The 144,179-nt window shown below is 43.1% G+C and overlaps 1 long non-coding RNA gene across 1 annotated transcript; it reads right to left on the bottom strand.

The window, feature by feature from the left end:
* Positions 1-61,327: 61,327 nt before the first annotated feature.
* Positions 61,328-111,470, bottom strand: LOC130367042 (uncharacterized). Its single transcript, XR_008892052.1, has 3 exons — positions 111,451-111,470; positions 89,151-89,270; positions 61,328-61,407 (listed from the first exon to the last, which is right to left on the bottom strand). It is a non-coding gene; the product is annotated as an uncharacterized LOC130367042 (long non-coding RNA).
* Positions 111,471-144,179: the final 32,709 nt, after the last annotated feature.

Here is a 144,179-nt window from a genome sequence, read left to right as displayed (position 1 = left end):
CAGATACTCAAAATGACCCTCAGGGGTATTGAAAGCAGTTTTCCATTCATCACCCTCTTTTATTCTGATCAAATTATAAGCCCCTCAAAGGTCCAGTTTAGTAAACCAACACGCCCCCTGCAATTGATTGAACAAGTCTGGAATCAGAGGTAATGGGTATTGATTTTTGACTGTGATCTTGTTCAGACCTCGATAATCAATACAAGGTCTGAGTCCTCCATCTTTTTTGGCTACAAAGAAGAACCCTGCTCCCATAGGTGAAACAGATGGACAAATATGACCTTTTTGTAAACTTGACTGAATATAATCCTTTATAGCTTCCCTTTCGGGACCAGACAAATTATAAATACGCCCCTTAGGATATTTGGCATCAGGTAAAAGTTCAATAGCTCAGTCATAATCTCGGTGTGGGGGAAAAGCAGAGGAGGCCTCCTCAGAAAAAATATCACAAAAATCTAAAATAAATTCGGTTAGAATACTTTTACCCACACCGAGAGTAGTAAGAGAGACGGAAATGCCCCACTTGATAAGTTCCCCTGAGGTCCAATCAAAAACAGGGTTATGATTTCTTAACCAGGGTAAGCCCAAAATCACATTTACAGACAAATTTTTAAGAACAAAAATGGTGATTTTTTCAAAATGCATAGAACCGACCAATAATCCCACTTCGGGAGTAGAAAAAATGACACAACCTCCTGACAAGGGTGAATTATCCACTCCAGAAATGAGAATCGGGTTCTCCAACCGTTTCAAAGATAAATTTAGAGACTTAATAAATCTTAGATCCACAAAATTAGCAGCGGAGCCAGAATCAACAAAAGCTGTACCAAATATTTTTCTTTTTTGAAAACATATTTGCACTGGTAACAACATTTTTGAAGATAATTTCGAAGGTACCTGTGCGCCTAAATGACCTCCCTGATTGTCATTTAGGCGCTGACTTCTCCCGTCTACTGGCGTTTGGCGCAATTCTGGACCTGAAGCCCCTTCTCTCCAACAGTCTTTCTTCCGAAAGGATTTTCTCTGCTGGGGGGAAAATATCCCTATCTGCATGGGTTCCTCGGAAGAGACATGAGAGACAGGAGAAGAAAAAAACATGGAGGAAGGAAAGTGAGGAACAGAATTAAAAGTCCGCTCTCGATCTCTTTCTTTCATACGTCTGTCAAGTCGTATAGCTAATGTCATGGCTTATTCTAATGAGTCAGGTGATGGATAACTTACTAAAACATCCTTAATAGCGTTAAGATAATCCTAGTCTGAACTGACAACTAAGGGCTGGATCATTCCAACCCGAAGCCATGCACCACTTCCAAAAATTCGCACAGTACTCCTCTGCTGTACTCTTTCCCTGCTTAAGATTGACTAGCTGCGATTCTGCAAAGGCTGCACGGTCTGGCTCATCATAAAGAAGGCCCAAAGCAGAAAAGAAAGCATCCACTGAACTTAATTCAGGAGCTGAGGAAGGTAAGGAGAAAACCCACTCTTGAGGGTCTCCTTGCAACAAAGACAATATAAGTCCTACTCTCTGATCCTCTGTGCTAGTAGACTGTGGTCTCATGCGAAAATATAGCTTACAACTCTCTCTGAAAACAACAAAATTTTTTCGGTCACCTGAAAAACGCTCAGGAAGATTAATTTTAGGGTCACTTGAAACAGCTGGAGGACAGACCACTGACTGACCATTAGCTGTCTCCTGAGCCTGAACCCTCTCAGCAAGAGATTGTCCTGAAAGGGTTAATCCCTTCATTTGCTCTACTAAAGCAGTCATTGCTTCCATCATAGCAGATGCAGGTAGTAGTTTGGGCCTGTGAAAATGTCACGTATGGGCAGGGAAGGAGTGCTCGCTAAGCTCACCCGCGCCCCTGTCCCTGCCTACTTGTCCACCTATCCTAAATGATAGGCCGGCAACTGGTCGACAATCCCTTACTAAATAAGTGAGGGGAGTCAAATGTCAACACAATAAAATGCAATCCTGTCAGTTGTCAGGAGCAACAGGGAAACAAGCAACTAACAAAGACAAACTAAACATACACACATAAAGTCGATGTCAGTCAAACCGAGTCAAGCCAGGAGTGGGAAGAGATGCCGAATCGCTATAACCAAAGAGAAGTCAGGTAAGAAGCCAAAAGTCAAGTTGCCGGTATACAAGAAAATAAGGGATTGCTAGCTACTCGGGTAATGACCGCTTTCACAGGCATCTTGACAGAGACGGATGCCTGGTAATATATGGAGATGCACATGTGGTCAATCAGTAGTTGCTGCTCAGATAGCAGGGCGTAACCCGGCAACCTATCAAACAACACCTTGTCAGCACCTGTTAACCCTGCTGGTGCTGACAGTACACCTACGTGGTGTCCTTTATAATTTTCCTGTTAAACTAATTTGGGCCTAGTTACTGTGAAAGGCCAGCCAAAGCTACACACTTGTATCTGTGGTCTAATACAGTTTTAAGTGTAGTGGAGCGCATAGTCCTCCTCTCATAAGTGCAAACTATACGTACACCTTCGTGGTGTCCTTTAAATATTTTCCTGTTATACAAATTTTGGCCTAGTTACTGTGAAACGCCAGCCAAAGCTACACACTTGTTTCTGTAGTCTAATACGGTTTTAAGCGTAGTGTAGTGCATAGTCCTCCTCTCAGAAGTGTACACTGTACATACACCTACATAGTGTACGATTTTGTTCCATATAGAAGTGGCAGAGGCCTAAATTCATCAGGCAGAGGTCGCAGCAGACTAGGGGATTGTGGCAGCAGGAGTCACAGCGAGAGGCCTGAGCTCCCGGTATCAGCTAGTGGTCGTGTCTCAACCAGCAACCCATCTGCCATCATTGATTGGTTAACTCGGTCATCCACTTCATCACAAGTGACATCTGACACCCCCAGTCAACAGTCGGTGGGTTCCTCAGACACAACCCTCAGTTGTCAGCCCGGGAGCAGTCCCTGTCCTCCAATTGCCCCTGTCCTATGCTGTTTTCTTCCCCACAGAAGTATTGTATGCTGTGGGTTAAGTGCCACTATTTAGTGAGGATGACCTACTAGAGGACAGTCAGCAGATACTGCCCAACCAAGAAGTGGAGGAGACATCCGCCACTTCCTCCACTAGGCGGGCAAGTAGTGGTGAGGAGAGTGGCATGGGAGGTGGTGTTGCGAGCATTCAGGCTCGTGAAGCAGACACTGTTGAGGAATCTGAGGAGGACATCAGTGACGTGCAGACACAACTCGATGATGATGAAGCCGATCGCACTTGGGAGCCGGGTGCAGAAGGGGTTTCATCATCATCAGGAGAGGAAGGTTGCAGGTTGCCTGTGAGGCAGCAGCTGAGCCAGCAAGGTGGTAGCATGGTTGGGAGTCAGCATGGTGGCAGAAGTGGAAAGTTTGGAGCCAAACGTGCCTGGGGAAGACCACCTGCTTTGTGGCAGCCTACCTTCCCTGGAGTTAGTGGAACAGGGGTTCCTGGATTCGGCGTCAGTCAGTCAGTGCATACTGTTGGGGGGAAAATCAGCTACTCGGCGGTGTGGCAGTTTTTCATCAAGTATTTGGAGGAGGTTCAGATGGCCACATGCAAGATGTGTCGGCAGAAGGTGAAGCGTGGCCAGGGTCCCAATGTTGGCACCACGGCCCTGTGTCAACATATGCTTCACCACTATAAAGCTGCCTGGGAGAACCGTGGCTCCGTTGTGGTGGTCCAGCCTGCTTCATCAACCAGTGGCACCCAGTGTCTCCTCCTAATTCGAGTCAGTCATTTCGCAAGCAATCCATCAGCGAAGCCTTGTCCAAGATACAGCAGTATCCGCCCACTCATCCAATGGCGCAGAAGCTGAATGTGCTCCTGTCCAAGTTGCTGGTGCTGCAGTTCCTCCCTTTTCAAGTGGTGGACTCTGCACCTTTCAGAGAACTGATGGCCTGTGCTGAGCCAAGGTGAAGAGCCCCAAGCCCTCATTTCTCTGTGAAGGCAGTATCAGCCCTGCATAATTATGTGGAACAGAAGGTGGGCCAGTCCTTTAGCCTGTCAGTGTATGTACCAAAGTGAACGGCATCACCGACGTGTGGAGCTGTAACTACAGTCAGGGACAATACATGTCCTTTACGAACCACTGGGTAAATGTGGTTCCTGCTCAGCCACAACAGCAACTTGGACAGCTCAAGCCACCTCCACCTCAACGCTCTCAGGCCGTTGTTTCTGTGACAGTGTGCGACTCCGCCTCCTCATCCTCCAATGTGTCCTCAGCCTTCACTGCACAGACTAGTCTCAGTGCCCCTCCAGCATACCATGAGTGCAGGGCACGGCGGTGTCACGCTGCTCTTCACATGGTTTGCCTTGGCGAATGGAGTCACACAGGGGAGGAACTGCTAACAGTGATTCATCAAGAAATCAAATCATGGCTTACTCCACGAAAACTGGAAATGGGAACCGTGGTGACTGACAATGGGAAGAACATCACACCCTCCTTGAGCTGCATTGTCAGAACGGCATCCTCCAACATCTGCAACGTTTCCACCCATTGGAATTCCACCCTTCATATGTTGGACTGACTATACGAACACAGAAAAACCATCACCAATTTCTTGATGATACAATCGGATGGGGGTACTCCCCTGTGTAACTTCAGTGTCAACCAGTGGCAGCTCATTCTTGACACCTGCCGTTTGCTCAGGCCCTTTGAGGAAACTACATTATTAGTAAGTTGCCAGGATTATGGGATGAACAACGTCATTCCACTGCTTCATTTCCTACAACATGTGTTGGAAACGATGGCTAGTCAGGGCACTGGAGATGTGGTGCCTACATCTCATGGCTGCATGAGCCCTGTGGGGGCTGAACTGGAGGAGGAGGGGGAGGAGGTCAGTGGAGCACAGGCAAGATTTCACAAAATGGGTGGTTTTTATAGTCATCTGACAGGAGAGGAGGAGCAGGCTTTGGAGCTACTGGGTGATGAGGAAGATGAGACCGAGGACCCAGACACACCTCGGCCATGCTGGCACATTCAATAAAACTTTTTATGTTAATCTATTTGGAATCTTCAATTTAAATTTTAAAAAATATCTTTTTAAATGTGAGGCCCTATGGTCTCGTCAGGCTGCTGCCACCTCCAGGCTGTGTCATTCTGCCACCATATGATCTCCTCATGCTGTAACACTTTAAATTAAACTTTTAAAATGTTAATTTATTTAAAATCTTCGATTTAAATTTAAAGAAATGTCTTTCATCTTTTTAATTGTGAGGCCCTATGGTCTTGTCGGGCTGCTACCACCTCTAGGCTCTGTCATTGTGCCACCATGTGATCTCCTTATTATATTGGGTTTTGTGGTCATACAGTATTAGTTCAAAGTAAATGCTTCAGGCACCCGGGACATTAAACTTGTGAATCTATTCAAAATCTTCAATTTAAATTTAAAAAAATCTATGTAATCTTTTCAAGACTGAGGCACTGTGGTCATCGTATATATTACCTGTGGAATTACCACAAGAATTCAATTAAATAGGTTGGAACAATAACAATGAAACATAACTGATTGGTATAGGTGGTATCCCCCCTGCAGAGGACCGCTAGCTCGATTTTAAGATACAAGTACGAGCTTTTTCACTGCAGCAACTTATAGCCGTATGCGCCCACTTATCCAATGGCACAGAAGCTGAATGTGCTCCTGTCCAAGTTGCTAGGGCTGCAGTTCTTCCCTTTTGAAGTGGACACTCATGAGCATGGGGGTGCGCTGGACAGGCGGTAGCTGACCTCACGGTGGACAGCCAGCTCGATTTTAAGATACAACTAGGAGCTTTTCCATAGTTTACACTGCAGCAATTATAAACTATTGTAGCTGGAATTACCGCGGCTGCTGGCACCAGACTTGCCTTCTGAAAAAGGATTTCCTTAAAAAAGGATTTAAGGGGTAGCTCCCACCATCCTATTTTTTTTTCTGTCCCTGCCTATTGCCAATCTATCCCTAACCCCCTCCCTGCTTTTAATTTTTCTTTTTACTATATTAAAAATAACTTTTTGTCTGCCTGGTTGTGTGCTCACTACCAGGCAGACTTCCCCAGCAGGCACCACGTCACTGATGCCTGCTGGGGACAACACTTCCGCCCTTAGTTTATCTACACAGGGGGCCTCCAGCTGTTTCACCACTACAACTCCCAGCTTGCCCTAACATCTATAGGCTGTCAGGGCATGCTGGGAGTTGTAGTAGTGAAACAGCTGGAGGCACCCTGTGTAGATAAACTGTAAGTTAGTGCCATGCGGCGCTATGGCGCTAGCCCGTTCCTTCCGTCAAAGCCCCCCCCATACCCCGTTCCTCCATCACAACCCCGCCCACCCGCATAGCCCGTTCCCTCCATCACAAACCCCCCGCACGCATACCCCGTTCCCTCTTACTTACAGATACTGCAGAGTCCGGCAGCGGGCATGCAGGGGCAGCGGTGGCGACGACATGTGCAGGAGGAGTGGCCTCCGAGCCAGTGGCCGGGGAGCCAATGCGCTCGCTCCCGCCTGTCTGATTGACAGGCAGGGAGCGAGAGCAGCCTAAATGAAAAAGGACTGATTGCCAGGCCAAAATCAGTCCTTTTTCAGGCATGACATCACGCCAAGCTGCAGCCGACCACTAGGAGGGAGACCCCTAGTGGCCGCTTTTCAAATGTAAATTACACCATGTTAATAAAAAAAAGAAATATTGAAACTATATTAGAGATATGTTGTAGTACATATGTACTACAACATATCAAAACAAAAAGTTGGTGACAGTGCCCATTTAACCTTTTCTTGATCCAGCAAATTATGATTTCTGGCTCATGTTTTTTTCCTCCTTACATTCTAAGACCCATACCTTTTTTGTTTTTTGACTGACAAAGTTGTATTAGGGCTTATTTTCTGCATAACGAGATTGACTTTTCAATGATTCCCTTTTTTGTATCATACAATGTATTACAAAGCCAGATAAAAACTTATATGCAGTGCAAATTGAAAAAAAAATGGAATTGCACAATTTTGTAGGGCAATAATTTTTTGGAGTTCAAAATACAGAAAATCTGACATTAAATAATTATTCTATCGGTCAGTATGATTCCAATGATGCCAAACTTGATAAATTTTTATTTTGTTTTATCGTAAAAAAATTTAAACCTTGAAGTATAAAAAAAATTACTTTGTTCATTACCATGTTCTCACCCCTATAACTTTTTTTTTCCACCTACAGAGCAGTTTTAGGGTTTGTTTGTTTTTTTCGCATCACGAGCTGTAGTTTTTAACGGTACCACCTTTGTGTAGTTCTGTTTTTTTTATCACTTTTATTAAATTTTTTGGGGGGGGATGTGATGTAACCAAAAATCAGCAATTTGGGCATTTGGATTTTTTTTTTTGCGTTTACGCCGTTCCCCGTACAGGATCAGAAACATAATAAATGTAATAGTTCAGACAATTACGCACGTGGCGATACCAAATATGTGTATTTTTTTTAACAGTGTTTTATTTAGAACATGGGAAAAGTGGGGGTGTTTGAATTTTTATTGGGGGGGGGGATTTTTTTTTAAATATTGTTAAAAACATGTTTTTACACATTTTTTGGGCCCCCTAGGGGCCTATCATAAGCCATCATTAGATGGCTTACATAGATCAATGGAATGCTATTGCATTACATTGATCTATGAAATCTGTGCTCAATAGCTAAGGGCTTCCTAAGTGAGCCCTAAACATTAACAGAGCCAGGGAAGATGCCAAGGAGCAGGTAAGACCTCGGGATTCCCTAGCTTTGCGGGGGGGAGGGGCTATGGGACACCAGGGAATAGCTGCATTTATTGTTTAAATGTCGTGATCTGTATAGATCATGGTATTTATCCAGTTAAATGACGGACCTCGGCGCAAGTCCGTCATTACCGGCAGATGTCCGCTGCTGATAGCAGCGGACATCTCCCGGTCATGACACGGCCCCGGCCCCCAGTCATGTCTGCCCACCCGACTCATGACGTACATGTATGTCATGGGTCGGAAAGGGGTTAAAGTTTGCTCATTCCAATTACCAGGCTCTGTCATTGTGCCGCCACGTGATCTCCTCCTGCTGCTGGCAAATCTATGTAATATTTTCAAGACTGAGGCCCTATGGTCATCATCGTATATTACCTTGGGAACTACCACAAGAATCCAATGAAACAGGTTAGAGCGATAAAAATGAACCATAACTGATTAAATGAAACATTTGCAGTTCCACACAGAGTAAAACAATTGGGGGGGCTGAGAGTCAGGGGCTGGAACAGGTGGTAGCTCTCCTCGCGGCAGACCGCCAGCTCGGTTCCTAGCGATGGGACCCTCGTGATCAGACAACTTATCCCCTATCCTTTGGATAGAGGATAAGATGTCTATGGTCGGAGCACCCCTTTAAGTGTACTAGTTCTTGTGCATACTGTATAACCTGCTCAGACATACCTAAAGGCATTTCCTAAGTTACATTCTTGCAGGATAATCCTGAGCCGTTTGCTCTTAACAAAATAGCCATTAACTAAATGGCTGGGAAATAAGTTCCCACAGTGTTTTTTTTTTTTAAATAATTATGTCCAATACTATTATTAGCTACTTCTATACCTCTTTTCACAATATAAATTAGTAAAATCGTTTAAGGTCACCAACCCCTTTCTGTGCTGACATATATTTATATTAATGGCAGATTGCCCTTAGTTTACTTTCAAGGCCAAGTTGTCACTATAACTGCCTAATCTAATCTAAGGAAAAAGAAATTAGATTATCAGATCATTACCACTAAATTTAAATACAGCAAATTGCCATTGGAGTGTATTATAAATTCATCAGTACGAATCCAGTTCTGCCTGTTTGATAAAATCTGTCAGAAAGTTGAAGCATTCTTTAGAAGATTGCTGTATGTTGCTATCTCTTAAAGGGCTGCTGAAACTATGTCATTAGGCTTTTATAGTGGCTTTGACATCAACCCTATTCTTCTTTCTGGTTAGCTGGGAGAGCTGTTTGAAAAATACTATAAAATACTATGAAATTTCATGTGGTCATGTGAACCTTCCTCCTCCTTTTTGCCATGTGGCTGATGTTATTTTAACCCCTTAAGGACCACGAGTTTTTTCACTTTTGCACTTTTGTTTTTTTCCTCCTCACCTTTTAAAATCATAACCCTTTCAATTTTGCACCTAAAAATCCATATGAGGGCTTATTTTTTGTGCCACCAATTCTACTTTGCAGTGTCCCAAAAATCTTCGTCGAAACGGAAAAAAAAAAATCATTGTGCGACGAAATTGAAGAAAAAACACCATTTTGTCATTTTGGGGGCTTCCGTTTCTACGCAGTATATTTTTCGGTAAAAATGACACCTAATCTTTATTCTGTAGGTCCATAAGATTAAAATGATACCCTACTTATATAGGTTTGATTTTGTAGTACTTCTGGAAAAAATCATAACTACATGTAGTAACATTTATACGTTTAAAGTTGTCACATTCTGACCCCTATACCTTTTTTATTATACCGGCTATGGGGCGGTATGAGGGATTTTTTTGCACCATGATCTGAAGTTTTTAGCGGTATAATTTTTGTATTGATCGGACTTTTGGATCGCTTTTTATTCATTATATAAAAAGTGACCAAAAATACGTTATTTTGGACTTTGGATTTTTTTGTTGCGCGTACGCCATTGACCGTGCAGTTTAATTAATTATATATTTTTATAGTTCGGACATTTACGCATGTGGCGATACCACATATGTTTATATTTATTTTTATTTACATTTTTTTTAATGGGTAAAGGGGGGGATTTGGACTTTCATTACGGAAAGGGTTAAATCACATTTATAAAATTTTTACACCTTTTTTTGCAGTGTTATAGCTCCCATAGGGGGCTATAACACTGCACACACTGATTTTTTACACTGATCACTGCAAAGTCATAGCTTTGCATTGATCAGGGTTATCGGCGGTCGATTGCTCAAGCCTGCATCTTAGATTTGGAGCAATCAATAGCCGAACGGACGCACTGGAGGAAGGTAATAGGACCTCGGGAAGCTTTTACTTTCATTTTAGATGTGGTGTTACATTTTGAACGCCGTGTCTAAAGGGTTAATAGCGCGCTGCACCCCGATCGCTGCTACACACTATTAGCCCCGGGTCCCGGCTTCAGTTACATGCCGGGACCAACCTCATATGACACGGGGTCACCGCGTGACCCCGCGCTATATAGGGGGAGCCGGCCAAGGACGTAAAAATACGTCCTTGGTCGTTGAGGGGTTAAGGGGTTTTGCTTACAGTGTACCTGTCATTAACAAAAACTTTTGATGTAATGTACATAATACCATTATATGTATATTTGTGATACATGTTAATTAAAAAATGTGTATACTATTGGGTGAAAAAATTGTGTGTCAGCAGCTATTCCCTGTGTGTCTCTATGAGGAGTCCAAATATAGGAAGTGAGGTCAGGACAAGCAGGGTTCTGTGGATTCTCCCCAATTGTCAATCATCCTGCTGTGTAAACCAGGAGCGTGTAACAGAGTCTCACTGCACAGAGCCCTGCTTGTCCTCACTGCACAGATCCCTTCTTGTCCTCTGTGCACAGAGCCCTGCTTGTCCAACCTCACTTCCTGTATTTGGACTCCTTACAGAGACACACAAACAATTTCTGTAGGGACAAGCATTTACACATTTTCTAACCAATGTATATTACAAATATGAAAATGTAGCCAGCACCTAAACCCAATACACGGGTGCACGCTGCTGTGGCAAGTACAAAACATGTAAAAAAAGAAAATGGCAGCAGCACACTTGGTCAACAAAATGGAGGCTCTTAGCGCACTTTTTGATCAAAACGTGTCCCCCATCCACCACGCGGAGGTGGCCTCTTATCGGATGGGTCCCTAAACACTCACCTACCTCAGGCTGGGTGACATGTTGGATCCACTAACGATCCAAACCACCTCCTGTGAAAATAGGGGAGGGGATGCACGGCTACAGAGGGAGCCACTCCCCCCAAAATTGCACAGCAAAGAAAAAAAAAACTGAAAATGTAGCCAGCACCTAAACCCAATACACGGGTGCACGCTGCTGTGGCAAGTACAAAACATGTAAAAAAAGAAAATGGCAGCAGCACACTTGGTCAACAAAATGGAGGCTCTTAGCGCACTTTTTGATCAAAACGTGTCCCCCATCCACCACGCGGAGGTGGCCTCTTATCGGATGGGTCCCTAAACACTCACCTACCTCAGGCTGGGTGACATGTTGGATCCACTAACGATCCAAACCACCTCCTGTGAAAATAGGGGAGGGGATGCACGGCTAGAGAGGGAGCGTTTGGATCGTTAGTGGATCCAACATGTCACCCAGCCTGAGGTAGGTGAGTGTTTAGGGACCCATCCGATAAGAGGCCACCTCCGCGTAGTGGATGGGGAACATGTTTTGATCAAAAAGTGCGCTAAGAGCCTCCATTTTGTTGACCAAGTGTGCTGCTGCCATTTTCTTTTTTTACATGTTTTGTACTTGCCACAGCAGCGTGCACCCGTGTATTGGGTTTAGGTGCTGGCTACATTTTCAGTTTTTTTTTTCTTTGCTGTGCAATTTTGGGGGGAGTGGCTCCCTCTGTAGCCGTTCATCCCCTCCCCTATTTTCACAGGAGGTGGTTTGGATCGTTAGTGGATCCAACATGTCACCCAGCCTGAGGTAGGTGAGTGTTTAGGGACCCATCCGATAAGAGGCCACCTCAGCGTGGTGGATGGGGGACACGTTTTGATCAAAAAGTGCGCTAAGAGCCTCCATTTTGTTGACCAAGTGTGCTGCTGCCATTTTCTTTTTTTACATGTTTTGTACTTGCCACAGCAGCGTGCACCCGTGTATTGGGTTTAGGTGCTGGCTACATTTTCAGTTTTTTTTTCTTTGCTGTGCAATTTTGGGGGGAGTGGCTCCCTCTGTAGCCATGCATCCCCTCCCCTATTTTCACAGGAGGTGGTTTGGATCGTTAGTGGATCCAACATGTCACCCAGCCTGAGGTAGGTGAGTGTTTAGGGACCCATCCGATAAGAGGCCACCTCCGCGTGGTGGATGGGGGACACGTTTTGATCAAAAAGTGCGCTAAGAGTCTCCATTTTGTTGACCAAGTGTGCTGCTGCCATTTTCTTTTTTTACATGTTTTGTACTTGCCACAGCAGCGTGCACCCGTGTATTGGGTTTAGGTGCTGGCTACATTTTCAGTTTTTTTTTTTTCTTTGCTGTGCAATTTTGGGGGGAGTGGCTCCCTCTGTAGCCGTGCATCCCCTCCCCTATTTTCACAGGAGGTGGTTTGGATCGTTAGTGGATCCAACATGTCACCCAGCTTGAGGTAGGTGAGTGTTTAGGGACCCATCCGATAAGAGGCCACCTCCGCGTGGTGGATGGGGGACACGTTTTGATCAAAAAGTGCGCTAAGAGCCTCCATTTTGTTGACTGCCATTTTTGTTGTGCTGCTGCCATTTTCTTTTTTTACATATTACAAATATACATGTAATAGTATTATCTACATTATATTAAAAGTTTTTGTTAACAACAGGTACACTTTAACTGATTTCTAGCCAAACCAAGCTTTTAGCAAAGTTCTGACCGAACTTGGGTTCCATGGGTTTAGCTTGCTCATCTCTATTCATCATCCTTTATTCCAGGAACAGCATACAGCAATCTTCTAAAAAAATGCTGCAACTTTGTGAAAAAGTTAAGTGACCCCCTGCTGAAAGAATAAAGAATCTCATGGATATTTTCAAAAATAAAATGGAAAAACTTTCAGATGATCCAGCATCAGTGTTATCAGCATTGACAATGGGATCTAAATAGTAGAGATGCGTAATGACTCATCCCAGTTTGGTCTAAGGGGTTAAACTTTTCTAATTTTCAGCTTTGTTGCTTTGGTGACGCCCTGACCTCTCTGTGGGTCTGTCTCTTTAGCCATTCAGATACCTTGTGTTTCCACACCTGCTCAGCTGACTTTGCAGTGGGCTTATAAACCTTGACTGTGAAAGAAGCAATATCTGTAGCTAGCTTTCTGTATTGTATTCTACTATCTGGTATTCTGACTTTGGCTGTTTTTCTTGGATTAGCCCCTGCTTTCAAATTTGGCATCTCTCTGGATTCTCTCGGTTCTCACTTCGGCTTGTTGACTCTGATTTATCTGTTTTCCTCTGTATTTACCTTTTGCATTCCTGACAATTCCTTGACCTGTGACTAAGTATTTTGTAGTTTGTTATTTTGACATGACGTCCCAGCATGTAGATAGGCAGGGACCATCTTCGTGGTTGTGGATCTCTCAGTTAGGGCAGATACGCAATAGGAATGGACAGGGGCTGTCGGTGACTTTATCTTTTCCCTGCCCATATTTGACAAGATGAGTGAACATTCTGAAAATTCTGCGTTTTCGCGTTATTAATTCGTAAAGCGATAGTGGTCAGAATTGCGAAAAAGGGCTCAGTCCTTAAAGTGAAAAAGGGTTGCGTCCTTAAGGGATTAACACTAGAATAAAGGTGCATAAAGTATAACTTTTGTTGGCAGATGCCTGCCAGTGTTAAATTGCATATGAAGGTATCATAAACACAATGGCTTTTACCAAGCATAATAAAACTTTTTAGCAGCAGGCTTTATGTCTAGCAAGTCCCACTAGTGCTATGCCGACCACTGCTTCCACCGCCATCACCTCTTTAACACACTCCCAAGGCAGACTTTCCCCACACAACTCCTCCACGTGGCTAATGCCTAAAGGGGGGTGGTGGGTGAGCAGAGACAGAGATGACTGTAGACAATGAGAAATTCACTGACACCTGGACCAATATACGCTCGGCTCACAACTGGCTTATATCACTCTGGTGGCTTTCCTCCTCCTGAGAAGACCGAGAATGAGCCAACCAGTCCACAATGGCCGTATTATCCTCCAAAACTCCTTAAGCCCTGGAAGACATGGACAACTTTTGCTTGCTGATGCTGCAGCTGCATCTAGTTTTTCATCGGAAGTTTCCGATTTTGTCCAACTTACAATAGACTTTATTCTTAATAAGAAGGCTGTCGATTCAAAGGGTAGATATGTCTTCTGTTATGGTTATCTTGATAATATAAAAGTAGTCCTTGCTTTTTTATATATTTCCCTACCATTTCCCCCAAAAGTATTTACTTGCCTAGCTATATCTGCTAAAATGAAAAGGAAATTGCTCATTTATATGTGTATTAGATCCCTCTTTGGATACATCTAACAATATGAGAACACTGGGTAATTGATCTTCCCTGCTGGGTAAATGTTGTAATGAACTTGGATTAGTGCATATGTGGCATAACTTATAAGATCTTATCATGCTTTAGTGCCTCCCACAATACCTCTACTCGATTTGACTTAGCTCTGTGTAACGCTGTCAGGATTTGGCAGGCTGGAGGTGGATCCTCTGTGTCAGAGAGGGATTGGCGTGGAAAGTGTCAGTGGACCGGTTCTAAGTTGCTACTGGTTTTCACCAGAGCCCGCCGCAAAGCGGGATGGTTTTGCAGCGGCGATAGCAACCAGGTCGCATTCCACCGGCAACGGCTCAACCTCTCTGACTGCTGAGATAAGTACAAGGGAGTAGACAAGAGCAAGGTCGGACGTAGCAGAAGGTCAGGGCAGGCAGCAAGGATCATAGTCAGGGGCAACGGCAAGAGGTCTGGAACACTGGCTTGGGATACACAAGGAACGCTTTCACTGGCACAATGGCAACAAGATCCGGCAAGGAAGTGAAGGGGAAGTGAGGTAATATAGGGAAGTGCACAGGTGAACACACTAATTAAAACCGTGCGCCAATCAGTGGTGCACCGGCCCTTTAAATCGCAAAGAGCCGGCGCGGGCGCGCCCTAGGAAGCGGGGCCGCACGCGCCGGGACAGCACAGACGGGGAACGAGTCTGGTAAGTGGGTCGGGATGCGCACCGCGAGCGGGCGCATCCCGCATCGCGAATCGCATCCCGGCTGGGGACATTATCGCAGCGCACCCGGTCAGCGGGTCTGACCGGGGCGCTGCAAACAGGAGAACGCTGTGAGCGCTCCGTGGAGAAGCGGGGACCCGGAGCGCTCGGCGTAACAGTACCCCCCCCCCCCTTGGGTCTCCCCCTCTATTTTGAACTTGAAAATTTGTAGATAAGGTCCTTGTCAAGGATATTATCCTCGGGTTCCCATGACCTCTCCTCCGGACCGCAATTCTCCCAATCTACAAGAAATTTTTTTTTACCTCTGACTGTCTTGGATGCAAGAATTTCTTTAACAGAGAAGATGTCTGAGGACCCGGAGACAGGATTAGGAGCAACAACCTTAGGAGAAAAACGGTTAAGGATAAGTGGTTTAAGGAGAGAGACATGGAAAGCATTGGGAATATGGAGAGAAGGGGGAAGAAGGAGTTTGTAGGAGACAGGGTTGATTTGGCATTTGATTTTAAAAGGTCCAAGATAACGTGGTCCCAGTTTATAACTGGGGACACGGAAGCGGATATACTTGGCGGAGAGCCACACTTTGTCTCCAGGAGAAAAGACAGGAGGAGTTCTTCTTTTTTTGTCGGTATGTTTCTTCATCCGGGATGAGGCCTGTATGAGAGATTTTTGAGTCTCTTTCCAGATGGTGGAGAAGTCCCGGATCACCTCATCAACAGCGGGCAAACCAGAAGGCGTGGGAGTGGGGAGGGGGGAAGAGGGTGATGGCCGTACACCACAAAGAATGGGGATTTAGCAGCGGACTCAGAGACTTTGAAATTGTACGAGAATTCGGCCCATGGTAGGAGATCGGCCCAATCATCCTGGCGGGAGGAAACAAAATGTCGCAAATAGTCACCAAGAACCTGATTAACTCTCTCCACTTGCCCATTGGATTGGGGATGATAGGAAGACGAGAAGTTTAATTTGATTTTAAGCTGATTACAGAGGGCCCTCCAGAATTTCGACACAAATTGAATGCCTCTATCCGAGACGATATGCGTAGGCAGCCTGTGAAGGTGAAAAATGTGCACAAAAAATTGTTTCGCCAACTGTGGCGCAGAAGGAAGACCTGGAAGAGGAATAAAATGTGCCATCTTGGAGAAACGATCAACGACCACCCAAATAACTGTGTTGCCATGGGATAAAGGCAGGTCAGTAATAAAGTCCATAGCAATCTGAGACCATGGTAGCTCAGGAACAGGCAGAGGATGAAGGAGACCGGCAGGCTTCTGGCGAGGAATCTTGTCCCGGGCACAGACTGTACAAGCCCGAACAAAATCAGCAACATCTGCTTCCAGGGTAGGCCACCAATAAAAATGAGAGATGAGCTGGATGGATTTTTTGACGCCAGCATGGCCGGCGAGGTATGAGGAGTGACCCCACCTGAGAATCCTGAGGCGCTGGCGTGGAGGGACGAAGGTCTTTCCAGGAGGAGTTTGTCTGATGGAAGCTGGGGAAGCAGAGATCAGACAGTCAGGAGGAATAATGTGTTGCAGGGAGGCTTCCATTTCAGAGGCATCCGAGGAACGAGAGAGGGCGTCAGCCCTAATGTTCTTGTCAGTGGGGTGAAAATGAATCTCAAAGTTAAAACGGGCAAAAAACAACGACCACCTAGCCTGGCGAGGGTTCAGCCGTTGGGCAGACTGAAGATAAGAGAGATTCTTGTGATCAGTGTATATAATAACTGGGTATTTGGACCCCTCCAGCAGGTGCCTCCATTCCTCGAGGGCCAGTTTTATAGCCAGTAGTTCTCGATCACCAATGGAGTAGTGTTTCTCCGCCGGAGAGAAGGTCCTAGAAAAGAAACCACAAGTAACACCATGTCCGGAAGAGTTTTTCTGTAGGAGTACAGCTCCAGCTCCCACCGAGGAGGCGTCTACCTCCAGTGAGAAGGGTTTAGATGGATCAGGTCTGGAGAGTACGGGAGCAGAAGAAAAGGAAGTTTTGAGACGGTTGAACGCCTCTTCCACTTGAGGAGGCCAGGACTTAGGATTGGCGTTTTTCTTGGTTAGGGCCACAATTGGGGCCACAATGGTGGAAAAATGTGGAATAAATTGTCTGTAGTAATTGGCAAACCCCAAGAAACGTTGGATAGCTAGGAGTCCGGAGGGGCGTGGCCAATTCAACACGGCTGATAGTTTGTCCGGGTCCATTTGGAGTCCCTGGCCAGAGACTAAATATCCTAGGAAGGGAAGAGATTGGCATTCAAAAAGACATTTCGCCATTTTGGCATATAACTGATTGTCCCGGAGTCTCTGAAGAACCATGCGGACATGGCGGCGGTGTTCTTCTAGGTTAGGAGAGAAACTCAAAATATCGTCCAGGTAGACCACAACACAGGTATATAATAAATCACGAAAAATTTCATTTACAAAGTCCTGGAAGACGGCAGGGGCGTTGCAAAGCCCAAAGGGCATAACCAGATCTTCAAAGTGTCCATCTCTGGTGTTAAATGCGGTCTTCCACTCGTCCTCTTCCCTGATGCGGATGAGATTATATGCACCTCTTAAATCCAATTTGGTAAAGATGTTGGCGCCACGTAGGCGGTCAAAGAGTTCCGAGTTAAGAGGCAGGGGATAGCGATTTTTTTTATAGTGATTTTATTAAGACCGCGGTAATCAATGCATGGTCGTAAGGAACCGTCTTTTTTGGAGACAAAGAAGAACCCTGCTCCGGCAGGGGAGGAAGACTTGCGGATAAATCCCCTTTTTACATTTTCTTGGATGTACTCCATCATGGCTTGTGTTTCCGGAGTAGACAGAGGATAGATTCTGCCCCGGGGTGGAGTAGTACCAGGGCGGAGATCAATAGGACAGTCATAAGGCCTGTGAGGAGGCCAAGTCTCTGCTTGTTTTTTTGCAAAAAACATCAGCATAGTCCAGATAGGCCTTGGGGAGACCTGGTATCGGAGGAGCCATAGGGTTTTGACTGGCAGGACTGGGAGCAGACATAAGGCATTTTTTGTAGCAAGAAGTACCCCAGTTCTTGATTTCCCCGGTGGTCCAGTCAAGGGTAGGGGAATGGCGTTGAAGCCAAGGTAGTCCAAGAACTATTTCAGAGGTGCAGTTAGAGAGTACCAGAAATTCAATCTTTTCATGATGGGGTCCAATGCACATTAAGAGGGGTTCTGTGCGGTAACGCACAGTACAGTCCAATCTTTCACCATTAACTGAGGCGATGTAGAGAGGTCTGGCGAGACTGGTCACTGGGATGTTGAACCTGTTAACGAAAGAGGCCAAAATAAAATTTCCTGCAGATCCGGAATCCAAGAAGGCCACAGCTGAGAAGGAGAAGTTAGAAGAAGAAATCCGCACAGGCACAGTAAGACGTGGAGAAGCAGAGTTCACACCTAGAGCTGTCTCACCTTTGTGCGGAATCGGAGTGCGTCTTTCCTGACGTGGAGGTCGGATAGGACAATCCTTCAAGAAGTGTTCGGTACTGGCACAGTACAGGCATAGGTTCTCATTGCGGCGGCGTGGCCTCTCTTGAGGTGTCAGGCGAGACCGGTCTACTTGCATAGCCTCCACGGCGGAAGGCACAGGAACAGATTGAAGCAGACCAGAGAAGAGAGGAGCCGGGGAGGGAAACCGCCTCGTGCGAACAAAGTCCATATCCTGGCGGAGCTCCTGGCGTCTTTCGGAAAAACGCATGTCAATGCGGGTGCCCAAATGAATAAGTTCATGCAGGTTGGCAGGGATTTCCCGTGCGGCCAGCACATCTTTGATGTTACTGGATAGGCCTTTTTTGAAGGTCGCGCAGAGGGCCTCATTATTCCAGGATAATTCGGAGGCGAGAGTCCGGAATTGGATGGCGTACTCGCCTACTGAAGAATTACCCTGGACCAGGTTCAGCAGGGCAGTCTCGGCAGAAGAGGCTCGGGCTGGTTCCTCGAAGACACTTCGAATCTTCCCGAAGAAAGAGTGTACGGAGGCAGTGACGGGATCATTGCGGTCCCAGAGCGGTGTGACCCATGACAGGGCCTTCCCAGACAGAAGACTGACCACGAAAGCCACCTTTGACCTTTCAGTTGGGAATTGGTCCGACATCATCTCCTAATGCAGGGAACATTGCGAGAGAAAACCACGGCAAAGTTTAGAGTCCCCATAAAACTTGTCCGGCAATGACAAACGGAGGCTGGATGCGGCCACTCGCTGCGGAGGAGGTGCAGGAGCTGGCGGAGGAGATGGTTGCTGAAGCTGTGGTAGAAGCTGCTGTAGCATCACAGTCAGTTGAGACAGCTGGTGGCCTTGTTGCGCTATCTGTTGCGACTGCTGGGCGACCACCGTGATAAGGTCAGCGACAACTGGCAGCGGGACCTCAGCGGGATCCATGGCCGGATCTACTGTCAGGATTCGGCAGGCTGGAGGTGGATCCTCTGTGTCAGAGAGGGATTGGCGTGGACCGTGTCGGTGGACCGGTTCTAAGTTGCTACTGGTTTTCACCAGAGCCCGCCGCAAAGCGGGATGGTCTTGCAGCGGCGGTAGCAACCAGGTCGTATCCACCGGCAACGGCTCAACCTCTCTGACTGCTGAGATAAGCACGGTACAAGGGATTAGGCAAGAGCAAGGTCGGACGTAGCAGAAGGTCAGGGCAGGCAGCAAGGATCGTAGTCAGGGGCAACGGCAAGAGGTCTGGAACACTGGCTTGGGATACACAAGGAACGCTTTCACTGGCACAATGGCAACAAGATCCGGCAAGGAAGTGAAGGGGAAGTGAGGTAATATAGGGAAGTGCACAGGTGAACACACTAATTAAAACCGTGCGCCAATCAGTGGTGCACCGGCCCTTTAAATCGCAAAGAGCCGGCGCGGGCGCGCCCTAGGGAGCGGGGCCGCGCGCGCCGGGACAGCACAGACGGGGAACGAGTCTGGTAAGCGGGTCAGGATGCGCACCGCGAGCGCATCCCGGCTGGGGACATTATCGCAGCGCACCCGGTCAGCGGGTCTGACCGGGGCACTGCGAACAGGAGAACGCTGTGAGCGCTCCGGGGAGGAGCGGGGACCCGGAGCGCTCGGCGTAACAAACGCTCTGAGGAATGTTCAAAAGTTAACATACGCACACAGATCCCTATTGGACCATGCTGCTATGATATTAGAACTTAAAGGTGTTATCCACCATAAGGTGATTTTAGCACTTACCTGCCAGACAGTAATGGACATACTTAGTAAGGATCTGTGCTTGTCTTGGAGCTAAATGGCTGTGTTCTGAGTCAACCATAACATTGCAGCTATCTTTTTTTGAAATGGCTATTTCCTGTTGGATTTCCCTCTCTCCAACTACAAGTCCCATGTTTTATTGTTTGTAAGTGTGCTCACTTTCCCTCTCCCACACACCAGTCACCCCACCCTTTGAAGCACAAATGTGCTGCTTTAATGCAATAGACCAGTATTTTCTGACCAGGGTGCCTCATACTATTGCAAAACTACAATTCCTTGCAGAATGCTCTCCCTCCCACCCAGTGGTTGCTCCATCAATTGAAGCAGACAGGCTCCTTGTCATCAGCTGACTAGTGATGTAATGTCTTGGGCCACATTGCAACCTTGGAAAACCTGACACAACAGTCATTTTGTATGCTGTTAAAAATAAATATTGGGGAAAAAATCATAGAAGAATTGCAAGACCATCGTCACGCACAGGTAAAGACAGTAGTATAGTAAAATAAAAAAAAAATCTTGGAATTCCCCTTAAATAAGGGGAAGGACTCAGCCAGGAAGAATTTTTTTTTTAATAAATACACATTGGCTCAAAGGAGAGATGGCAGAAATGTTTTGTGTGGGATGCACTTAAGATTTCTTTAAGGGCTACTTTTAAGGATATTACTCATCTGGAAAAAAAATGTGTTAAAAAGAGGAAAATTTGATTTAACAATTGGATATTCTATCACAATAAAAGGCTAGGTCCTTCATGAAAGAAAATGTTCGAGCAAACAAGGTTAAAACAAAACTTTCTTCTTGATAATTCACAAAATGAATTGTTCTTTCAGGGTCATGAGCAATTTCAGGAAGAGGCCAGAACAAACAAATTACTGGAATAATTGCTGCAGTCCCATCAAGGCAGTGAGGGGGCTGGATGGGACATTTGCTCGAAAGAAGGAGGAGATTAAAGGGGTATTCCGGCACTAAGACATCTTATCCCCTATCCAAAGGATAGGGGATAAGATGCCTGATTGCGGGGGTCCCGCCACTGGGGACCCCCGTGATCTTTCACGCAGCACCCCGTTACCCCAGCACTCCGTTAGTCATCAGACCCGGAGCGAACATGCTGCGTGAAAGATCACGGGGGTCCCCAGCGGCGGGACCCCTGCGATCAGGCATCTTATCCCCTATTCTTTGGATAAATGTCTTAGGGCCGGAGTACCCCTTTAACCCCTTAACCCCTTAAGGACCAGGGTTTTTTCTGTTTTTGCACTTTCCTTTTTTCCTCCTTAACTTAAAAAAATCATAACTCTTTCAAATTTGCACCTAAGAATCCATATGGTGGTTTATTTTTTGTGCCACCAATTCTACTTTGTAATGACATCAGTCATTTTACCCAAAAATCTACGACAAAGCAAAAAAAAATCATTGTGTGACACAAAATTGAAGAAAAAACACAATTTTCAAATTTTGGGGGCTTCCGTTTCTACACAGTACATTTTTCGGTAAAAATGACACCTTATCTTTATTCTATAGGTCCATAAAATTAAAATGATACCCTACTTATATAGGTTTGTGTTTGTCGTAATTCTAGAAAAAATCGCACACAGGGCGGTATGAGGCCTCATTTTTTGCACCGTGATCTGAAGTTTTTAGCAGTACCATTTTTGTATTGATAGGACTTTTTGATCGCTTTTTATTAATTTTTTCATGATAAAAAAGTGACCAAAAATACACTATTTTGGACTTTGGAATTTTTTTGCGTGTACGCCATTGACCGTGCGGTTTAATTAACAATATATTTTTATAATTCGGACATTTCCACACGCGGCGATGTTTATGTTTATTTTTATTTACACAGTTTTTTTTTTTAAATGGGAAAAGGGGGATGATTCAAACTTTTATTAGGGAAGGGGTTAAATGATCTTTATTCACTTTTTTTTCCACTTTTTTTTTGCAATGCTATAGCTCCCATAGGGGGCTATAACATAACACACACTGATCTTTTACATTGATCAATGGTTTCTCATAGGAAACCATTGATCAATGATTATGCCGCTTGACTGCTCATGGTTAGATCTCAGGCACTGAGCAGTCATTCGGCGATTGGACAACAGGAGGCAGGTAAGGGGACCCTCCTGCTGTCCTACATTTCACTGCGGTGATTCCAAACAGCTCCCTGAGCTAACCGGCATTGGTTTACTTTCACTTTCAAAGTTGAACGCCGCATCTAAATAGTTAATAGCGCGAGGCACCTCGATCAGTGCCACGCACTATTAGCCACGGGTCCCGGCCGTTGTTAGAGGCTGGGTCCGACCTGTTTGCTATGACGCGGGGCCATGCTGTGGCCCCTGCGCTATAGTAAGGGAGAGGACTCAGGACGTTCTGGTACATCCTTGGTCCTTAAGGACCATTGGCATACAGGTCCGCCTTTGCTCCCTCGTACTTAAGGACCAAGGGCGTACCTGAACGCCCGTGGGAATTTAGATCCCCGCAGCATGTTGGTCGGGGACCGGACCGGGATGACTGCTGATATCTATCAGCAGGCATCCCGTGCATATGCCCAGGGGGGTCCTGAATTCACACCGGTGATTCAGGGTCATACAGATCTCCGGTGACCAGGAAAATAAGGGGGATCGGGGTTGTCCAAGACACCCACGATCCCCCTGAAGGGATAGGAGTGAAGTGGCAGGGGTGCCACCCCACCTATCCATGCTATTAGTTAATCAGAAGCGATCAATCAATAGCAGATCGGGGGCAGGAGAGTTAACGTTCGGTTCCCCCACTCTGCCCATCCACTGTTGTCCGGGCAGAGCAGGGGAACCGTTGGTGACCAGTGCCGGAGGTCACTTACCCTCTGCGGCAATCCTCGGTGGCAATCCTCGGCGGCAGCGATGACGTGCGGCAGGCTCCATGGATCCTACGGAAGCCAGTGAGTAGTTGCCTAGCAACATCTGTAGGGCTACAGTTTGAGACCACTATACCGTGGCCTCTAAACTTTAGCCCTCCAGATGTTGCAAAACTACAAATCCCATCATGCCCAGACAGCTGTTTACTGTTTGGGCATGCTGGGATTTGTAGTTTTGCAACTGCTGGAGGTCTACAGTTTGGTGATCACTGTGCAGTGGTCTCTAAACTGTGGTCCTCTTGATCTTGCAAAACTACAACTCCCAGCATGCCCACACAGCAGTTTGTTGTCTGGGCATGTTGGGATGTGGAGCTATGCAAGATCTGGAGGGCCACATTTGGGAGATCACTGTGCAATGGTCTCTAAATTGTAGCCCTCCAGATGTTGCAAAACTGCAAATTTCAGCATGTCCAAACAGGAAACAGCTGTCTCAGCATGCTGGGAGTTGGAGTTGCGTACCTCCAACTGTTGCATAACTACATCTCCCAGCATGCCCTTCGGTGATCAGTACATGCTGGGAGTTGTAGTTTTACTAGAGGTTTTGCAACAGCTGGAGGCACACTGGTGGGAAAATACTGAGTTAGGTAACAGAACCTAACTGAAAGTACAACTCCCAGCATGCACGGTCTGTCAATGCATGCTGGGAGTTGTGGTTTTGCAACAGCTGGAGGTTTGCCCCCATGTGAATGTATAGGGTACATTCGCACGTACGGGTTTACAGTAAGTTTCCTCCTTCAAGTTTGTGCTGCTGCAAATTTTCCGCTGCCGCGCAAACTCCTAGCGGGAAACTCACCGTAAACCTCCGCCAGTGTGAATGTACCCTAAAAACACTACACTACACTACACTAACACATATTATAGGGTAAAACACTACATATACACCACCTTACACTGTCCCCCCAATAAAAATGAATTTTTTTTTGTACGGCAGTGTTTCCAAAACGGAGCATCCGGCTGTTGCAAAACAAATACTCCCAGCATTTCCTGAAAGCCACTGACTGTCCAGGCATGCTGGGAGTTTAGCAACAGCTGGAGGCACCCTGTTTGGGAATAACTGGCGTAGAATACCCCCACCCCTATGCAATCCCTAATACAGTCCTCAAATGCGCATGGTGCTCTCTCACTTTGGAGCCCTCTCGTATTTCAAGGCAACAGTTTAAGGCCACATATGGGGTATTTCCGTACTCTGGAAATTTTGTGTGCTTTTTCTCCTTTTACCCCTTATGAAAAGGAAAAGTTGGGGTCTACACCAGCCTGTTAGTGTAAAAAAAAAAAAAAATTACACTAACATACTGGTGTTGCCTCATATTTTCACAAGCAGTAAAAGGAAAAAAATACCCCCAAAATTTGTAACATAATTTCTCCTGAGTACGGAAATACCCCATAAGTGGGCGTAAAATGCTCTGCGGACGCACAACAGGGCTCAGGAGTGAGAGCGCACTATGTACATTTGAGGCCTAAATTTGTGATTTGCACAGGGGTGGCTAATTTTACAGCGGTTCTGTCATAAACGCAAAAAAAAATAAATACCCACATGTGACCCCCATTTTGGAAACGACACCCCTCATGGAACGTAACAAGGGGTATAGTGAGCCTTAACACCCCACAGGTGTTTGACAAATTTTCATTAAAGTTGGATGGGAAAATGAAAAAAAATTAAATTTCACTAAAATGCTGGTGTTACCCTAAATTTTTCATTTTCACAAGGGAGAATAGAAAAAATCCCCCCAAAATGTGTAGCTCCATTTCTATTGAGTAAGAACATACCCCATATGTGGATATAAAGTGCTTTGCGGGCGAACTACAATGCTCAGAAGAGATGGAGTGCCATTGGGCTTTTGGATAGAAAATTTGTCCAGAATTGAAGGCCACGTGTGTTTACTAAGCCCCCATAGTGCCAGAACAATGGACCCCCACATGTGACCCCATTTTGGAAACTACACCCTCACAGAATTTAACAAGCGGTGCAGTGAGCATTTATGCCCCACAAGTGTCTTACAGATTTTTGGAACAGTGGTCCGTGAAAATGAAGAATGTAATTCAAAAGATCTGTCAAACGCCAGTGGGGTGTAAATACTCACTGCACCCCTTATTAAATTCTGTGAGCAGAGAGCAAGGTAAGAAGCCTCCAGCTGTCCTCTAAGCTTTTTGGGATGCCACAATTTCACTGCGGTGGTCCAGAACAGTCCACTGAGCTAACCGGCAACTGTTTTCTCCCATTTTAGACACTGCAATCAACTTTGATCATGGCGTCTAAAGGGTTAATACGGAACATCAGCCCGATCACGGTGTTCGGTATTAGCCACGAGTCCTGGTTACTGACAGCAACAGGGACCTGCCGGGTATGAAGCGTGCTCAGCTCCTGAGCGTGCTTCACATAACGGGATCCGGCCATGAGCGTAAATATAAACTCGTGGTCGTTAAGAGGTTAAGGAAAACTTTTTCAATCTTTCTAACTGTTGAGTTATGTCTGTTCAGCTTTGTTGGTGTTCACACTATGTCTGAGTTTTGCTCGTTACCTGTGCCCTGTATGCTGTATTCCTGTTCTGGAGTCTATTCAGACTCATCTGGTTCTAGTCTAGTGTTTCATGTGATATATTTTTGGGTCAGTATTTTGTCCAAACGGTGGAGTGTGTCCGCTGTCCAGTAGCCTATTTGGCTTTATTATTAATGGCTACTCCTATAGTGGAGTGGGGAGTTCAGTTTGTACGTTCAGTGTCTCAAAGTGAACAGAGTCCTACAGTACAGACCAAAAGTTTGGACACACCTCCTCATTCAGAGTTTTCTTTATTTTCATGACTATGAAAATTATAGATTCACACTAAAGGCATCAAAACTATGACTTAACACATGTGGAATTATATACATAACAAAAAAGTGTGAAAATATGTTATATTCTAGATTCTAGCCACCTTTTGCTTTGATTACTGCTTTGCGCACTCTTGGCATTCTCTTGATGAGCTTCAAGAGGTAGTCACCTGAAATGGTCTTCCAACAGTCTTGAAGGAGTTCCCAGAGATGCTTAGCACTTGTTTTCCCTTTTTGCCTTCACTCTGCGGTCCAGCTCACCCCAAACCATCTTGATTGGGTTCAGGTCCGGTGACTGTGGAGGCCAGGTCATCTTGCGCAGCACACCATCACTCTCCTTCTTGGTCAAATAGCCCTTACACAGCCTGGAGGTGTGTTTGGGGTCATTGTCCTCTTGAAAAATAAATAATGGTCTAACTAAACACAAACCGGATGGAATAGCATGCCTGGTTAACTTCTGATGTCAATGGCAGACTGGATTAATATAACCAAGTTGACAATATTACCCCAAATTTTATTCTTTTTAAGTGCATCCCCTATCCACCATCAGAAAAATGGGGAAGGAAAAGGGTACGAAAAAGGATTAGTGGATAAAATCCCATCATATTTCTCTACAATTCAGTGTAGTTTAGTACAGTTATAGGTGCTTTCAACTTACTCATGCATTTTGGGACCATAATCATAAATTATCCAGTCTTAAATGATCCATCAATTCTACTATTCACCAAATGGCCTCCTTAGGACTTCACCGACATACCATCATCTTTATATGATATATTTTTTATTTACTTTTTACCATAATAACTGTAAATTTATGGAACAGTCTACCTTAGGAACTGGTCACAGCAGGAACAGTTGAGAGCTTCGAAACAGTTTTAGATGCATTCCTAGAACAGTATAACATTAATACTTATGCAGAAATATACAATTACATCACTTCCCCTTCATCCAACCATACCTCTTGCCTTCAATTTCTTGGTTAAACTTGATGGACATATGTCATTTTTCATCCATACTAACTATATCGGGGTGCTCAGTGCTTATGAAATTTTGGGAAGAATTCCCTATAAATCCATAAGAAATTGAGCCAAGAGATATTACTTGACATTATTTGACCAAAAGATTTGTATACTGAGTGAACCATCTAGAATTGACTTAAGTCATAAAAATAATAGAGAAGTTCCCCTCCTTTGCCCTCTTAGGGTCACCTGAAGCATTAAATATGTTCAGCTTATTCTCTGCAAAAAAAAAAGAAAACCCATCCTGGCCAACAAGATTTTACAGAAATGGTAAATACTCTCTGTAGGAAAATTATTTCCCCCGCACATGGAGAGGGTAGGAGTAGGGTTGTTTTAGGACTATATTGATGGTGTTACATTCATTATAGTGCACATTATTCCCATGCAAAATAATGTGCCTTACAAAATAATGGCTCAGTGCAATAGACTAAAAACAAAGCTTCCAAAATCTTTACAGTAAGTTTTGTTCAATGAAATGGTTCTGCCTTAGGGTACCCATAAGAAAATTCTAAAATTATTACATGAACTATGACAATTATTAAGGAAATCATCAATAGATGTGTAAAGCAGCAAATGCAATTTAATAAAACCCCAACACATCCCTCCAAATTCAGTTATTTAAGGGGCATGAAAGACCTCATACTGTCAAAATGGGATGTAATTTATATTATTGGAGGGCAGACTAAACAAGGAGTTAGGCTTGTTTTTTTATTACGGATGGAAATAAATAAGATGAATCACAAGCTATGAGGAGGTTTTGTATGCAGTGGTGCTCAGTAACAGCTAATGTTCTCTTATATATATGATTGAATGGGGCAATAGAACTTACAGAGGTGAGTGCTTGTTGGGCCGACAGCTGTCTTATTCCTTCGTACATATGTATACTTTGTTTTGTAAATGTTCTAGTTTTATCCATGGGATATTTTGTGGCAAATACAACAAGTAGCATTTACTCATGAATTCTAAAATGTTTTTTTTTTCCTCTTTTCTTTTTTGTTAAGTATCACAGTACAGGCATGTCAATGTCAAAGCTGAGGTTAACCCAGCCACATGACATTTTGCGGGTCCTTCCACTTACCTGTGCGTACCAGACTTTGAAGGTGGAATGCTCAAATACCTATGTTAACACCTGCATCAGTGTGATTAGGTAATGCCTTGTATTTTCATTTCAGATCAAAACTTTAAATGTAAATGTTTAAATGTAAATGTTTAGAACCACACATTAAAAAGAGGTTGCAGGCGAAGCTGCGGAGGAACAGACAGGGCCATATTTATGGTTTATGTTGCCCTAGGCACTAAACTGAGTGTGCCCCCCTGTAAAGACACTGACTAATTATCGCTTTTATTAGCTCATTTAAGGCTGTGTTTCTACATGGCACTTTGTTAGAGGCAATGCACTGTGGTACCGCTATTTTCCAAAATCACAGAAAAAATTAGAAAATTCACATCAACATAATAAAATTGTGCAAGTGTAATATCACTAATAAAATGTCTCATGTGAACAGAGCAGTTGAAATGGCTCTGGAGCTGTTTATGATTCTATTGTATTTAAAATTAGTTCCGGGAGGGGGTAAGTAATTCCATGCCACTGCCAAAATCACAAAATTCCAGTTCCCGAAGTTCAGCGCTTTCAAGTTTTATTAACATACCCCTCCCTTGGGGGGCTTATTGCTGCCCCCACACAAGCTACCTCCTTAGGCACTCGACTACCAGTGCCTAGTAGAAAATAAGACCCTGGGATCAGATGAGTATGTGTTTTTTTTTCCAACCCCAGAAAATTTTCACATGTTTTTTTTTTTTTTTAGCCTTTAACAACCTCTGTATATCCCATCATGCATTATGATGGGATATACAGATTTTATAGTACATAGAGATTAAAAAAAACTACCTATTATCCTCCTCTTGGCTGTATCAGGACCTCCTGACAGCAGAAAACATACTACAAGCAGAATGTTTAAGTTGTCAGACTTCGAAAAGTTAAAAAGACTGTAAAAAAAATGTAAAAAATTGTCCTAAAGTGAAATTCATTTTAATTTTCTAGTAAATGGTTAACAGCTATTACATCCTCTGTTTACAAATAGATAAATGAAAATACAAGACTAATTAAATATTAAATGAGTAACTGTATGACAGATTACACAAGGCTTTACAGATAGTATGTTTTCAGTTTTTAGGAGAAATAGCCATGTCTGCAAAATAAAGTAATTAAGTTCACTTTCACACCATATGTTGTGTATAGAACAGATACATGTAAAAAAATTATTTTATTTTTTTTATAAAAGTAGAGAATGGGGAATAATTTTTTCTGATCCGAGATAGTGCTGATATCTAAAATTAGATGTCAACACAGTCTATGGAAATGGTTCCAGGCTGTCATTTTCCTCTATGTGTCATGGCAGCCTTAAAGGGGTACTCCGGCGCTTAGATCTAGTATGCATGATAATAACCGAGTTATCTCAATGTGTAGAGCGTATATACAATGCCTATACGACAGAGCTCCAGCCTCTCTGTTCAATAGTTCATCATTAGACACACATGTATAGGGTGCAACTCCAGCTGACACGCCGGCAACAGGAATTTAGGTGAGTATACACATGAATGTTATGACTCACGGTTTAGTAGAAAGTTTCTTTCAGGTTTATTCAAGTGTATTCAGGTATTTCATTGTCTCGCAGGACATCAGGTTAGCAGCAAAATATGCAAGCAGCAAAGGTGGATACAAGCTCCGTGCTCCCTTCAGTCATTGCCGAACGTTTCAGGGGCAAGCCCCCTTAGTCATGCGCAATGACTGCCCGGAACATGAGCGATTAAATAGAAGTCAAACAGCTGAAAACATTAACCCTATATAGAATTCGATATTATGCGCATAAATATTTATCATTAGGGTACAGCTGTAAAGCTACTATAAAAATACATTGAAATTGCAACATTCATTCATCCCTCTTGGTGTAAGTGTGTCCTGTTCTGTTATCCAGAACGTTTCTCGCTGTAGCAAACGTTTGCGGTTTAGATCTTCGTTGGTCTGAATAGGGACCTGTTCTAACACCTGCCATTTAAGTTCAGAAATTTGGTGTTCTGCCTCTTTAAAATGCCGGGCTACAGTGGTTTCTCCATATTTAGTAAGAACGCTATCTGCTAGGTCTTGAACGGTTTTCTGTAACGTTTTTCTGATAGCTGACTTATGTTCAGTAATTCTAGTTTTTACATTTCGAGAAGTTTGACCAACACACCCTTTGCCGCACGGGCATTTTAATAAATAAACGACATTGTCAGAGTTACAAGTAAAAAAGCCTTTGCTTATAATTTTATTACCTTTACTTGGATGTCCTGCGAGACAATGAAATACCTGAATGTACTTGAATAAACCTGAAAGAAACTTTCTACTAAACCGTGAGTCATAACATTCATGTGTATACTCACCTAAATTCCTGTTGCCGGCGTGTCAGCTGGAGTTGCGCCCTATACATGTGTGTCTAATCATGTACTCCGGCACTTAGACATCTTATCCCCTATCCAAAGAATAGGAGATAAGATGCCTGATCGCAGGGGTCTCACCGCTGGGGACCCCCGTGATCTTGCATGCCGCACCCCGTTTAAAATCAGTCCCCGGAGCGTGTTCGCTTCGGGTCTGATTACTGTTGATCACCTCGATTAATGCAAGCCTATGGGAGGGGGCGTGACAGCTTGGCTTAGGCTTGCATTGAGGGGGGCGTGATCGACAGTAATCAGACCCGGAGCGGATACGCTCCGGGGACTGATTTTAAACAGGGTGCGGCATGCAAGATCACAGGGGTCCCCAGGGGCGGGACCCCCGTGATCAAGCATCTTATCCTCTATCCTTTGGATAGGGGATAAGATTTCTAAGTGCTGGAGTACCTCTTTAAGTCGTATCCTGAAATAAACTGAATATAGCTATTGCTTTAGGTTAGAAACCACAGAAGTTCTATTACTTCAGCAACACAAACACAATATTTAAACATTAAATATTTTAAGCTTGAGTTTCCTACAAAATATAGATTTTTGTAATCAGGCAAATAATCGGAGCCATATATTAAAGTTTCAAAGCTGAGTAATGTTTATTCTATCCAATAGTGTGTCCCTTTCTTTTAGTCCTTTTTTGTTATTAAGACTCACAGTATTGATCAAGGTGATATAAGGAAGGGAGAACAAATATACAGTCTTATTAATGATAAAGCCCAGACCTAAAATCCTTATATCTTGTGAATATATTTGGAAAGTGGTGGCACACTCATATGTGGAAAAGAAAAGTAGATACCGTGACAAATGGGTTAACCTTTGAAAATAAATGCATATCTTCAATAGCAATTTTTCAGTAATACATAGAGAAATTCTGATGTGTTTCATAGATACAAATGGTTTCCATGTTTAAAAAGAAACAGCATTTGAGATGATCAAGCATAGCTGTAGAAACAGATCTTGCTTAGAACTTTGCCAAAAATGAAATTCACCAAACATGTAGAATGTTGCCAGACTTTACTTGCATGAGCCTGGCAAGAGGGCTATTATATGAAAAGGGGAACACATTGTGTCTTTGCGCCATTTCATCTTGGAATGAGGAAGTAGGAACACTGAGATGATGTTGGGTAGCCCAGCATACTTTGTAGCTAGCAGCAAGATCACATGACTGCAAGTTAGCCAATCATTGCTTACATACAGATCCTAGGCCAATCAGGAGACAGCACAGGGGTGGGTCCAAGACACTTATAAAACCCTATGCACTGCATTATGACCACCATCTTGGAGAGAAACCAATGAGCAGTGTACAGAAGAACTCACTGTGGAAATACTCATCCCAGAAAGCTTTCACAATAAAATACAAAGCAATTTAAACAAAGTATTGTGCAGTGGGTGAACCTTAGTGACCTGCATTTCTGTGTCCAGCTGCTGGACTACATATCCCAGCAGTGTTACTGCAGAATGAGCCCATAGAAAGCTATCATGCTACAGCACAAAGCAATTTGAACAAAGCATGGTACAGTGGTCTGACCTGTATCATAACACAAATCTGCATTTCTAGCATTGAGTGAAAGCTGTGTAGGTATTTTATACCAAGTAATAATAATAAAAAAAAAAAAAAAAGCAGCCCAGAGTCACCACTTCATCAATAGGTTTTTCTTTGATGTTCAAATGTTTTCAAAAATTTTGAGAAGCAGTGACCCATCATAGCTAGTGGGGCTGGTGGTGGTAGGCATGCTGGTGATATTGTAAGGCATCATGGTGGATATTAGGGCTGCAGCTAACGATTATTTTAATAATCGATTAGTTGTCGATTATTTTATCGATTAATCGATTTAATCGGAAAAAATTTCAAAATGCCAAAAAGGGGTTAAGCTGATTCTACTTGAAAAACTATGTACAATGGCCATATTAAAAGTTTCTAGAATGTGATGGGACCAAACAGCAGCAATTTTATAAAAAAAAATGCTTTCACATTTACGCCGGTTGCTGTACAGGATCATTATTAATGATCCTGTACAGAAACCAGTGTAAATTTGATACTGCCGCATGGGTAACTGTCTGAACTATTAAAAAAAATATTTTAATGATTCACTAATATTTTAATAGTTCAGACAGTTAGCCATGCGGTAGTATCAAATATGTAAAAGAAAAAAATATTTTACTTTTTTTTGTATAGCAATAGGAAAAGGGGGAGCTAAATTTTATTGGGGGAACAGTAAATTTATTTATTTTTTTACTTTTTTTTTTTTTTTTTATATAGCACTCCTATACACATTTGTATGTGCACACTACAGATCATTGCTTTTACAGACCCCTTTAGACAGCAGGGCCCCCCCTTTAGACAGCAGGGCCCCCCTGTTAGACAGCAGGGCCCTCCTTTAGACAGCAGGGCCCTCCTTTAGACCGCAGGGCCCCCTTTAGACAGCAGGGCCTCATTTAGACAGCAGGGCCCTCCTTTAGACAGCAGGGCCCTCCTTTAGACCGCAGGGCCCTCCTTTAGACAGCAGGACCCTTCTTTAGACAGCAGGGCCTCATTTAGACCGCAGGGCCTTCCTTTAGACCGCAGGGCCCTCCTTTAGACTGTAGGGCCCCCCTTTAGAGAGCAGACCCCCTTTAGACCGCAGCCCCCACCCTTGTAGACAGCTCACCTGCAGCTGTCCTCTGTCAGGGGCTGCCGCTCTGCTGCACAGTTCTCCCATCACGTTGTGCTATGGAGGACCATGTGAAACACACATCACTCTACTTCCTCCGTAACATTACGCCGGGCGCAAGGGAGGAGGTGGAGTGACGTGTATGTCACATGGTCCTCCATAGGACAACGTGATGCGGACGGGGGAGCGGGGCAGCGGAGCGGCAGCACCCAACAGAGGACAACTGTAGGTGAGCTGTCTACAAGGGTGGGGGCTGCGGTCGCCGCCCGACATGTCCCCACTGCTGCTTTGCTCCTAGCGCACCGCAGGGACATGTCTATTCTCTGCTGCTCATCTCTGTACCCGACGGACATGAGCAGCAGAGAACATACATGTCCCGGCGGTGCGCTGATTGCACTAGGAGCAGGGCAGCGGCAGAGACATGTCAGCTTCATTCATTCACTGCCGCCACTGACGGCAGACAACGAATCGTGCGATTATTCGATAACGGGATTCGTCGACAAAGGTATCCCGTTATAGATTTTAATCGATTACATTGATTCATCGTTGCAGCCCTAGTGGATATGATGAGTGAGAGCATGGAGTCCATGAGGACATCATTAGTTCATACTGAGAGACGTGGCAGAGACAAATAGGAGGAGTTTAATCATAATGATAGTTTTGGACAGGACTCAACATGAGACTTTAGAAGTACATACTGAGAGGAGTGGCAGGAAGGAGTTTGAAGATGTGTTGGATGTGTTGAATTTGTTCCGAATTTCATGAAAATTTTGATTTGCAACGAATGCGAATATCACGCAAATCGCTTCATTAAACTCCATTTAGTGTGGTCCAGGCTCCAGGGCATCTAAAATGGCGGACCCACATGTGAGGACATGGGGCAAGGAACTCTGGGAAGGTGGGAACAAGGGTAGGCGGGTAGGCGGGATGACCCTAAATCACATGCAGGATCAGCAGCCAGTCAGAGGGGCAGAGAGCTGTGTGTTGCCTCATACATTTGAACAAGCTGGCTCAGCTGGAGAAACCTTAACAGAGGAGGGAAGAATAAGTATAATACCCAGCAGTCCATTCCTAATAGTCTTTGAGAGAGTGCAATTTTGCGTCTTTGGCATCTGCGGCAATGCGCATGTTAAAATAGATGATCGGATCGGAAGAGGGTGGCAGGTTGCCTGTGAGGCAGCAGCTGAGCCAGTGAGGTGGTAGCAAGGTTTGCAGTCAGCATGGTGGCAGAAGTGGAAATTCTGGAGCCAAACATGCCCTGGGGAGACCACCTGCTTCGTGGCAGCCTACTTTCCTGGGAGCTGGTAGAACGGGGGTTCCTGGAGACGGCGGCAGTAGCAGTCAATTAGTGTGGACTGTTGGTGGGAAAATCAGCTACTCGCCGGTGTCGCAGTTTTTCATCAAGCATCCGGAGGAGGTTAACTTAGCCACATGCAAGATGTGTCGGCAGAAGGTGAAGCGTGGCCAGGGTCCCAATGTTTGCACCACAGCCCTGCGTCAACATATGCTGCGCCACCATAATGCGGCCTGGGGGAACCGTGGCTCCGATGTGGTGGTCCAGCCTGCTGCATCACCCAGTGGCACGCCGTTCCCTCTTTCAGCCAGCCAAGGCTCCACCACCTCAGCCCAAGGGAGCTGTGTGTCATACCCTCCTTCTGTCGCTCCAGATGCTCCTGCTCCTCCTACTTTTAGTCAGTCATTCTGCCAGCAGTCCATCGGCGAAGCCATGTCCAAGAGACAACAGTATGCGCCCCACTCATCCAACGACCCAGAAGCTGAATGTGCTCCTGTCCAAGTTGCTGGAATCTGCACCTTTCAGAGAACTGATGGCTTGTGCCGAGCCGAGGTGGAGAGTGCCAAGCCGTCATTTCTTTGCGAAGAAGGCAGTACCAGCCCTGTACAATTTTGTTGAAGAGAAGGTGGTCCAGTCCTTGAGCCTGTCGGTGTGTACCAAATTGCACGGCAGCACCGATGTCTGGAGCTGTAACTATGGTCAGGGACAATACATGTCCTTTACGGCTCACTGGTTGAATGTGGTTCCTGCATAGCCACAAGAGCAACTTGGACAGGTCACGCCGCTTCCTCCTCCACGCTCTCAGGCCGTTGGTCCTGTGACAAGTGTGCAACGCTGCCTCATCCTCCACTGTGTCCTCAGCCTCCACTGCACAGACAAGTCTCAGTGCCCCTTCAGCATACCATGTGTGCAGGGCATTGCGGTGTCACGCTGTTCTTCACATGGTTTGCCTTGGCGAACTGAGTCACATAGGGGATGAACTGCTAAAAGTAATTTGTAAAGAAATCGGAGCATGGCTTTCTCCCCGAAAACTGGAAATGGGAACCATGGTGACCAACAACGGGAAGAACATCTTGTCTGCACTTTGACTGGGAAGGCTGAGCCATGCGTCCTGCGTGGCACAGGTGTTCCATCTGGTTATCAAGCGGTTCCTGAAGTGTTCCTCCATTTGCAAGACATCGTAACAATGGGAAGGAAACTTTGCATGCACTTCAGCCACTAGTACACCACAAAGCACACCCTTCTTGAGCTGTAGCGTCAGAACGGTGACCCCCAACATAGTCTGATTTGCGATGTTGCAACAGAGAAATGCCATCAATAATTTCTTGATGATCCAAGCGGATAGGGGTACTTCCTTGTGTAACTTCAATGTCAACCAGTGGCAGCTCATACGTGACACCTGCCGTTTGCTCAGGCCCTTTGAGGAAGCCACATTATTAGTCAGTCGCCAGGATTACAGGATGAACTACGTCATTCCACTGCTTCCTTTCCTACAACACGTGTTGGAAGTGATGGCTGGTCAGGGCACTGGAGACATGGCACCTACATCTCATGGCCAATTGAGCCCTGTGGCGGCTGTACTAGAGAAGGAGGATTGGGAGGGGCACAGTGGAGCACCTTTTAGGTTTTGCGAAATGGGTGATTTTTCTATTCATCTGACAGGAGAGGAGATAGAGGCAGGAAGTTCCTCCGAGTCACCTGCACAAATGGCATGATGCATGCTCAATTGCTTGCATAATGACCGCCGAATTGTAACCATTCGGCAGCGGGATGACATCTGGCTCTCCACCTTATTGGACCCACGCTACCGCCACAAAATGGGGGCATTTTTAACACCCACTGAGAGGGAGGACAAACTGACCGACTACAGAGACATCCTACGTAGTCAGTTGGCCGATGCCTATCGGCATCATTGCAGGTCTGACTTGGGGGCCTTCTGTGCTCAACTTCCACTGCCAAGGCTGCTGGGGAGGGGTGGGGTGTCAGGAGCAGTACCAGCTTGATCAGCAGCAGCCTGTGTCTACAGTCGCTGATGATTACCTTTCTTAAGCCGCATAGTTAATCAACTCATCAGCAGCAGGTAGATCTGGAGCAGGACCTGAACCAGCAGGTGGTGGCATACCTTGACATGCCCAAGCCAACACACCTAGAATATCCACTGGACTTCTGGGCAGCCAAACTTGATTTTTGGCCACAACTATCAGCGTTTGCCCCTGAAAAGCTGTCCTGCACGGCCAGTAGTGTGCTATCAGAGTGGCTGTTTAGTGTAACGGGGCTATAGTCACCCCAAGTAGAACTCGTCTGTCCATGAAAAATGTGGATAGACTGACCTTTGTGAAGATGAATCAGTCATGGATCAGCCAGGATTTCCACCTACCAATGCCTGATGCATCAGAGTAGATTGACCATGGTGCCACACAAACATTTCACAAATATGGATAATGCAAAACAGATTTAAGGCGCTGCTCCCCTATTACAGACATTCCTCCACATGAGACCTTTTTTCACCCACCTTCGTCACCGGGTACTGGTATTGCCACCCACCGCACCACTTTGTCACCGGGTCACTTTCAGGACTCATGATGCTGCTGCTGCCACCTCCAGGCTGTCTCATTCTGCCACCATATGGTCTCCTCATGCTTCCGCCACTTCCAGGCAGTGTCATTCAGCCACTATATGTTCTCCTCATGCTGCCGCCACTTCCACGCTGTGACATTCAGTCAATATACGGTATCCTCAAGCTTCTGCCACCTCCAGGCTGTGTCATTCAGCCACTAAATGATCTTTGGTTTTAACGTAACTTTATTCTTTCATGAGTTATTTACACGTTTCTGACCACTTATAATATGTGTCCAATGTGCTGTCCATTGTCTTGGATTGTCAATGCAACCCTCTTCTCCCACTCTTCACACACTGATAGCAACACCGCAGGAGAATGGCTGACTTCAAAATGGCCGCCATGGTCACCACCCATCTTGAAAAGTTTACCCCCTCACATATACTAATGTGCCACAAACAGGAAGTTAATATCACCAACCATTCCCATTTTATTAAGTTGAATCCACGTAAATGGCCCGACCTGTTCTCATGCTGCTGCTAACTCCAGGCTGTGCCATTCAGCCACCATGTGGTCTCTTCATGCTTCTGCCATCTCCAGGCTGTGTCATTCAGCCACTATGTTCTCTCCTCATGCTTCTGCCACCTCCAGGCTGTGTCATTCAGCCACCATATAGTCTCTTCATCTGCCGCTAACTCCAGACTGTGCCACTATATGTTCTACTCATGCTTCCGCCAACCTCCAGGCTGTGCCATTCAACTACTATATGTTCTACTCATACTGCCGCCACCTCCAAGCTTTGTCATTTAGCCACTATGTGGTCTCCTCATGCTTCTGCCACTTCCAGGCTGTGTCATTCAGCCACCATATTGTCTTCTCATCTGCCGCCAACTCCAGTCTGTGCCATTCAGCCAATATATGTTCTATTCATTCTGCCGCCACCTCCATGCTGTGCCATTTTGCCACTATATGGTCTCCTCATGCTTCTGCCACCTCCATGCTGTGTCATTAAGCCACTATGGTCTCCTCATGCTTCTGCCAACTCCGGGCTGTGTCATTCTGCCACTATGTGATCTCACCATGCTCCTGCCACCTCCAGGCTGTGTCATTCAGCCACTATGTGGTCTCCTCATGCTTCTGTCAACTCCAGGCAGTGCCATTCAGCCACTATATGTTCTACTCATGCTGCCGCCAACTCCAGGCTTTGCCATTCAGCCACTATCTGGTCTCCTCATGCTTCTGCCACCTCCAGGCTGTGTCATTCAGCCACTATACAGTCTCCTCATCTGCCGCCGACTCCAGGCTGTTCCATTCAGCTACTATATGTTCTACTAATACTGCCGCCACCTCCAGGCTGTGTCATTTAGCCACTATGTGGTCTCCTCATGCTTCTGCCACTTCCAGGCTGTGTCATTCAGCCACTATATTGTCTTCTCATCTGCCGCCAACTCCAGTCTGTGCCATTCAGCCACTATATGTTCTATTCATTCTGCCACCACCTCCACGCTTAGTCATTCAGCCACTATCTGGTCTCCTCATGCTTCTTCCACCTCCAGGCTGTGCCATTCAGCCACTATACGGTCTCCTCATCTGCCGCCGACTCCAGGCTGTGCCATTCAGCTACTATATGTTCTACTAATACTGCCGCCACCTCCAGGCTGTGTCATTCAGCCATTATCTGGTCTCCTCATGCTTCTGCCACCTCCAGGCTGTGTCATTCAGCCACTATACGGTCTCTTCATCTGCCGCCGACTCCAGGCTATGCCATTCAGCTACTATATGTTCTACTAATACTGCCGCCACCTCCAGACTGTGTCATTTAGCCACTATATGGTCTCCTCATGCTTCTGCCACTTCCAGTCTGTGCCATTCAGCCACTATATGTTCTATTCATTCTGCCACCACCTCCACGCTGTGTCATTAAGCCACTATATGGTCTCCTCATGCATCTGCAATCTCCATGCTGTGTCATTCAGCCACTATGGTCTCCTCATGCTTCTGCCAACTCCAGGCTGTGTCATTCAGCCACTATGTGATCTCGTTATGCTCCTGCCACCTCCACGCTGTGTCATTCAGCCACTATATGGTCTCCTCATGCATCTGCAACCTCCATGCTGTGTCATTCAGAAACTATGTGGTCTCCTCATGCTTCTGCCACCTCAAGGCTGTGCCATTCAGCCACTATATGTTCACCTCATGCTGCCGCAAACTCAAGGCTGTGTCATTCAGCCAATATATGTTCTCCTCATGCTGCTGCAAACTCCAGGCTCTCTCATTCTGCCACTATAAGCTGCCGCCAACTCCAGGCTGTGCCATTCAGCCACTGTATGTTCTCCTCATGCTGCCGCCACCTCCAGGCTGTGTCATTCAGCCACTATATTTTCTCCTCATGCTGCCACAAACTCCAGGCTGTTTCATTCAGCCACTATATACTGCTGCCAACTCCAGGCTGTCATTCATCCACTATGTGGTTTCCTCATGCTGCTGCCACCTCCAGGCTGTGTCCTTCAGCCACTATATGCTGCTACCAACTCCAGGCTGTGTCATTCATCCACTATGGGGTCTCCTCATGCTTCTGCCACCTCCAGGCTGTGTCATTCAGAAACAATGTGGTCTCCTCATGCTTCTGCCACCTCCAGGCTGTGTCATTCAGCCACTATATTTTCTCCTCATGCTGCCGCAAACTCAAGGCTGTGTCATTCAGCCACTATATGTTCTCCTCATGCTGCTGCAAACTCCAGGCTGTGTCATTCAGCCACTATTAGCTGCCGCCAACTCCAGGCTGTGTCATTCAGCCACTGTATGTTCTCCTCATGCTGCCGCCACCTCAACGCTGTGTCATTCAGCCACTATATGGTCTACTCATGCTTCTGCCACCTCCAGGCTGTGTCATTCAGCCACTATATTTTCTCCTCAAGCTGCCACAAACTCCAGGCTGTTTCATTCAGCCACTATATGCTGCTGCCAACTCCAGGCTGTGTCATTCATCCACTATGTGGTTTCCTCATGCTGCCGTCAACTCCAGGCTGTGTCATTCAGCCACTATATGGTCTCCTCATACTGATGCCACCTCCAGGCTTTGTCATTGAGCCGCTATGTGACATTTGACTCCTTGTAAGATTTGGTCTTTTGAATTCACACTATTTATTCAAAGCAAATGCCAGGGCTTGGGACATTAAAACTTGGGAGTGTGTTATTACATTTCAATTTTAAATCTTAAATTTCAATTTCAAAATCTTAAATTTCAATTTAAAAAAACGATATAATCTTCTCAAGACTGAGGCCCTATGGTCATCGATATCATATACAGTATTAGCTGTGGAACTACCCACAAAAATCCAATGAAACAGGTTGGAGCGATAACAATGAACCATACCTGATTAAATGAAACATTTGCAGTTCCACAAAAAGTGTGGGAGGGGGGTGGGGGCGCTGAGAGGCACGGGCTGGATCAGGTGGTAGCTCGCCTCATGGCGGACCACCAGCTCGATGTTCACCAGAATGGGAACTCAAAAAAATTAAATAAATTCAAACTAAATTAAATAAAAATTCTATAAAAAAAATCTATTTATTCTCTTCAATTTTGACACCATATGTCTCCCTGCTGCCACATCCAGACGCTCTGTGGCAGTGATTCTAATAGCAATGCCTGTCATCTGCATGTCATACTGAATAACAGTATTATTTCACTAACACAGCACATTCCCTATGCGTGTTAGGACAAAGCAAAATGTTGTAAACCCCTATTTAGGCGACAAATAGCCATTTTTAATAGCGATTCGGAAAATTCAGCGAATCGGCCGAATCAAATTTTTCTAAAATTTTACTCTAAATATGACTTTACTGCACCTTTGGAAATAAAGATCAGCACTGCTTTTGTACCTGATTCCGTGAGTGCGGCCCATTCATTCTTCTACATATTTTGCCTGCATGAATCTACTGTTTCTTGGGCTTGTTTGCACGGCGGCAGGTACACTGTTTGCTCACCAGGTGCTTTGAATGCATGAAGGCTGGTGTTTGCTCAGTGTCCAAGTGGAGCTAACTGACTTTACTCATTCGTTATGCTATTGCTATCATTATTGTTGTGAGTGCATTGTCACCTGTTTGGAACAGCTGGTTTCTATTTATTTTGTTTTGACATATGCAAGTTCAGGGTATCCACATGAATTTCATGTGCAATTGCTTATTCTCTTAAGCACTAATCTGTATTTGACTACCAATGCCTGTAATCGCTTATTTTGTTTAGCTCTAAACCGTAGTTGATTACCAATGTTTATATTCCCTGATATGACCTTTGTTAACTTTTTTTTCACAATTTTTTTGCAGTGCTATAGCTCCCATAGGGAGCTATAGCACTGCACACACTGATCTCTTATGCTGATCCTTGCAAAGCCATAGCTTTGCATGGATCAGCGAGATAGGAGCTCGATTGCTCAAGCCTGTAGCTCAGGCTTGGAGCAATCAAACCCAGATCGGATGCCGCGGAGACAGGTAAGGGGGCCTCCGCTTGCGTCCTAGCTGATCGGGACATCGCAATTTTATCGCGATGTCCCGAACAGCCCGACTGAGCTGCCAGAAAGCGTTTACTTTCACTTTCAGATGCGGCGGTCAACTTTGATCGCCACGTCTGAAAGGTTAATAGCTCCACGTCTGAAGGGTCCTGGCTATGAATAGCAGCCGGGACTGACCCGGTGTGATGCGGGGTCACGGTGTGACCCTGTTTTAAACATCGGGACTGGGCGTAGGGCGTACAGGTATGCCCTAAGTCCTTAAGAGGTTAAGTAGAATTAGAGATCTTGCAGCTGCTAAAAGGTAGACCAAAATGTTCCTCTTAGTTAGTAAATTACTTTTCTCACTGTCTAGTCTAATTGATTCCAAAAGAGGGTAATCAAATGGCATTCCCACCATATATGCGTAAGGGACCCTACACATTCAGAACATCACCTGCATAGGTCGGTTGGAGAAAGTTTGTATGCATATAGCCTTTCTCTTGTACCATCTTGAAAATAACTTTAAAAAAAAAACGCAGAAACCATGTATATGTAGTACCCCTTCCTAGAAATAAAGATATGCTGGTTTATTATTAGAAAGGGTTAGCAAGGAACCAATAACAAGTGGAGATCTTGCACTTATAGGGGACCCTGGATGCGATAGTCCCCTCAAAGGCAGTTGGATCTCTAGTTAAAGTTTCACTGATGAGGACAGAGGGCAGCTCCAATTGTTTCAATGATGGGTATAATTTTGGTGCCCAGAAGAGACAATAAAGTGATGGGAGTGCCTGAGCAAGAAGGTCGATGAGGAGTAAGTGGCAATCCAAGTGATTAAAGAAGGTATGCAAAGTTATGGGAAAGGTGCAAGAGTTGAGGTCATCTTCATTCAGACTCACATTACCCCTTGTAGGCATAGCATAAGTGAAATAGCAGCGGTAAGGGTATGGCAGGGAAGAGGTAGCTATAGGTCTTTTAGAAAGAGTAAGTCATAGAAGGACTTGGCTAGGGTAGGCAAAAGGGAGGGTTTACTAGGAGAAGTGAGTTCAAGCTAGAAATTCAATTCAATCACCTTGTAGCATATGGAAATATCAGGGAGACCAAAATCTCTTTTGCACTTATGTCGAGGGAAGGGGGATTGGGAGTGGGACCATCATCATAACATATAGGATTTTAGGGATAAACATATGTTTGTATTACATGTTATCTCTAAAATCCTATACAGATGCAGGAAAGTTAATAAGCAGCAGTTTTAGGTGCTTAGGTGCTATGTAGTCATGTTACTTTCTCAGTCAGCGGTCAGGCTCTGCCCACCCTCAGTGGCAACATTTATAGGAATAATATATACCAGTTCAAAGAAGCAAATCTTAGGGTACATGATTCTTGGGTGCCCAAATGAGACTCCATACATTTTTAATAATTGTACACAATATAGCTGCAGCAACAAAAATGGCTAAAATTTAACATTTATTCATTATAGAATAAAACCCACTCAAATCTACTTGGATTTATGTATGCTAATGAATAAACAATTTATGTGAGCAACTATTTAACTTGGTATGGGGTTCATGTCCATTTCCCAGCAGTCTTGTCTGTTTCTGAGCCTGTTATACAGTAAACACATAAGCACGAAGGGACATGATGTATATGATACTACCCATTCCTGTTGATTCACTAGTCATAAGTAAGAACCTATGTATAGTCATCTGAAATGCATTGGTTTTTAAATGTCGCTCCACAGATGTGTTTTTTGGAGATTTTACTATGTGTCTTACATTTATGCTTTTAAGAAAGATTAAAAGAGGCCAGCCTGGATACATTTCTGGTGAGTAATAACATTACATGTTATAGTCACTAGAGGCTGGACAAGAGTTGTTGATCCAGCAATTTTTTCTGACTGCCAGATTTGGAGTTGGAAATGGATATTTTTTCTATCGAAAATGAGAAAAATTTGCTTCTATCTCATAGGTTCTTTTGCTTTCCACTTGATCAACTATAGAGTAAAGGGCTGAACTGAATGAATGTACGTCATTTTTTTCAGTCTTAAAGGGGTACTCCGGACATATACATCTTATCACCTATCCAAAGGATAGGGGATAAGGTGTCTGATTTTGGGGGTGCCCCTTTAAAAATTATGGGGGAGATTTATCAAGCCTTGTGTAGAGGAAAAGTGCTGAGCTTCTTTCATTTTCAAAGAGGCCTGTAAAAAATGAAAGAAACGATCTGATTGGATGCTATGGGTGACTGCATCACTCTTCCTTTACACAGGTTTTGTAAAATCTCCCCATGTTTCTATGTTATAGACATGAGTATTTGCACTTTTCTGTAGAAGTGCAATTATGTCAAGTATAACTACTAAATAATAAAGTTCTATGTTAGTGTCCTGGTTTATTTTTATCATTTAAAACATACAGAAAATATGCAAATAAAGAATATAAAATCCTCCTCTACCATATTATATGAGCATAGCTCTATTTGTCCACCACTCTTGCAGACCCTTTTTTTTTTTATTAAAAAAAAAAAAGTGTGAAACAAAAAACAATAAAGTGAATGCCCCACATTTTCTATTTCTGGGCCCTATTCTTCAAAAAACAAAAAGTGGAAAAGCTTAATTTTTCACAGTCACGGAGGGAAAATGGCAAACATATGGCTATAAATGGATTTGAAATAAATTACAATGTCAGCAGAATACAAACAGAAATAGAACCAATAATTTTAATCTAATGCTAACATTGTGCTTGAAATTCAGAAGATCCTTCAGTTGTTTAATGATTCAGTGTTAACATGAATCATTTAAAATGTCTTATGTGGGGACACACAATGTTCTATTAGGAATTGTGATGAACATGGAATATATAATATTACCTAATGACTTTACCTGGGAGCTCAGTCACTCGCCTCTTTATATAGAAAATATCACCTTTTATGATGATCCTTCTTCACATTAAATTGTGCAGATTTATATTAAGTACTTTTGTCATTACCAATGGCTTAGTTTCTCTTATTGTTATTGTCTTGCTATATAAATACTAGTGTATACTGAAACATTTTTATTTTATATTTGTCGCAGTACACATCTTATTTCTTGTCCATCTCTCTAAGGCTATGGTTACGGCTGCATTTTTTTGCAACTGTAAATTAGTGACATGTCACTTATTAACATGGATGGAAAAAACATTGACCTATTTTATATACTGTGTTCACAGACAACCACTTTACCATAGACTTACATAAAGTACCTTAAAGGGGTACTCTAGAGGAAAAAATATAATAAAATCAACTAGTTTTACAGATTAGTAAATTACTTCTATTTAAAAATCTTAAGCCTGTTAGCACTTATTAGCTGCTCCTCTATACTACAGAGGAAGTTGTGTAGTTATTTTCTTTCTTACCACAGTGCTCTCTGTTGACACCTCTGTCTATGTCAGGAACTGCCTGGGACAGGTTTGCTATGGGGATTTGCTTCTGCTCTGGACAGTTCCTGACACAGACAGAGGTGCCAGCAGAGAGCACTGTGGTCAGACTGGAAAAAAACAACTTTTTCTGAAGCATACAGCAACATTATCAATGTAAAATTGGCCATACATATGAGGAAAAAGAATTGTCTGTTATTTGTCTGTTATTTCAATGGCTGTTAAATGAATAAAAACTTAAGCAATTTTTTTAAATTAAATTGCTTTAAAAAAAAAAAATAAAGAATTTTTTTTACAGCTACACCAAAGGCCAAAAAAACGGTGTTCTGCTGTCAACAATGGCAATTGATTAACGTTTTTACAAATGGTTAAATTTTCTCGAATGCCTTTAATTTGTTTGAAAGCATCATTCATTATGGTTAAGGTTAGAAATGATGAGGAAGTTCTTTATGCCAGTCCATAGTTTACTAATGAGAATCAATTATTGCAGAGACAGACATCCTGCTCTATTTCAAGGTCACAAAACGTCAAGCTTAATTAGTTACAACAAATTGGCAGTTTGTTGCATTGGTGAACTTTTCCAATGGAGGCTGAGTGATTCCAAAGACACGTTTACATGTTTGTTAGAGGAAGAGCTAAGACAATTCATAGATGGTAAAATGTGCCATACTTAACAGTTATTTATGGTTTTTACTGTATCACCAGAAAGAAACAGAAAAATAGATTGATGGCAATAGAAAAACACACAAGCCTGGCCAAACTAACCTTGGTCGAAATATCAGCATTTCAGAGATATACGAGTTTGTTTTAGTAAATCTGATATTTTTTCATAGTATAATGTATCATTACCATTATAATAATGATACATAACCAATAATCACATTATTATTAGTATGAGTTTATATCAAATAAGGCTATGTTCACACATTGTAAATGGTTGAAAAATGACCAATATAAAAAAAAAAAAAAATTCTGAAAAAAAGTGTGTAAACATGAAAATTGCCACAAAATAGGGCTTAATAATAGCCTAAATATTATTGCTCTTAAATAGAGATAAAAATATAAATCTCTAATTTAGAGCAATAATATTTTTCAACTGGTTAAAGGGGTACTCCGGTGGTTAAGATATTTGGCTATATTGCATCTTCTTTTAATGTTCATGTTTTTTGCAATAGACATGTATTATCTGTTTGTGTAGCATGTGTCTTTTTTTTCTTGCCTGTTTGTGGGCCAGGAAGTTCTGTAGTACTGTGTTGGATCACTTACTGTTGTCCACAATGTCGGCCATGTTAGGATTAGGCTGTGGACAACACGTCAGGTTTTTTTTTTCTCTGTTCTTTCAGAACTGCATGAGAGAAAGAAGCCACGCCCCCTCATCTCCCCCTCCTGGAGGACGCAGGTCTGCATGAGAGAAAGAAGCCACACACCCTCATCTCCCCCTTCCAGAGGACGCAGGTGTGCATGAGAGAAAGAAGCCAGAGCAGGGCGAGAGAGAGGACATACTTCTGAGGACGCAGGTCTGCACTGAAAGAGGACAGAGAAGATAAGAGTGTTATCTGAAGGGGAGAATAACAAAGTGCACGGGCTGAGGATGTATAGACTGCAGGGGAATAAATCTGGCGAGGATTTCTATGTGTGAAGGGGGGGACGGGACTCCTGAATGACACATGCTGGGAGTTGTAGTCCTTGTTATGTGTGTGTATGCTAGTGTTTACAAAAAAGTGTGCCTCCAGCTGTTGCAAAACTACTCAGCTGTTGTTGTTGAAAGCCTTTGTGCATGCTGGGAGTTGTAGTTTTGCAACAGCTGGAGGCACACTGATTAGGAAACACTGTCCTAGCCTATTCAGCATACACATCATGTTACACCAATGTTTCCAAAACCAGTGTGCCTCCAGCTGTTGTAAAACTACAACTCCCAGCATGCCCTGACAGCCTTTGGGCATGCTGGGAGTTGTAATTTTGCAACAGCTGGAGGCACACTGATTGGGAAACACTGGCCTAGCCTATTCAGTATATTACAAACAAAGTGCATTGTTTCCCAACCAGGGTGTCTTCAGCTGTATCAAAATTACAACTCCCAGCATGCCCGGACAGCTTTTGGCTGTCCGGGCATGCTGGTAGTAGTAGTTTTGCAACACCTGGAGGCACCCTGGTTGGGAAACACTGGTGTATGCCCTATAGAGGAGTGGTGAACTACAACCCCCAGGAGACTACAGAGGCAGCATGCTGGTGTTATACCACAGACTGAAGACTCCTGAATGACACATGCTGGGAGTTGTAGTCCCTTTTGTGTGTGTATGCCAGTGTATCCCAACCAGGGCAGATTATATTAGTATGCTGTGTATAAGAGGGCCGACCCGGGTAAATAGTAGGGTGGGTAAAGGGCGGAACATACAAAAAAAAAAAAAGAGGAGCCGCCCCAAACCTGCAAGGCATGTGGAATGCTGGTTGTAGTTTTCAGCACAGCATGAAACAGGAAATAGAAGCAAAGATAGGAAAACAAAGTGGGGGACAAAAAGACAACAAAGAACGGAAATAGAGTAGCCTAAACAACAAGAATAGAAATGAAAAAATAAAATAAAAAATAGGGTAAGTCAAAAACAGAAAAACACGTTGACCACCAGAGTACCCCTTTAAGGCCTCTTTCTCATCACCGTCATCTTCCACTATATGGAGCTCCGTCGGCAGTTCCAACAAAACAATGGGAGATTAGCGGAGAAAAAAACCACCGAAAAACTACTGGTTCCCCGACGGACTCCATTCAAGTCAATAGGATGTGTCAGGACTCGGGAGTGACCTGGTGGATTCAGTTGTGTTCCAACTCATTTTGGGGGGCAGCACGGAACGGAGCACAATGGCAATGTGAACTTAGCCTAACACGGCACCAAACTCTATTCTTTTCAGCATTAGGGTACGTTCCCACACGGCGTATTTTGCTGCGTATTTGCTGCGTATTTGGTGCTGCGTATTTTCCTACCCATTGACTTCAACAGAGAAAATTAAATATGCAGCAGCAAATACGCAGGAAATACGCCGTGTGGGAATGTACCCTTAAACTTTAACATACTATTTAGGACAACATGTAGTTGTCTTCATCATCTTCATTACAATTTTGAGTCAACTTGAATTGGATTTAATAAATAAAGAGTCATTTTATGTAAATCTTTTTATCTCTATTGTATGTGCTCTCCCTTTTCTAAATAAAAAACCTTTTAGGTTAGCCAGAACAAAAAATAAATAAATAAAGGCACAATGAAATACCCCTCTGTCAAAAAATGCTATGGTGTCCATAATACTTTTGTTTTTCAATAAGTCAAGAGAAATAGCAGGTTTAATCTATTTATGTATGCCGTACGATTATTTAATTTCATGTTAACATTAAGTAATGGATTGCTTGGAAAATGAAATTCAAGTGAAATGGGAATATATTCATAATGTTAATGAATACTTGAGAATGAGTTAATGTGCGGAAATTGTTTAAAAATTTAAATAAAATTATGCATGTTAATCTTGATAATATGTTCTTTGCCATTCCAATCACTGAAAAAGTAATGGGTTGCTCCATAGTTGTCTACAACAATTAATATAATAAATTATTGCTGTACCACCAGCTCACCTGTAAGTTTGTAATGCTTTTTATATATGTTCCCCACTTCTGTTGCACAAATGACATACATTCTGTATTATTAGTTGATTAAAAAAATAAATAAAAAAATAAAACTGATTTGGAACTCAAATTGGAAAAATGACTTCATAAATGAAATCAATATAATATTTTCTTAAATATACTTGATCAAGCAAAGTGATGATAATATACACGATTAAATATGGCACATTTTTAGACCTCCAGAGTTAATAATCTTAATATATCATAATTAAAGTGTCATGTCATGTCACACATGTTCACACACAGCTATTGGTTTGGTTGTGTGTGAACAGTTTTATGTTCCCTGGTCAGGGAATAGTTAATAGCCTTTTGCTTGCTAGCCAATAGCTCCTAGAGTGTGTCTATTTAAAGTCAGCCCAGTCTAGCCTCTGGGCTGGTGATACTTCATTATATCCTGACGTGCTAAGATGCTGGACATGCTGCATGGAGCTCTTGGTGAAACACTTTGTTTGAGCTTTTAATCTACTATCTCTGTTTTAGCAGGCACTTTGTATTTTCTGGTTTTAGCCAATGTTATGTGGCATGCTCTTAGTTGATTTTATGCTGTGTTTGTTTAGTCGGTTTTAGGATTTGTATGTTCTTTTTCTATGTGTCTGTTCACACTGTGCTTTCTCTTTTATCCGTTTATATGAAGTTCTGTGTTTTATATTTCTGTTTTCCTACTGGGTCAGTTTCTGACCACACTGGGGAGTGTGCCGTTGGCCAGTAGTCTATTTGGATTTATTATTAATGGCTACTTCGTTAGTGAAGTGTCCAGTTTGTGTGTCCAGTGTGAACAGTGTCCTATGTTGCATCCCTGTTACCGTTCCATTGGGACTCCTTGTCTACTGGAGGTATTCTGAGGGATTGCAATTTATCCTGTCTTGTGTTCAGTGTTACCAGTGTTCTATAATTATATCCTATTGTATCTGTTTTCTTAGTTGTAACTTGGCATCCCTGTTACCTATCCATGGGGACTCCGTGTCTACTGGAGGTGTTCGGAGGGATTGCAATTATTCCTGATTAGCTATAGATCCCTGTTACTGGTCCATGGGGATTTTGTGTCTACTGGAGGTTCTGGGGGACTATGCTATATTGCTGTCTGTTCCTGGATTCTGTTGAGACTCATCTGTTTTCCTGCCTGGTGTTTTGAACTCTGTTTATTAGTTCTTGATTTCAGATCTTTGGAGTTCTGTACATGACTAGTGATCTATAGCATCCTCTGTTCACAACCACTGAGTCCTCTGTTCATGTCCGTTGATCTATAGTGTCCTCTGTTCATGACCGCTGATCCATAGTGTCCTCTGTGCTGCTCACTGATCTGTGTCCTCTGAACTTAATCTGTTATAGAGTTCTATGTTCCAGGTTTGTGACCGACTATTTATTAGTATGTGTTTTTAGACCCCTGCACTTTAGTTTAGGGAGGGACCGGCCTCCAGTTGTCGATCCACTGTTTAGGGTGGATGGGCAAGTAGGCAGGGAGAGCGATTTTAGGGTCAGTTTAGGGCTTACTCTTCCTGCCCCCCTGGTCGGTCCCTGACATAGAGATGAGTGAATTGAAGCTGACGAACCCAAATTAGTTACAAATATCATGAAATATTCGATTTGCAATGAATGCTAATATCGACGCGATTCTATCTCGCAAATCACATCATTAAACTCCATTTACTGAGGTCCAGGCCCCAGGGCATCTAAAATGGCAGATCCACATGTCAGTACATGGGGCAAAGAACGCTGGGAAGGCAATGCGGGAAGGGAAGTGGGTGGGATGACCCTGAATCACATGCAGGATGCAGCCTATGAGCAGCCAGTCACCCCTGTGATGTCACAGCCCTATATATTCGGCAGCCATTTTGCGGCACGTCATATCATTCATTAAACTGCATAGAGATAGGACGGACATCACTGTGTGTGTGTGTTACACAGAAAGCTCATTCCAGCAGTGTTTCATCCTAGTCACATCAGCGTTCTGGTAGACAGAGAGCAGTGTTTTTTTTCACTGAAAAGGATTTTTACTGCAGCCATTAACCTCCCAGTCTCTTCAGCATTGTATTACAGAGAAGGGCAGATAGCTGTCTGTTGCCTCATACATTTCATCAAGCTGCATCAACTTCATAAACCTTAGCAGGAATAATTTTTCATTGCAATTCTGTGTCTTTGTTCCACAACAAATCATCTGCTGGTTATACTAGTCTGTTGACAGTATAATACCCAGCAGTCCATTCCTAATAGTCTTTGACAGAATGCAATTTTGTGTTTAATACACAGCTTTTGTGTGCTGCAGCACTGTTGTGTACTGTAAAAAAATAAATTTTTTAAGCGTACTGTACCGCATTTTTCTGCCTTCATAAGTGCATACCACATACGTACATCTAAGTAGTGTACTATTTTGTACCTGTGAATCTGTCAAGGGCCTAGATACTGTGAAAGTTCAGGCAAAAGTAATCACCGGCTGGTGTTTTACTCAAATATGTTTTTTTAAGCGTACTGTACCGCATTTTTCTGCCCTCATAAGCGCATACTACATACGTACATCTAAGTAGTGTACTATTTTGTACCTGTTAATCTGTCAAGGAACTAGATACTGTGAAAGTCCAGGTAAAAGTAATCACCGGCTGGTGTTTTACAAAAATACGGAGTTTTTAAGCGTACTGTAGGGCATTTTTCTGCCCTCATATGTGCATACCACATATGTACATCTAAGTAGTGTACTATTTTGTACCTGTTAATCTGTTAAGGGCCTAGATACTGTGAAAGTGCAGGCAAAAGTAATCACCAGCTGGTATTTTACTAGAATACGTTTTTTTTAAGCGTACAGTAGCACATTTTTCTGCTCTCATAAGTGCATACCACATGCCTAGATCTAAGTAGTGTACTATTTTGTACCTGTTAATCTGTCAAGGGTCTATATACTGTGAAAGGAAAGCCAATAGTACACACCTGCTGCTGTTCTAGACAAATACTGTTTTAAGTGTAATGAAGTGTATTGAACTCCTTTCATATGCGCAATAAGTATGTCAGTACTTATGTCAGAGTAGTGTCAGGAAATGCACAGTGGAGTAACAGAGGCCTAAATTCATCAGATGCAGGAAGAGGTCGCAGCAGAGTAGGGGCGCGTGGCAGTCGTCTGAGGTCCCGGTGTCAGCTAGCAGTGGTGTTTCAACCAGCAACTTCATCCCTTGTTAAATCCACTTCATCCCTTGTTAAATTTGGTCCTTTGTACCCACACGTCGGGGCCCTGGGCACTAGAACTTGGGAGTCAAAATTTCAATTTCGAAATCCTCAATTTCAATTTAAAAATCTTTCATTTCTATTTAAAAATCTATAATTTCAAGTCTCCTCATGCTTCTGCCAACTCCAGGCTGTGCCATTCAGACACTATATGGTCTCCTCATACTTCAGCCACCTCCAGGCTGTGTCATTCAGACAATATATGGTTTACTGATGCTGCTGGGCTTGGGCCTAAAAATTTTTATGGTAGCTAGTGCTACCATAATAATTCAATATAAATTTTAAAACTAATTTTTTAATCTTAGGGATTGTGAAGCCCTAGAGTCTACTCATGCTGCTCCACGCTGTGTCACTCAGCCACTTTATGGTCTCCTCATGCTGCCAACACCTCCACGCTGTGTCATTCAGCCACTATATGGTCTCCTCATGCTTCAGCCACATCCTAGCTGTGTCATTCAGCCACTATATGGTCTCCTCATGCTACCAACACCTCCACGCTGTGTCATTTAGCCACTATATGGTCTCCTCATGCTGCCAACACCTCCATGCTGTGTCATTCAGCCACTATATGGTCTCCTCATGCTTCAGCCACATCCAAGCTGTGTCATTCAGCCACTATATGGTCTCCTCATGCTACCAACACCTCCATGCTATGTCATTTAGCCACTATATGGTCTCCTCATGCTGCCAACACCTCCACGCTGTGTCATTCAGCCACTATTTGGTCTCATGCTGCCAACACCTCCATGCTGCTTCATTCAGCCACTATATGGTCTCCTCATGCTTCAGTCACATCTAAGCTTTGTCATTTAGCCACTATATGGTCTCCTCATCCTGCAAACACCTCCACGCTGTGTAATTCAGCCCCTATATGGTCTCATCATACTGATGCCACCTCGAGGCTCTGTCATTGTGCCGCTCTGCGGCAGTGATTCTAAAAGTGATGACTGTAATCTGCATGTCATACTGAATAACAGTATTATTTCACTACCCCAGCACACTCCATATGCCTATTGAGGCTCTGTGTAGTCCAGAAATAGCCATTTTTAATATAGATTCGCCGCGAATAAATTAGGTTTGAACCATATTTTTTCAAAAATTTTGCCAATTGGCCGAATTGAATTTTTCAAGAATTTGCTCATCTCTAACCATAATGTATATATTTAGCATGTGAAACACATAGGAATATTTTGGCAGCACTTTCCCTGAATATAACTCTAATTCTGGCAGGAAAAATCAGCGCTGCTGTGGACACCAGTGCACTTGTATCTTCTTGCATCTTGTAGATATATAAAAAACCTATAAATACGCCACTACAGCGTATAGGGTAAACCCACCAAGAATAAAAAATGTATATAATAAAATGAATAAGCAATATATTAATCTGATAAATCAATAACCATCAAGTTTAATAAATATAGTTTTATTTTACAAAAAATACATATATCATACACAAGCAAAAAAGATTGATAATAATATATAGCTATACAACATACATAAAAATAGTAATCATTAGCGCAATTTGATAATGTGTATAATTATTTAAAAAAATATTTTATATATATATATATATATATATATATATATGTAAATAAATGAACTTAAAAAATGCAAAAGATAGCAGGGACGGGAAAAGGATGTAAAAAAGGATGTAAAAAAGAAAGGCGTTAATGTCGGGGTCAACTGATCACCAATGGATCATAAAAGCACCTGTTGCTATAAAATACGTGCAATGTGACACTCAGTTTAAAGCATAAAAAGTGTGTTTAACCTTAAAAATAAATATGCATAAAGTGCAATGTGCAACACAGAAATATAAGTGTATACAATAAATGTAAAAAAAGCAGTGCAAGAAAACAAAAAATAAGGTGCTAAAAGTGAAGGTGTCAGAATGTAAATACTTGACCCCACATGTAAAAAGAAGATAGGTTCCACGTCCCTGCAATCACCTCCAACGCGTTTCACCGTGACCGGCTTTGTCAAGGAGTATGTAGATATATCTTGTAGATATATGTATTCCACAATAACCAGTAGAAAAGACTTACCACTTGATGAAGAAAAACGCTTTATTTCATGCGTTCAGGTACAAACACCAGCGGCAGGGAGCTGAACACAGGCGTAGGGGCGTTACACATGTGATCAGTGCCCTGCCGCTGGTGTTTGTACCTGTACATGTGAAATAAAGCTTTTTTCTTCATCAAGTGGTGAGTGCCAACTTCATCTTTTCTACTGGTTATTGGTGTATATTTAGCAGTAGCACTACATCGTATCTGGCACTCGTTTTGACCAATAACTATTATTCAAAATTTGTGATGTTTTAAAGTGAAATAAAGATGCTCTTGTTTTGTGAACCATAAGGAACATATCCATGGAAAAGACATTTGGTATTTAGATAAACATTATTCTAGAGATTACAGAGACTGTCATTACAGAGACATTTTAAAAGTTTTAATCAGTTGGGGTCTGGGTGTTCAGACCCCCCACCAATCACTAGAATTAGCTGGGAGAAATGTTCAGCTAAGCCCTAACCTGCTGGGTGCAGGAGATGGGCTTCATACACTTACCATAGAATCCATCTCCTGTCACAAGATGAGGATCAGTGAGCTGGGGAGAAAAGAATTTAGCTGATTGCTTCTTTCTACTTGTTCTAGCGATTGGTGGAAGTCTGAACACCCAGAGCCCCACCAAAGAAATCTTTTGAAATGACTTTATGACATATCAAACATTTTTACTAAATTACAGTAACACTTTGGCTATTACTTTTTTCCCATATCTTCTTTTGCATTTTCAAATCCCGTCCGTGTTTATGTGCTATCTATGAAAGAGTACCTCTCATGATCTTGTTACATTTTTGAATCCTCCCAGTTCACTGCCCCATCATGATAAGCCACCTCCTGCCTTTATTTATTTATTATTTCTACACACAGCCCAGAGCAGTTCAGTGTGAAATGAGCTATGATTGGCTAAGGCTGTACACCCCCCCCCCCCCCCCCCCCTCAGCACTCCAGACTACATTTCCCGATTTTGTAGTCCAAAGTCTGTGCAAAAGATAGGGGGAAATTTGCTCTGGACAAGTAGGGAGAAACCTAGTGGCAGCCTTTTTAAACACATAAACATATAAATATTTAATTTATTTACCATAAGGCGTGCAATAGCAAAAACATTTTTATGACAGTGCCCATTTACCATTATATACTTTTATTATACCTTTTATTTCAATAATTCAAGATTCAGCTTTTCACCTTAGTCTTTTTAGTCCCTGTTTATTACATGATTTGTTACATATTTTTTTGTTAAAGTACACGCTTTATTGCACATTGGGCCCCCACAGCCAAGACTCCTGGAGTGCATTTGACATGCATGCACTACAAAAATGCATGTTCAGTGCCAATGCAGATAAGTATCCATCACTTTTGGATACTGGTGCAGGCTTGGCATTACTGTAACATTTTGTCTGAGCCCACTATAAAGTTCACCCGTTAATAAACGGCCGTTATGATGTATTGTTTTCAGACATTTAATAACGGGTGAATTAAGGGATGCTAACGGCTGAATAATGTCTGTCCAAATTATGGGCATATTCATCCGTTAAAACCCGTTATAACATCCGTCATGTACAGACGTTTGAAAACACCTCTGACTCCCACAGCCAGGACTACTACTACTCCCATGATGAAATAGACTTGTTTCCATGATGGGAGTAGTAGTTCCCCAGCTGCAGGAGTCTGCTGGTGGCTGGGGAGGTTACATAAGTGGTTGTACTACTACCCCCATCATGGAACAGAGTCTGTTCCATGATGGGGGTTGTAGTACAGGGGCTGAGGGATTGATCGCACAGGGTCTCACTTCTGACACCCGATCCAATCAGAAGTTATATAAGCAGGGGAGCGGGCGTCGTGCTCTGCAACCCTGCGATGTATTGTGTGTTTTAACTTTCATTTTTAAATTCCTCGCTGGGAGCTCTGAATGGCCGGTACTGAGGAGCCATTCAGGGATCCCAGCGGGGTTTTTTAAATGGACAATGTGAGGGGACATATGTATATTAACCTCTTCAGGACACAGGGCTTATGGATACGCCCTGCATTCCGAGTCCTTAAGGACCGAGGGCGTATCCATATGTCTGTGGGAAATCCGGTCCCCACCGCTAGCCGGTTGGGGACCAGAGCCGGATGCCTGCTGAAATCATTCAGCAGGCACCCCGGCACATCGCCCAGGGGGGTTCTGAGACCCCCCCATGTCGGCGATCGGAGAAAATCGCATGTCAATTCAGACATGCGATTTTCTCCAATTCCGGGCTGATCGGGTCTCTGGTGACCTGATCACCCGGAAAATAGGGCTGATCGGAGCTGTCAGCAACAGCCCCGATCAGCCTAAGGGATAGGAGTGAGGTCGCAAAGCTGCAATCTCCTCCTGTCCCCTGCCATTAGTCAGAGCGGAGTTCTGACCAATGGCAGCGCAGGACAGGGGGTTGCCATGGCAACCCCCCGTTCTGCCCGCCCCCTGGATGTCGAGGGGATCTGGGAAGAAGATGGAGGCCGTACCTGCAGGAGAAGATGCCTGGGGACCTGGGATCTTTGCTGGAGCCTGCTGGATCTTTGCTCAGGTAGGGAATCGACGGTGTGGGGGGGGGGAATTAAAAGTGAAAGTAAAACGATCTTTACTGTAGCAACCACTAGGAAAGCCAAACTGCAACTCCCAGCATGCCCAGACAGCCAAAGGCTGTCTGGGCATGCTAGGAGTTGTAGTTTTGCAACATCTGGAGGGCCACAGTTTGGAGACCACTGTTACAGTGGTGCCCAAACAGTAGCCCTCCAGATGTTGCCAAACTACAACTCTCAGCATGCCTCGACTGCCCAGGCATGCTGGGAGTTGTAGTTCTGTAACATCTGTCCCTTCAGATTTAGCAATTTTCATGACATTTTTGAAAATTGCTGCTCTACTTTGAAGCCCTCTAATTTTTTCAAAAAGCAAAAATATGTCCATTTTATGATGCCAACATAAAGTGGACATATTGTATTTGTGAAGAAAAATAAAATTTATTTCGAATATCGATTTTTCTTACAAGTAGAGAGCTTCAAAGTTAGAAAAATGCTAAATTTTCATGAAATTTTTGGATTTTTCACCAAGAAAGGATGCAATTAACGCCGAAAATTTTCCACCAAAATAAAGTAGAATATGTCACGAAAAAACAATCTCAGAATCAGAATATTCGGTAAAAGCGTTTTCGCGTTATTAATTCGTAAAGTGACTCAGCGAATTAATGCGAAAAAGGGCTCAGTCCTAAAGGTGAAAAAGGGCTGCGTCCTTAAAGGGTTAAAAGTGTTGTGGGGAGGGCATAGAGCGCTGTATATCTAGCCCCCCAGTATATCTGTCAGCATCATCGGCCTGGCAGCTGCTGGATGGCTGTCCGGGCATGCTGGGAGTTGTAGTTTTGCAACATCTGGAGGTCCGCAGGTTGAAGACCACTGGTATAGGAGATAATACTCACGTGTCCCCGCTGCTCCGGACCCGTCACTGCTCCTCATCGCTGCCCTGGATGTCGCTCCATCGCTGTCGCCGCGTCCCCGTGGTGTCCCCGACGCTCCGGACGGGGTCCACGCTCTCCGTCGCCGTCATCACGTCGCTACACACGCCGCTCCTATTGGAAAAATACGGTATTTACAGTTAGTACTTTTAGTTTTCATATGTAAGGATTTACTTAATTTACTATAATTTACTTAATTTACTATAATTTTGGATTGACATTTTGGGGCTCAAAATGAATTACCAGTTTTTCATAGAGATTTGGTCTCAAGATACAATATTTGCAACTTACAACTTGGAACAAATTAATTAATTCATTAATATTAATAGTGATATTGTAACTTGAGAAACCACTGTATTGCATTTCATGTCATGCATAGTATGCATAGTTTAGCATCTTTTATTCCCATAAAAAAAAAAAAAAAAAACAACAACATTCTATGGCATGCCACTTAACCCCTTAAGGACTCAGCCCATTTTTAATTTTTACGTTTTCATTTTTTCCTCCTCGCCTTCTAAAAATCATAACTCTTTTATATTTTCATCCACAGACTAGTATGAGGGCTTGTTTTTTGCGCGACCAGTTGTCCTTTGTAATGACATCACTCATTATATCATAAAATGTATGGCGCAACCAAAAAACACTATTTTTGTGGGGAAATTAAAACGAAAAATGCAATTTTGCTAATTTTGGAAGGTTTTGTTTTCACGCCGTACAATTTATGGTAAAAATGACATGTGTTCTTTATTTTGAGGGTCAATACGATTAAAATGATACACATTATTATATACTTTTATATTATTGTTGCGCTTAAAAAAAATCACAAACTTTTTAACCAAATTAGTACGTTTATAATCCCTTTATTTTGATGACCTCTAACTTTTTTATTTTTCCGTATAAGCGGCAGTATGGGGGCTCATTTTTTGCGCCATGATCTGTACTTTTTTTTGATACCACATTTGAATATAAAAAACTTTTAATACATCTTTTATAATTTTTTTTAATAAAATGTATTAAAAAAGTAGGAATTTTGGACTTTTTTTATTTTTTTTCGTTCACGCCGTTCACCGTACGGGATCATTAACATTTTATTTTAATAGTTCGGACATTTACGCACGCGGCGATACCAAATATGTCTATAAAAAAAGTTTTTTACGCTTTTTGGGGGTAAAATAGGAAAAAACGGACGTTTTACTTTTTTATTGGGGGAGGGGATTTTTCACTTTTTTTTTACTTTTACTTAAAATTTTTTTACAATTTTTTTTACACTTGAATAGTCCCCATAGGGGACTATTCATAGCAATACCATGATTGCTAATACTGATCTGTTCTATGTATAGGACATAGAACAGATCAGTATTTCGGTCATCTTCTGCTCTGGTCTGCTCGATCACAGACCAGAGCAGGAGACGCCGGGAGCCGCACGGAGGAAGGAGAGGCGACCTCCGTGCGGCGTTATGAATGATCGGATCCCCGCAGCAGCGCTGCGGGTGATCCGATCGTTCATTTAAATGGCGAACTGCCGCAGATGCCGGGATCTGTATTGATCCCGGCACCTGAGGGGTTAATGGCGGACGCCCGCGAGATCGCGGGCGTCGGCCATTGCCGGCGGGTCCCTGGCTGTGATCAGCAGCCGGGATCAGCCGCGCATGACACGGGCATCGCTCCGATGCCCACGGTTATTCTTAGGACGTAAATGTACGTCCTGGTGCGTTAAGTACCACCTCACCAGGACGTACATTTACGTCCTGCGTCCTTAAGGGGTTAAAGGGGTAATTTTTTTTAGATCAACTGGCACCAGAAAGTTAATTAGATTTGTAAATGACTTCAATTTAAAAATCTTAATCCTTCCAGTACTTATCAGCTGCTGTATGATCCACAGGAAGTTCTTTTCTTTTTGAATTTCATTTCTTTCTGACCACAGTGCTCTCTGCTGACACCTCTGTTCATGTCAGGAACTGTCCAGAGCAGGAGCAAATCCCCATTGCAAACCTCTCCTGCTCTGGACAGTTCCTGACATAAACAGAGGTGTCAGCAGAGAGCACTGTAGTCAGACAGAAAAGAAATGAAAAATGAAAAGAACTTCCTGTGGAGCATACAGCAGCTGATAAGTACTAAAGATTAAGATTTTAAAAATAAGTAATTTAAAAAACATAGTTTTCCGTCGGAGTACCATATTATAGGAACGCAGGGCCTAAATGTACACCCTGCACCCGCTCCAGGTCTATGAAGCGTGCTCTGGAGGTGAGTGCACTTCATACCTGGTTAGCAGCCGGGACCCATGGCTAATGCTAAACATTACGGATGAGGGAAATGTCCACATTAATCCTTTAGATGCCATCATTAAAATGCTAAAATTTCGTATTCACACTGTACAATTTACCGTAGAAATGACATGTGTTCTTTATTCTGTGGGTCAATACGATTAAAATGATACCCATGGCTAGATACTTTTATATTTTTGCACCGCTTAAAAAAAATCTAAAACTTTTTTTTTTTTACAAAATCAGTAATCTAAAATTGCCCTATTTTGACCACCTATAACTTTTTCATTTTTCTGTATATAGGGCGGTATGAGGGCTCATTTTTTGCACCGTCACTTATTGATTCCACATTTGCATATATAAAACTTTTAAATAATTTTTTATAAATTGTTTGGGGAATAAAACGTGCCAAAAAAGCTGCATATTTGGATTTTTTTTATTTTTTACGTTTACGCCGTTCACCGTACGGGATCATTAACATTATATTTTGATCGGACATTTATGCACGCAGTGATACCAAATATGTTTATTTAAAAAATTACGCTTTTTGGGGGTAAAATGGGAAAAACTGACAATTTTTATTTTTATTGATTGCTAATACTGTTCAGTGCCATGCATAGGACATAGCACTGCTCAGTATTATCGGCTATCTCCTGCTCTGGTCTGCTTGATCTCGGGATGCTGGGAGACGGAGGGAGGCAGGTGAGGGGACCTCCGTACGCCATTACAGATCATCGGATCGCCGCGGCAGCGCTGCGGGCAATCTGATCATCTAATTTAATGTCGGCCATTACTGATTGGTCCCCGGCTGCTATCAGCCGGAACCTGCCGTGTATGACACGAGCACTGCTCAGATGCTCTCGGTCATACACAGGACGTAAATGTACATCCTGGTGTGTAAAGTACCGCCAAGCCAGGATGTACATTTACGTCCGTGGTCGTTAAGGGGTTAAACACAATATAAAATACAATTGTAAAAACTCAATTATAAAAAATACATTATTTTAACATATAAATGGGCCCTTTCTACATTACTATTATTGTCGGCTACATTTTTAGGTCCCTGCCCGCCCACATAAATTGATCAGAATACGGTAAAGAGATAGGCACACCAACACCTACAGTTCCCGCCCAGTGGCGTTGCTAGGGTTGGTGTCACCCGGTGTGGTAGAAAATGGTGTCACCCCATACCTACCCCCCAGTAAGTTTTTAGCCTGTGGTGACAGACACCACTGTTGTCGCATTGTGAGAAATTCCAGTATAATAATCAAATATACCAGTTGCCACAGAATGGGAAAGTGTTAAAGCAGTTTTCACCATTTAAATATGCAGCTCCCAGAATTACTTAAAGGGGCACTCCACTGGAAAACATTTTCTTTTATATCAACTGGTGCCAGAAAGTTAAACAGATTTTTAAATTACTTCTATTTAAAATCTTAATCCTTTCAGTACTTATAAGCTGTTGTATGCTCCACAGGAAGTTGTGTAGTTCTTTCCAGTCTGACCACAGTGCTCTTTGCTGACACCTCTGTCCATGTTAGGAACTGTCCAGAGCAGGATAGATTTGCAATGGGGATTTGCTCCTACTATGGACAGTTCTTGACATGGACAGAGGTGTCAGCACAGAGCACTGTGGTCAGACAGAAATAAATTTAAAAAGAAAAGAACTTCCTGTGAATCACTTATACAGCAGCTAATAAGTACTGGAAGGATTAAGATTTTTAAATAGAAGTAATTTATATATATGTTAAACTTTGTAGCACCAGTTGATTTAAAAAAATGTTTTCCAGTAGAGTACCCTTTTATGCAGTGGTAAGGTTATGCTGGGAGTTGTAGTTTCACTCATCATAACTGTAGAACTGACAAGTGACTACAGCTCTGATGGGACATAGTGAGAAGAATACACAATGATATATTATTACAGGTGATGTCTTTCCTATAATCTTTCCTTATCTAATTCAGCTGGTACATACCGCCAGGTCCAGCTAAATCTTCTCTCTGCAGAATGTGATGCCCAGACGCCTCCTCCGCCTCCTCACTATGTGCACATTCTGATCCTCTAAATGAAAACAAGTATTATTATAAACCTGCCAGACACTGTATCCTCTAAATATAATAATACTACTATGCACTGCATTATTTGACTATAAACCTTCCAGACACCATACCCACTGAATATAATACTACCACACACTGTACATTCTGAATATAATACCAACACATACTGTACCCTCTGAATATAATACTAACACATACTGTACCCTCTGAATATAATACCAACACATACTGTACCCTCTGGTGGTGTTGCTAGTGGATGATGGGGGTGCTAGTACTGGGGGGGTGTTGCTGGAGGATGACGAGGGTGCTACTGGCCCTCCCCCTGGTAGTATCACCTCCATCATCCATCGGCAGGATCATCCTCCTGGCAGTAGCACCCCCATCATTCACCATCAGGATCTGCTGGTGGAGGTGTTGCTGCTTGGGGGGGGCGGGTTTGCTGGTGGATGATGAGGGTGCTACTGCCAGGGGGGGAGCATTAGGTAGGCAGCAGTTCCCCCACTTTAGGTAGGCAGCAGTTCCCCCACATTAGGTAGGTAGCAGTTTCCCCACATTAGGTAGCATAGATTCCCCACATTTGGTACCAGTTATCCCACATTAGGTACTAATTTCCCTACATTAGGTAGCACAGATTCCCCACATTAGGTAGCACAGATTCCACACATTAGGTAGCATAGATTCCCCACATTAGGTAGCACAGATTCCACACATCAGGTAGCAGAGATTCCCTACATTAGGTAGCACAGATTCCCCACATTAGGTAGCACAGATTACCCACATTAGGTAGCACAGATTCCCCACATTAGGTAGCATAGATTCCCCACATTAGGTAGCACAGATTCCACACATTAGGTAGCACAGATTCCCCACATTAGGTAGCACAGATTCAATACATTAGGTAGCAGTTTCCCCACATTAGGTAGCACAGATTCCCCACATTAGGTAGCAGTTTCCCCACATTATGTAGCAGCTTTCGCACATTAGGTAGCAGTTTCCCAACATTAGGTACCATAGTGTCCCCACATTAGGCATCACAAATTCCCCCCATTAGGCCGCAGGTTCCCTTGCATGTTCCCCACAATAGGTCAAAGTCTCCCCACATTAGATCGCCGGTTCAAACAAACCCCCCTCCCCCCACACAAAAAATCAAAACACACACACAGATAGATAGAGACACACACACACACAGTCAGAGAGACACACACTCACAGACAGAGAGAGAGACACACACAGAAAGAGTCACACACAGTCACACACACAGTCACACACAGTCACACACAGAAAGTCACACACACAGAGTCACACACAGAGAGTCACACACAGACAGAGAGTCACACACACAAAGTCACACACACAAAGTCACACACACACACAGTTACACACACAGAGAGTCACACACAGTCACACACACAGAGAGTAACACACAGTCACACACACAGAGTCACACAGAGTCACACACACAGAGTCACACACACACACAGAGTCACACACAGACAGAGACACACAGACAGAGATAGAGACAGACACACACACTCACCCATCCAGCGCAGCGCTCCTTCTCTCCGGGCGCCCTGCGAGTGACGTTACGTCCTCCAGCGCGGCCCTGCGGAGGGACGTCGGGCCAACGCAACAGAAGACGTGGGGGCGCAGGCCGGTTCACTGTGCAGGTGACGGGCGTGGGGGCTTTGCTGATGGGTGCTAGTACGGAGGCGCAACCAGTGAGGACCGGTGGGGGGGGGGATGCTGCTTGTACGGAGACAGCGCAAGGGAGGATGGGGGGTGCTGCTAGTACGGAGACAGCGCAACTGAGGATGGGGGGAGTGCTGTTAGTCAAGGGGGCGTGCCTGGTGTAACCCCATCAGGATGGTGTCACCCGGTGCGGGCCGCACCCCGCGCACCCCGGTCGCAACGCCACTGTTCCCCTCCCCTGGAAGGTTTTTTCTCAGATATGTCACTGTCCCCATACTCCTGAGCTGATCATACCAGCAGGCCTACATCTTACATACATACAGATGTTTTGGCCCTTGCTTAGCTCTGTTTTTCATCTCTGACATCATCAAACGCCTCCTAATTGTCCCCAACAATCCTCTCAATGTGAACTTCTGATTTCAGATCATGGGCTCATTGCTCACCTCAGCTCGACTAGGATGCCTTAATATTTCACCACCACACCTACCACCACCAGTCCCACTAATACTATGCTCACCTTTACTTTCACCTTCACCAAGCCTGGACCAATTCTGGAGTGGTTGTCTGTATGACCTCTTTACAGCATGTGTCATAACTAAAATGCTATTATATCACATACATATTTTGGCCAGATCACCATTTCACCCCCTTTGCACACTATTGTATATCTTTCAATCCTTTCAGTTCTGTTTTGACTGACACGCTGTCCCTCTGGCAATTTACGGTAGGTAACAAACACAAAAGAAGTGTTCTCTTCCAGCTGTGCTCAAAACAAAGCTGACCCGGCAAACAGACATCAAAAATAAAAATGTGCTAATTTATTTGTCTGACATTTAAGCACCTTTGGAGATCTGGTTTCCTTCATCAGATAAAAAGGAAGTACCTTGTGTAAAACCAAACATCCAGCATTATCTATATATATAAAACTCAACGTGTGTATGTGTGTGTATGTATGTATGTATGTGTGTATGTTCCAGCATCACGTCCAAACGGCTAAAGATATTAACATGAAACTTGGCACACATGTTACTTAAATGTCAACAACAAACATAGGATAGGTGATTTAACCCTTACTCACCCCCATTTGCCAGGGGCGGGGGTTTATGTTTAAAGTCCCATACAAGTCAATGGGAAATATATGTTACTGCATAATTTCCAAACGGCTTGAGATATTTTGATAATACTTGGTCACATGTTATATCCATTTAAAATATAGGATAGTTAATTTAACCCTTAACTACCCCCATTTGTGAGGGTCGGGGTTTTTGTTTAAAGTCTCATGCAAATCAGTGGAAAATGTATGTTCCCACATAACTTCCGTGCGGCTGAAGATATTTCAATAACTGGTACACATATTACGGGTCGGGATAGGAGGAACGGGATAGGAGGACGGGATAGGAGGACGGGATAGGAGGTCGGGATAGGAGGTCGGGATAGGAGGACGGGGATAGGAGGTCGGGATAGGAGGTCCAGATAGGAGGACGGGATAGGAGGACTGGATAGGAGGTTGGAATAGGAGGTTGAGATAGGAGGTCGAGATAGGAGGTCGGGATAGGAGGTCGGGATAGGAGGTCGAGATAGGAGGTCGAGATAGGAGGACGGGACAGGAGGTCGGGACAGGAGGTCGGGACAGGAGGTCGGGATAGAAGGACGGGATGGGAGGACGGGATAGGAGGTCAAGATAGGAGGACGGGATAGAAGGTCGAGATAGGAGGACGGGATAGGAGGTCGAGATATGAGGATGGGATAGGAGGTCGTGATAGGAGGACGGGATAGGAGGTAGTAATAGGATGACGGGATAGGAGGTCGAGATAGGAGGACTGGATAGGAGGCCGTGATAGGAGGACGAGATAGGAGGATGGGATAGGAGGATGGGATAGGAGGTCGGGATAGGAGGACGGGAAAGAAGGATGGGAAAGGAGGACGGGAAAGGAGGACGGGATGGGAGGACGGGAAAGGAGGACGGGATAGGAGGACGGGATAGGAGGACGGGATAGGAGGACGGGATAGATGGACGGGATAGATGGATGGGATAGTTGGACGGGATAGGAGGATTAGATAGGAGGATGGGATAGGAGGACGGGATAGGAGGACGGGATAGGAGGACGGGAAAGGAGGTCGAGATAGAAGGTCGAGATAGGAGGACGGGAAAGGAGGACGGGATAGGAGGACAGGATAGGAGGAACGTGATAGGAGGACGGGATAGGAGGACAAGATAGGAGGTCAGGATAGGAGGTCGGGATACGATGACGGGATATGAGGTCGGGATATGACGACAATATATGAGGACGGGATATGAAGTCAAAAGCTTCCTCCTTTGTTTATTTTCCTCCTCAACAAGGATTAGGAAGGAAAAACTGGGCAACGCCGGGTACTCAGCTAGTATACCTATAAGAAATGAACATAAAGTCATATGTGCCAATCTAAAGCCTAGTGGTTATAACTTAATGTACTTGCTCAATATGCTCAAATATGCTCACAACTTATAACCCCCTATGTGTGCACCGGTCATAGTAGATAACCCCCTTTATGCCAATTTTAAACAGTAGATAACCTCCTCCCAACTTACACAGCATATAGCCCTCTTTGTGCCCCAAGTAGATAGCCCTCTTTGTACCCCCTCACAGTTGATACATACTTTGTGCCACTCACATAGTAGATAGCCTCCTTTGTGCCCCTCACATAGAAGATAGCCACCTTTGTGGCCCCCTAACAGTAGAAAACTCCCTTTTCCATAACAAAGATAAACACCTCTGATGCTCTTGTGTAGGGGGCACCGCTTCATTTATTAATTCTCTATGGAACTTGCAAATACATCTAAACACTGCACTTGACTGTTTCTGTGGCCCCCATGGAGAATGAAAAGATCTGCGGTTTCTCGCTAAGAGGATGGGGGGGGGGGGGGGGGGAGGTGTTCTGACCGGTGAGGTAGGTAATAACTTTCTCAGTTGGAAAACCCCTTTCAGTTATCTTTTAACTCATATTTTTTTGTAATACTGGTAAATCCAAAGAAAGAAGAAAGTTGCACTCACCACGACTGATGTCAGGTTCAATCAAATTTATTATCACCGATACAGTGAACGTACAGGATAAAAAGTCACGACCGCAGGGAGCGAGAGCGGCTGCTCTCAGAAGCGGGGTATACCACAAGGAGGCGACTAGTTTCGCATCACGAATCGACGCCAATGGGTATACCCACTGTGGACTTTGCATTCCTAGTTAGCACCACCATGTGTCATGCACATACCTTGAGTCATGATATCAGCTAGCTCTTGCTCCTCTACACCGGGAATTGTGGTTGTTGTAGTGCCTGGTGATTATCTTCTCTTACTAAGACTGTGTTTTTTTTTGTAATACTCTCACTTTTGTTTCACTGAATTGATCATTTGGTCAGTTTATTTCTTCACATCTCTCTTGTACAACTGTTTATAATGGACATAAATATTGATTTAACCTAATTAAGATGATCATTTACAATGTTCTATCTGTTGTACAGAAACTGCTTCTCTTGGTTTATTCCCAGGCCACATGTTTTACATTTAAGTCTTTGTTTATTGGCACCAAGTGACATCATGGATTTTAATTACTCTGTGATAATTGCTGCAGAGGTTCAAGTGGTTCAACATACACTGTATTTTCATGTGTTTCCGGAATTCCAATGCAAGTTTCGGTTTTGGCCACAGTGGAATAAAATCCCAGGGATAAGGAAAAGACTCGTTCTTCTGCAACTATTACAGTGAACAGATACAAAGCTCATTGTGGCTTCTGCTGGCATTCAGCTCTAATCTGCAATGCCATCTGTTTGACTGGGCTGTAGGCCAGATTACTTTATTAAAGCAGTATGGGGTTCATAATTGTATTGTTCTTGTAATGTAAATATTGCCTGGCACAGTGGAAGCCAGCGAAGTGGAAAAGGATGCTGGACAACATCAGTTTGCAATATATGATTAAATTAGATTACATAAACAATAGTGAAGCTCAACACACCTATCTGTGCAGAAAGCTAATTAAATCATAGACATTGTATGTATGTAGTTTGGCCCATTAAAAATCTGGGGCTTGTAGACTACAGTAAAGATCATTAATAGGATGAGATAGAGATAGGCAGTGTGGTGATATGGTGATACTTCTACAGTAAGCATTTTACTATTACACAGGACCTAATTATGAACAGTCCATCTAATTATTACATATTGCACAAGAGAAAATTCTTAAAAACATTTAATGCTGAATTTTCCTTTTTCTTATATTTATTGAACCTGTCATGAGATTTTACCATGTATAACATATGACAATGCGTAAAATTGTCTTCCCAGCATCCCCACAGCTGTGCTCGTAAGTAGTCCCATTAGCAGGGAGCTTTACTTACCTAGCTATACTTACCTACCCATGCCCCCTCGTCATGCCACATATTATATATGATAAAATCTCATGACAGGTTCCCTTAATTAAGAAGTTTACACTAAAGCAAACACAACATCAACCAGTGCTTCCATATATACATGACTAAAGAGACAAGATGTAATATTTCTGTTGCATTCATGATAGAAGAGCATGCCCCTCTCAGATTGCTTTGGACATGTTGACTGATGTATATTAAACTGATCATATACAGTATACTAAAGTATGTCCTGTTCTTAGACCCCAAAACAGGACCTAAGAGCTGTTTCCCTTCCTGTCGGAATTAGTGGATACATAATTTCAAGGAGATTTCCAAAGTTTTTGGAAATTTTGCATATGTGATACCAAGCTATTCTGTCTGCCAGAAATGTGAAATCATGTTAGACATGGAAATTCTTGGCCTGATCGCTCAAAATATTCAATAGCTTATTGTAACCATAGCCTGTCTAATAAAAAAATATATAGTAAATAACCTTTATGATTTTGTTTTTAAATTAAAAACATTAGTTTGTTTTTGTTACTAAAATAATTCCATTTATGTTTAGATCATATTTTTTTAATAGCATTAAATGTAAGGCTTATTGCAACACACAGAATACATTGTTAGGAGAGATGAATCACATTTAATATCCATGGTGTACCTTTAAATGGTATTAAAATGTAATCCAGGGGATTAAATGGGGTATCTGCCGTGACTTTTACAGTCTAACAATACCATAGATACCACTGCCTATAACATAATTTACATGTTTAGTATTCATTTCCTTTGCTACTTTGAATAGCTATTTTTATTGATAAACTTTATACTATAAAATGTTCTTGAGGAATGTCAGTCGTGCACACACTTTTCCAACGTGATATGAAAATGTTCGTCTATTTGGAGCAATTTACCTTTGACAGGTAAGTAGCTTTAACAAGGTTTCCATGACATCATAAAGTCAATATCTTGTACAATACAATAGCACCTTTCAAAAAATCATTCTCTGATGAATTACTTTTCTTGAAGCTAGGAAAGAATAACTTTCAGTAATAGTCTTATCTAACAATAACCTCTTGGTTGTCAGTGGTTACTAACAGTGGGGTTATATTTCTTTTTAAACACATATCAGTTGATGAGAATACATGAAGATAAAGCAATTGGGAACAAAAACAGCAGAGAAACACCGATATTGTTAGAATTTAGCACTGTGGTGCAGAAATGAAGGTGTCACAGATTGCAGTTATTGGCACTGTAAAATACATATGTCATCAGAGAAATACAGCTTAAATGGTCACTGTCCTTTCAGACCACTTCCTTGTCCGGTTCCAAACAAAGTAAATTGTAAATTACTTCAAATGAGTCTCTGCTATCTGCCTGCTGAAGATAATCCCCCCCCCCCCCCCCTATGCCTGAAAGGTAAATTAAGGCTTCTCTCTCTCATCTCTTACCAGCCACAAAACTCTGGGCAGATATTCTTTAGGTGTAAATACCAGTGTGCCTACTGCTGTATGTTCACAGTTCTGCAGTTTAGTCTCCCTCCTCCCTTTGGATTCCCTGCAGCAGCAGTTCAGTGCTTAGTGCAACCTCTTCATTGCCGTGCTACTGCTGTTTTCTTTATTTCTGCTCACATAACACCTCGCAAAGCCAGTGCAGGAGTAAATTCTTTTCCCCCACATGCCATCTACAGTACTGTACTGTGTAAATCATAAACCAGCACAATGTCAGCCTACTCAGTTCAATGCCCTTTTACTAGAATTATGTCATGGCTTAGCAGATAGGAGCATGTACTGTTATTGGCCAGAGATGCAAGGAAATGGAAACCTTGTTTATGTACTCTTTGCAAACAGCCAAGCTCCGATCTCACCTCCTGAGAAAAAAAGAAAATGACCTGTTCACCATGGAGAAGGTTCTCAGGGGCTCAATAACAGCAGAAGCAGCACTAAAACCACACCGTCACCACTTAGAAGGGTTAATTTAACAAAACCATGCAGTTTAAAATAAATAAATAATAAAAGAGAATATTTTAAGACAGGTATACTTTAATTTAAGATACTGTTAAAGAATTAAGCTAGTTGGGGATAAGACGTTTCAGTGTACAACCCCCATGCCTGGTAATATTGACTGTACTAGAACCAATAGCAGACAAACATCTTTAATAGAGCATTGGAAATCACTCCATATGGATAATGGACATTGTTGATTGTTAGCACCTGCAGTGCTGTACATTTCTCCCAGCTATATCTAGATATCCATGGTGGTCTCGACACTGAGACACGACCGATCAAAACTTTTACATTCTGCTAAAGAATGGTATGGGATAGTGACAATTGCAGAAAACGACCTTTTGTTTAAAATCAGGTTTTTATTTTAATCATAATTGAAAAAAAAAAGAATGCTTAAAAAAGGCTGCATGTGCAGCTGAAATGTTGCATGTTGTATTTGAAAATGGAATAAAACCACATTCTTTTGCATTCATCAGAGTACTGTAGCCGCCTTTCTTCTAAGATCTAAATTCAGGCCTCTGACCTGGACCATCTGGACTGCGTGCACCACTCTATTTTTGAGAATTGATGTGTTGTTCTTCCCACTGCTTGATAGATAGATAAATAGACATATTGTTTATATATTTTAGTATATTTTAAATACAATGTATTTGGAAAGTCTGCAGACCCTTCAGCTTTTTCAAATTTTTTATGTTGTTGCCTTGTGCCAAAATAATTCTAGCTTTTGCCCACTATTGTGCACTTAATAGCTCTTAAAGGGGTACTCCAGTGAAAACTTTTTATCTTTTAAATCAACTGGTGGCAGAAAGTTAAACATATTTGTAAATTACTTCTATTAAAAAATCTTAATCCTTCCTGTACTTATTAGCTGCTGAATACTACAGAGGAAATAATTTTCTTTTTGGAATGCTCTCTGATGACATCACGCGCACAGTTCTCTCTGCTGACATTATTATAATAATAATAACACTTTATTTATTGTTGTCCTTAGTGGGATTTGAACCCAAGTCCCCAGCACTGGGCCACCATGCTGCCCTTAGCATTTATCTGCTATGCATGGTTGCTATAATGGACAGAGATATCAGCAGAGAGCACTGTGCTTGTGATGGAAGGAAGGATTGTAATGGAAGGATTAAGATTTTTTAATAGAAGTAATTTACAAATACGTTTAACTTTCTGCCACCAGTTGATTTAAAAGAAAAAAGGTTTTCACCGGAGTACCCCTTTAATGACAGGAGACAAGAAAAAACAGATTTTTAGAAATCTTAGCTAATTTATTAAAGAGAGAAAACTTAAATATTGCATTGACATAAGTATCCAGACCTTTTATTCAGTATTTAGTTAAGCACCTTTGGCAGTAATTACAACCGGGTATCCTGGGTATGATGCCACAAGGTTTGCGCCTTTAGAATTGGGGATTTCCTGCCAATTGAATGGGGACCGTCTGGGGACAGTGCTTTCCAGTTCTCTGCAGAGATGTTCAGCAGGGTTCAGGTTAAGGCTTTGGCTGGACCACTCAAAAATATTTACAGAGTTGTTTATAATCCACTTCTGTATTATCATGGCTGTGTGCTTAGGGTCATTGTCAAGGTGAATATTTGACCAGGTCTGAGGTACAGAGAATATCTTTATTATTTTGCTCCATTCAGCTTTCCCTCAACCCTGACTCCCTGTCCCAGCCGCTAAAAAAGCAACCCACAGAATAATGCTGACACCACTATGCTTCACAGTAGGGATGGTATTGGACAGTGCCTGGTTTCCTTCTGGCATGACACTTATAATTATGGCTAGAACGTTCAATATTGGTTTAATTAGACCAGAGGATCAAGGTGGCTTTCATATATCTTTTACTGAGGAGAAGCTTCATTTTGGCAACTCTGCCATAAAGCCTAGATTGTGGAGTGGTTGAAATGTTACTGCTATCTTTTTCTGATCATTGGGTTCTTGGTCATCTATCCCATCAAGGCCCTTCTCCCCCTATTACATAGTTTGATGGGGTGGCCAGCCCTAGGAAGAGTCCTAGTTGTTCCATACTTCTTCCATTCAAGAGTTATAGAGGTCACTTTTTACTTAGAAATTTTCAGTGCAGCAGAAATTTGTAATTTATTTGTACCCCTCTCAAGATTTGAGCCTCCACATAATCCTGTTTTTGCTCTAATATGTAATGTCAACTTACCTGTAAGACCTTGTACAGGCAAAGCCGTGTATCTCCAATACATGTCAAGTCAACTTTTGTCATAGCAAAATATGAATACTTATACAATATCGCAAAATAACAAAATGTGCAAAAAGTGGAAGGGTATGAAAACTTTCTGAATGCACTATGTGTATTTCAGTGCTTATATGTTCATAAGACAATGTTTTTTTTATTTTTACTGTTCATTATGTTGCTTTATGTGGTATACTTAGCTTTAAAGAATGAGGTCTATAGAGATTGTATATAAATATGGAATGTAGAACATCGGTAATGTTTTATTCATAAAGCATTTAATTCCAAATAAAAATGGCCCTAGTTGTTACAGAAACATTGCTTCCATTGATTTATCAATGTCCAGTAGCATAGACAAATATATTCTCTGACCTGAAATCGTAATCTCCGTTAAGATGAATTTACTTGTCTACACTCCCTAGACAGACATGGCTACATATGAGTAAGATACATCTTATTTAACAAATGAAATTTCTGCAGCGAAATGTTTTATGCCAGACACTTTTGATCACTCTTTATATATGAGAAAACAGTTGTGAAATGTGAATGTGAAAAGTTACAGTGATTCGATTCATCATGAACCTAGCGGCTCGGCAGTTGTTGACTTTAGCCTGCATACTGTAAATTAGTTCAGCTTTCAGGTGCACCTGAAAGCTGAACTAATTTATGCAGGCTAAAGTCAGCAACTGCCGAGCCGAGAAGTTTGTGACAAATTGAATCACTGTAACTGCGCTCATCTCTAATGTTAGTCACACTGTTTTTAAGCAACAGGCACTTGTCTGGTTAGGACCACGTAGGGGTAGAATAATGAGCTTTGGAATGTGGGTTCTCCAAACCACTGGGCGTCTGTGGCATAATCCCATAAAAGACAGGACAGTTCACCCTCTAATATCAAAACTATTTAGATTGAGCTGGCCAGAAATACATATTAAACTATAACCCCTGTTGTATTTACTGAGGAAGAGGCCTATGGGGGTCAAGAAACATGTCTAATGACAAACAATATCTGAGACCACTACATATATTGCTGTAATATAAACTGCTACCAAGTGCGAAAGGGTTGCTGTACTAAATTCATATAGACACAATTGAGCCTGTGCTTTCTGCTACAAGGAGCTAACATCTACTGATGAAGATAGGGCCAGGGACTGTTGATAGGATTCAGAATATTGGCCAGACTAAATGGGCCAAATGGTTCTCATCTGCCGACACATTCTATATAAGACCATTCACCGCTCCAACGATTTACCTGATACCTAACAAGAGGCCTTCCAGAACACTTCTTCAGCTACTAAAAAGGTCTGTCCATATGATCTGCTCACCATTGGGGGCTGCTCATATCTGTGTACAGGACAAGAACTAGAAGTTGACGAGGGACACAAAAAGTGGTAAGTGGTACATTTTACCAACTGCAATTGCAGGACTGAGGAGCATCCATTCACTTGGTCATATTGCCATTCCTACATCTTAGGAGCAGACTGTATCTTTCTCCATAGGATTGTGCATCACAGGACCAACAAACTGATCGGATTCATGGCATCTACAGTATGTCATCTATTGATATTGATATAGTGATACGAGGAGGTCTTTTTCTTTCAACAGGAGTGACATATATTTAGTGGAGTACAATACACATATATATAAATATACCTTATGGAGGAGATTTATCAAAACCCATAGCCCATAGCAACCAATTTGATTGCTTCTTTCATTTAAAAAAAAAAAAGGCCTCTAAAAAGGAAAGAAGCGATCTGATTGGTTGTTATGAGCAACTCAGCAACTTTTCCTTTGGACATGTTTTGATAAATCGCCCTGCTTTTCTTTCCATAGGAGAAATTTTATCTAGGGATGAGAGAATTTTTGAAAAATTCCATTAGGCCGATTCACCAAATTTTCCGAAAAAATTTGGTTTGGTCCGAATTTATTCGCAGCAAATCGCTATTAAAAACGGCTATTTCTGGCCTACAGAGAGCCTCAATAGGGTTGTAAAACACTTTCACTAGCTGTAACACGCATAGGGTATGTGATGAGTAAGTAAAATAATACTGTTATTAAGTATGACATGCAGATCAGAGACGTCACTATTAGAATCACTGTCACAGAGCGCCACAATGACAGAGCCTGGAGGTGGCATCAGAATGAAGAGACCATATAGTGGCTGAATGACACAGTGTGGAGGTGGCAGCAGCATGAGGAGAACATAGTGGCTGAATGACACAGCCTGGAGGTGGCGGCAGCATGAGGAGAACATATAGTGGCTGAATGACGAAGCCTGGAGTTTGCGGCAGCATGAGGAGACCGTATAGTGGCTGAATGACATAGCATGGAGGTGGCGGCAGCATGAGGAGACCACATAGTGGCTGAATGACAAAGCCTGGAGGTAACAAAAGCATGAGGAGACCATATAGTGGCTGAATAACAAAGCCTGGAGTTGGCAGCAGCATGAGGAGACCCTATATTGGCTGAATGACACAGCCTGGAGTTGGCGGCATCATTTAGTGGCTGAATGACACAGCCTGGAGGTGGCAAAAGCATGAGGAGACATGCTTGAAGTTGGCGGCAGCATGAGGAGACCATATAGTGGCGGAATGACACAGCCTGGAGATGGAGGCAGCATGAGGAGACCATATAGTGCCTGAATGACACAGCCTGGAGATGACAGCAGCATGAGGAGATCACATAGTGGCCGAATGGCACAGCCTGGAAGGGGAAACCTAAAATGGGTGGCCCCACACAGTAAACTCTCTCTATTTCCACATAAAAATCCGGGGAAATGGCAGTGTTTGGAAATAGGGAGCGGTTCCTGTGTAACACTTGCAAAGAAGGGAATTAATAATGCGAGAGTAGGGCCTTAGTTTTTACCCCCATTGGTTACAATGGACCATAAGTTGTTCCCTTGCCCCTTTTAGAGGTCTTTGCATCACATCAATACTTGGTATTGTAAGTTGGACATGATGTTTTTTGCACACCTTTCCTTTTGTTTGATTTCCAAAAAACATTTTGCGTACGTATATTTTTTCCTAAGAAAAGCTAATGCATATCCTCAATATACATTTGTGGTCTCATGGCGAGGAATGTCTCTAACTGGGAAGCAGCACCTTTGACATGTTTTGCACTATCCATATTTTTGAAGTGTTGGTGTGGCACCATGGTCAATCTACTCTGATGCATCAGGCATTGGTGTGTTGAAATCCTGGCTGATCCATGCCTGATTCATCTTAACAAAGGTCAGCCTCTTCACAATTTTCATGGATAGACGAATTCCTCCTCTCCTATCAGATGACTAGAAAAACCGCCCATCTCACAAAACCTAAACTGTGCTTCCCTGTGCCCCTCCCCCTCCTCCTCCAGTTCAGCCCCCACAGGGCTCATGTGGCTGTGAGATGTAGATGCCACATCTCCAGTTCCCTGACCAGCCATCGTTTCCAACACGTGTTGTAGGAAATGAAGCAGTGGAATGAAGCAGTTCATCCCGCAATCCTGGCGACTGACTAATAATGTGGCTTCCTCAAAAGGCCTGAGCAAATGGGGGGGACACTTCAGGAACCACTTGACAACCAGATTGAACACGTGTGCCATGCAGGGTGCATGTCTTAGGCTTCCTTGTCTCAGTGCAGACAAGATGTTCTTCCTGTTGTTGGTCACCATGGTTCCTCTTTCCAGTTTTTGTGGAGGAAGCCATGATTCTATTTCTTGATGAATGACTTTTAGCAGTTCCTTCCCTGTGTGACTCCATTCGCCAAGGCTGGTGGAATGACTGACTCTAAGTAGAATCAGCAGGAGCATCTGGAGTGACATAAGAAGGGTATGACACACATTTCTCTTCGGCTGAGGTGGTGGAGCCTTGGCTGGCTGAAACAGGTAGTGGCGTGCCACTGGGTTATGAAGCAGGCTGGACCACCACATTGAAGCCGTGGTTTTCTCAGGCCACTTTATGATGACGCTGCATATGTTGACTCAGGGCCGTGGTGCCAACATTGGGACCCTGGCCATGCTTCACCTTCTGCCGACACATCTTGCATGTGACCAGGTTAACCTCCTCCGGATACTCGATAAAAAACTGCCAAGTAGCTGATTTTCCCACCAACAGTCTGCATTGATTGACTGCTACTGCCGCTGTCTCCAGGAATCCCTGTTTTACCACCTCCCAGGAAGGTAGGCTACCACGAAGCAGGTGGTCTACCCGGGCACGTTTGGCTCCAGACTTTCCACTTCTGCCACCATGCGGAATGTCAACCATGCTACCACCTTGCTGGCTCAGCTGCTGCCTCACAGGCAACCTGCAACCCACTTCTCCTGATGATGATGAAGCCCCTTCTGCACCCAGCTCCCAAGTGTGATCGGCTTCATCATCATCAAATTGTGTCTGCAGGTACAAGTACTTATTTATCTATTTTGTGATATTTAGTCATAGAAAGGTTATTTGTGGTGGCATCTCTTTATCTATTTAAATTTACCAGCTACAGTGGGGCAAAAAAAGTATTTAGTCAGCCACCAATTGTGCAAGTTCTTCCACTTAAAAAGATTAGAGAGACCTGTCATTTTCATCATAGGTATACCTCAACTATGAGAGACATAATGAGAGAAAAAAAAATCCATAAAATCACATTGTCTGATGAAAATTACAGGCCTCTCTCATCTTTTTATGTGGAAGAACTTGCACAATTGGTGGCTGACAAAATACTTTTTTTGCCCCACTGTATTTCGTTGGTTGCTCTTTAAACCCTTAAGGACCAAGGGCGTACAGGTACGCCTTTGCTCCCTGATACTTAAGGACCAAGGGTGTACCTGTACGCCCGTGGGAATTTCGGTCCCCGCCGTGCGCCGGGCGGGGACCGGACCGGAGTGACTGCTGATATCTATCAGCAGGCACCTCGCGCAAATGCCCAGGGGGGTCATCAGACCCCCCATGTCGGCGATCGCCGCAAATCGCAAGTGAATTCACACTTGCGATTTGCGGCTATTCCGGGTCATACGGGTCTATAGTGACCCGGAAAATAAAGGGGATCGCGGATGACCTAGACACCCACAATCCCCTTGAAGTAATAGGAGTGCGTTGGCAGGGGTGCCACCCCTCCTATCTCTGCTATTGGTGGTCTAGACGCAACCACCAATAGCAGATCGGGGGCGGGAGGCTTTACTTTCGGTTTCCCCGTTCTGCCCACCCACAATAAGCGGGGCAGGACGGGGAAACCGACAGGGACCGGCGCCGAAGATCCACTTACCCATCGGTGTCGACAGCGGGCAACGATCGGCGGTGGCAGCGGGCGACGATCGGCGGAAGAAGAGGACGGCGATGCAGCTCCCTGGATCCGACGGAAGCCGGTGAGTTACTTAGCAACATCTGGAGGGCTACAGTCTGAGACCACTATAGTGGTCTCTAAACTGTAACCCTCCAGATGTTGCAAAACTACAACTCCCAGCATGCCCAGAGAGCTGTTTAGGCATGCTGGGAGTTGCAGTTTTGCAAAAGCTGGAGGTCTACAGTTTGAGACCACTGCACAGTGATCTCTATACTGTGCACCTCCAGATCTTGCAAAACTACAACTGATAGCATGCCCACACAGCAGTTTGCTGTCTGGGCATGCTGGGAGTTTTGCAACATCTGGAGGTCCACAGTATGGAGACCACTGTGCAGTGTCTCTAAACTATAGCTCTCCAGATGTTACAAAACTGCAACTCCCAGCATGCCTAAACAGCAAACCGCTATCTCTGCAGGCTGGGAGTTGTAGTTGTGTACCTCCAGCTGTTGCATAACTACATCTCCCAGCATGCCTTTCGGCTATCAGTACATGCTGGGAGTTGAAGTTATGCAACAGCTGGAGGCACACTGGTTGGAAAATATTGAGTTAGATAACAGAACCTAACTGAAGGTTTTCCAACCAGTGTGCCTTCAGCTGTTGCAAAAGTACAACTCCCAGCATGCACGGTCTGTCAGTACATGCAGGGAGTTGTAGTTTTGAACCAGCTGGAGGTTTGCCCCCCCCCATGTGAATGTACAGGGTAAATTCACACTGGCGGGTTTACAGTAAGTTTACTACTTCAAGTATGAGCTGCGGCAAATTTTTCTCTGCAGCGCAAACTCCTAGCGGTAAATTCACTGTAAACCTCTGCCAGTGTGAACGTACCCTAAAAACACTACACTACACTACACTAACACATAATAAAGGGTAAAACACTACATATACACCCCCTTACACTGTCACCCCAATAAAAAAAAAAAACATATTGTACGGCAGTGTTTCCAAAACAGAGCCCCCAGCTGTTGCAAAACAACAACTCACAGCATTTCCGGACAGCCACTGACTGTTCAGGCATGCTGGGAGTTTAGGAACAGCTGGAGGCACCCTGTTTGGGAATCACTGGCGTAGAATACCCCTATGTCCACCCCTGTGCAATCCTTAATTTAGTCCTCAAATGCGCATGGTGCTCTCTCACTTCAGAGCCCTGTCGTATTTCAAGGAAACAGTTTAGTGCCACATATTGGGTATCTCCGTACTCGGGAGAAATTGCACTACTAATTTGGGGGACTTTTTTTCCTTTTACCCCTTATGAAATAGAAAAGTTGGGGTCTACACCAGCCTGTTAGTGTAAAAAAATTTTTTTTTTACACTAACATGCTGGTGTCCTTTACTTTTTATTTTCACGAGAGGTAAAAGGAAAAAAAGCCCCCCAAAAATTTGTAACGCAATTTCTCCTGAGTACAGAAATACCCCATATATGGGCGTAAAATGTTCTGCGGACGCACAACAAGGCTCAGGAGTGAGAGCGCACCATGTACATTTGAGGCCTAAATTGGTGATTTGCCCAGGGATGGCTGATTTTACAGCGGTTCTGACATAAACCCAAAAAAATAAATACTCACATGTGACCCCATTTTGGAAACGAAACCCCTCACGGAACGTAACAAGGGGTATGGTGAGCCTTAACACCCCACAAGTGTTTGACGAATTTTCATTAAAGTTGGATGGGAAAATGAAAAAAAATATGTTTTTCACTAAAATGCTGGTGTCACCCTAAATTTTTCATTTTCACAAGGGAAAATAGGAAAAAAGCCCCCCAAAATTTGTAACCCCATTTCTTCTGAGTAAGAACATACCCCATATGTGGATGTAAAGTGCACTATGGGTGCACTACAATGCTCAGAAGAGAAGGAGCGCCATTGGGATTTTGAAGAGAAAATTTGTTCGGAATTGAAGGCCACTTGTGTTTACAAAGCCCCCATGGTACCAGAACAATGGATCCCCCCCACATGTGACCTCATTTTGGAAACTACACCGCTCATGTAATGTAATAAGGGGTACAGTGAGCATTTACGCCCCACAGGTGTCTGACAGATTTTTGGAGCAGTGATCCGTGAAAATGAAAAATTTAATTTTCCATTTGCACAGCCCACTCTTCCAAAGATCTGTCAAACGCCAGTGGGGTGTAAATGCTCACTGCACCACTTATTAAATTCTGTGAGGGGTGTAGTTTCCAAAATAGGGTCACATGTGGGGGGGTCCACTGTTCTGGCACCACAGGGGGGCTTTGAAAATGCACATGGCCCCTGACTACCATTCCAAATGAATTCTCTTTCCAAAAGCTCAATGGTGCTCCTCCTCTTCTGAGCATTGTAGTTCGCTTGTGATTGTGAATTTTCTCCTTCACTTTGCTGCTATTCCTGTGAAACACCTAAAGGGTTAAAACTCTTACTAAATGTCATTTTGAATACTTTGGAGGGTGCAGTTTTTATAATGGGGTCATTTGTGGGGTATTTCTAATATGAAGACCCTTCAAATCCACTTCAAACCTGAACTGGTCCCTGAAAAATAGTGAGTTTGAAAATTTTGTGGAAAATTGCTGCTGAACTTTGAAGCCCTCTGATGTCTTCCAAAAGTAAAAACTTGTCAATTTTATGATTCAAACATAAAGTAGACATATTGGAAATGTGAATAAAAAAATTTTTGGGGGGGAATATTTTCCTTACAAGCAGAGAGCTTCAAAGTTCGAAAAATGCAAAATGTTCACATGTTCACCAAGAAAGGATGCAAGTTACCACAAAATTTTACCACTATGTTAAAGTAGAATATGTCACGAAAAATCTTGGAATCAGAATGATAACTAAAAGCATTCCAGAGTTATTCATGTTTAAAGTGACAGTGGTCAGATGTGCAAAAAACGCTCTGGTCCTAAGGTGTAAAATGGCCTGGTCCTTAAGGGGTTAAAGGGGTTATCCAGGAAAAAACTTTTTATATATATATATATATATATATATATATATATATATATATATATTGGCCCAAGAAAGATAAACAGATTTGTAAATTAATTCTATTAAAAAATCTTAATCAGTTCAGTACTTATGAGCTACTGAAGTTGAGTTGTTCTTTTCTGTATAAGAGCTCTCTGATGACAGCTGTCTCAGGAACTGTCCAGAGTAGAAGCAAATCCCCATAGCAAGCGTATTCTGCTCTGTGCAGTTCCCGAGACAGACAGAGGTATCAGCGGAGAGCACTGTTGTCAGATACAAAAGAACACAACTCAACTTCAGCAGCTTCCTGGAATACTCCTTTAATCACCTGTGGGCAAATTAAACACATTATTGTAGTCTGTATTTTTAGATTTTATTAATTAACAAATAAATAAATACATAAGGAGGTTTAAATGTATTACATTTATTGTATGTAATTTTTTGCCCATTTATTCAGTACAATCTAGAACACCTGCGTTATTAATACATTTTCAGCCTCTGATAATTGCCTCAATGCCCAGAATGAAATGAATCTAACCATGGCACTTGCCAAGAGGAGGAAAGTGTTAGGTAACAGGTGAATAGTCAGTTTTTGAAGTTGATGGGTTGGAATCAGGCAACTTATGAAATCATAAAGATCGCAGTGAGTGTGAAAAAGTTCTAAATGGGATGTTTAGACATGTGGGTCACAGCATCTCCAAAATGACAGGCCTTGTGGGTGTTAGTAATATGCAGTGGTTAGTACCTACCAAAATTGGTCGGAAGATCGATAAACTGTGAACCAGTTAACCTGCTGCCCATGCAACTTATATTTTGATATTTTGGACATTTACACATGCCGCAATACCAAATATTTTATATATATATATATATATTTATATATATAAATATTTTTTTTTTTTTTTTTTTTTACTGCCGGCAGTGTGGAGGACAATTTTTCCATTCTGGATTCCTCCTTTAAGTTTGTTAGAAAGGTTAATGTTTTGCCAATAAATTATAAATGTAAAAAGTTAGAATTTTGACAGTGCCCATTTAACCTGGCACAACAAGGTGTTGTGTCTGGATATCCTAATGCACCGGGGGTAAAGCCAAGGCCAGTAATTAAGGAGTAATGTTAAACTTACCGTAGGTTTATGTAACACGCTATGATATTGTACTGCACTCCTGAAGTCGGAATAAGTTATCTTAACTTATTAGGGATCACTATAAGGCTTGCTACATCTGTATATGTATGCATATTAATTTGGTTAGTAATTCATCTTTACAGGCAACATATTACTTTAAAATATATTCATTGTTATAAACACAATTATGAGCCCAAGTAGCAACAATTTCCTTTAATATGTTTGGGGAACAGGAATATGTAAAAAATAGACTCTCAGGCCGAAGGTTTTCAGGTGGGGAGCATTAATTTTAGTGCTGTTTTGGATGTTCTCCACTTGATGAGTGGCTTAATGGTTTATCTAAAAGCATAAAATCATATAACTTATTATAGAATCAATCTTATAAGTAGACACAAGGGCCTCTTAAGAGAAAATGTTGAATAATAAATGTTTTGGAAGGTAAACAAACAGCTGAATCTGCCATTCTATTGGTCACTCTCTGCAGACTGATAAAGTCAAGTGTGCATACAATTAACTTGCCCATGTACACAACACATACTAAATTGCATACATGCTTCAATACCTGGCGACTGGATGTCCTAAAGGGAATGTATCATCTACTTTATGTTAGAGCCAGATACTGAAACATATTCCATTTCTAATCAGTTTCTATTTATTAATTACATTTTTTGTATATTTTTATGGGGACACTGTTTTTAACAGCATTCAGAAATGTGTTTTACACCAAGCCCAATGGACATAGGCAACAATAGACAGGAACTTTCCCAGTCGTATGAATGGCAAAGGTATCTGCGTGTTATCTATTACCTTTTCCGAGGTCATTCTACAGGGAAGGGTAGGCTGATCTGTGGGCATTTGCTATAATACATACCTCTGTTATATATATATGATGGTGCAGAGGGGGCTCTAGCATGAGGCCATTTAGGCTACCGCCTAGGGCCTCACACTGGTGGGGGCCTCGCACTGGCCCCCTATCACCACAATTTAAGTGTAACCTAATCATTGCCTGCAGTCCCTGCTGCCCCTCTGCTTTTCCAATATATCCTGACTCCGCCCCCGGCTACTCATCAATGAACTGGAAGAAGAGGAGAGAGAGTCCCAGACAGCAGCTTCATAGCCTCTGCGGCTCTGCCTTTCCCCTTCTGCGAGCTACAACCTGCAACATTAGCCAGTCAACGGCTTTCAGTTACAAGTTTCAGGTCAGGTGCTGCCAGGGCCGGAGTTTGTGGGAGGCAAACAGGGCAACTGCCAAGAGCCTCCATCCTCCAGGGCCCTCCCTCCCGATGCTACACTGTTTGTAATTCGGGGCATAAGAGTACTGACTGTGGCAGCTGCTTGCAGCTCAAAGAGGCTCAAACACATGGCGGCAGCAGGATTCTGCCACTGCCACCTCAGTAAACACTTGCCGTGGGCTTTTTAAGTATATTTTTAAGTTTATTGAGGTATTAATGGGGTTGTCTGTCAATGTCCCCTTTTTTCTGCTAATATACCCAGACTGCTAATAAAATAATAAAACCTTTACCTCACCTTCCTCTGCTACCTCGTAGTTTCCGGTATAAGGACACCCCCATCTCCAGGCAGTCTTCATAGACATTACGTTACAGCGCTGCTAAGCCAATAACTGACTGTAGTGGCATCCTGCCTCAGCCAGTGATTGGTGAGCCGAACTGTCTGTTCACCTGGCTGCAAATGGTGCCATGATAAGGGAGGCTACAAAGGAGTGAGAAAGGTTTTATTGTTTTACTTGGCACACTGGGTTTATTAGTAGAAATAAATATTTCACCAGATATATCTTATATTGTGCATGGAGAGATGCTGATGCACACTGTTTGATACAGTGTCAAGTAAACCGCCTGGCACAGGTCTCATGTACATGTCTACTGATTAGGATGTGTACAGTGCCAGCCAGGTGCTGTGGTGGTTGTGGGCACTGTGCAGGAATATTTTTATGCCCACTGTTAGATCAGGCAGGAGAGAGATGCTGCACAATCACTTTACAGTGAAGGGGTAATAATGTCAGTAGCTTGTATTGGTGGAGGACCAGGTGCTGAGACTTCTACCAATCGCAAGAATAATAGGGCAGATAAAAGGGCTGCTATAAAAAGTGGTATATGGATTTCCAATAGATGTTTGTGGGATTTACGGCAATTCTGTATACCGGAAGTCCCATAGACTTCCATTGTACACATATGTTGCATGCTTTAACTGAGCAGAGTATTGTTAGTAGAATATTTTAACATTGGGGGGCACGTGCTTTTCATTTTGCCCAGGGCCACACTAAGTCCAAAACCAGTCCTGGGTGCTACAGGTACAGGTCAGGTGCTGCACTCCTGTGAGCATAAGGGCCCGGCTGTCTATATAAAGATATTGAGGGGAATTCATTAAAGGGGTTATCCCCATAAGTGTATTTTAGTACGTACCTGCCAGACAGTAATGGACATGCTTAGGAAGGATCTGCGCTTTCCTTGGGGATAAATGGCTATGTTGTGAGATTACCATAACACTGTGGCTAGCTTTTTGTGAACTGCTATTTCCTGTTTTAGTTTTCTTTTTTTGACTACAAATCCCACAATTCTATTTTCCTCCCTCCCACACATCAACCACCCCACCCATTGAAACATAAATGAGCTGCATCCATTCAAAAGACCTGTGGTTTTCAATCAGGTGTTGCATTAGTTGCAGTTTGATCTCTCTCCCACCAAGCGATCGCTCCACCCATTGAAGCAGACAGGCTCCCTGTCATCAGCTGACTAGTGAGTCAGGTCTCGGACACATTGCAACCTGGGAAAAATCTGAGACAACAGTCATTTTTTCTGCTGTTAAAAAATAATACTGGGGGGAAAATCACAAAAGAATTGTGAGAAAACCGTCACAGACAGGTAATGACACTATATTATGAACTACACTAACTTTACAGACCCTGTAGCACAGTCAAATAAAAAAAAAAAATCCTGGAATACCCCTTTAAGCTGTTTAGATCGTTTTTTTTTATCTAAAATTGTCTCAAAAAAGTTTCAGTCATTTTCCCTGCGATTTTTGTGTGACTTTTGCTATAGATCATATCTGAAAGTGAACTACCAGGTGCAGTGCTTTAGACTAGTTTTATGCAGTGGCTACTGATTCATTATCTGTGACTTTTCCTGAAAGTCTCAAAAAAGTTGCAGCACCTGGATTTACACACAAACTCACACCTTTTCACTTCAGCCCTGGAAAGCAGTCTAAACGAGTAGCATGGGTGTAAGAGCTGGTAAATTCATCAAGTAGCGTGTGATATTTGATGAATTTGGAGCAGGAAGGTATGTTCTTAGATGACTTTTCACATCTATAATAGCACATATACTAGTAAAATATTGATGAATGCCCCTCATTGTCACTTGTATTATTGGTAATATTGGTCTCAGTATAAAGGATATGGTCAGTAACAGTATGATGGTAATATGTGTGGTGATAATATTCCTCCTTGTATACTGGTATTATTGGTAATATTGGTTTCAGTATACTGGATTTGGTCATTAACAGTATGATGGTAATATGTATGGTGATATTTCCTTCTGTATACTAGTATTATTGGTAATATTGGTCATAGTATACAGGATTTGGTCAGTTACAGTATAATAGTGATTTGTATAGTGATAATGGGGCATTCGACAATATTTTACTAGTATATGTGCTATTTTATTTCAAGACAGGAGCCATTCACATTGTGCATTAAATCTCTCTTTACTTGCTCCAGCAGCAAAGTATTAACATAGCAACACAGAGAAAAAACATTATAGAATGTTCAGGTGCATACAAACATGCTATCACAGTAGCCAATCAGGATGGTAATGGCATAGTCTATATAAAGGTGATGATGCTGTAACTCCGCCTCTTTCTTTGCTGCTCCGCAGTAAGTTAGCATACAGTTTACCTCATGGTTTTTTGTCTTATTTACTTATTCATTTATTTTAATATTTGTCTCATTTTCCCCTTTATTTATTTAATTTCCCCTTATTCGGTTAATAAGATATTCTCTTATTTTTCTTTATCCATATATACTTTCCAATACAGCCCTATTCAGCACTCCTCTTCATATCCTTTGTTCCATTCTATATATAAATATATTTTCCTCTTGTCGGTACATCTATATCTATATACTTTGCTATATTGTCTCCGTCATTACCTTTCTCCGTTCTGTCCGCTATTACTGTTCTCAGCGCGCGCCCAACATCTCTGGTCTCCTGTGAGGCAGCTCCTATTGCTGCTGACCTCGCGAGACCAGCCTCCGTTGGTTATCAGCAGAGTCTTCCCACCACTCCCCTCATACGCGTCGTTCCAGCCGGCCAGTCACATCACCAGTATCCTCCTACTCGGTTTCTTCTCCTCAGGCTACTTGTATTCTGGGTATATATATATATATATATATATATATATACATATATATATATATATGTACATTGTATATGTATATATTTACTGCTCTATTCCTCTGAACAATACATTTCTGTTAGAATCTACTTATTGAATACATTGTCATCTACCCCTATATGTGTATATTCTACTCCATATATATATATATATATATATATATATATATATATATATATATATATATTTGATTTATTTAATAATTAATATATACTATTTTTTTTAACTATTTACAATATATCTAAACAATTATTAAATACATTATAATTTCTTAACATGTTTTACCTCTATATCTATTTTCCTTGGTCCATATATCTCCAACACATGGTTGATCAATCTGTATAAAGATCAGTCCAGTCTGCAGTGCAAACTGCTATGGTTAGTATGCAGGACACCATTTCTAAATTTGTGTCTTTGGCAATTTCACAATCCACTGTGAATAAACCTACATCAGCCAATCCTTCCACACCATCGGACAACTTTTGGTCCGCTGAGGACTCTGTAACACAATTATCTAAGGGACTTAAAAAGTCACATAAATTTACTTTCAAGAGGCATCTTAAAAATATTGATGGCTGCTATACCTCCAACATAGGAAATTAATTCCATCTGGAGTAGGTCAAGACATTGATATGGGCTTGCAACCTTCATGCAGCCACATTATCAGTGCTAGAAAATTGCACAGTAAACCCTCAAACCATGAGGAAGTCCATATTAAATGGGTTTCTAATTGCTCAAAAAGAACAAAACCAGATTCATATAATGAAATCTCAGATAACTCTTCTGCTGAAGACTCTGATGACTCTGCTGACCCCTCTGAATATTCTGACATATCTGAGGGAAGTGATGCAAATGATAATGACCCTATGGTGGAAGAAAATACATTGCTTGATAGTTCTGGTACACCATTCTTTGACCCACAACATATCCGTCACCCTAGGTCTGGGGAGTAGGTCCCTTATCCTAAGGTGACTCAATTTGTTAATCTGTGGATAAAAAAGGGAATGGACCGATCCTCTAGAAACAAACTTCGGGCAGAATGCCCACATCCCTCCCTTCCAACATGGCACAAACCCCAGAACTGGATCCTATATTAACCAAATACATCTTAAAATCGGGTAAAAAAACAAAGAAAGGCCTTGACAGGTCATTTAAGGCCTGTCAAGACAAATTTATTGATTAATTAAGACCTCTGACAAAAATATTAGATTTGTCAGAAGAATCTCTGGAATCTGGTACCCCTATTGATGTCACAGTGTTCAGAGGCTAGGCCCAAAGGGCCATGTGTTTCTTCAGAAATGCAAATGCTGCATTATATACAGAACGCAGGAGAGCAATCCTCCTAAAATTAGATTCCCAATTAACCTATTTGGCTTCCAATCAACCAACTGTCCCTACCGATGGGTTACTCTTTGTAGAACCTTTTATTATGGAGGTTAACGACCAGTAATAAATCTGAAAATATTGAACAATTTTGTTCGCTATCAACATTTCAAGATGGAGGATATCCATCTTCTTAGAGACCTTCTCCTACTAGGAGATTGGTTGATAAAGATCGATTTAAAAGATGCATATGTCACAATCCCTATTCATCCTCACTCCCAACCTTATCTACAATTTGTTTGGAATCATCAAAAATGGCAATTTACATGCCTTCGATTCGGCCTCTCACCAGCACGCCAATGTGGTGCTTCATGAAACTTATGAAACCAGTGGTGGCCGCTCTCCGTTCCAGATGTGTTTGTCTTATAATTTATCTTGACGACATCCTCATCATGGCTTCTTCAACCAGCCTTGTCCTTCTACATATGGAATGGACTCTATCTCTATTAACCAGTTTGGGTTTTATAATCAATTAAGAGAAGTTAATCCTTGTTCCTTCTCAATCCTTAATCCTTGTTCCTTCTCAATCGACTCTTTTAAGTCTTCCTTCCAAGAAACACAGGATGATTCGGAATGAAATTCGATCTCTTCTCAACAAAGATCTTATTTCTCCGAGATCGATTTGCCAGGATTGTGGGTTTCCTTTCAGCCTCATTTCAGGCGATCTTTCCAGCTCCTTTGCATTACCAAGCCTTTCAACACCTAAAGATTCAACATTTAAGAGACAGGTTAGGATATTCCGACGAGATTCAACTCTCTACAGAAGCAAGAGAAGAACTTCTCTGGTGACTTCATCACATTCGTGAGTTGAATGGCAAAGCGATCTTCATTGCCAAACCGAATCTAATCTTGGAATCAGAGGCCAGCCTTCAAGGTTTGGGCGCTCGCTGCAGTTCCTTATCCACAGGCCGAAAATGGAAATCTTCAGAATCTCCTCTCCATATCAATTGCCTAGAATTATTTGCTTTAGAAACTTTGTGAAAGATATGAAAGGTATGCAAAACAACATTTCTGCAGTCCAATATGTCAATCGCTTAGGCGGCACAAAGTCGAAATTATTAGCAAACATCACCAAAGATTTTTGGCATTTTTGTCTGAACAGACATATTGTTCTGAAAGCAGAATATATTCCGGGTCTTTCCAACCTAGTGGCAGACTGGAATTCCCACTATTTATTTGACTCCAGTGATTGGAAATTGGACACTCAAATTTTTCATCTTCTCAATATTATTTGGGGTCCTCTTCTTTTGGATCTCTTCGCATCTCGCACCAACCGTCAAACCCGTTGCTTTTTCAGTTGGCGTCCGGACCCAGAAGCTCTGGGAGTGGATGCTCTATCTCAAATAAGGCCTCAATGAAGAGGAGTAGAGGATCCTTTGTGGCGCTCTTCATAGAAGAATGAAATTACGGCCGTATTAGCGGCATTAAGTAATAAAACTGGTTTATTTGAGCGCTCGTGGACAACGCGTTTCAAAGGGTAGTCCCCTTCTTCATCAGGTCCAATGATAGGTCAGAATAAAAAGTACGTCATTATATACAAAAAAAGCCTGCGAACTACACAAGTAAGAGTGCGGGAAGGATACACATAAAAACATAAAAATACAGGATAAAACATAAAACGACAGCGTACATATAAAATACATTCTCCCAAAGTATACTCATATGTAAAATTATTAAAATAATGGCCATTTATGAAGAGCAACCCTTACATCAATTTCCTTCTGTTTTATCTGGAACTCGCGGTGAACAGGAGGAGACAAAAAGAGGGCTCATTTAGACATATAGTAGTGTCAGCTCTAAAAATATAGTAGTGTACTATATGTCCAAATCCCTTTGTGATCACCATTTTTCCTAAAAAAAAATGTAAGCAGAAAAATGGCACACACCATTTGTGGTAGAAAAATTCTTACATTCTTATTTTCATTTGTGCGGGTAGCAGCCTTGTAGCGGGTAGCAGCCGACAATCAGAAGAAATCAACAGCTGCAACAGCTGTTTCGTACGTAGCATACTTTCTCCAGCGACTGGGCTTCTATCTTGAAACTTTAATTGGCAATGCAATACAAATGGTGGTTTTACAGAACCAACCTCCGCTCCAACAGTGTGATACCATCAGGTACTCGGAGCTACTACTTCCCTTTTTGCTTACAGCATGTACCAGAAGCAGCAAGGGGCATGCTTCTCCATTGTGCATGTACAAAACTTCTGGGTGCCTTCAGTGGTCAGCCAAAGATTATATACAGTCTTTCACCTGCACTAACCTGTTGGTAAAGATGGGTAGTGCAGGTGACACTGATGACAACAATACTTACTGTACCTGGTCACATTCTGTGCTCTGGTTCTCCCGAAATCTCCTGAAACCATATCTTCCACGCCAGTGCCAACTTCAAGCATGGGTGAAGCTTTGTGATGTCGCCGCTGCTGTCCTCTGCTGGGCCTTTTGAAGAAGGTGGTCAGTATACACAGAATATAGTGGAACTTAAATCTAATATGAGAAAGCACTTCTGGAAAAATTGTTACTCTAGTGCTCTATGGTAGTTATATTCAGAAATAAATTATAAATGAATCATGACACTCAAATAGGGGATTAAAAATTAGCATTTGTATTTAAATAAATAGTTTTTCCTTATTCTTTCGGTATAACAAGAATAAAACAAAACCCCATTAAGAGGGTACTCACACATACAGTATCTTGTGCAGATTTTATGTGCAGGATTAGAAGCTGTATTCAGTCATTTAGTTTACATTGAAATCTTTATTGAGAACATCATTTGATAAAAACAGTTAAAAAGGACAGTATAGCCAGACAAAAACTGGAGTTGGTAAGGTAGGTAATGTATCATTAATTAACATAAATGCAAACACAGCATAGCTATTCCTATCTAGAGAGTAGGACCACCAGTATAACAAGAATTATAAGTTACACATAAAAGTCTTGCAAGAATTGCACAGATATCAATACCTAAATAAGGAGGTCACTGAACAAATGGCCTCCAGCGAGTGTTCAGGAGGGAAGGGGAGTAACAAGGTGCAGATAAGAGCCCAGATAAAGCTGCGGGATAACAATCAATGCCCGCACGTCTTGAGCACAATGAGCAACATAATTATAGAGCTTCCCCACTCACAGAACACAGGCTGGGAGACAGACAGTGTACCTACCCACACAACGCCAGTACCCCAACGTTGTTTCGCCGTTTGGCTTCCTCTGGGAGTACCCCAAACGGCGAAACAACATTGGGGTACTGGCGTTGTGTGGGTAGGTACACTGTCTATGTCTCCCAGCCTGTGTTCTGTGAGTGGGGAAGCTCTATAATTATGTTGCTCATTGTGCTCAAGACGTGCGGGCATTGATTGTTATCCCGCAGCTTTATCTGGGCTCTTATCTGCACCTTGTTACTCCCCTTCCCTCCTGAACACTCGCTGGAGGCCATTTGTTCAGTGACCTCCTTATTTAGGTATTGATATCTGTGCAATTCTTGCATGACTTTTATGTGTAACTTATAATTCTTGTTATACTGGTGGCCCTACTCTCTAGACAGGAATAGCTATGCTGTGTTTGCATTTATGTTAATTAATGATACATTACCTACCTTACCAACTCCAGCTTTTGTCTGGCTATACTGTCCTTTTTAACTGTTTTTATCAAATGATGTTCTCAACAAAGTTTATTATTAACATATGGAGTGGATGTTCAAGTGTGTATATAGGATCTTTTGTTAGTTACTAACACACCTGACTGAATGTATATTGGTACTACTTTGCCCCTTTTCTTTGGATTTATTACATTAAAATCTGCAGCATCAAATCATACGTATCAAATCCTATGCATTAAATCTGCTTAGGATACTGTACATGTGCATCGACCATAAAGGGTATTGTGGGGAATCTTTTTATTTTTTATTTCCTATTAAAATGTGATCAGGGCCTCGTTAAGTAGAAAAGGAAACTTTCTATTTTCCTCTTCACTGTCCCACCACCGCTGCCTTCTTGGTGCAGGTCACCTGGAAGTGCCTGCAGTGGTGGACCGACACGTAGATAATGCCTGTGGTGAGGGAGAGAGGGGGAAAAAGTGTGTATATATATATATATATATATATATATATATATATATATATGCATATACAGTGGGGGGAAAAGGTATTTAGTCAGCCATCAATTGTGCAAGTTCTCCCACTTAAAAAGATGAGAGAGGCCTGTAATTTTCACCATAGGCATACCTCAACAATGGGAGACAGAATAAGAAAAAAAATACAGAAAATCACATTGTCTGATTTTTAAATAATTTATTAGCAAATTATGGTGGAAAATATGCATTTGGTCACCTGCAAACCTCCTCTGTCCTCCACTCGTTACCTGTATTATTGGCACCTGTTTGAACTTGTTATCAGAATAAAAGACACCTGTCTACAACCTCAATCAGTCACACTCCACATTCCACTATGGACAAGACAAAAGGGGCTGTCAAAAGATACTAGAAACAAAATTGTAGACCTGCACCAGGCTTGGAAGACTGAATCTGCAATAGGCAAGCAGCTTGGTGTGAAGAAATCGACTGTGGGAGAAGTTATTAGAAAATAGAAGACATACAAGACCACTGAGTATTTCCCTCGATCTGGGGCTTCACACAAGATCTCACCCCGTGGTGTCAAAATGATCACAAGAATGGTGAGCAACAATCCCAGAAACATGGGGGGACCTAGTGAATGACCTGCATAGAGCTGGAACCAAAGTAACAAAGGCTACCATCAGTAACACATTACGCCGCCAGGGACTCAAATCATGCCAGACGTGTCCCCCTGCTTAAGCCAGTACATGTCCAGGCCCATCTGAAGTTTGCTAGAGAGCATTTGGATGATCCAGAAGAGTATTGGGAGAATTTCATATGGTCAGATGAAACCAAAGTAGCACTTTTTGGTAAAAAGCTCAACTCGTCATGTTTGGAGGTGAAAGAATGCTGAGTTGCATCCAAAGACCACCATACTTACTGTGAAGCATGGGGGGTGGAAACATCATGCATTGGGGCTGTTATTTGAAGGAGTGGCTTCGTAAGAAGTATTTCAAGGTCCTTGAGTGGCCTAGCCAGTCTCCAGATCTCAACATCATAGAAAAACTTTGGAGGAAGTTGAAAGTTTGTGTTGCCCAGCGACAGCCCCAAAACATCATTGCTCTAGAGGAGATCTGCTTGGAGGAATGGGCCAAAATACCAACAACAGTGTGTGAAAACCTTGTGAAGACTTACATAAAACATTTGACCTCCATGATTGCCAACAAAGGGTATATAACAAAGTATTGAGAGGAACTTTTGTTAATGACCAAATACTTTTTTTCCACCATAATTTGCAAATATATTATAAAAAAAATAAGACAATGTGATTTTATGGATTTTTTTTCTCATTATGTGTCTCATAGTGGAGGTATACCTATGATGAAAATTACAGGCTGTCACGATGCCGGCTGGCAGGAGGTGGATCCTCTGTGCCAGAGAGGGATTGGCGTGGACCGTGCTAGTGGACCGGTTCTAAGTCACTACTGGTGTTCACCAGAGCCCGCCGCAAGGGGGGATGGTCTTGCTGCGGCGGTAGTGACCAGGTCGTATCCACTAGCAACGGCTCAACCTCTCTGACTGCTGAAGATAGGCGCGGTACAAGGGAGTAGACAGAAGCAAGGTCGGACGTAGCAGAAGGTCGGGGCAGGCAGCAAGGATCGTAGTCAGGGGCAACGGCAGGAGGTCTGGAACACAGGCTAGGAACACACAAGGAACGCTTTCACTGGCACAATGGCAACAAGATCCGGCGAGGGAGTGCAGGGGAAGTGAGGTATACATAGGGAGTGCACAGGTGAAGACACTAATTAGAACCACTGCGCCAATCAGCGGCGCAGTGGCCCTTTAAATCGCAGAGACCCGGCGCGCGCGCGCCCTAGGGAGCGGGGCCGCGCGCACCGGGACAGGACCGACGGAGAGCGAGTCAGGTACGGGAGCCGGGGTGCGCATCGCGAGCGGGCGCCACCCGCATCGCGAATCGCATCCCGGCTGGAGGCGGTATCGCAGCGCACCTGGTCAGTGGATCTGACCGGGGCGCTGCAGTAGCGAGGGTGTAGCGAGCGCTCCGGGGAGGAGCGGGGACCCGGAGCGCTCGGCGTAACAGTACCCCCCCCCTTGGGTCTCCCCCTCTTCTTAGAGCTTGAGAACCTGAGGAGCAGACTTTTGTCTAGGATATTGTCCTCAGGTTCCCAGGATCTCTCTTCAGGACCACAGCCCTCCCAATCGACCAAAAAAAAGGTTTTCCCTCTGACCTTCTTGGAGGCCAGTATCTCCTTTACTGAGAAGATGTCCGAGGAGCCGGAAACAGGAGTGGGAGAAACAAGTTTGGGAGAGAAACGGTTGATGATGAGTGGTTTAAGAAGAGAAACGTGAAAGGCATTAGGAATACGAAGAGAAGGAGGAAGAAGAAGTTTGTAAGAGACAGGATTAATCTGGCACAAAATTTTGAAAGGACCAAGATAGCGTGGTCCCAATTTGTAGCTAGGAACACGGAAGCGGACATATTTAGCGGAGAGCCATACCTTGTCTCCTGGAGAAAAAATGGGGGGAGCTCTTCTTTTCTTATCAGCAAACTTCTTCATGCGTGATGAAGCCTGTAAGAGAGAATTTTGGGTCTCTTTCCATATGGTGGAAAGATCACGAGTTATTTCATCCACAGCGGGCAAACCAGAGGGCAAGGGAGTAGGGAGGGGGGGAAGAGGGTGACGGCCGTACACCACGAAAAATGGGGATTTGGAAGAAGATTCAGAGACTCTGAAGTTATACGAGAATTCGGCCCATGGTAGAAGATCTGCCCAGTCATCCTGGCGGGAGGAAACAAAATGCCGTAAATAATCACCCAGGACCTGGTTAATTCTTTCTACTTGCCCATTGGATTGAGGATGATAAGCAGAAGAAAAGTTTAATTTAATCTTGAGTTGTTTACAGAGAGCCCTCCAGAATTTTGACACGAATTGGACGCCTCTATCCGAGACGATCTGCGTGGGCAACCCGTGAAGACGAAAAATGTGTACAAAAAATAGTTTTGCCAACTGAGGCGCTGAAGGAAGACCAGGAAGAGGGATGAAATGTGCCATCTTGGAGAATCGATCAACGACTACCCAAACAACAGTGTTGCCACGGGATGGGGGTAAGTCTGTAATAAAGTCCATACCAATCAGAGACCAAGGCTGTTCGGGGACAGGCAGAGGATGAAGATGACCAGCGGGCTTCTGGCGAGGAGTCTTATCCCGGGCACAGACAGTGCAGGCCCGCACAAAATCAACAACATCCGTCTCCAGAGTCGGCCACCAATAGAAACGAGAGATGAGTTGCACGGATTTCTTGATGCCCGCATGGCCTGCGAGATGGGAGGAGTGACCCCATTTGAGGATTCCGAGACGTTGGCGTGGAGTGACGAAGGTCTTCCCTGGAGGAGTTTGCCTGATGGAGGCTGGAGAAGTGGAGATCAGGCAGTCAGGAGGAATGATGTGTTGCGGAGAGAGCTCTACTTCCGAGGCATCCGAGGAACGAGAGAGAGCATCGGCCCTAATGTTCTTATCGGCAGGCCGAAAGTGAATTTCAAAATTAAATCGGGCAAAGAACAGAGACCACCTGGCCTGGCGAGGATTCAGCCGTTGGGCAGACTGGAGATTGGAGAGATTCTTGTGATCGGTGTAAATAATAACTGGAAATCTTGATCCCTCCAGCAGATGCCTCCATTCCTCAAGTGCTAATTTAATGGCTAGTAGCTCTCGATCCCCGATGGAGTAGTTCCTCTCCGCCGGAGAGAAGGTCCTAGAAAAAAAACCACAAGTAACAGCATGCCCGGAAGAATTTTTTTGTAGAAGGACCGCTCCCGCTCCAACTGAGGAGGCATCTACCTCCAATAGGAAGGGTTTAGATGGGTCAGGTCTGGAGAGCACGGGAGCAGAAGAAAAGGCAGACTTGAGCTGTTTAAAGGCGTCTTCCGCTTGAGGAGGCCATGACTTAGGATTGGCATTCTTTTTGGTTAAAGCCACGATAGCAGCCACAATGGTGGAAAAATGTGGAATAAATTGTCTGTAATAATTGGCGAACCCCAAAAAACGTTGGATAGCACGGAGTCCGGAGGGGCGTGGCCAATCTAGGACGGCAGAGAGTTTGTCTGGATCCATTTGTAGTCCCTGGCCAGAGACCAAGTATCCTAGGAAAGGAAGAGATTGACATTCAAACAGACATTTCTCCATCTTGGCATAAAGTTGATTGTCACAAAGTCTCTGAAGAACCATGCGGACATGCTGGCGGTGTTCTTCTAGGTTGGCAGAAAAAATCAGGATATCGTCCAGATACACAACAACACAGGAATATAAGAGATCACGAAAAATTTCATTAACAAAGTCTTGGAAGACGGCAGGGGCGTTGCACAGGCCAAAGGGCATGACCAGATACTCAAAGTGTCCATCTCTAGTGTTAAATGCCGTTTTCCATTCATCCCCCTCTCTGATGCGGATGAGATTATAAGCACCTCTTAAGTCCAGTTTGGTAAAGATGTGGGCACCTTGGAGGCGATCAAAGAGTTCAGAGATAAGAGGTAGAGGGTAGCGGTTCTTTACCGTGATTTTATTAAGACCGCGGTAGTCAATGCAAGGACGTAGGGAGCCATCTTTTTTGGACACAAAGAAAAATCCGGCTCCGGCAGGAGAGGAGGATTTGCGGATAAAGCCCTTTTTTAAATTTTCCTGGATGTACTCAGACATAGCAAGGGTCTCTGGGGCGGAGAGAGGATAAATTCTGCCCCTGGGTGGAGTAGTGCCCGGGAGGAGGTCAATAGGACAGTCATAAGGCCTGTGAGGAGGTAGAGTCTCAGCTTGTTTTTTGCAAAATACATCCGCAAAGTCCATATAGGCCTTAGGGAGACCGGTTACAGGGGAAACCACAGGGTCATGGCAAGGAGTACTGGGAACCGGTTTAAGGCAGTCCTTGAAACAAGAGGTACCCCAACTCTTGATCTCCCCAGTGGACCAATCCAGGGTTGGGGAATGGTGTTGAAGCCAGGGTAGTCCAAGGAGAATTTCGGAAGTACAATTGGGGAGGACCAAAAACTAAATTTTTTCGTGATGAGGTCCGATGCACATTAGGAGGGGCTCCGTGCGGAAACGTATGGTACAGTCCAATCTTTCATTGTTAACACAATTGATGTAGAGGGCTCTGGCGAGACTGGTCACCGGGATGTTGAACCTGTTGATGAGAGAGGCCAAAATAAAATTTCCTGCAGATCCGGAATCCAAGAAGGCCATAGTAGAGAAGGAGAAGGTAGAGGCAGATATCCGCACAGGCACAGTAAGACGTGGAGAAGCAGAGTTGACATCAAGGACTGTCTCACCTTTGTGCGGTGTCTTTCCAGGTGGGGAGGACGGATAGGACAATCCTTCAGGAAGTGTTCGGTACCGACACAGTACAGGCAGAGATTCTCCATGCGGCGTCGTGTCCTCTCTTGAGGTGTCAGGCGAGACCGGTCGACCTGCATAGCCTCCACGGCGGGAGGCACAGGAACGGATTGCAGGGGACCAGAGGAGAGAGGAGCCGGGGAGAAAAAACGCCTCGTGCGAACAAAGTCCATATCCTGGCGGAGCTCCTGACGCCTTTCGGAAAAACGCATGTCAATGCGAGTGGCTAGATGAATGAGTTCATGTAGGTTAGCAGGGATTTCTCGTGCGGCCAGAACATCTTTAATGTTGCTGGATAGGCCTTTTTTAAAGGTCGCGCAGAGGGCCTCATTATTCCAGGATAGTTCTGAAGCAAGAGTACGGAATTGTACGGCGTACTCGCCAACGGAAGAATTACCCTGGACCAGGTTCAACAGGGCAGTCTCAGCAGAAGAGGCTCGGGCAGGTTCCTCAAAGACACTTCGAATTTCCGAGAAGAAGGAGTGTACAGAGGCAGTGACGGGGTCATTGCGGTCCCAGAGCGGTGTGGCCCATGACAGAGCTTTTCCAGACAGAAGGCTGACTACGAAAGCCACCTTAGACCTTTCAGTAGGAAACTGGTCCGACATCATCTCCAAGTGCAGGGAACATTGAGAAAGAAAGCCACGGCAAAATTTAGAGTCCCCATCAAATTTATCCGGCAAGGATAGTCGTAGGCCAGAAGCGGCCACTCACTGCGGAGGAGGTGCAGGAGCTGGCGGAGGAGATGATTGCTGAAGCTGTGGTAGTAGCTGCTGTAGCATCACGGTCAGTTGAGACAGCTGGTGGCCTTGTTGCGCTATCTGTTGTGACTGCTGGACGACCACCGTGGTGAGGTCGGCGACAACTGGCAGAGGAACTTCAGCGGGATCCATGGCCGGATCTACTGTCACGATGCCGGCTGGCAGGAGGTGGATCCTCTGTGCCAGAGAGGGATTGGCGTGGACCGTGCTAGTGGACCGGTTCTAAGTCACTACTGGTGTTCACCAGAGCCCGCCGCAAGGGGGGATGGTCTTGCTGCGGCGGTAGTGACCAGGTCGTATCCACTAGCAACGGCTCAACCTCTCTGACTGCTGAAGATAGGCGCGGTACAAGGGAGTAGACAGAAGCAAGGTCGGACGTAGCAGAAGGTCGGGGCAGGCAGCAAGGATCGTAGTCAGGGGCAACGGCAGGAGGTCTGGAACACAGGCTAGGAACACACAAGGAACGCTTTCACTGGCACAATGGCAACAAGATCCGGCGAGGGAGTGTAGGGGAAGTGAGGTATACATAGGGAGTGCACAGGTGAAGACACTAATTAGAACCACTGCGCCAATCAGCGGCGCAGTGGCCCTTTAAATCGCAGAGACCCGGCGCGCGCGCGCCCTAGGGAGCGGGGCCGCGCGCGCCGGGACAGGACCGACGGAGAGCGAGTCAGGTACGGGAGCCGGGGTGCGCATCGCGAGCGGGCGCCACCCGCATCGCGAATCGCATCCCGGCTGGAGGCGGTATCGCAGCGCACCCGGTCAGTGGATCTGACCGGGGCGCTGCAGTAGCGAGGGTGTAGCGAGCGCTCCGGGGAGGAGCGGGGACCCGGAGCGCTCGGCGTAACACAGGCCACTCTCATCTTTTTAAGTGGGAGAACTTGCACAATTGCTGGCTGACAAAAAAATTTTTTTCCCCACTGTATGTATATATATATATATATATATATATATATATATATATATATATATATATATATGTATTATTTCTTTGAAATTTAAAAGAGTTCTCCTGGGAGCATACATGTTCTGCTCCCCAGTGCACTTCTTCCACTCCCTGGACAATTGTCTCAGAAGTATACTGCTTAGAGACGAGAAAGGACAGGTACAAGATTTTCAATACATGTATGACATTGCTGCAATAACAGTAGCATCATGCAGCTATTAGGCATTGTGTTTTGATCTGGCATTGCCGCTACGAGCAGACAGGCACAGCAGGAGGCACACTCTAGGGTTGGATCATCGGCGGTGGATCCACAGTGTAAAATATGCTGCGGATCCAATACGTGTGACCCTACCCTTAGGATACATTCACGATACATTCAATGCAAATTTGAGCCTCAGTGGGTTATATTGACCTCAATCGGGTCTGCTGCGAATTTTCGGCTGAGAAAATTCAGCTGCAGGAATTTTGCAGAGGCTCAAACCCATAGTGAGAAACCCCAGAGGTCATTTAGAAAGGACCCAAGGAGTAAGAAAAGAAACATTAAAAAATAAAACATACCCTTCTTCCCCAATCCCCACACTTGCTGTTCCTATCCCTGCTGCTCTCTGCTTTTTTTTTTATTACTTTCTAACCCTGAAGAAAAAACAAACCAATCACTATTTGTAGCAGGTAACCTGTGTTCATTTATTTATTTATGTATTTAATTTTTTTAGCATCTGTTTTTTTTTTTTTGCAAAAATTTAAAAATTTAAAATAAATCCCCTCCTGACATCCCCTTTAGATAAATTAAATGTTCACATCAGACTAATGTGTGTTACGCCGAGCGCTCCGGGTCCCCGCTCCTCCCCGGAGCGCTCGCTTCACTCTCCCCGCGGCAGCGCTCCGGTCACGTCCTCTGACCCGGGGCGCTGCGATTCCGCTGCCAGCCGGGATGCGATTCGCGATGCGGGTAGCGCCCGCTCGCGATGCGCACCCCGGCTCCCCTACCTGACTCGCTCTCCGTCTGTTCTGTCCCGGCGCGCGCGGCCCCGCTCCCTAGGGCGCGCGCGCGCCGGGTCTCTGCGATTTAAAGGGCCACTGCGCCGCTGATTGGCGCAGTGGTCCCAATTAGTGTGTTCACCTGTGCACTTCCCTATATCACCTCACTTCCCCTGCACTCCCTTGCCGGATCTTGTTGCCTTAGTGCCAGTGAAAGCGTTCCTTGTGTGTTCCTTGCCTGTGTTTCCAGACCTTCTGCCGTTGCCCCTGACTACGATCCTTGCTGCCTGCCCCGACCTTCTGCTACGTCCGACCTTGCTTTTGCCTACTCCCTTGTACCGCGCCTATCTTCAGCAGCCAGAGAGGTGAGCCGTTGCTAGTGGATACGACCTGGTCACTACCGCCGCAGCAAGACCATCCCGCTTTGAGGCGGGCTCTGGTGAAAACCAGTAGTGGCTTAGAACCGGTCCACTAGCACGGTCCACGCCAATCCCTCTCTGGCACAGAGGATCCACTATCTGCCAGCCGGCATCGTGACAGTAGATCCGGCCATGGATCCCGCTGAAGTTCCTCTGCCAGTTGTCGCTGACCTCACCACGGTGGTCGCCCAGCAGTCACAACAGATAGCGCAACAAGGCCAACAGCTGTCTCAACTGACCGTTATGCTACAACAGTTACTACCACAGCTTCAGCAGTCATCTCCTCCGCCAGCTCCTGCACCTCCTCCGCAGCGAGTGGCCGCTCCTGGGATACGCTTATCCTTGCCGGATAAATTTGATGGGGACTCTAAGTTTTGCCGTGGCTTTCTTTCCCAATGTTCCCTGCATCTGGAGATGATGTCGGACCTGTTTCCCACTGAAAGGTCTAAGGTGGCTTTCGTAGTCAGCCTTCTGTCCGGAAAAGCCCTGTCATGGGCCACACCGCTCTGGGACCGCAATGACCCCGTCACTGCCTCTGTACACTCCTTCTTCTCGGAAATCCAAAGTGTCTTTGAGGAACCTGCCCGAGCCTCTTCTGCTGAGACTGCCCTGTTGAACCTGGTCCAGGGTAATTCTTCCGTTGGCGAGTATGCCGTACAATTCCGTACTCTTGCTTCAGAATTGTCCTGGAATAATGAGGCCCTCTGCGCGACCTTCAAAAAAGGCCTATCCAGCAACATTAACCCCTTAAGGACTCAGCCCATTTTGGCCTTAAGGACTCAGACAATTTAATTTTTACGTTTTCATTTTTTCCTCCTCGCCTTCTAAAAATCATAACTCTTTTATATTTTCATCCACAGACTAGTATGAGGGCTTGTTTTTTGCGCGACCAGTTTTCCTTTGTAATGACATCACTCATTATATCATAAAATGTATGGCGCAACCAAAAAACACTATTTTTGTGGGGAAATTAAAACGAAAAACGCAATTTTGCTAATTTTGGAAGGTTTTGTTTTCACGCTGTACAATTTCTGGTAAAAATGACGTGTGTTCTTTATTCTGAGGGTCAATACGATTAAAATGATACCCATTATTATATACTTTTATATTATTGTTGCGCTTAAAAAAAATCACAAACTTTTTAACCAAATTAGTACGTTTATAATCCCTTTATTTTGATGACCTATAACTTTTTTATTTTTCCGTATAAGCGGCGGTATGGGGGCTCATTTTTTGCGCCATGATCTGTACTTTTTTTTGATACCACATTTGTATATAAAAAACTTTTAATACATTTTTTATAATTTTTTTTTTAATAAAATGTATTAAAAAAGTAGGAATTTTGGACTTTTTTAATTTTTTTTCGTTCACGCCGTTCACCGTACGGGATCATTAACATTTTATTTTAATAGTTCGGACATTTACGCACGCGGCGATACCAAATATGTCTATAAAAAATGTTTTTTACGCTTTTTGGGGGTAAAATAGGAAAAAACGGACGTTTTACTTTTTTATTGGGGGAGGGGATTTTTCACTTTTTTTTTACTTTTACTTTTACATTTTTTTACATTTTTTTTTACACTTGAATAGTCCCCATAGGGGACTATTCATAGCAATACCATGATTGCTAATACTGATCTGTTCTATGTATAGGACATAGAACAGATCAGTATTATCGGTCATCTCCTGCTCTGGTCTGCTCGATCACAGACCAGAGCAGGAGACGCCGGGAGCCGCACGGAGGAAGGAGAGGGGACCTCCGTGCGGCGTTATGAATGATCGGATCCCCGCAGCAGCGCTGCGGGCGATCCGATCGTTCATTTTAATCGCGAACTCCCGCAGATGCCGGGATCTGTATTGATCCCGGCACCTGAGGGGTTAATGGCGGACGCCCGCGAGATCGCGGGCGTCGGCCATTGCCGGCGGGTCCCTGGCTGCGATCAGCAGCCGGGATCAGCCGCGCATGACACGGGCATCGCTCCAATGCCCGCGGTTATGCTTAGGACGTAAATGTACGTCCTGGTGCGTTAAGTACCACCTCACCAGGACGTACATTTACGTCCTGCGTCCTTAAGGGGTTAAAGATGTTCTGGCCGCACGAGAAATTCCTGCTAATCTACATGAACTTATTCACCTAGCCACTCGCATTGACATGCGTTTTTCCGAAAGGCGTCAGGAACTCCGCCAAGATATGGACTCTGTTCGCACGAGGCGTTTCTTCTCCTCGGCTCCTCTCTCCTCTGGTCCCCTGCAATCTGTTCCTGTGCCTCCCGCCGTGGAGGCTATGCAGGTCGACCGGTCTCGCCTGACACCTCAAGAGAGGACACAACGCCGTATGGAGAACCTCTGCCTGTACTGTGCTAGTACCGAACACTTCCTGAGAGATTGTCCTATCCGTCCTCCCCGCCTGGAAAGACGTACGCTGACTCCGCACAAAGGTGAGACAGTCCTTGATGTCTACTCTGCTTCTCCACGTCTTACTGTGCCTGTGCGGATGTCTGCCTCTGCCTTCTCCTTCTCTACAGTGGCCTTCTTGGACTCTGGATCTGCAGGAAATTTTATTTTGGCCTCTCTCGTCAACAGGTTCAACATCCCGGTGACCAGTCTCGCCAGACCCCTCTACATCAATTGTGTAAATAATGAAAGATTGGACTGTACCATACGTTTCCGCACGGAGCCCCTTCTTATGAGCATCGGATCTCATCATGAGAGGATTGAACTTTTGGTCCTCCCCAATTGCACCTCGGAAATTCTCCTTGGACTTCCCTGGCTTCAACTTCATTCCCCTACCCTGGATTGGTCCACTGGGGAGATCAAGAGTTGGGGGTCCTCTTGTTCCAAGAACTGTCTAAAACCGGTTCCCAGTAACCCTTGCCGTAACTCTGTGGTTCCTCCAGTAACCGGTCTCCCTAAGGCCTATATGGACTTCGCGGATGTTTTCTGCAAAAAACAAGCTGAGACTCTACCTCCTCACAGGCCTTATAATTGCCCTATCGACCTCCTCCCGGGCACTACTCCACCCCGGGGCAGAATTTATCCTCTCTCTGCCCCAGAGACTCTTGCCATGTCCGAATACGTCCAGGAGAATCTAAAAAAAGGGCTTTATCCGTAAATCCTCCTCTCCTGCCGGAGCCGGATTTTTCTTTGTGTCCAAAAAAGATGGCTCCCTACGTCCTTGCATTGACTACCGCGGTCTTAATAAAATCACGGTTAAGAACCGCTACCCCTTACCCCTCATCTCTGAACTCTTTGATCGCCTCCAAGGTGCCCACATCTTCACTAAATTGGACTTAAGAGGCGCCTATAACCTCATCCGCATCAGAGAGGGGGACGAGTGGAAAACGGCATTTAACACCAGAGATGGACACTTTGAGTATCTGGTCATGCCCTTTGGACTGTGCAACGCCCCTGCCGTCTTCCAAGACTTTGTCAATGAAATTTTTCGTGATCTGTTATACTCCTGTGTTGTTGTATATCTGGACGATATCCTAATTTTTTCTGCCAATCTAGAAGAACACCGCCAGCATGTCCGTATGGTTCTTCAGAGACTTCGTGACAACCAACTCTATGCCAAAATTGAGAAATGTCTGTTTGAATGCCAATCTCTTCCTTTTCTAGGATATTTGGTCTCTGGCCAGGGACTACAGATGGATCCAGACAAACTCTCTGCCGTCTTAGATTGGCCACGCCCCTCCGGACTCCGTGCTATCCAACGCTTTTTGGGGTTCGCCAATTATTACAGGCAATTTATTCCACATTTTTCTACCATTGTGGCTCCTATCGTGGCTTTAACCAAAAAAAATGCTGATCCCAAGTCCTGGCCTCCTCAAGCAGAAGACGCCTTTAAACGACTCAAGTCTGCCTTTTCTTCGGCTCCCGTCCTCTCCAGACCTGACCCTTCCAAACCCTTCCTATTGGAGGTTGATGCCTCCTCAGTGGGAGCTGGAGCTGTTCTTCTACAAAAAAATTCTTCCGGGCATGCTGTCACTTGTGGTTTTTTCTCTAGGACCTTCTCTCCAGCGGAGAGGAACTACTCCATCGGGGATCGAGAGCTTCTAGCCATTAAATTAGCACTTGAGGAATGGAGGCATCTGCTGGAGGGATCAAGTTCTCCTGTTATTATCTACACCGACCACAAGAACCTCTCCTACCTCCAGTCTGCCCAATGGCTGAATCCTCGCCAGGCCCGGTGGTCTCTGTTCTTTGCCCGATTTAATTTTGAGATTCACTTTCGTCCTGCCGATAAGAACATTAGGGCCGATGCTCTCTCTCGTTCCTCGGATGCCTCAGAAGTTGAACTCTCTCCGCAACACATCATTCCACCTGACTGCCTGATCTCCACTTCTCCTGCCTCCATCAGGCAGACTCCTCCAGGAAAGACCTTTGTTTCTCCTCGCCAACGCCTCGGAATCCTCAAATGGGGTCACTCCTCCCATCTCGCAGGTCATGCGGGTATCAAGAAATCTGTGCAACTCATCTCCCGCTTCTATTGGTGGCCGACTCTGGAGACGGATGTTGTGGACTTTGTGCGAGCCTGCACTATCTGTGCCCGGGATAAGACTCCTCGCCAGAAGCCCGCTGGTTTTCTTCATCCTCTGCCTGTCCCCGAACAGCCTTGGTCTCTGATTGGTATGGATTTTATTACTGATTTACCCCCTTCCCGTGGCAACACTGTTATTTGGGTGGTCGTTGATCGATTCTCCAAAATGGCACATTTCATCCCTCTTCCTGGTCTTCCTTCTGCGCCTCAGTTGGCTAAACAATTTTTTGTACACATTTTTCGTCTTCACGGGTTGCCTACGCAGATTGTCTCGGATAGAGGCGTCCAATTCGTGTCTAAATTCTGGAGGGCTCTCTGTAAACAACTCAAGATTAAATTAAATTTTTCTTCTGCATATCATCCCCAGTCCAATGGACAAGTAGAAAGGATTAACCAGATCTTGGGTGATTATTTGCGACATTTTGTTTCCTCCCGCCAGGATGACTGGGCAGATCTCCTCCCATGGGCCGAATTCTCGTATAACTTCAGGGTCTCTGAGTCTTCCTCCAAATCCCCATTTTTCGTGGTGTACGGCCGTCACCCTCTTCCCCCCCTCCCTACTCCCTTGCCCTCTGGTCTGCCCGCTGTGGATGAAATTTCTCGTGACCTTTCCATCATATGGAGAGAGACCCAAAATTCTCTCTTACAGGCTTCATCACGCATGAAGAAGTTCGCGGATAAGAAAAGAAGAGCTCCCCCCATTTTTTCCCCTGGAGACAAGGTATGGCTCTCCGCTAAATATGTCCGCTTCCGTGTCCCTAGCTACAAGTTGGGACCACGCTATCTTGGTCCTTTCAAAATTTTGTGTCAAATTAATCCTGTCTCTTATAAACTTCTTCTTCCTCCCTCTCTTCGTATCCCTAATGCCTTTCACGTCTCTCTTCTCAAACCACTCATCCTCAACCGTTTTTCTCCCAAATCTGTTCCTCCCACTCCTGTTTCCGGCTCCTCGGACATCTTCTCGGTCAAAGAAATTTTAGCTGCCAAAAAGGTCAGAGGGAAAAATTTTTTTTTAGTGGACTGGGAGGGTTGTGGTCCTGAAGAGAGATCCTGGGAACCTGAGGACAACATCCTAGACAAAAGTCTGCTCCTCAGGTTCTCAGGCTCTAAGAAGAGGGGGAGACCCAAGGGGGGGGGTACTGTTACGCCGAGCGCTCCGGGTCCCCGCTCCTCCCCGGAGCGCTCGCTTCACTCTCCCCGCGGCAGCGCTCCGGTCACGTCCTCTGACCCGGGGCGCTGCGATTCCGCTGCCAGCCGGGATGCGATTCGCGATGCGGGTAGCGCCCGCTCGCGATGCGCACCCCGGCTCCCCTACCTGACTCGCTCTCCGTCTGTTCTGTCCCGGCGCGCGCGGCCCCGCTCCCTAGGGCGCGCGCGCGCCGGGTCTCTGCGATTTAAAGGGCCACTGCGCCGCTGATTGGCGCAGTGGTCCCAATTAGTGTGTTCACCTGTGCACTTCCCTATATCACCTCACTTCCCCTGCACTCCCTTGCCGGATCTTGTTGCCTTAGTGCCAGTGAAAGCGTTCCTTGTGTGTTCCTTGCCTGTGTTTCCAGACCTTCTGCCGTTGCCCCTGACTACGATCCTTGCTGCCTGCCCCGACCTTCTGCTACGTCCGACCTTGCTTTTGCCTACTCCCTTGTACCGCGCCTATCTTCAGCAGCCAGAGAGGTGAGCCGTTGCTAGTGGATACGACCTGGTCACTACCGCCGCAGCAAGACCATCCCGCTTTGCGGCGGGCTCTGGTGAAAACCAGTAGTGGCTTAGAACCGGTCCACTAGCACGGTCCACGCCAATCCCTCTCTGGCACAGAGGATCCACTACCTGCCAGCCGGCATCGTGACAATGTGATTTTATTATATATACTAGATTACTAACTTGGTTTTGATCCAAGATTTTTTTCAAATAATTGCATTTGGAGTTAAGAAGGATGTTATTTTTTTCCAAAGGCTACAAAAACTGCCTTTTTAGTCCACTAATTCAACATTAGCGAAGAATAGGCTGAATAACATGAGTGTATGTCTATTTACAACCTCACTAATATATTATTAGAGTTAACTCCTTGCCGCTCCAGGACGTGTGTATACGTCCAAGTTGCTAACTTGTTAGGGCAACTGGACGTATGCATACATCCTAGTGATCTCCTGCTCTGCGCGATGCGCTGCAGGAGATTGCTGGAGGCACCCGGCTGTCAACCACAGACAGGGTCCCGCTGCAGCTGCTGAGACCAGGATTGCGACGGTCTCGGCATCATTAACCCAATAGATGCCGTGATCAGTCCTGATCATGGAATCTATGGGGGTTCCCCCTTGCCACCAACAGTGATCCTACGATGGTGGGATCCTGTTGGTTGCCATGGCAACAGGAGGCCAGCTGATGGCCTCCTGTCTACCTAGTATGGCAGCCTGTTAGGTCCAGCCACAAAAAATAAAAAAAGGTTTTGAATAAATTAATAAAGTGTAAAAAAAAGATAGATACCCCTTTCCCAATAAAACCATATATTGTCATCCAAAAAAATAAATTAATTAATAAATGCCCAAACCTATATATAATAGGTATTGCCACATCCATAATGACTTGTTCAATAAATTGATAATTGTATCTATCTCACACGGTGAAAGGCGTAAAAAGAACAAAAAAAAAAAAAAAAAACACAAATTGTGGTCTAAAAAAGATCAAAGGTAGAATGAATCACAAAAATGGTACCAATAAAAAGTACAACTTGTCCACCAAAAATAAGCCCTCACAGAATGGCTTTGGACGAAAAATAAAAAGTTATGGCTGTCAAAACATGACAACACAAAAATGGAAAAAAAAGGGTTTTGTTGAGAAAAGGGAAGAAGAACATAAAAAAAAGCTATATAAATTGTGTATCGTCATAATTGTACCAACAGAATAAAAATAACATAATTTTTTACCATACAGTAAATTCCATAAAATAATTATTTTAAAAAAGCCACCAGAAATTATTATTTTTCACAATATTTTGGAGTTTTTCTCAAAAAATGCTGCATGAATCAATCACTAATATAAACTATTTTCCCCTAATATAAAGTACAACATGTAATGAAAAAACTGTCTCAGAATTGCGTTGCTAAGTAAAAGCAGGTCACAGGTAGTAACACATAAAGAGACACAGGACAGATTTGAAAAATTGGGCTTTTTCATTAAGGTAAAAAAAAAGGCGGCGTCCTTAAGGGGTAAATATGTTACATTCTGACCAAACTGATAGCACTTTTGTTTGTAATGTTGTAATATATTGCCATAGGCATTGGGCAGTGCCAAGGTGGTTTAAAAGCTCTATAGAAGATTTTCATTCAAAGTTTCAGCTCTAGCTTTACATGTCTTTACTGATGTTATCTAGTAAACTGCATCTATCACATATCAAAAATCATTTTGACAGGATGTTTTTCTTTTAAAGGTGTTATTATTTGTAAGCGAAACAGCTGCTAGTCATTGATCAATAGCAGTTACTGTAAATTTCCAGTTACCTTTACTGCTAATATGCAGGAAGTTTGTATTGCTTTTATCCTTTTTATTTGTGTAGGTATTTTAGTCTTCGTGTGCATAGTTCTTGCATGTTGGTAAAAGATAAGCAAATAATTTCTTTCATTTTCGTTTTTTTATGTCTACTGCTTTCATTCTGTCCAACTGTGAACATTTTAGCCATAGGTAAAAATAGGTTAAAGTTTTTCTTCTAAATGGAGTTCCCTGCAGCAAAATAATGACTTCTCTGAGAGTGACACAGTTAAATTAAGAACATAGGAACTCCCTGGGCAAACTAGGAGGCATTTTAAGCTTAAGTGACAGCATAAGCAAGGGCCTGCTGAAAGTAATGTCAGTCTTGTCAGTGGTGTCTTGATGTACTGCGCTACCAGTAAGGTAAAGTAATGGATGTATTGCAGGATATACCACTTCCACCTGCCTTGACAGTCTGTGGATCATACCAAATGACCGGATAAAATTAATCACAGTTAAAGGAAAACTGTCAGATATTTTCTCCCGCACTATCCACAGTACTGGTGGATAGTGCAGGAGACGCTGATTAAAATGAGCCCTACCTTACCCGGATCCGCCCGGCCGTTTGCCCGCAATTGTTCTCCCTCTCTTCGCTGTTCCTAACTGGAGGGAGGGGGGATGAATATTCATAAGCGGCGCTGACCTCAGTGCCAGTTAACCTGCAGAAGGCCCGCCTGTGCCAGTTACAGCAAGATATACACATAGAATAAAACTACAATTGCGGGCGAACGGCCTGGCGGATCCGGGTAAGGTAGGGCTCATTTTAATCAGCGTCTCCTTCGCTATCCACCAGTACTGGGGATAGTGCTGGAGAAAATATCTGACAGTTTCCCTTTAAGTAGCATAATAGCCAACATTAACCCCTTAAGGACTAAGCCCATTTTGGCCTTAAGGTCTAGGACAGGTTTCCTTTTTGCACTTTTGTTTTTTCCTCCTCTTCTTCATAACGCGTTTCCTCCTCCCCTTCATAATGCATTGAATTTTGCACCTACAGACCCATATAAGGGATTTTTGCAACACCAATTGTACTTTGTAATGACATCAATTATTTAATTACAAAATCTACAGTGAAACAAAATAAAAATATTTGTCAGGTGAAATTGAAAAAAAAAATGCCATTTTATAAATCTTGGGGGCTTCCGTTTCTACATAGAGAACTTTTCGGTAAAAGTGACACCTTATATTTTTTTCTGTAAGTCCATACAGTTACAAGGATACCCAATTTATGTAGGTTTTATTTGATTTTACTATTTTAAAAAAACATTATAACTACATGTACCAAAATTAGTATGTTTAAAATCTTCTGACCCCTATAACTTTTTTATATTTCTGCATACGGGGTTATCTGTAGTTTTTATAGGTACCATTTTTGTTTTAATGGGACTTTTTGATCGCTTTTTATAAATTTTTTTATGGTATGTGAAGTGACCAAAAATGCGCAGTTTTGGACTTACATACGCCATTTTTTTTTTTTACATGTACGCGATTGACTGTGTGGTTTAACTAACCTTATATTTTAGTTGTTCAGACATTTACGCACGTGGCACTACCACATGATTACATTTATTTTTGATTACCTTATTTTATTTAAAAAAATGGGAAAAGGGGGGTGATTTAAACTTTTATTAGGAAGGGGTTGTGGTGGACTAGTACGGGAGATGTCATCCCGTACCCTTTGCTGCCCTGTCAGGCAGCCTCCTTCAGTGTCCCCAGGGCCCCTTGAACCTGTCCCCCCCCCCCCTGTACCTATGTTCTGTATTTATGTGTTGTATCTTTAAGAGTTATGTCATGTGATTGTTACCCAGGAGGTACCAGTGACCAGGTGATCCCAGGGGTGACCTATAAGCTCCCTGCTAGTCTCCCCCATATAAGCCCTGGGTGGAGCTAGCTCTTTCTTTTTCCTTACAAGATTTTGCTGAGGTCCAGTGCAGTCATGCCTAGTGTGTGTGTCCAGAATGTTGGAGACCTCAAAGTCAAGTCCTGCAGCTACCATCAATTCAAGTCACAGCTTTATGAGTCAAGTCAGTCCCTGTCATTTGTTAAGTCAGCGTGGTCTGCATTCAATTGTCCAGTCCTACTTCAAGTCCTAGCAAGCCCTTACGGTCTCTGTGTCACTGGTCACCTCCTTGGGCCCTGGCTGAACAGTATAGACTTTACCAACTGTCTACCCTCAGTAAAGCTACCATTGTCCGTAACTTGGTGTTGGAGTCTTTATTGCCCCCGTGCCTAGCCCAGGATCCAGCGGTATACCTTCGGGTGGTTTTAGGCTAAACCATGCTCTGGTATCATGAATACAAGGGGTTCATGCCATCTGACCCTAGGGTAACAAGATCTGCCCTCATCGCAACTCGCTACCACAGGGTTAATTCCCTTTTATTAATTCCCTTTTTTTTTTTACTTTTTTTTTTTAAGTCCCCATAGAAGGCTATAACATGCAATCTTGTGATTGCATACACTGTTCAATGCTGAGCTTTGGCTCAGCATTGATCAGTGTTATTGTTACTCTGCTGCTCCAGCCTGCAGAGCCTGGCCAGAGCTTAAGAGCACCGATCGGACATCAAGAAGGCAGGTGTGGGCCCTCCCGCTGTCCACTCAGCTGATCGGGACATTGCGATTTTGCTGCGGATGTCCTGATCAGCATCGCTGAGATAACCAGCACCATTAACTCCCACATTTTAAAGGGTTAATGGCTGGTATTGGCCCAATTGGCGATGTCTGGCATTAAATGCTGATGAGAACCCACTGGGTATGAAGCTTGCTCAGCTCGTGAGCATGCTTCCAACCCTGGTCATGGGACCAGGGCATACAGATATGTCTTTCGTCCTTAACCCTTTAAAGACGCAGGGTTTTTCAGTTTTTGCATGTTTGTTTTTTCCTCATCACCTTCTAAAAATAATAACACTTTCAATTTTGCACCTACAAATCCATATGATGGCTTATTTTTTGTGCCACCAATTCTACTTTGTAATGAGATCAGTCATTTTACCCCAAAATCTATGACGAAACGGAAAAAAATCAGTGTGCGACAAAATGAAAAAAAGGCCATTTTGTAAATTTTGGGGGCTTCCGTTTCTACACAGTAAATTTTTGGGTAAAAATGACACATTTTCTTTATTCTGTAGGTCCATATGGTTAAAAGGATACCCTACTTATATAGGTTTGATTTTGTATTGCTTCTGAAAAAAATCATAACTACATGCAGGAAAATATATACATTTAAAATTGTCCTATTCTGACCCCTATAACTTTTTTATTTTTCCATTTTTCCATGCATTTTTTTTATGGTATAAAAAGTGACCAACATTTTTTTTGGCGCATACTACATTGACCGTGGGGTTTAAGTAAGGATATATTTTGATAGTTCAGACATATACGCACGCAGCGATACCACATATGTTTATTTTTATTTACCGTTTTTTTTATTGGGAAAAGGGGGTGATTCAAACTTTTATTAGGGAAGGGGTTAACTGATCTTAACTTTTTTTTATCTTTTTTTGGAGTTATAGTCCCCATAGGGGACTATAACATACAGTACAATGATTCAATGTACTGATCACTGCCATTGATTGCTCAAGCCTGGATTTCAGGCTTGGAGCAATCAATCGCCAATCAGACGTGCAGGAGGAAGGTAAGGAACCCTCCTGTTGCATTCTAGCTGATCGGGACATCGCGATTTTACAGCGATGGTCCCGATCAGCCCGACTGAGCTGCCAGGAAGCTTTTACTTTCACTTTAGACGCGGCGATCAACTTTGATCACCGCGTCTAAAGAGTTAATGCCCGATATCAGCCCGATCGGTGATGTCCGGCATTAGCCACGGGTCCTGGTTGCTTATAGCAACCGGGACCCACCGGGTATGATGCGCGCTCACCTGCTGAGCACGCGTCATACCTCGGGAGCCGCTTATGGATGTTTATAAAGGTTAAGGGGCTAAAGGGGTACTCTGGCCCTAGACATCTTCCGTGATTGCAGGGGACCCCCGCAACCTCTCATGTAGCACCCACCTGTCTCAGCTGCACACAGCGCTGGAGGCTCTGTTTCTGAAGTCTCACGACCACGGGGCTGGAGTATCGTGATGTCACAACTCCGGAGTATCGTGACATCACAATACTCCGCCCTGTGGTCGTGAGGCTTCAGACATGGAGCCTCAAGCCCTGCATGCAGCTGAGACAGGTGGGTGCTGCATAAGAGATTGCGGGGGTCCCTGCGATCAGACATCTTATCCCCAATCCTTTGCACAGGGGATAAGATATTTTAGGGCCGGAGTACCCCTTTAAGTACCAGGACTCAAGGACATACCTGTAAGCCCTTAGTCCTTCATAAATTTAAAACTTTATTATTAAAAAAAATTCCCTTGTTGTGGCTTGTATACTTACCTTTATTTCATCACATTAATAGCATTGGACTTAGGTTAGAGTTGTATTGCTACTTGATAATACTTCTCCCATCACCATTTCTGTAGTGTAAAAAATGTTTTCATTAAAGTGAATTATCGACACTCACCATAGAGTGAATTACAGTTAAATGCATCATTAATATCTGTCTGCTCCTCTCATGTCTATGAATATCACACAGTCATTTCAACTCTTCTGCTACAGAAATGTCAAAAAGCTGTCAAGAGCAATCTTGGAGAAAAATAACTATTTCACATTTAGAGGACAGTGCTCAATTTTCATTGTTAATAAGACACTTGTCACACAAATGCGTACTAGCATTGCCATTTTATGTTGATTATCCTATTCTAATAGATGGTATTAGTGAACACGTCCTTTATCCAACAGCTAAATTACAGGAATCCAGAACACATCATTTCAGTGAACATGAGAGCATCCTATAAGATCATTTTCTTTAGATCAGAGGCTACATAAAGACCAAAAAGTGAGTGCTGGTATAATGATCTTGGGAGCCATGGCATATGACAGTGGGTCACTCCTTCGAGTCAAGGGACAATTAGGTTATGTTCATACCACAGAATTTCCATGCAGAATTCTCGTTGAATTAAACGGGATTCTGTGGCGCTGTGCACATAGCGGAATTTCTGTGCCAGTAAATTACATTTTCCGTGTCCACAGAAAGAATGAACCTGCTCATTCTTTCTGTGGACACCACACGGAATGCATAGCCGTCTATAAGATGGTGCATTCCTGTACGGTCCTAGTAACGGCATATTGTGCCAGCGCCTGCAGTCTGTGGAATGTCCACAAGGAGATTTTCTGTGTGGACATTCTGAGATGTGAACATAACCTAAAAGCTTTGATATATATGTCTTGTGGTAATGTGTTGTCTGTCATATCAGGGCTTCTTACTTTTTAGAAGGTTAATGCTCACCCACACACAGCAATGGTTTCACAGGAATGTCTTCATCAGCTTGCAACACTTCCGTTGCTGCCAAGTTGCAAGATTTATCACCGATTGAGCATTTATGGGACCAGCTAGTATTCCATCTTCGGCAACCTATGAGTGTCCAAGATCTACAGGCCCAGCTGCAACATCTGGGGGAAAATGTACAGCAGGATGCCATATGGAACTTGTATGCCTCCATATCTAATAGTATCTCAACTCATATACAACACAGTACTAGAGCTTCCTTTCAGTACAGTGCTTCTCACTAAACATATCATTTCACTCTACATCCTAATCAGGGCTGGTGCAAGGATTTTTGACACCCTAGGAAAAAGCTAATTTTGCTGCCCCCTTGACTCCTGCCATTGACACACCCCACCTTACTACTGGGTTGACACACTGTAAGAAACCCCTCCTCATTTTATCTCCTTACTACTGGTGTGATACACTGTAACAAACCCCCTCCTCATGTAATCCCCTTAATACTGGGGTGACAGTTTTCTGGATGTCAGGACCTGGAGAAATAACTTTTTTGAGAAAGGCAGAATGGCACCACCATCAAGAGGACCCTCTAGGTGGCTACATATTTTGCCTATAGGTGGAGCCAGCCCTGATTATAATCTCTTAGATATATTATCATTCCATTCACACATATAAAGTTTCATTCAATTCCAACAACTCCTTCTTGGTGCCTTTTTGCCAATGAGTGTTTATTAAATGGTTGAAAATAAATACTCAAATAAATTGTTTTATCAGAGACAAATATCAATTCTTAGGAATACAGTAGCATATAACACATGTAGGGACAGGATTGCTTAGAAGGGTACCTGAAAACATCTTTTAAAATCAACTGGTGCCAGAAAGAGTACCTGTCACCAAATAAAATGTTTAATATAGTGTTCCTTGTGTATTTAGCAGACACTTTCCTATTCACTTTTGAAATTATCAACAGAAATATGTTTAAAATGTAATAGAATATACTGCCACTAGGTGGCTCTGTTCTGTTCCCTGCTCCAATTAATACAGTGAGTTTGGTCTCCTCCTGGCCTGGCAGAAGACCAAACTCAGGAAGTGCTTCTCTGCGCTGAGCTTGATTGACAGCTGCACAGAAAGTGACAGATCCACAGATTCTCACAGAAAGCTGCACAGACTGAAACCTGCAGGAGAGGCTCACTGATAGCAAAACAGACTGAAACATGCACAGAGCCTAAGATTTTCTATTCATCACAGCACTGCAACTCTGTGAGATCGGAAGTGGTCCCCCAGCAGGCTTCAGTGATGAGATGCCTGCTGGGAAATGCCCACTCTCTCCTGCTGGGAAAATGCACGATATGAGCAAGTATAAAGGTAAGATACGCAGCTTTTTAAAGCTCTGAAATGTTTTTAAGGGCTGGAGGGGTGTTAGGAGAAGTTATGGAACATAGTCTGAACTGTTTATTTGGTGACAGGTACTCTTTAAATAGATTTGTAAATTACTTCTATTTAAAAATCTTAATTCTTCCAGTACTTATCTGCTGCTGTATGCTCCAGAGGAAGTTCTTTTCTTTTTTTTACTTTCTTTTCTGTCTGACCACACACCTCTGTCCGTGTCAGGAACTTTCCAGAGCAGGGTAGGTTTGCTATGGGGATTTTCTACTACTCTGGACAGTTCCTGATTTGAACAGAGGTGTCAGCAGAGAGCACTGTGGTCAGACAGAAAATAAATTACAAAAGAAAAGAACTTCCTGTGGAGCATATATCAGCTGATAAGTACTGGAAGGATTAAGATATTTAAATAGAAGAAATTTACAAATCTGTTTAACTTTCTGGCACCAGTTGATTAAAAAAAATAATAATAATGTTTTCCACTGTAGTACACCTTTAATATTGCATCACCATTGTATTAATTGCACCATCAATTCAATGAAAAAAAACATACATTCTGTAGGAATTTCTGCAAATCATTCCACTTGTCTCATATATTACTGTATTGATCGAGTTTCTCTACCACCTTCCATCTGACTTTATCAAATACAAGGATAAACAACTTACCGTATTTATCGGCGTACAACACACACTTTTTAGGCTAAAATTTTTTGCCTAAAGTCTATGTGCGTGTTATACGCCGATACCCCCCAGGAAAGGCAGGGGGAGAGAGGCCGCTGCTGCCCGCTTCTCTCCCCCTGCCTTTCCTGGGGTCTAGAGCGCTGCTGCCGGCCCTTCTCTCCCCCTGGCTATCGGCGCCGCTGCCCGTTCTGTCCCCCTGACTATCGGTGCCGGCGCCCCATTGCCGGCACTGATAGCCAGGGGGAGAGAAGCGGCGCCGACAGCCAGGGGGAGAGAAGGGGCAGCGGCACCCATTGCCGGCGCCGCTGCCCCCCCCCATCCCCGGTGGCATAACTACCTGTTTTCGGGGTCGGGTCCGCGCTGCTGCAGGCCTCCGGCGTGCGTCCCCTGCATCGTTGCTATGCGCGGCGCACTGACGTCATGCGCCGCTCAGCGCATAGCAACGATGCAGGGGACGCACGCCGGAGGCCTGCAGCAGCGCGGACCCGACCCCAGCAACAGGTAATTATGCCACCGGGGATGGGGGGAGGCAACGGGGCAGCGGCGCTGGCAATGGGTGCCGCTGCCCCTTCTCTCCCCCTGGCTATCGGCGCCTGCAATGGGTCGCCGGCACGGATAGTCAGGGGGACAGAATGGGCAGCAGCGCCGATAGCCAGGGGGAGAGAAGGGCCGGCAGCAGGGCTCTAGACCCCAGGAAAGGCAGGGGGAGAGAAGCGGGCAGCAACGGCCTCTCTCCCCCTGCCTTTCCTGGGGGTGTATCGCGGTATACACGCGCACACACGCACCCTCATTTTACCATGGATATTTGGGTAAAAAACTTTTTTTACCCAAATATCCTTGGTAAAATGAGGGGGCGTGTTATAGGCCGGTGCGTGGTATACCCCGATAAATTCGGTAATTATAAATATCTGCAATAAAATTATCTTGAAAGAGGTATTCCAAATTAAAAAATTCCAAGGATAGGGGATAAGTGTCAGATCCTGATGTCCTGACTGTTCTGGACTAAATAGGGTTTTTCTTTTTTGTTAATAACATGTGAACAAAACAAAACATAATGGCCGGCATTTATCATTGTAGGTGTAAGTGAAGCATTTTTCTACACCTTTTTTGTGTGCTGGTAATGTGTAGGAGCACCAGATTTATTAAATGGTCGCAGTGCATTTGATAAATTTTGTGCAGGTCACATTTTCTGAAATTTCTCTGTTCACATACACCAAAAAGCTAAGCTAAGTCTGGGCTGGTGTAGTTTTAGAGACTTTTCATTGGCTTTGTGCCTTTTTTGAGCCTAAATAATAAAACCCCTCCATATCATGTGTATTGACAAAATCAGTGGATTGCAACTTAAAATCAGCAGAAATGTGTAAACAAAAAGGGGCAAAAAAAGCACAAATAGACCCTGCTTGCGCCTTTTTTGCGCCTTTTGTAGACACTAAAAACAGTCTAAAGACAATGATAAATGTCAGCCCTTGTTCCTATTCGAAAATTATGACTAAAAAGTCCTCCCTGGATGATCGGACAACTCACCATTTGTTCCTGGGGCAAACTGACAGGTCAGGCATTCGGCCCAGGCCAGAAAGGCTGGACAGTGAGGGGGATTTAAAACCATAAATGAGCACAGAGAGGGCCTAGCTATAAAATGGGGGCAGAGAGGGGCACTAACTATGATATAGTAAAACAAAATTAGGCCAACTACTATATTAGGGCACAAAGTGGTCACAATTACTATGTGGGACAATGCACATCGGGAGCTTGTACATCGGTGGGATTGTGCTGAATTAGGGGGCTAACAGGTTTGTCCAGCAGATGTTTGAAGATGAGTTGTAGCCAGGAGAAGTCTTCAAGAGGACCCTGGCCAGATGGAGAAGAAAAGGAAAAGTGAACAATGCTGAACAAAGAAGACATCACATGTGATTCACTTAAAGAAGACATTACCTGAGAGTCCCTTTATGTAACTGTAATCACATTATACTGTCTGCATACCCTGTGCATATCAACCTCTATATGGTCACTGTATGGGTGGAATGCTGGTCTGTGCTCAGGGAATTTTATTCAGTAGCAGTGTGGTAGTAATAGTATATGATGGTTGTATGTACGGTAATAATATTCCTCCTTGTATACTGGTATTATTGTTAATATGGGTCTCAGTAACAGTATGATGGTGGTAATGGTACTATTTTTCCTTGTATGCTAGCATTATTGGTAATATTGATCTCGCTATACTTGTATGGTATGATTTCCAATTTTTACTATGGGGTCCAGCCCTTATCTACGATAGAATATTTCAATTTGAATTGCTATACAGAGGCTAGTGCTACACCGTTATTTTTTTTATTTATTTTTTTTAGATATGATGCATTAAACCATTTTTACTAACATAATTTTTGCACAGAAAACTGGTCTTACATAAGGGAGGTATTTTCAGAGAAATTGTCCACTATGCATAAAGTATAATTCACTGAAAATTTGCCACACAAAACTAGTGTTTGGATAAAGGGATGGCATTTTCAAAGAGATGGCCTTTTGAGATTTTACTATATTATGTCAACCATCAAAATATTTAAGACTATGTCAACTTATTAAATAGAATAATGCTGTTCACATTATATGTTACTCATGAAATTTGAAACATATTTAGTTACCATTATAACTCTTAGAACAAAACCAATCCCCTGTATCCACATAGAAGATAGCTGGCACTACAGTCAACTAGTCCACTAGAACGAGTTATAAAGGTGTAGAAGAAAATAGGTACCACGCATAGTGCTCTGCTGGGGGTTGTAGTCTCTTATCTGTAGGCTATACCAAAGTGTAGAAAAATAAGTATTACTCCCATTGCTCTAGTTTTTCTTATATCCCTGTACTCTATCAGCCCCTGGTGTTTCTCGAGTCAGGTAAACTGCAGAACTTAGCAATTCTCACCATGTTGTGATTGTACATGCTCTTTTATCCTATTGGAACTCTCTTACGGCCATTTGTACTCCTTCACTATTATGTGTCTTGCCTGGGAAGAAATGTTTACAACATGAATAATGTCCATTTATAGCATCCCTTTCGAACTACATTTTGGAGCTACCGTAGTATGTTTTTTTTTTTTACTTTTACTCCAACTAAAAGCCACCAATGGTTTATTGATGGCCACTTCTTTCAGTATCAGATTGTTTTTAAAAAAAATAGGCCAATTGTTTATAATGCTTTGCAAGATAACTACAGCATATCTGAATGAAAAAAACAAACAAAAACAAAGCAGCATCTCTTTTTCTTGCCATCTTTCCTCTTTTTATATATTTTTTAGTTCCTAACTGGTCTATAAGCCACCAATGGTTTATTGATTATGTGTCTTGCCATTTGTACTCCTTTAAAATTATGTGTCATGCTGAACCAATCCCGGACACTATTGGACATCTGTGCAGACAATCTAAAGATGGTATGGAGTACCATTTAGGTTGTTGCAGCTGTGTAGGATGGAGTTTTTCAAAATTCTTTCTTGACAAAATTCACCACATTCCTTCTTGAGAAAAAGTTTGCACTTTGGTAAGGATCTTACTTGTAAGATTTATTTTAAGGAGTTTGTAAAAACCATATATAACCCCTATCTAAAAGTTCAAGGGGTTACCCACCCAGTACTTAACTGTCAGACAGTAATGGAAATGCTTAGGAAGGATCCATGCTTGTCTTGGGGCTAAATGGCTATGTTGTGCTTCTGCTATAACGCTGATGATTTCTTTTTGTGAAATGGCTATTTCCTGTTGAAGTTCCCTCCCTCCAACTACATGTCCCATAATACCTTGTTTGTAAGTGTGAGGTCACTTTTCTCCCTAACAAACATTAGCGACTCAACCCATTGAAGCACAGGTGAGTTGCCTTTTATGATCTGCTGTAATCAATAGACCAGTGTTTTCTAACCAAGGTGCCTCCAACTTTTGCAAAATTACAATTCACTGCAGAATGATCTCCCTCACACACAGCGATCGCTCAACCCATTGAAGCAGACAGGCTCCTTTGAACACCTGACTAGTGATGTAATGTCTGGGGCCGCACTGCAACCTGGGAAAACCCAGGACAACAGTCTTTTTGAATACTGTTAAAAATAAACATCTGGGCAGAAATCACATAAGAATTGCGAGACCACCATCAAACATAGGTACAGACACTATATCATGAACTACACTAATTTTACAGCCTCTGTAGCATAGTCAAATAAAAAAAAATCCTGGAATACCCTTTAGCTTGTACCTTTCTCTATGTATTAGGTTCAAGGCATCACTACTACACTACAGTATTACCATGATTAGGCTTAATAATAAATGGGAAAGTTATAAAGTTTTTATGACTGTGTTTAGGGTAGGAAAGGGACACATTTTTGTGCCAGCCCTTGGTTTGTGCAAGAATGAAACCTTTTGCCTTTTACACCAGCAGCGCCTGTTTTTAAAATATGGGGGGAATCTTAGTAGAAAGGGGTCCTGGCCTAATATCTCTAATTTGCTACAATATACGCTAGCAAGCTAAAGTACTGTATTTTGTGTAGATTTTAAAGCATGGCATGTGGAGCAGTAGCTGCAGCATGCTCCTCTAATTGAATTGGCTGAATCCTATTGGTTTTACAAAGAACCAGAGTATGAATTACCATTCTTAGTAAATTTGCTCATAAGGTCTTTCCTTCATTCCAGCTCTTTCAACTCTCTCAACTCCTCTGGCTTTAAATTAAGAAACAATTTAGCATAAACCAATGCTTTGACATCTTTGAGGACCTGATTATAAAACATTTCTAGACTACTTCCTGTTTGTCATGGGGTGCAGAAGTAAATTTTTCCTTTCCTGTATAACCTCATTGTTGCACATTTGTACTGATTTCCAGTTTTCTGTCTTTCTCATCTTTATCCAAACAGAAGGAGATACACATTCTATGTCATTAAAAGAAAATCCATTTTAACCCCTTAAGGCCTCAGGGTTTTTCCGTTTTTGCACTTTCGTTTTTTTCCTCCTTACCTTTTAAAAATCATAACCCTTTCAATTTTCCACCTAAAAATCCATATTATGGCTAATTTTTTGCGTTGCCAATTCTACTTTGCAGTGACATTAGTCATTTTAACCAAAAATGCACGGCGAAACGGAAAAAAAAATCATTGTGCCACAAAATCGAAGAAAAAATGCCATTTTGTAATTTTTGGGGGCTTCCGTTTCTACGCAGTGCATATTTCGGTAAAAATTACATCTTATCATTATTCTGTAGGTCCATACGGTTAAAATGATACCCTACTTATATAGGTTTGATTTTGTCGCACTTCTGGAAAAAATCCTAACTACACGCAGGAAAATTTATACGTTTAAAAATGTCATCTTCTGACCCCTATAACTTTTTTATTTTTCCATGTACAGGGCGGTATGAGGACTCATTTTTTGCGCCGTGATCTGAAGTTTTTATCGGTATGATTTTTGTTTTGATCGGACTTTTTGATCACTTTTTATTCATTTTTTAATGGTATAAAAAGTGACCAAAAATGCGCTTTTTTTGACTTTGGAATTTTTTTGCGTGTACGCCATTGACCGTACGGTTTAATTAATGATATATTTTTATAGTTTGGACATTTAAGCACGCGGCGATACCACATATGTTTATTTATTTATTTTTTTTAAACTGTTTTATTTTTTTTATGGGAAAAGGGGGGTGATTCAAACTTTTATTGGGGAAGGGGTTAAATGACCTTTATTAACACTTTTTTTACATATTTTTTGCAGTGTTATAGGTCCCATAGGGACCTATAACACTGCACACACTGATCTTTTACACAGATCACAGGCGTGTATTAACACGCCTGTGATCAGTGTTATCAGCGCTTGACTGCTCCTGCCTGGATCTCAGGCACGGAGCAGTCATTCGCCGATCGGACACCGAGGAGGCAGGTAAGGGCCCTCCTGGTGTCATGCCAGCTGTTTGGGACGCCGCAATTTCACCGCGGCGGTCCCGAACAGCCCGACTGAGCAGCCGGGTCACTTTCACTTTCGCCTTAGAAGCGGCGGTCAGCTTTGACCGCCGCTTCTAAAGGGTTAATACCGCACATCGCCGCGATCGGCGATGTGTGGTATTAGCCGCGGGTCCCGGCCGTTGATGAGCGCCGGGACAGACGCGATATGATGCGGGATCGCGGCGCGATCCCGCTTCATATCGCGGGAGCCGGCGCAGGACGTAAATATACGTCCTGCGTCGTTAAGGGGTTAAAGGGGTATTCCAGGCAAAACCTTTTTTTTATATATCAACTGGCTCCAGAAAGTTAAACAGATTTGTAAAGTACTTCTATTAAAAAATCTTAATCCTTCCAATAGTTATTAGCTTCTGAAGTTTTCTGTCTAACTGCTTAATGATGATGTCACGTCACGGGAGCTGTGCATGATGGGAGAATATCCCTTGCATGATGGGAGAATATCCCCATAGGAGCTGGACAGCTCCCGGGACGTGAGTGATCAGAAAGCAGTTAGACAGAAAACAGCAACTCAACTTCAGAAGCTAATAACTATTGGAAGAATTAAGATTTTTTAATAGAAGTGATTTACAAATCTGTTTAACTTTCTGGAGCCAGTTGATATATATAAAAAAAAGTTTTTGCCTGGAATACCCCTTTAACCCCTTAAGGACGCAGGACGTAAATGTACGTCCTGGTGCGGTGGTACTTAACGCACCAGGACGTACATTTACGTCCTAAGCATAACCGCGGGCATCGGAGCGATGCCCGTGTCATGCGCGGCTGATCCCGGCTGCTGATCGCAGCCAGGGACCCGCCGGCAATGGCCGACGCCCGCGATCTCGCGGGCGTCTGCCATTAACCCCTCAGGTGCCAGGATCAATACAGATCCCGGCATCTGCGGCAGTTCGCGATTTAAATGAACGATCGGATCGCCCGCAGCGCTGCTGCGGGGATCCGATCATTCATAACGCCGCACGGAGGTCCTCTCTCCTTCCTCCGTGCGGCTCCCGGAATCTCCTGCTCTGGTCTGTGATCGAGCAGACCAGAGCAGAAGATGACCGAAAACACTGATCTGTTCTATGTCCTATACATAGAACAGATCAGTATTAGCAATCATGGTATTGCTATGAATAGTCCCCTATGAGGACTATTCAAGTGTAAAAAAAAATGTAAAAAAATGTAAAAGTAAAAGTAAAAAAAAAGTGAAAAATCCCCTCCCCCAATAAAAAAGTAAAACGTCCGTTTTTTCCTATTTTACCCCCAAAAAGCGTAAAAAAATTTTTTATAGACATATTTGGTATCGCCGCGTGTGTAAAGTTCCGAACTATTAAAATAAAATGTTAATGATCCCGTACGGTTAACGGCGTGAACGAAAAAAAATAAAAAAGTCCAAAATTCCTACTTTTTTAATACATTTTATTAAAAAAAAAGTTATAAAAAATGTATTAAAAGTTTTTTATATGCAAATGTGGTATCACAAAAAAGTACAGATCATGGCGCAAAAAATTAGCCCCCATACCGCCGCTTATACGGAAAAATAAAAAAGTTATAGGTCATCAAAATAAAGGGATTATAAACGTACTAATTTGGTTAAAAAGTTTGTGATTTTTTTTAAGCGCAACAATAATATAAAAGTATATAATAATGGGTATCATTTTAATCGTATTGACCCTCAGAATAAAGAACACATGTCATTTTTACCATAAATTGTACGGCGTGAAAACAAAACCTTCCAAAATTAGCAAAATTGCGTTTTTCGTTTTAATTTCCCCACAAAAATAGTGTTTTTTGGCTGCGTCATACATTTTATGATATAATGAGTGATGTCATTACAAAGCACAACTGGTCGCGCAAAAAACAAGTCCTCATACTAGTCTGTGGATGAAAATATAAAAGAGTTATGATTTTTAGAAGGCGAGGAGGAAAATATGAAAACATAAAAATTTTATTGTCTGAGTCCTTAAGGCCAAAATGGGCTGAGTCCTTAAGGGGTTAAGGTTACAGTTCCACATAGCGCATATGCAGCATATTTTGCTGCATCACTGCTGCTGCCTATTTTCCTACACATTGAGATCAATGTGAAGCAAAATCAGCAGCAGAAAATTTTCTGCAAAATATGATGCATATATACGCTATGTGGGGCCGTACCGTAAATATAAAAACCCAAAGCGCATATTGGACCTAGTGTTTCTCATTTATTTAATACTTTCCTTTGATCAACCTCTTTGTTAGACTTATGACATTTTTTTTTTTTCAACTTATGTATGATCGTTAATCTATTTTAACCCCTTATGGACAGGGCCATTTTTCAGTTTTTGCACTTTCGTTATTCCTCCTCACCTTCTAAAAATCATAACATTTTAAATTTTCCACCTTCAGACCCATATGAGGGCTTGTTTTTTGTGCAACCAATTTTATTTTGTAAAACCATTAATCATTTCACCACAAAAGCTATGGCAAAAACATTAACAAAAATATTTGTGGGGCAAAATTGAAAATAAACCCCACCATTTTGTACATTTTGGGGGCTTTTGATTCTATGTAGTGTACTTTTCAGTAAACATGACACCTTATCTTTATTTTGTAGATCCATTTACTACTTTAAAAAAATATAGGGATGTTTGAGGACTTATTTCTTTTGCCATAATGTGGAGTTTTTATCCGGACCATTTTTATTCTGATGACACCTGTTGAATGTGTTTTTTCTAGTATATGAAATGACCAAAAATACTCATTTCTGGAATTAAATTTCTTTTTTTTACGCTTGCACCTTTGACCATGTGGTTTAATTAACATTATATTTTAATAGTATGGATATTTATGCACGCGGCAATACCACACATGTTTAGGTTTTATTTATTTTTTACATTTTTTTATTTGGAAAATGGGAAAAGGGTGGTGATTTTAACTTTTATTAGGGAAGGGGTTAATGCATATGTATCTCTTTTTTGTTTTTTTTACACTTTTTTTAGTCCCCCATAGGGGACTATAACATGCAATCTTTAGATTGCACACACTTATCAATACTTCTCCATAGGAGAGCACTGTGATCAGTGTTATCGGTGCTCCATTGCTTCAGCCTGGCAAAGCTGAATGCCAGGCTGGAGCACGGATCGGGCAGCAGGAAGGTAAGAGACCTCCTGCCATTTTTGGGATGCTGAGGTTTCACCGCAGCAGTCCTGATCAGCCCACTGAGCTAGCTGGGAACGGAATTAACCATTTTCAACTTTGATTGCGGCATCTAAAGAGCTAATTCCGGACATCAGCCCAATCGGCCATTAGCCGCGGGTCCTGGTTGTTGATAACTGGGACCCACCAGCTACTGAGCGCCCGTCATACAGCGGGACCCCGCAGTGAACATACATATATGTCCATTTGCGGGAAGAGGATAAATTCCATGAATGATTAAAGGAAAATTGTCATCAGTCTTACCTGCACTAACCTATTGGTGCAGATGTGTAGTGCGGGTGACAGTGATGACAACAATACTTACCTGTCCCTGCTCCGTAGTGCCGTTTTCCCTCTATCTTTCTTTCTTATCCTCTATCCATTTCTACCATTCTGGTAGCGGGCTTATGGCATGGGCAGAGCTTCCGGACATCAATGCTGTTGTTTCCCAAGGCCTGCTTGCAGCGGGGATCAGCAGGGAAACAGCAGCAGTGATGTCAGGAAGCTCCACCCATGCCCCGAGCCCACTGCCAGAACGGAAGATACGGAACAAGATAGCCGGATCACAGAACAGGGACAGGTAAGTATGGTTGTCATCTTATAACTCGCACTATACACCTTTACCAATAGGTTAGTGCGGGTTACACTGATGACAATCTTTCTTTAAAAAAAACTGGAAGGCAAAAAATTTATTTAGACATAGCGATTCATTCAGATTATTAGCAGTTTTATTTATTACCGTTAAGGAGCCCTCCACTGGGGTCTTCAACTCACTTGTTTCCACTTGGTACTCCTCTGTGTGCTTCTTCATGTGTCTTCTTTACATGCATTTCTTGAGAGGGTCATTAATACGTGAATGAGTTACCCTTTTTCTGAAAACCTGAAAAGCTTTTTTCTTTTTTGTTTACTCACTCTGTTTAATTCCTTCAAAGTACTTAAATCTGAAGTCCAATATTCATGATTAATTCGACTCAGGACATGTTTTTTTTTTCTTTTCTTACTTTTTTTTTACTTTTATAACTTGCTAATCACAGTTTATATTTCTTTCTTTCTTCACAGGAATTAAGCATTTTTCCAGTGTTTTAGAAAAGTTGGTATTGATTTTCTGTCAGCCTTGTTCTACGTTCCGTTCTTCCTTTACAATGTTCTACTGTTGTTCTCTCATATTCTAACTTATTCCTCTCTAGCACCAGGTGCATCAATCTGGATGAATACTCTAATTGGATCTACTCGGTAAGGAAACTTTTATCATTAGAGAATTGAGACACGTCTCTATAAACTCTTAGACCCTGAAGAACTCTATTGCTTTTACTGTAGGATTTTACAGAGTATACAGACCAAAACTATTTCACTTTCCTCTCCCTTCAAATTCCAAGATTTTAGTGCTTAACATTTACCATGTGATCTTTAACATAACACTTTTTAGAAAGTTCAGTATCGTCATCCCTGCCTTTATTCAATGCTATACCTGTAGCCTCTCGGCCATAAAACACTATTATCTTCTAGTTCCATTCTTAAATACATTTATAGTGAGCATAGTGATTTCCTCCAACTACAACTCAGTAGTGCCTATGAAAGTAACTGTAACAGAGAATAGTAGTGTGAACATACCCCTGTAAGAGTATGTTCACACTACGGAATTCCTACGGAACCTTCAGGATCTAAAGACTGTGTGGAAGAATGGACTAAAATCACACTAGAGAAATGCATACCACTAGTTTCCCCATACAGAAGTTGTCTTGAAGCTGTCATTACAACAAAGGCTTTTGATAAACAAAGTATATACTTTGTCCTGTGTCATTTCAAATTATTAGCTTTTTTTATTAGCCTTTTTTCTATTACATGTGCATTTCAAATTATTACACATAACTTAATTTCTGAGCCTAGTTGTTTTGATTTCTGTATGGATTACTTGGATTGATATTTTTTATATGTTTTGGCTTATGTATGGATTACTTGGATTGTTATCAACATCTAGTGAAAATTTCATGTCAGTAGCACCTTTGGAAATATATTTTGGGAGAAAAATGGTAGCGTGTTTAATACAACTGCTGTATCTCTTTGAGCAATAGAAAAATAGTAGGACATTTTTAATGAAGACTATTTTGAAAGTTGCTTAATTTTGCATTTAGCAAACAAATGAATAACAAAATAATAGTGCAAAGGTGCAAATAGGAATGCATGTATTGTCTATAGATATATATTGCTCTTTTATGGTGTGCCTTTTTTTTTTTTCCAGAGGGTTCATAGACTCAATATTCCTTCTCTTTGATCTACTTAACCCCTTAAGGCCTGAGCCCTTTTTCACCTTAAGGACTCAGCCATTTTTTGCAAATCTGACCACTGTCACTTTAAACATTAATAACTCTGGAATGCTTTTAGTTATCATTCTGATTCCGAGATTGTTTTTTCGTGACATATTCTACTTTAACGTAGTGGTAAAATTTTTTGGTAACTTGCATCCCTTCTTGGTGAAAAATCCCAAAATTTGATGAAAAATTTGAAAATTTTGCATTTTTCTAACTTTGAAGCTCTCTGCTTGTAAGGAAAATGGATATTCCAAATAATTTTTTTTTTATTCACATATACAATATGTCTAATTTATATTTGCATCATAAAATTGATGAGTTTTTACTTTTGGAAGACACCAGAGGGCTTCAAAGTTCCGCAGCAATTTTCCAATTTTTCACAAAATTTTGAAACTCGCTTTTTTTCAGTGACCAGTTCAGGTTTGAAGTGGATTTGAAGGGTCTTCATATTAGAAATACCCCATAAATGACCCCATTATAAAAACTGCACCCCCCAAAGTATTCAAAATGACATTCAGTAAGCGTTTTAACCCTTTACGGGTTTCACAGGAATAGCAGCAAAGTGAAGGAGAAAATTCACAATCTTCATTTTTTACACTCGCATGTTCTTGTAGACCCAATTTTTGAATTTTTGCAAGGGGTAAAAAGGAGAAAATTTTTACTTGTATTTGAAACCCAATTTCTCTTGAGTAAGCACATACCTCATATGTCTATGTAAAGTGTTCGGCGGGCGCAGTAGAGGGCTCAGAAGGGAAGGAGCGTCAAATGGTTTTTGGGGGGCATGTCACCTTTAGGAAGCCCCTATGGTGCCAGAACAGCAAAAAAAAAACACATGGCATACCATTTTGGAAACTAGACCCCTCGGGGAACGTAACAAGGGGTAATGTGAACCTTAATACCCCACATGATTCACGACTTTTGCATATGTAAAAAAAAAAAAAAAATGTTTTACCTAAAATGCTTGGTTTCCCTAAAGTTTTACATTTTTAAAAAGGGTAATAGCAGAAAATACCCCCCAAAATTTGAGCTGTTGCAAAACTACAACTCCCAGCAAGCGCTGACAGACTGTACATGCTGAGAGTTTTAGTTTTGCAACAGCTGTAGGCACACTGGTTATGTATCACGGAGTTTGTGACCTTACTCAGTGTTTCAAAACCAGTGTACCTCCAGTTGTTGCAAAACTACAACTCCCAGCATGTACGGTGCATGGTGTAAGGTGACTGCTGGGAGTTGTAGTTTGCAACAGCTGGAGGCACACCGGTCGTGAAACACTGAGTTAGGGAGAAAAAAAAAACTCTGTTTCACAACCAGTGTGCCTTCAGCTGTTGCAAAACTACAACTCTCAGCAGTCACCGACAGCCAACGGGCATGCTGGTAGTTGTAGCTATGCAACCAGCAGATGCACCACTACAACTCCCAGCATGCACTTTAGCTGTTTGTGCAAGCTGGGAGTTGTAGTTCTACAACAGCTGAAGGTACACTTTTCCATAGAAAAAATGTGCCTCCAGCTGTTGCAAAACCATAAGTCCCAGCATGCCCATAAGGGAATGCTGGGAGTTGTGGTGGTCTGCCTCCTGCTGTTGCATAACTACAGCTCCCAGCATGCCCTTTTTGCATGCTGGGAGCTGTTGCTAAGCAACAGCAGGAGGCTGTAACTCACCTCCTGCTGCTGCTCCATCGCAGGCTGTCCCTCACCGCCGCCGTCGCTCCTGGGGCCCCGATCCCAACATGGACGCCGGGGATCGGGGTCCCCAGCACCCAGGGTCGTCTTCCCGCACCCGCTCACGCCCTCCGGAAGAGGGGCGGAGCGGGTGCAGGAGTGACACCCGCAGCAGGCGCCCTGATTGGTCGGCCGGTATTCCGGCCGACAAATCAGGGCGATCGTGAGGTGGCACCAGTGCCACCTCACCCCTGCAGGCTCTGGCTATTCGGGGCCGTCAGAGACGGCCCCGAACAGCCACAAATTCCAGGTCACCGGGTCACTGGAGACCCGATTGACCCGGAATCGCCGCAGATCGCTGGACTGAATTGTCCAGCGATCTGCGGCAATCGCCGACATGGGGGGGCATAATGACCCCCCTGGCCGATATGCCGGGATGCCTGCTGAACGATTTCAGCAGGCATCCGGCTCCGGTCCCCAACCGGCTAGCGGTGGGGACCGGAATTCCCACGGGCGTATGGATACGCCCTGCGTCCTTAAGGACTCGGAATGCAGGGCGTATCCATACGCCTTGCGTCCTTAAGAGGTTAAAGGGGTACTCCAGTGGAAAACAACTTATTTTAAATCCACTGGTGCCAGAAAGTTAAACAGATTTGTAAATTACTTCTATTAAAAAATCTTAATCCTTCCAGTACTTATCAGCTGCCGTTTACTACAGAGAAAGTTCTTTTCTTTTTGAATTTCTTTTCTGTCTGTCCACAGTGCTCTCTGCTGACACCTCTGTCCATGTCAGGAACTGTCCAGAGCAGGATAGGTTTGCTATGGGGATTTGCTCCTGCTCTGGATAGTTCCTGACAAGGACAGAGATGACAGCAGAGAGCACTGTGGATAGACAGAAAATAAATTCTCTGCAGTATACATCAGCTGATAAGTATTGGAAGGATTACAATTTTTTTAATAGAAGTAATTTACAATAGAAGTAATTTCTGGAGCCAGTTGATTTAAAAAAAATTGTTTTTCAACGGAGTTCCCCTTTAATCTACCAGGTGTTATCCCAATATTGAATGCTCTGGAAGTTCCCATCAACAATGTGTAACTGTGACAACTCCAATGTGTTTAAGACTCGATTGAGGTAAGTCCTCTGGGCTTTTAACAATCTATGTTCTGTTTGCTAAATAAATAAGGGGAGCAACCACTTATAACAATTATTCTGATTGGTTAGTTCTTTTGTTAATGTTTGCAGTTGTCTTTTTAACCCCTCTTTATTGCCTCATGCCAGCTCCTGGTAGCACGCTTAGTAACTGAGTGCTTTTGATACTAGACATGTGCAATTCAGTTCGGCATGAATGTCTAATTTACCGAATTTTACCGTTTTCGTGCATTCGGACCGATCCGAATGCACAAAAACATATTTTGAACATTCCCGAATCGCCACGACAATACGAATAGCAAAGTAACGAATACATTCGTTATTTCCCGAACATTCGGTAAATCTTTTTATTCTTTTTTTGGACTTTAGCAATCCTAAAAAATTATGGCGATACCTTTTTGTATTAAAATTTCGTAGGGTATCATAAAAAAATCATAATAAAAAAGATACAGTAGTGATGGAAAAAATTGTATCTAACGAAATGTATCATTTTTATTATAAAATGTTTATTCATTTTTAAACAGGGATCAATTTATGTGAGTGAAGGGTTAATCTACACTGCTGGACAGTGTAGGTTAACCCTTTGGGCGGTATACACTATATACAGCTATCTATAGATAGCTGTATACAGTGTATACAGAAGACAAAGTCCAGCTTACTTCCCTTGAGTCCCGTCCGGGTTCGTGTAGCTCCGCCCCCTAGTGATGATGTCATTAGGGGGCGGAGCTACAGAAGGAAACAAGGCTAGTTAATCTGAAGCTCTGTTCACATTGTACGTTTTGTATAATGTGAACAGACCCTTCTGGCAGTGTCTACCCAGACAGGGAGACTCCAGCTGTTGCTAAACTACAACTCCCAGCATGCCCAGACAGCCAAAGGCTGTCTGGGCATGCTGGGAGTTGTAGTTTTGCACCAATTGGTGGCTCCCTGTTTGGGTAGACATTGCATCATGGGTGCTCTCCCCAGCGGACAGCGCCAGAAATGTCATAACCATTTTTTTTGTGTTTTTTTTCCGTTTCAGATCCGTGTATGCAGAGGATTACTGCGGATTCGATGGATTACGGCGGATTATTTTTTTTTTCCTTTAATAAAATGGTTAACGAGGGCTGTGGGGGAGTGTTTTTTTAAATAAAATAATTTTTTCAATGTGTTGTGTTTTTTTATTTTTTTTATTGAATTTTCAGGGTTAGTAGTGGAAGCTGTCTTATTGACGGAATCCATTACTAGGCCAGGGCTTAGTGCTAGCCACAAAAACAGCTAGCGCTAACCCCCAATTATTACCCCGGTACCCAACGCCACAGGGGTGCCAGGAAGAGCCGGAACCAACAGGCCCGGAGCGTCAAAAATGGCGCTCCTGGACCTATGCGGTAACAGGCTGGCGTTATTTAGGCTGGGGAGGGCCAGTAACAATGGTCCTCGCCCACCCTGGTAACGTCAGGCTGTTGCTGTTTGGTTGGTATTGTGCTGAGAATGAAAATACGGGGAACCCTATGCGTTTAAAAAAAAAAAACATTTTATTTAAATAAAAAAAACGCTTAGGGTTCCCCGTATTTTCATTCTCAGCACAATACCAACCAAACAGCAACAGCCTGACGTTACCAGGGTGGGCGAGGACCATTGTTACTGGCCCTCCCCAGCCTAAATAACGCCAGCCTGTTACCGCCTAGGTCCAGGAGCGCCATTTTTGACGCTCCGGGCCTGTTGGTTCCGGCTCTTCCCGGCACCCCTGCGGCGGTGGGTATCGGGGTAATAATTGGGGGTTAGCGCTAGCTGTTTTTGTGGCTAGCACTAAGCCCTGGCCTAGTAATGGATTCCGTCAATAAGACAGCTTCCACTACTAACCCTGAAAATTCAATAAAAAAAAAAAAAACACAACACATTGGAAAAATTATTTTATTTAAAAAAACACTCCCCCACAGCCCTCGTTAACCATTTTATTAAAGGAAAAAAAAAATAATCCGCCGTAATCCATCGAATCCGCAGTAATCCTCTGTATACATGGATCTGAAACGAGAAGAAAAAAAACACAAAAAATTGGTTATGACATTTTTGACGCTGTTCGCTGGGGAGAGCACCCATGATGCAATGTCTACCCAAACAGGGAGCCACCAATTGGTGCAAAACTACAACTCCCAGCATGCCCACACAGCCTTTGGCTGTCTGGGCATGCTGGGAGTTGTAGTTTAGCAACAGCTGGAGTCTCCCTGTCTGGGTAGACACTGCCTGAAGGGTCTGTTCACATTATACAAAACGTACAATGTGAACAGAGCTTCAGATAAACTAGCCTTGTTCCCTTCTGTAGCTCCGCCCCCTAATGACATCATCACTAGGGGGCGGAGCTACACGAACCCGGCCCGGGACTCGAGGGAAGTAAGCTGGACTTCGTCTTCTGTATACACTGTATACAGCTATCTATAGATAGCTGTATATAGTGTATACCGCCCAAAGAGTTAACCTACACTGTCCAGCAGTGTAAGTTAACTCTTCCCTTGCTGGGCTTGCGCATAGCGCACAGCTCAGCAAGGGGTTAAGTGAGCCAGCAATGTGTATACTGTATACACATTGCAGGCTCACTGTAAGTTCTTGCTGGGCAGTAGATATACAATGTATACCTACAGCTCAGCGTCAGCTGTTCTCCCGGCTCTGTAGCCCTGAGAACAGCTGATCCCGACATTCACATCAGGAGGATCGCAGCGGGTGTCAGGAGGAGTGACATCCCTGGGATCTGTCCCTTACTGCAGGTACTAATACTCCCAACATGGAGCACACTCTGCTCCATGCTGGGAGCTGTAGTACCTGCATTAATAGACATATCACAGCGAGTGTAACTTCTGACACTCGCTGCGATCTGTGTATTAATGCAGGTACTACAGCTCCCAGCATGGAGCAGAGTGTACTCGATGTTGGGAGTGGTAGTACTTGTAGTAAAGGAAAGATCACTGCTGGGAATCACTCCTGACAGCCGCTGCGATCCTCCTGTATAATGTATGGATGCGGCAGCCCACGGCCGTATATATACACATATTCCTATTTCTCACAGAGAGCTGTGATTGGCTGGAACCATCTGGCCAATCACAGCTCTGCGGGAAATATGAATATGTGTATATATACGTGAGTGCAGGGGACCATAGAAGAGCAGCCGCCGCATCTGTACATTATACAAGAGGATCGCAAGGGACCCCTGCAATCTGTCAATTAGTACAGGTAACTACTACTCCCATCATGGAAGAGTGTGTTCCATGCTGGGAGTAGTAGTACTACCTAAAAAATGCTTTATGAAAAAGTGAAAAACACGCACACACTACATTTTTACTATTGTCGGCTACATTTTTAGTGCTTTACCCGCTCACATAAATTAATCCCTGTTTACAAATTAATAAACATTTCATAATAAAAAAGATACATTTCGTTAGATACAATTTTTTCCATCACTACTGTATCTTTTTTATTATGATTTTTTTATGATACCCTACGAAATTTTAATAAAAAAGGTATGGCCATAATTTTTTAGGATCACTAAAGTCCAAAAAAAAATAAAAAAATTACCGAATGTACCCGAATACCGAATGTATCCGAAAAAAAATCAACCCGAATACCCGAATACCGAATGTATCCGAAAAATCTAAACCGAAAATATTGCCGAACGGAAATTTTTTTCCAATACGAAAAAACGAAACGAAATGAAATGAAAATTTTTCTAGTGCACAAGTCTATTTGATACCCAATTGGCTGATAGCTGCCAGGCTAATGCTGGACATCACTGATCAGGGTAATGTCAGGGATTGACTCTTTAGACACCGGAATCAAAGTTGATCATGGCAACTAAAAGTGCCAAAATATACAGTACTTTCTGGTTGTTCAGGTTGGCGGACCACTGTGGCTAAATTTTGTGGTCCCGATAAGCTGAGAAGATGGCCGGAGGTTCCTTACTTTGCTCCATGCCAACTGATCATCTCGTGATTTGTGCAGGCAGCCTATACAAATAAGGCAGTGATAACACTGATCATTGCTTTGCTATGGCACAGCATTATTCAGTATATGCAATAGAATGATTGCTTGTAATCGCCTCCTATGGGGATGAAACAAAAAATGAAAAAAGTAAAAAAAATAATAATAATAATAATGTTTCTCTAACAAAAGTTTGAATAACCCCCTCCCCCCGTTTGCCTATTTTCCTATGAAAATAATGTAAACAAAATAAACATAACCATATGTGGTACCGCTACATGCAGAAATGTTTAAACTATTGCAATATAATGTTTATGAAACCACACAGGGAATTATGTAAACATAAAAAAAATACCAAATTTCAGAACCCCCCTCCCCCATAAAAAAAAAAGTAGCAAAATGGCGTTATAGACTGAAAATTTTGTAAAATGGTAAAATGAGTGATGCCACTACAAAGTACAATTGGTGGTGCATAAAACAAGCCCATATGCGTCTGTAGGAGGAATATTGAAAATGTTATGGCTATTAAAATGCATGGGGAAAACAAAAAGCAAAAATAGAAAGTCGCTGATTTCTTAAGGGGTTAAGTCCAGTGTTAAAGGGGTATTCCAGGAAAAAACTTTTTTTTATATATCAACTGGCTCCAGAAAGTTAAACAGATTTGTAAATTACTTCAATTAAAAAATCTTAATCCTTTCAGTACTTATGAGCTTTTGAAGTTAAGGTTATTCTTTTCTGTATAAATCCTCTCTGATGACACCTGTCTCGGGAAACGCCCAGTTTAGAAGCAAATCTCCATAGCAAACCTCTTCTAAACTGGGCGTTTCCCGAGACAGGTGTCATCAGAGAGGATTTAGACAGAAAAGAGCAACCTTAACTTCAGAAGCTCACAAGTAATGAAAGGATTAAGATTTTTTAATAGAAGTAATTTACAAATCTGTTTAACTTTCTGGAGCCAGTTGATATATATATATATATATATATATATATATATATATATATATATATATATATATTTATATATATATAAAAAAAAAGTTTTTTCCTGGAATACCCCTTTAACGTTGAAAGGTTAGGGATAAATGGGAATTTCACAGTTCACCAGTTCAATCTTCTTTGCAAGATATTGCAAGATTTCCTGATAATGTCTTTTTTCCATTTGAAATTTAACAGACAGCATCAAATATCTCTTGGTTCATCTTTATTCATGGATCTTGGTCTGAACACTTTATGAGCTCCCTCTATTCCTCGGTCAATAGTTCTTTCAAGCCTTAGCTTGTGCCAGTACTTGGGTTATTGTTTTTTTTGTCTCACCCTGTCTTAGATAGCACTCTGATACAAAGGTTATTCCTCCTTGATCTGTTTTCTAGGTCATTGTGTTTCAAGCATGTTTCATGCTGAATACTTTTTCGAAGTGTTGCACTGAGCTAATGGTTCACCCAACATTTGAACCCTTGTCTTGATTGGTTTCATGTCTACAGAAATATCTTTCATGGATTGGGAAAATTCTTTGAAAATATTTCTTATGCAATCTGTAGAGGCTACATCTTTTATGTAGTCTCTTAGGTCTTTTACTTTTTAGGGATTTTCTTCATTACTACCATACCCAATTAACTCTGGTCAATCTCAGGTGTCTTTTTGGATGTTCTTCTTTTTTTGCTACTTTTTCAACTCCCTATATTTTATTTTGATCTTTTAGGGTGCATTCCCACATGGCGTATTTTGCTGCGTATTTGCTGCGTATTTGGTGCTGCGTATTTTCCTACCCATTGACTTGAACAGAGAAAATAAAATACGCAGCAGCAAATACGCAGCAAATACGCCGTGTGGGAACGTACCCTAATAAAAAAAATGTAAAAATAAAAAAATAACTTGACCCCTGTGTGAGATGGTGGGGACACAAAAGCCCTTTACTACTACACAAGGGAGCGCCCCTTGTGTTTGTCTGCCTTGACTTTTCTGTCAGTTTTAGTTATATTTCAGGTCAGTTAAAAGCCCTCTGCATCCCTGTTTCCGATGGACCTAGGCTTATGGATGCCTTTGTCCCCTTTACTGCTATATGCATAAAATAAAAGTCTAAAGCATTTTCCCTTTATCTGTATTTTACGTCCTTTTTAATGTTTTTAATTTGTCCCACCTGTATTCCAAAAATAGTCCTACAGTAACACAACTTTGAAGTTGTAATACATTTAGCCCTTTATTTTGCCATGACTAATGATGAGGGGCAGGGGCCATATTCGAATTTGCGATATTTTGCGAATATATGGACGAATATTTGTCCTATGTTCGTGAAATTTGCATATTCGCTATATTCTTTAACTTTTTTTCCATGCAAAACATTTTAATGAAATTCGTATAGTGCGCATGCGCTATTATATCCTTCAACTAATGCTATACCCTACACTAGAACGTATCTGCTAAACTAACCTACCCTATCTAACACTATAGAAAAACTTTTTTTTAAACAGTACACATCATTGTTGTGATTCTAAATGTTCACGAAATTACAAAGTGCTGATATTCGCGGTAAAAATTTGCATTTTGAATTTTCGTGCTCATGACACCTCATGGCGTATGCTGGCTTTCTTAATATACAAAAATCAGGTGTGTTCTGTAACTGTAGTATAAGGCTACAGGCTTGAATAGGCCACATGATGGCAATACTACCCCCTTAACCCCTTAAGGACCCGGGGTTTTTCCGTTTTTGCATTTTTGTTTTTTCCTCCTTACCTTTAAAAAATCATAACTCTTTCAATTTTGCACCTAAAAATCCATATGATGGCTTATTATTTGCACCACCAATTCTACTTTGTAATGACATCAGTCATTTTACCCAAACATCTACGGTGAAACGGAAGAAAAAATCATTGCGAGACAAAATTGAAAAAATAATGCCAATTTGTAAATTTTGGGGGCTTCCGTTTCTAAACAGTAAATTTTTTGGTAAAAATGACACCTTCTCTTTATTCTCTAGGTCCATACGATTAAAATGATACCCTACTTATGTAGGTTTGATTTAGTCGTACTTCTGGAAAAAATCATAACTACATGCAGGAAAATGTATAAGTTTAAAATTGTCATCTTCTGACCCCTATAACTTTTTTATTTTTCTGCGTACGGGGCGGTATGAGGGATCAAGTTTTTAGCGGTATCATTTTTGCATTGATAGGACTTACTGATCGCACTATTTAGGACTTTGGAATTTTTTTTGCACGTACACCATTGACCGTGCAATTTAATTAACAATATATCTTTATAATTCAGACATTTACGCACACGGCGGTACCACATATGTTTATTTTTATTTACACTGTTTTGGTTTTTTTAAATGGGAAAAGGGGGGTGATTCAAACTTTTATTAGGGAAGGGGTTAAATGATCTTTATTTGCTTTTTTTTTTCCACTTTTTTTTTGCAATGTTATAGCCCCCATAGGGACCTATAACACTGAACACACTGATCTTTTACATTGATCACTGGTTTCTCATAGGAAACCACTGATCCACGATTCTGGTGCTTGATTGCTCATGCCTGGATCTCAGGCACTGAGCAGTCATTCGGCCGATCGGACAGCATGGAGGCAGGTAGGGATCCTCTGGCTGTCATGTAAGCTGTTTGGGATGCCGCGAGTTCGCCACGGTGATCCCGAACAGCTCCCTGAGCTAACCGGCATGGTTTTACTTTCACTTTAAACGTTTTACTTTCACTTTAGACTAAAGGGTTAATATCGCGCGGCGTTGTTAGAGGCCGGGCCAAAGCCGCTATGATGCGGGGCCACGCCGTGGCCCCACATTATAGAACAGGAGCGGACTCAGGACGTAACGGTACATCCTGGGTCCTTAACAGGTTAAGGACAATGGGGGGTATTTATCAAAGGATTTATGTGTTTTTTTTCATGTAACTTTGGCGCAGTGTCTTTTTACACCAAAGTTTGGCGCATCTTCTCCACTGTCATTTTTACAACTTTCTCAAAGTGATTTCAACTTTAGTCAGTAATTCATCATTTGCGCCAATTTTGGCGCAAATCCCGTTTCTTTGGCACAAATCCCCGCCAAAAAATTTTGCACATGGAGAACACACTTAGCAATGTCAGAAAATGTAAAGGCATCAAAATACATAAAAACATTTTTTTTGTGAAAGCAGCGACGCCTCCAGGGCTGTGCACTACTATCCTGCGACATAGTTGTCTCTGAGGAACCTTCACCCTCCGTTCAGCCAGCATTGGACATGGCCGCACAGGTTCAGGAAAGGTAAGCACTAAAGCAGTGGTCTCCAACCTTCGGACCTCCAAATGTTGCAAAACTACAACTCCCAGCATGCCCGGACAGCCAATGGCTGTCCGGGCATGCTGGGAATTGTAGTTTTGCAACATCTGGAGGTCCGCAGGTTGAAGACCACTGCACTAAAATAACAAAAAAAAAAACTACTCAGGTTGAAAATAAAATCCATTTCACATGGTGGCTATAAACCCCACAAAAGAAAATAACTCACGTCGCTTGCTGATATACTGGAGGAGGGACTCCGAAATGGCTGCTCTACAGGGTAAAATCCGCTGTCCTCTGTGGTGGTAAGTTCTGTGTAAAAGTGGTGCATGTCAACGAAAAACAAAGTGGAAAAAAAAAAGGGTAAAAAGAAACTGTCATCAGGTAAAATTGATAAATACCCCCCAATGGCCGTATGTTTACATCCAATGCCAGCTCCTGTTATATGAAGCACACTCAGGAGCTTTGCGAGCTCCATACCTATTGGGTCCTGGTTGCTATCAACAGCTGAGACCTGCGGATAATGCTGACATCACTGATTGGGATGATGTTCAGTATTAACCCTTTAGACATTGCAATCAAAGTTGTAAATTTCCCTAATAAAAGTTTGTATCACCCCCTTTTTCCATTTAATAAATAAAACGTAAACAAAAATAAACATATGTGGTATCACCACATACATAAATGTCCTAACTATCGATAAAATAAATATCAATGGCATACATGTAAAAAAAAATCGCAAAAAGTCCAAAATTGCGTATTTTTGGTAACTTTTTATACCCTAAAAAAATTATAAAAAGCGATCAAAAAGTCTCATCAAAACAAAAATGGTACCTATAAAAATTATAGATAAAGTGAATAGGACATCACGTGGTGTTTGTCTTGCGGGAGGGTGGGGCTAATCTCAGTGAGAGGTTTACACAAAGACAAGCAGGATCTGAATATGATGTCATTCTCTCACTCCCTGCATTTAAGTGGCAGCTGAAAGAGGGAAACTGCTCTATGTAGCTAATGAATGATATTTAGACAAATATATAGGGCTAAGGGTTTAGTTCCCTGGAGTACCCCTTTAAAAAGTTTGTAGCAATTTCATAATGGTCTATAGATACCAAGCATTGGCATAGGAATAGGATGGGGCAGGGGGACGCATTTCCCTTAGGTAATTGTAATGTCTGTTTTATTTGTTTTTGCATTTTTCTGTTCTGGTGTGTATTCACACTAGTTTGTTCAGAGCAGTTGGCTATTCCACCTGGATAGGGAATGGTTAATGCTCTGGACAAATGGTAACTAGGGTGTATCTATTTTAACCCAGACTTCTCTGCAGTCTGTGCTGGTTATTGAATACCTCAGTCTAGAATGTCTGTGTGTGCAATACACTTCCAAGTCTGCTTTAGTAAGCACCTTGTATTTATCTTGTGATATTATCTGAGTTTTAGCCATGGTTAAATAATCTTGTTTATTATTTGTTTTTACGCCACTGCACTTTAGCACAGGAAGGGACCGGCTCCCAGTTGTCCACTCACTCTCCCTGTCCCCTCAGTCGGTCCCTAACATTAATCCTGCGAGTTGGGGGCATAATGATAGAGCCCCTACCCCCCCCCCCCCCCCAGTGGGACTGTGGGCTAAGTTTGTAATGCAGACAGTGGATAGTGGATGCTGCTCTTGGACTGGTTTTGGCTATGCTGCCTACCCTTAACCGGGGAAGAAGGAGCCAGGTGTCTAACACTAGAGGCAGCCTATGTCTCTAGTGCCTGATGTCTGACTGCGCTGGCTTCACCTCCTCCCAATAGTGTTCATTGAAAGTCCAATGTGAGTGTGCTGGTGAGGCAGCTGGCACAAGTGTTGCGACTCCCTTCTAGTTAGAAATTACCGTAGCAGTGAATTCAGTCTCCATGGGGTACAGAGAGGTTTAGAGGGGCCTGGGGTACAGAGGATTCTGGAGGACATAGGCATCTGGAGGATCGAGGGGTCTGGAGGAAGAAGGGGTCTCAGGTACGGAGTAATCTAGGGTACAGAGGGGTCTGGGGGAAAGAGGGGTTTGGGGGACTGAGGGGTCTGGGGGACTAAGGGGTCTGGGGGACAAAGGGGTCTGGAAGAACAGTTGTCTTTGCACTACAATGGTGTTCTCACCCTTTCCGCCGCAAAGTGGGATGGACTTGCTGTGGCAGGTAACCCCCAGGTCATTCCACCCGGTAGCGACTCGATCTCTCTGACAGCTGAGACAGGCGCGGGAACACAAGGACAAGGCAAAGGCAAGGTCGGACGTAGCAGAGGGTCAGGGCAGGTGGCAACGGTTCGTAGTCAGGGGCAACAGCAAGGGTCTGGATACAAAGGCAATAGGCTCACAATAAACGCTTTCACTGGCACAAGGCAACAAGATCCGGCGAGGACAGGAAGGGGAAGTGGGTTTTTATGTGTAGGGAGTGATTGGAAACTGATTGGGCCAGGCACCAATTAATGGTGCACTGGCCCTTTAAATCTGAGAGACCCGGCGCTCGCACGCCCTAGAGAGCGGGACCGCGCGCGCCGGGACTGAGCAGACAGAGGACGGGGCAGGTAAGCAGAACGGGATGCGACCCGGCGGCAGGCACGTCCCGCCACGCGGATCGCATCCCCGCCGGGGGAAACAGAGCAGCGCTCCCGGTCAGCGAGTCTGACCGGGGCGCTGCGAACAGGAGGAGAACACGGAGAGCGCTCCGGGGGAGGAGAGGGACTCGGAGCGCTCGGCGTTACACTCATAAGTGCATACCGCATACATATATCTAAGTAGTGTACTATTTTGTACCTGTTAATCTTTCAAGGGCCTACATATTGTGAAAGGACAGACAAAAGTATTCACCGGCTGGTGTTTTACAAAAATACAGAGTTTTTAGGCATACCGTAGCGTATTTTTCTGCGCTCATAAGTGCATACCGCATACGTACATCTAAGTAGTGTACTAATTTGTACTGGCTAATCTGTCAAGGGCCTTTATACTGTGAAAGTCCAAGCAACAGTACTCACCGGAAGTTGGAATTGACAGACTATCCCAGGTGGTAGATTTACCATTTTGAAGTTCCTCAGTTCCAGTAGGCTTTAAGTCGTTCATTCTTTGTTGTGGTTCTTCAGTTGCAGAATTTATTTGTATCATGTTTTCCTATTCCTCCGATCAGCTAATGTCACTGGAACACACAATACTCATATTGTCATCTAATGAAGGATCCTTTTCTTCAGAGAATGTATGTATCATTTTATTATTTTGAATGTCAGGTGGTATTCTGACAATTTCTGATTATAAAGGAATTTTGGAATTTGGCACACAGGTAAAAATAAGTATTTTTAAGCGTACTGTGGCACATATTTCTGCCCTCATAAGTGCATACCACATACCTACATCTAAGTAGTGTACTATTTTGTACCTGTTAATCTGTCAAGGGTCTATATACTGTGAAAGGACAGCCAAAAGTACACACTTGCTGCTGTTCTAGACAAAAACTGTTTTAAGCGAAGTGAAGCGTATTGTACTCCCCTCATATATGCAGTAAGTATGTCAGGCAGAGTAGTGAAATTTTAATTACAAAATCCTTAATTTCAATTTCAAAATCTTAAATTTAAATTTAAAAATCATAAATTTCAATGGTCTCCTCATGCTGCTGCAAACTCCAGGCTGTGCCATTCAGACACTATATGGTCTCCTCATGCTTCAGCCAACTCTAGGCTGTGTCATTCAGCTAATATATGGTTTACTGATGCTGCTGGGCCTGGGTCTGGGAATAAACATTTTGTTATGGTAGCACTAGCTACCCAAAATCTTCAGTTTACATTTTAGAATGCATCTTTTAATCTTAGGGATTATGAAGCCCTAGTGTCTACTCATGCTGCTGCCAACTCCTGGCTGTGCCATTCAGACACTATATGGTCTCCTCATGTTTCAGCCAACTCCAGGATGTGTTATTCAGCCACTATATGGTCTCCTCATGCTGCCAACACTTTCACACTGTGTCATTCAGCCACTATATGGTCACCTCATGCTTCAGCCTCATCCAAGCTGTGTCATTCAGCCACTATATGGTCTCCTCATGCTTCCAACACCTCCATGCTGTGTCATTCAGCCACTATATGGTCTCCTCATGCTGCCAACACCTCCATGCTGTGCCATTCAGCCACTATATGGTCTCCTCATGCTGCCAACACCTCCATGCTGTGTCATTCAGCCACTATATGGTCTCCTCATGCTGCCAACACCTCCACGCTGTGTCATTCAGCCACTATATGGTCTCATCATACTGATTCCACCTCCAGGCTCTGTCATTGTGCAGCTTTATGGCAGTGATTCTAAAAGCGATGCCTGTCATCTGCATGTCAAACTGAATAACAGTATTATTTCACTACCCCAGCACACTCCATATGCGTGTTAGAACACAGCAAAGTGTTCTACACCCCTATTGAGGATCTCTGTCAGCCAGAAATTGCTGTTTTTAATATAGATTTGGCGCAAATAAATTCAGATCGAAACAAATTTTTTCAAAAAATTTGGCGAATCGGCTGAATCAAATTTTACAAAAGTTTGCTCATCTCTACTTAAAGGGGTTATCCAGGAAAAATCTTTTTTTATATATCAACTGGCTCCAGAAAGTTAAACAGATTTGTAAATTACTTCTATTAAAAAATATTAATCCTTTCAGTACTTATGAGCTTCTGAAGTTAAGGTTGTTCTTTTCTGTCTAAGTGCTCTCTGATGACACGTGTCTCGGGAACCACCCAGTTTAAAAGCAAATCCCCATAGCAAACCTCTTCTAAACTGGGCGGTTCCCGAGACACGTGTCATCAGAGAGCACTTAGACAGAAAAGAACAACCTTAACTTCAGAAGCTCATAAGTACTGAAAGGATTAAGATTTTTTTTTATAGAAGTCATTTACAAATCTGTTTAACTTTCTGGAGCCAGTTGATATTTTAACTATATGTGGCAGTTACCTCAGAATTTTCTTTGTCTGGCTGTTTGTGTAGTATTGTAGTTTATATTCAGTCTTCTTTTCTGTAATGGAAATCTGCTGTCCATTCCCTGACTTCATGTTAAACTGGTGATAAACTTGGTTTTATGCACAGCAGCAAGTCTGGAGAGGTAGAGCTGCAGGGTGATGCGAGGAAAAGCCTGAACCACTGATAAGAAAAAATGTGGATATCAGACTACTACAGGATCCCTGTAGGCTATGTAACAATACTGTAGTCATTGATCACAGGCATTTTTTGCCAGGGATGGTCAAACTTTCTCAACATATTTGATGGACACAGATGTCACAAGAGATGTGCATACATAAAAATTAAGAAATACATGTATGATTTATATGAATTATGCAACTACAGATGAATAATTAATCTAAATGTTATTATTCGTTAAGAATCAAAAAGTATAAATATATACTTTACTAATAGCAGCTCCCCTGTATGTAGTAGCAGCCCCCTGTAGGTAATAGAAGCCCCCTGTACGTAGTAGTAACCCACTGTAGTTAGCAGACAGCTTTAATATCATAGCAGATCGCTGAATATTACAGCTCCCTGTGTAGCAGACTCCATGTATGTTGTAGCAGTCCCTTGTAGGTATTAGCTGCCTCCTGTATGTTGTAGCAACCCCCTATAGGTAGTAGCAACTTCCCTGAATGATGTAGCAGCACCTTGTATGAAGTCACAGACCACCTGTATGTTGTAGCAACCCCTGTAGGCTGAAGCAGCCCCCTTGTATGTTGTAGGAACTCCCTGTAGGTATTAGCAGCCCTCCATTGTATGTTGTAGTAGCCCCTGTAGGTAGTAACAACTTTCCTGTTGGTTGTAGCACCACCTTGTATGAAGTCATAGCTCTCCTGTATGTGGAAGCAGCCCTCCTGAAGAAAGTAGCATCCCTCTTGTAGGTAGTGGCATGCCCTCTGAATGAAATGGCAGCAGTCCCCCTGTATGTTGTAGCAGCCCCCTGTATGAAGTAGCAATCCCATGAAGTTGCAGTCCCCTGAAGGTATTAGCAACCACCGTGTCTGTTGTAGTAGCCCCCCTGTTGTAGCAGCTCATCTGTATAAGGTAGTAATTCCCTTTATGTTTTCGAAACACCTCTGTATGCTGTAGCTGCTTCCTGTATGTTGTAAAAGCCCCCTATAGGTAGTAGTAAACACCTGTAGGTATGAGCAGTCCTCCTGAAGTAGCAGTTCCCTTGTATGTTGTAGAAGTCCCCCTTTATAGCCCCAGACGAAGTTACCTAGTGGTTGTCCTGCTCCTCTTTAGCAGGTAGGGAGAATGATGTTGCCATCTGCTGAAGCCACTGGCCAGTGTCTTCAAAAAGATGTGCTTTTGCACTGCAGGTCTGCTACTAGCAGTCCCTGCTCTTTTCAAGTAGTAAAGTAGAGGGCGGCTTCAACAATTGGCGGTGTGGGCTGGAGGCTAGCCGGGGGCAGTAAGCCGCACGGCACCTAGCAAAGAGCTATCTGTGGCTCACGAGCCCCGGTTTAAACCCCCCCCCCCCACTATATGCCATTCCCCATATACTATTGTAGTGGACTACTGAGGTGATGCACAGTTCGTGATGCCAGGGTAGCGGTAAAGAGTAACTGTCATGATCTTGTTAAATTTTATAATCCTTCCAGTTCCAGCCCCATCATGATAAACCACCACCTGCCTTTATTTTTTTTATTATTTTTTAGTTTTCTACCTAGATATTGCTCTTTATTTTCTGCTCAGTCTCAGTCAGATTCACAGACTGGAAAGGGGCATTACCCAGCAGGCTGTGCCATGTTCTGACGCCATACGGGTAGAGCTTCCTCCCTAACTCTGCTACACACAACCCAGAGCAGTTCAGTGTGAGATGAGCTATGACTGGCTAAGACTGCACACACACACCTCAGCACTCCAGACTGCATTTCCTAA

The sequence above is a fragment of the Hyla sarda genome, chromosome 4 (genome assembly GCF_029499605.1).
Source record: "Hyla sarda isolate aHylSar1 chromosome 4, aHylSar1.hap1, whole genome shotgun sequence".
Lineage (NCBI taxonomy): Eukaryota > Metazoa > Chordata > Amphibia > Anura > Hylidae > Hyla > Hyla sarda.
This window is presented reverse-complemented; position numbering and strand designations above follow the sequence as displayed.